Source organism: Pseudophryne corroboree, chromosome 1, assembly GCF_028390025.1.
Source record: "Pseudophryne corroboree isolate aPseCor3 chromosome 1, aPseCor3.hap2, whole genome shotgun sequence".
NCBI classification, from domain to species: Eukaryota; Metazoa; Chordata; class Amphibia; order Anura; family Myobatrachidae; genus Pseudophryne; species Pseudophryne corroboree.
Window position 1 is genome coordinate 89783828 of NC_086444.1, and position 144179 is coordinate 89928006.

The window sequence follows — 144179 nt, forward strand, 5'->3', positions numbered from 1 at the left end:
TATATTAGCAGCAGACACAGTACGGTAGTCCACGGCTGTAGCTACCTCTGTGTCGGCAGTCGCTGGTCCATCCATAATTGTATACCACCTACCCGGGTGTTTGTTTTTTCTTCTTGATACATACTACTATAGTAGCTTACTGTAGCAGTCTGCGGTGCTGCTGAGCTGACAGTGTCCAGCAGGTCCGTCATCAGTCATTACATAATAAATATATATACCTGTCCGGCTGCAGTACTAGTGATATTATATATATATATATTAATTTCATCTCATTATCATCCAGTCTATATTAGCAGCAGACACAGTACGGTAGTCCACGGCTGTAGCTACCTCTGTGTCGGCAGTCGCTGGTCCATCCATAATTGTATACCACCTACCCGTGTTTTTTTTTTCTTTCTTCTTGATACATACTACTATAGTAGCTTACTGTAGCAGTCTGCGGTGCTGCTGAGCTGACAGTGTCCAGCAGGTCCGTCATCAGTCATTACATAATAAATATATATACCTGTCCGGCTGCAGTACTAGTGATATTATATATATATATATTAATTTCATCTCATTATCATCCAGTCTATATTAGCAGCAGACACAGTACGGTAGTCCACGGCTGTAGCTACCTCTGTGTCGGCAGTCGCTGGTCCATCCATAATTGTATACCACCTACCCGTGTTTTTTTTTTTTCTTTCTTCTTGATACATACTACTATAGTAGCTTACTGTAGCAGTCTGCGGTGCTGCTGAGCTGACAGTGTCCAGCAGGTCCGTCATCAGTCATTACATAATAAATATATATACCTGTCCGGCTGCAGTACTAGTGATATTATATATATATATATATATTAATTTCATCTCATTATCATCCAGTCTATATTAGCAGCAGACACAGTACGGTAGTCCACGGCTGTAGCTACCTCTGTGTCGGCAGTCGCTGGTCCATCCATAATTGTATACCACCTACCCGTGTTTTTTTTTTCTTTCTTCTTGATACATACTACTATAGTAGCTTACTGTAGCAGTCTGCGGTGCTGCTGAGCTGACAGTGTCCAGCAGGTCCGTCATCAGTCATTACATAATAAATATATATACCTGTCCGGCTGCAGTACTAGTGATATTATATATATATATATATATATATATATATATTAATTTCATCTCATTATCATCCAGTCTATATTAGCAGCAGACACAGTACGGTAGTCCACGGCTGTAGCTACCTCTGTGTCGGCAGTCGCTGGTCCATCCATAATTGTATACCACCTACCCGTGTTTTTTTTTTTTTCTTTCTTCTTGATACATACTACTATAGTAGCTTACTGTAGCAGTCTGCGGTGCTGCTGAGCTGACAGTGTCCAGCAGGTCCGTCATCAGTCATTACATAATAAATATATATACCTGTCCGGCTGCAGTACTAGTGATATTATATATATATATATATATATATTAATTTCATCTCATTATCATCCAGTCTATATTAGCAGCAGACACAGTACGGTAGTCCACGGCTGTAGCTACCTCTGTGTCGGCAGTCGCTGGTCCATCCATAATTGTATACCACCTACCCGTGTTTTTTTTTTTTTTTTCTTTCTTCTTGATACATATTACTATAGTAGCTTACTGTAGCAGTCTGCGGTGCTGCTGAGCTGACAGTGTCCAGCAGGTCCGTCATCAGTCATTACATAATAAATATATATACCTGTCCGGCTGCAGTACTAGTGATATTATATATATATATATATATATTAATTTCATCTCATTATCATCCAGTCTATATTAGCAGCAGACACAGTACGGTAGTCCACGGCTGTAGCTACCTCTGTGTCGGCAGTCGCTGGTCCATCCATAATTGTATACCACCTACCCGTGTTTTTTTTATTTCTTTCTTCTTGATACATACTACTATAGTAGCTTACTGTAGCAGTCTGCGGTGCTGAGCTGACAGTGTCCAGCAGGTCCGTCATCAGTCATTACATAATAAATATATATACCTGTCCGGCTGCAGTACTAGTGATATTATATATATATATATTTAATTTCATCTCATTATCATCCAGTCTATATTAGCAGCAGACACAGTACGGTAGTCCACGGCTGTAGCTACCTCTGTGTCGGCAGTCGCTCGTCCATCCATAAGTATACTAGTATCCATCCATCTCCATTGTTTACCTGAGGTGCCTTTTAGTTGTGCCTATTAAAATATGGAGAACAAAAATGTTGAGGTTCCAAAATTAGGGAAAGATCAAGATCCACTTCCACCTCGTGCTGAAGCTGCTGCCACTAGTCATGGCCGAGACGATGAAATGCCAGCAACGTCGTCTGCCAAGGCCGATGCCCAATGTCATAGTACAGAGCATGTAAAATCCAAAACACCAAATATCAGTAAAAAAAGGACTCCAAAATCTAAAATAAAATTGTCGGAGGAGAAGCGTAAACTTGCCAATATGCCATTTACCACACGGAGTGGCAAGGAACGGCTGAGGCCCTGGCCTATGTTCATGGCTAGTGGTTCAGCTTCACATGAGGATGGAAGCACTCAGCCTCTCGCTAGAAAAATGAAAAGACTCAAGCTGGCAAAAGCACCGCAAAGAACTGTGCGTTCTTCGAAATCCCAAATCCACAAGGAGAGTCCAATTGTGTCGGTTGCGATGCCTGACCTTCCCAACACTGGACGTGAAGAGCATGCGCCTTCCACCATTTGCACGCCCCCTGCAAGTGCTGGAAGGAGCACCCGCAGTCCAGTTCCTGATAGTCAGATTGAAGATGTCAGTGTTGAAGTACACCAGGATGAGGAGGATATGGGTGTTGCTGGCGCTGGGGAGGAAATTGACAAGGAGGATTCTGATGGTGAGGTGGTTTGTTTAAGTCAGGCACCCGGGGAGACACCTGTTGTCCATGGGAGGAATAGGGCCGTTGACATGCCTGGTGAAAATACCAAAAAAATCAGCTCTTCGGTGTGGAAGTATTTCAACAGAAATGCGGACAACATTTGTCAAGCCGTGTGTTGCCTTTGTCAAGCTGTAATAAGTAGGGGTAAGGACGTTAACCACCTCGGAACATCCTCCCTTATACGTCACCTGCAGCGCATTCATAATAAGTCAGTGACAAGTTCAAAAACTTTGGGCGACAGCGGAAGCAGTCCACTGACCAGTAAATCCCTTCCTCTTGTAACCAAGCTCACGCAAACCACCCCACCAACTCCCTCAGTGTCAATTTCCTCCTTCCCCAGGAATGCCAATAGTCCTGCAGGCCATGTCACTGGCAATTCTGACGAGTCCTCTCCTGCCTGGGATTCCTCCGATGCATCCTTGCGTGTAACGCCTACTGCTGCTGGCGCTGCTGTTGTTGCTGCTGGGAGTCGATGGTCATCCCAGAGGGGAAGTCGTAAGCCCACTTTTACTACTTCCACCAAGCAATTGACTGTCCAACAGTCCTTTGCGAGGAAGATGAAATATCACAGCAGTCATCCTGTTGCAAAGCGGATAACTGAGGCCTTGACAACTATGTTGGTGTTAGACGTGCGTCCGGTATCCGCCGTTAGTTCACAGGGAACTAGACAATTTCTTGAGGTAGTGTGCCCCCGTTACCAAACACCATCTAGGTTCCACTTCTCTAGGCAGGCGATACCGAGAATGTACACGGACGTCAGAAAAAGACTCACCAGTGTCCTAAAAAATGCAGTTGTAACCAATGTCCACTTAACCACGGACATGTGGACAAGTGGAGCAGGGCAGGGTCAGGACTATATGACTGTGACAGCCCACTGGGTAGATGTATGGACTCCCGCCGCAAGAACAGCAGCGGCGGCACCAGTAGCAGCATCTCGCAAACGCCAACTCTTTCCTAGGCAGGCTACGCTTTGTATCACCGGTTTCCAGAATACGCACACAGCTGAAAACCTCTTACGGCAACTGAGGAAGATCATCGCGGAATGGCTTACCCCAATTGGACTCTCCTGTGGATTTGTGGCATCGGACAACGCCAGCAATATTGTGTGTGCATTAAATATGGGCAAATTCCAGCACGTCCCATGTTTTGCACATACCTTGAATTTGGTGGTGCAGAATTTTTAAAAAAACGACAGGGGCGTGCAAGAGATGCTGTCGGTGGCCAGAAGGATTGCGGGACACTTTCGGCGTACAGGCACCACGTACAGAAGACTGGAGCACCACCAAAAACGCCTGAACCTGCCCTGCCATCATCTGAAGCAAGAAGTGGTAACGAGGTGGAATTCAACCCTATATATGCTTCAGAGGTTGGAGGAGCAGCAAAAGGCCATTCAAGCCTATACAATTGAGCACGATATAGGAGGTGGAATGTACCTGTCTCAAGCGCAGTGGAGAATGATTTCAACGTTGTGCAAGGTTCTGCAACCTTTTGAACTTGCCACACGTGAAGTCAGTTCAGACACTGCCAGCCTGAGTCAGGTCATTCCCCTCATCAGGCTTTTGCAGAAGAAGCTGGAGGCATTGAAGGAGGAGCTAAAAGGGAGCGATTCCGCTAGGCATGTGGGACTTGTGGATGGAGCGCTTAATTCGCTTAACAAGGATTCACGGGTGGTCAATCTGTTGAAATCAGAGCACTACATTTTGGCCACCGTGCTCGATCCTAGATTTAAAACCTACCTTGGATCTCTCTTTCCGGCAGACACAAGTCTGCTGGGGTTCAAAGACCTGCTGGTGACAAAATTGTCAAGTCAAGCGGAACGCGACCTGTCAACATCTCCTCCTTCACATTCTCCCGCAACTGGGGGTGCGAGGAAAAGGCTCAGAATTCCGAGCCCACCCGCTGGCGGTGATGCAGGGCAGTCTGGAGCGACTGCTGATGCTGACATCTGGTCCGGACTGAAGGACCTGACAACGATTACGGACATGTCGTCTACTGTCACTGCATATGATTCTGTCACCATTGAAAGAATGGTGGAGGATTATATGAGTGACCGCATCCAAGTAGGCACATCAGACAGTCCGTACTTATACTGGCAGGAAAAAGAGGCAATTTGGAGGCCCTTGCACAAACTGGCTTTATTCTACCTAAGTTGCCCTCCCACAAGTGTGTACTCCGAAAGAGTGTTTAGTGCCGCCGCTCACCTTGTCAGCAATCAGCGTACGAGGTTACTTCCAGAAAATGTGGAGAAGATGATGTTCATTAAAATGAATTATAATCAATTCCTCCGTGGAGACATTGACCAGCAGCAATTGCCTCCACAAAGTACACAGGGAGCTGAGATGGTGGATTCCAGTGGGGACGAATTGATAATCTGTGAGGAGCGGGATGTACACGGTGATATATCGGAGGATGATGATGAGGTGGACATCTTGCCTCTGTAGAGCCAGTTTGTGCAAGGAGAGATTAATTGCTTCTTTTTCGGTGGGGGTCCAAACCAACCCGTCATTTCAGTCACGGCCATCCTGCGTGACACTGCAGTACCACTCCTAGATGGGCCAGGTGTTTGTGTCGGCCACTAGGGTCGCTTAGCTTACTCACACAGCTACCTCATTGCGCCTCTTTTTTTCTTTGCGTCATGTGCTGTTTGGGGAGTGTTTTTTGGAAGGGCCATCCTGCGTGACACTGCAGTGCCACTCCTAGATGGGCCAGGTGTTTGTGTCGGCCACTTGGGTCGTTGAGCTTAGTCACACAGCTACCTCATTGCGCCTCTTTTTTTCTTTGCATCATGTGCTGTTTGGGGAGTGTTTTTTGGAAGGGCCATCCTGCGTGACACTGCAGTGCCACTCCTAGATGGGCCAGGTGTTTGTGTCGGCCACTAGGGTCGCTTAGCTTACTCACACAGCTACCTCATTGCGCCTCTTTTTTTCTTTGCGTCATGTGCTGTTTGGGGAGTGTTTTTTGGAAGGGCCATCCTGCGTGACACTGCAGTGCCACTCCTAGATGGGCCAGGTGTTTGTGTCGGCCACTAGGGTCGCTTAGCTTACTCACACAGCTACCTCATTGCGCCTCTTTTTTTCTTTGCGTCATGTGCTGTTTGGGGAGTGTTTTTTGGAAGGGCCATCCTGCGTGACACTGCAGTGCCACTCCTAGATGGGCCAGGTGTTTGTGTCGGCCACTTGGGTCGTTGAGCTTAGTCACACAGCTACCTCATTGCGCCTCTTTTTTTCTTTGCGTCATGTGCTGTTTGGGGAGTGTTTTTTGGAAGGGCCATCCTGCGTGACACTGCAGTGCCACTCCTAGATGGGCCAGGTGTTTATGTCGGCCACTAGGGTCGCTTAGCTTAGTCATCCAGCGACCTCGGTGCAAATTTTAGGACTAAAAATAATATTGTGAGGTGTGAGGTATTCAGAATAGACTGAAAATGAGTGGAAATTATGGTTTTTGAGGTTAATAATACTTTGGGATCAAAATGACCCCCAAATTCTATGATTTAAGCTGTTTTTTAGTGTTTTTTGAAAAAAACACCTGAATCCAAAACACACCCGAATCCGACAAAAAAAATTCGGTGAGGTTTTGCCAAAACGCGGTCGAACCCAAAACACGGCCGCGGAACCGAACCCAAAACCAAAACACAAAACCCGAAAAATTTCAAGTGCACATCTCTAATAATAATAATAATTATTATTATTATTATTAATTAATGTTCACCTAGGGGTGATCTATCTGGCCATCCAGGGGCTCCGCCCCAGTGTAAAATGAAAATAATAAAAGCTAAAAAGCCTAAAATATAATTATACAAAGACAATATATTTTTTGTTTGTGCTTTACCCCAGGGTACTATAACATTTTTATTTTATTTTTATAAGTACTGTGACACTGCTGGTCAGACCGCAGTATATTACTATTTCTGACTCATACACGTATTGTTCGACACTGTTGGTGAAATTAAACCGCAGTGTTTGATTACTATTTCTGACTCATACACGTATTGTTCGGCACTGCTGGTGAAATTAAACCGCAGTGTTTGATTACTATTTATGACTCATACACGTATTGTGACACTGTAGGTGGTACATTTTTTTGTACAAATTGCAGTGTGTGCTGTACTTCACTTGGTTTGTGTTTGTTGATAGATATGGAGGACAAACAATTGAGAGGAGATGCAGGTGCTACCACCAGTCATGATTATACAAGTCCGTCAATACCATCTACTAAGGCCGATGCCCAAGGGCATAGATGGCTTGAGGCAGGGCATGTAAAATCAAAAAAAAGTAAAAGTCGGATTAGTAAAAGTCAGATTAGTGCAATAACCAATAAAAATTGGTTATTGCACTAAAAAATTGGTCTATGCAATAGAGTCACCAGTGCCCCCAATTAATAATTTAAATGTTTAAAATCAAACAAATTAAATCAAATTACTAATCAATCCTTCCTTCCACTACATACATAATCTACCTCCATTGGGCCCCTGATCTAGTTAATTAATTAACACAAAAATAAGTTGTGTATACTGGTCAAAAACATACATATTGACAACACGGTACATACTGTGTGTAAAACTGGCTGAGGCAACCTGAGGCGTTCCACCCGCTGTTGACAAACAACTTCCAGCAGGGACAGCAAACAACATGGATCCTGGGAGTTATAGTTCAGCTGGAAAGCCACAGGCTGCTTCTACTCTGATGTAGAACAGCAAGTCTTGGTCCCATTATCCCCAACAACCACCCAGAGCACAAAATAAACATCTGTTTACAGTGTGTACTATTAGCATCTCCACAAACAAGGCCACCACCTCTCTATTAGACGTACAGAAAATATATAGCATAGCTGTCACTCATTCACACTGGGAGCATTTATGATTTGCTCCCTATGGTTATCAATCATTATCAATATTCATGAGGATGTCGCACAAAATGGCTGCACATACTGTGTGTTAGCAAAAGGTGCTCTGTAGATGTCACTCAGATTATGTTTTAGATGGTTGGTTGAACTTGGTTCAGATAGGATTGGACACAAATTGGCTTCAGTGAGCCTGCTCTGATATACGCCCAAAACACTTCTGTGCAGTGGTACAAAGAAGTCAAACACTGCATGATATCTTCTGACAAACTCCCCACGCTTGAATATCAAACCTCCATGTCGAAGATATCTTTTAGGAACAGAAGAACTTGATACTAATTTGAAAATGTGATTTTAGCTGTGTTTATGATTTTTTTTTTTTAAATACTGATCCAAAACAAATACAGATCTAAAACACTAAAGAGAAACAGATCCAAAACAAGAACCCAAAACCTGAGATTTGGGCCAGCGCACATCTCTAATAATAAATAAATACACAAATGTAATAGAACCAGTAGGAGACAGAACTGCATTTTCTAAGCACACATTTTCCCACCTCATGGTAAGGCTCCTGTCTCTACTTTCTGGCAGCTACTTTCTGATCCAGTGCACTGAATGAGGACACACACACACACACACACACACACACACACACACACACACAGCAAGCTTAGTAAATATGATAGGGAAATACAACAGCTGTAGCAACATACAGTATATAAAGGACCGTAAATCAGGTAAGCAAAGACTGAAGCTTACGCGGTGCAGATCCAACCCAAGATCCGCTTTCAGTTCATAAACAGCAAGAAACATAAAACTTATAAAACTCGACCACTAAAAGAATAAAAAGAATAGTAGAAGCTAGAGAGAAAGCTGATGTTATAAATGGTTTTCTGCCTCCTGTCACGAAGGAAGAAATAAATAGCAAGACATATGTCTTGTTGCTATAACCTGTGCACACTACTGTCTGTGTTCAGTTATTAATGGGCCACTATTTCTAATATTAATTGACTCCCTTATACTTGGTTCTGTGCCATAAGCTTAGCAGAAAAGAAATGTGGTGCCAATCTTTAGAACCCAATAGGAGCCAGGAAATTATAGCTCTGAGAGCCTGACTTTTGTCATCAGCACATTAATTGAAGGATTCTGAAGAAGGTTATTTTACAGTATATTGTAGAAAATAAATTGATATCAGGGTCAGTCTGGTTTCATGTGCTGAAATAAATATGACTAGGTTAAATGAAGATATCAGTTTCAAACCAGGTCTTAGTAGTGTAATTATGGCCCCCTCACATGTTATTGTCACGAACTGCGTAAATGAGGAATTATTGAAAAATAATGATAAATAAGCTAGCTGAATGAAAGCTCCTTTTGTTCTACACAGTTAATTATCGTAGGTCATAAAAGGGGTTCACTACGGGTGGCCGGCGGTCGGGCTCCCGGCGACCAGCATCCCGGCGCCGGGAGCCCGACCGCCGGCTTACCGACAGCTTGGCGAGCGCAAATGAGCCCCTTGCGGGCTCGCTGCGCTCGCCACGCTACGGGCACGGTGGCGCGCTACGCGCGCCACACTATTTTATTCTCCCTCTATGGGGGTCGTGGACCCCCACGAGGGAAAATAAGTGTCGGTAAGCCGGCGGTCGGGCTCCCGGCGCCGGTATACTGAGCGCCGGGAGCCCGACCGCCGGCAAACAGAAGACCACCCCATAAAAGACCTGCAGTGTGGACAGAGCAAGAAGCAGCAAATGACAGCGGTCAGGTGACAGACTGGCAGCAGAGAAGACAGTACTGCCTGAGTGTGTTCTTCCTGGTTTCTGCAGTTGTTCTGTAGGGGTAGCGTCTATTTTACCTTCGTGGAGAGGACCTTTCCCATAACCCCCTGGGTCCATGTCACAATCTATTTGGAATAGTAACCTGTGGCGGTTGTGAAGCGGAGCGTAGCGAGACACCGAGCCCGAAGCGTGGCGAGCGAAGCGAGCCCGCGAGGGTCCTTTGCTGCATAGAGAAAAAAATTACCCCAAACGAACGGAGAACAAAGAAAACATTTAGCTGCTGTAAGGGCGGAAGTTCTCTCCTGCCCTCTCGTTTTGTCACTTCCAGGTCCTGAGCACGAAGCTAACATAGACACAACCTTTCTGTAGGTACCGTGGAGAGCAGTTTGCTAACTGAACAGATTGTTTTCTTTATACTGAGAAATCTGCTAAGATTTGAGGACATTTTATCATTTCACAGATATATCTAGCAGCAAATGCATAGACTGTGAGAGCCTGCTTATAAGGGAATGCCAGGAACTGAGAACAGAGGGGCAGATGTATTAAGCTTGGAGAATTGATAAATCAGTGATAAGTGGAAGGTGATAATACACCAGCCAATCAGCTCCAAACTGTTAATTTACATATAGGAGCTGACTGGATGGTGCGTTATCACCTTGCAATTATCACTGCTTTATCACTACTTTATCACTTCTCCAGGCTTAATACATCTGCCCCAGAGTTCTTGAGTGTGATTGCTGCTTTTCCTTTAATATTATCTAATAAACATTTTCTAAATACTTATCAACCTTTCGGCTGCTGTCTGGGAGGGGCAGTCAGATTGGCAGTATGGGGGGCTGTCAGGTACAGCTTAGAGATGGCCATCAACCATTGATAGTTGCCAAACAAAGATGGCTAACTACCGATGGTCAATGGCTTTGCCATCGATGACAGAGAGCCAATGGTCTCTGCCATCAATGGCTGAGTAGAACCGAATATATACTTGTTTTAACCTGCAAGGATCTTAGCCCAACCCCTGGCTACCCACTAAGCCCCCCCCCCCCCCCCCACCCCATTTTTTTAACGGACCCACGTCCCAGCCGGTACCTGCCAGTGGTGGCAATCAAATGGTGCAAACCATCAATGGTTCACCATAGATGGTTTAAGAGTCATAGATGGATATCACCGATGGCACCATTGATGGGCAGCCCATGGATGGCCATCCCTAGTACAGCTAAGTGGGCAACATGGGGAGTAGGATGTTGCAAACTAATCACCATGTCCCAGAGGAAGAGATTTAACAGGGGGCCTCTGGGTGACATGCCCACTTTTCTGGGCATCTGTTAGAGCATGGGTCTTCAATCTGTGGCCCTCCAACTGCTGCAGAACTACACATCCCAGCATGCCTTGCCTCAGTTTTAAGATGCCTTAATAGCAAAACTGTGGCAGGGCATGCTAGGATGTGTAGTTCCACAACAGCTGGAAGGCCACAGGTTGAAGACCAATGTGTTAGAGCCACCCAAGACCCAAGAGATTCACAGACTCCGGGAGAGTAGGCAAATGTGATGTGTATACATATCTTTAACCTCATAGTAATGTGCTGAACGGGACCAGCTTATTGAAAGAAGAGTTGTTGTTTTCTTTAAAGTTATATCTCAAAGTCTAAAAAAATCAACTAAATGTAAATTGATTTTTAGAGTTTTGGTGTGAATAAAATGAATGTTGAATGTTAATTATTTTGCATATTGACAGAACAAAATGTAAGTTGCTCAAATCAATTAGGAAATACAGTTAACGTGCATGAAAGGGAGGGGGTAGTCTGAGCTAGAAATACATTGGGGATAAACCCCTGGTGTCCCCAAGCACACCGAGCTGTACCTGTACCAAGACATGAAAGACTATATATATATATATATATATATATTAGAGATGTGCACCGGAAATTTTTCGGGTTTTGTGTTTTGGTTTTGGATTCGGTTCCGCGGCCGTGTTTTGGATTCGGACGCGTTTTGCCAAAACCTCCCTTAAAATTGTTTGTCGGATTCGGGTGTGTTTTGGATTCGGGTGTTTTTTTTTCAAAAAAACTTCAAAAACAGCTTAAATCATAGAATTTGGGGGTAATTTTGATCCCATAGTATTATTAACCACAATAACCATAATTTACACTCATTTCCAGTCTATTCTGAAAACCTTACACCTCACAATATTATTTTTAGTCCTACAATTTGCACCGAGGTCGCTGTGTGACTAAGCTAAGTGACCCAGGTGGCCGGCACAAACACCTGGCCCATCTAGGAGTGGCACTGCAGTGTCAGACAGGATGGCACTTAAAAAAAAGTTGGCCCCAAACATCACATGATGCAAAGATAAATAAAAAAAAGAGGTGCAAGATGGAATTATCCTTGGGCCCTCCCACCCACCCTTATGTTGTATAAACAGGACATGCACACTTTAACAAACCCATCATTTCAGCAACAGGGTCTGCCACACGACTGTGGCTGAAATGACTGGTTGGTTTGGGCCCCCACCAAAAAAGAAGCAATCAATCTCTCCTTGCACAAACTGGCTCTACAGAGGCAAGATGTCCACCTCCTCCTCATCATCCGATTCCTCACCCCTTTCACTGTGTACATCCCCCTCCTCACAGAGTATTAATTCGTCCCCACTAGAATCCACCATCACAGGTCCCTGTGTACTTTCTGGAAGCAATTGCTGGTAAATGTCTCCACAGAGGAATTGATCATAATAACATTTTGTGGAAGTAACCTCTTATGCTGATCGCTGATAAGGTGACCGGCTGCACTAAACACTCTTTCAGAGTACACACTGGAGGGATGGGGGGGGGGGGGCAACTTAGGTAAAATAAAGCCAGTTTGTGCAAGGGCCTCCAAATTGCCTCTTTTTCCTGCCAGTATACGTACGGACTCTCTGACATGCCTACTTGGATGCTGTCACTCATATAATCCTCCACCATTCTATCAATGGTGACAGAATCATACACAGTGACAGTAGACGACATGTCAGTAATCATTGGCAGGTCCTTCAGTCCGGACCAGATGTCAGTTTTCGCTCCTGACTGACCTGCATCACCGCCAGCGTTGGGTTTTAGAAATTTGATCCTTTTCCTGGCAGCTCCAGAGTCGGTAGAAAATGAAGGAGGAGCTGTTGGCGGGTCACGTTCCGCTTGACTTGACAAGTGTCTCACCAGCAGGTCTTTGATCATCTGCACACTTGTGTCTGCCGGAAAGAGAGATACAACGTAGGCTTTAAACCTAGGATCGAGCACGGTGGCCAAAATGTAGTGCTCTGATTTCAACAGATTAACCACCCGTGAATCCTGGTTAAGCAAATGAAGGGCTCCATCCACAAGTCCCACATGGCTAGCGGAATCGCTCCGTTTTAGCTTCTCCTTCAATCTCTCCAGCTGCTTCTGCAAAAGCCTGATGAGGGGAATGACTTGACTCAGGCTGGCAGTGTCTGAACTGACTTCACGTGTGGCAAGTTCAAAGGGTTGCAGAACCTTGCACAACATTGAAATCATTCTCTACTGCGCTTCAGTCAGGTGCATTCCTCCTCCTTTGCCTATATCGTAGGCAGATGTATAGGCTTGAATGGCCTTTTGCTGCTCCGCCATCCTCTGAAGCATATAGAGGGTTGAATTCCACCTCGTTACCACCTCTTCTTCGGGCCACCGACAGCATCTCTTGCATGCCCCTGTCGTTTTTAAAAAAAATCTGCACCACCAAATTCATTGTATGTGCAAAACATGGGACGTGCTGGAATTTGCCCACATGTAATGCACGCACAATATTGGTGGCATTGTCCGATGTCACAAATCCCCAGGAGAGTCCAATTGGGGTAAGCCAATCTGCGATGATGTTCCTCAGTTTCCGTAAGAGGTTGTCAGCTGTGTGCCTCTTATGGAAAGCGGTGATACATAGCGTTGCCTGCCTAGGAAAGAGTTGGCATTTGCGAGATGCTGCTACTGGTGCCGCCGCTGCTGTTGTGCTGTGGGAGGCAATACATCTACCCAGTGGGCTGTCACAGTCATGTAGTCCTGAGTCTGCCCTGCTCCACTTGTCCACATGTCCATGGTTAAGTGGACATTGGGTACAACTGCATTTTTTTGGACACTGGTGACTCTTTTTCTGACGTCTGTGTACATTCTCGGTATCGCCTGCCTAGAGAAGTGGAACCTAGATGGTATTTGGTACCGGGGACACACTACCTCAAGAAATTCTCTAAGTCCCTGTGAACTAACGGCGGATACTGGACGCACGTCTAACACCAACACAGCTGTCAAGGCCTGAGTTATCCGCTTTGCAACAGGATGACTGCTGTGATATTTCATCTTCCTCGCAAAGGACTGTTGGACAGTCAATTGCTTACTGGAAGTAGTGCAAGTTGTCTTCCGACTTCCCCTCTGGGATGATGATTGACTCCCAGCAGCAACAACAGCAGCACCAGCAGCAGTAGGCGTTACACTCAAGGATCCATCGGATGAATCCCAGTCAGGAGAGGACTCGTCAGACTTGACAGTGATATGGCCTGCAGGACTATTGGTGTTCCTGTCTAAGGAGGAAATTGACACTGAGGGAGTTGGTGGTGTGGTTTGCAGGAGCTTGGGTACAAGAGGAAGAAGGGATTTAGTTGTCAGTGGACTGCTTCCGCTGTCACCCAAAGTTTTTGAACTTGTCAATGACTTCTGATGAATGCGCTCCAGGTGACGTATAAGGGAGGATGTTCCTAGGTGGTTAACGTCCTTACCCCTACTTATTACAGCTTGACAAAGGCAACACACAGCTTGACACCAGTTGTCCGCATTTCTGTTGAAATAATTCCACACCGAAGAGGTGATTTTTTTTTTTGTATTTTGACCAGGCATGTCAATGGCCTTATTCATCCCACGGACAACAGGTGTCTCTCCGGGTGCCTGACTTAAACAAACCACCTCTCCATCAGAATCCTCGTGGTCAATTTCCCCCTCAGCGCCAGCAACACCCATATCCTCATCATGGTGTACTTCAACAGTGACATCTTCAATTTGACTATCAGGAACTGGACTGTGGGTGCTCCTTCTAGCACTTGCAGGGGGCGTGCAAATGGTGGATGGAGCCACCTCTTCCCGTCCAATGTTGGGAAGGTCAGTCATCGCAACCGACACAATTGGACTCACCTTGGGGATTTGTGATTTAGAAGAACGCACAGTTCTTTGCTGTGCTTTTGCCAGCTTAACTCTTTTAATTTTTCTAGCGGGAGGATGAGTGCTTCCATCCTCATGTGAAGCTGACCCACTAGTCATGAGGAACATAGGATAGGGCCTTAGCCGTTCCTTGCCACTCCGTGTCGTAAATGGCATATTGGCAAGTTTACGCTTCTCCTCAGATGCTTTTAATTTAGATTTTTGGGTCATTTTACTGAACTTTTGTTTTTTGGATTTTACATGCTCTCTACTATGACATTGGGCATCGGCCTTGGCAGACGACGTTGATGGCATTTCATCATCTCTGCCATCACTAGTGGCAGCAGCTTCAGCACTAGGTGGAAGTGGATCTTGATCTTTCCCTATTTTACACTCCACATTTTTGTTCTCCATTTTTTAATGTGTGGAATTATATGCCAGTAATATATCTGGAATTAGACGGCAGTAATGTCTGGAATTAGATACCACTAGAGAGATACCAGATACCACTGTGACTGGAATGATGATGACCTATGCACAGTGACAGGACACTACCACAGCACCCTACAGCAGCAAGATGCAGCACAAGACACTGGACTTTTAGTCACCACAATGCAGCACTGACACTGAGCACAGATACTAAGCACTGTTCAGGATACAAGCTGCAATATACAGCAATGGACTACTGTACTGTACTACTATATAGTGGTGGTCACCACAATGCAGCTCTGTACTACTATATACTGGTCACAACAATGCAGCAGATATTGAGCACTGATCAGGAGAATAGAACTGAGTCTGACACGGAGCAGAAAGATACAGCAATGGCCTACTGTATTGTACTAGTATATACTGGTGGTCACCACAATGCAGCACTGTACTACTATATACTGGTCACAACAATGCAGCAGATATTGAGCACTGATCAGGAGAATAGAACTGAGTCTGACACAGAGCTGCAAGATACAGCAATGAACTACTGTACTGTACTACCATATACTGGTGGTCAGCACAATGCAGCACTGTACTACTATATACTGGTGGTCACCACAATGCAGCACAGATATTGAGCACTGATCAGAATAGAAGTGACAGAGAGCAGCAAGATACAGCAATGGCCTTCGGTACTGTACTACTATATACTGGTGGTCACCACAATGCAGCACTGTACTACTATATACTGGTCACAACAATGCAGCACAGATTGAGCCCTGATCAGGATACTAGAACTGAGTCTGACACGGAACTGCAAGATACAGCAATGGCCTACTGTACTGTACTACTATATACTGGTGGTCACCACAATGTAGCACACTGAGCACAGATATTGAGCTTTTCAGGCAGAGAATGTAGCCACATCCTCTCCGCTCAATCGACAATGCAAAAGTGAAAATGGCAGCGACGCGTGGCTCTTTATATGGAATCCGAATCTCGCGAGAATCCGATAGCGGGATGATGACGTTTTTCCCCGTTCGGGTTATGCATCATAGGCGGGAAGAACTGAGGCTGCCTCGGACCCGGGTAACCCACATGAAGTTCGGGGGGGTTCGGATCTCAACGAACCGAACCCGCTCATCTCTAATATATATATATATATATATAATAGAAATCCAGAGGTCTTAGTTACATACAGTTTGCGAACGTATGATACGTAACCAGGCCCGACAACGCTCCTCTGATGCTGGTGGTCCCTAACTCTTGGTCTGGGCCCGGGGTGTAGAACCTCACAAGCCGGCAAAGGCCAGCTACCCCAGGGCAGCACAACGCGAGAAGGTAAAGTGTTAGTATGTGTTAATAAAAGGAAAACAAAATCTATATACAAAAATTAGTATACTATTGAAAGTGTAATTAAAAGACCAGAAGGATTAATAAATGTGTTAAGGGGGTGCTAAATAAGATCTCGCAGGGTGCTACCCGAAAGCAGCCCAGCCCCACCAATCTATTATATGTATATATATATATATATAGTCTTTCATGTCTTGGTACAGGTACAGCTCGGTGTGCTGGGGGAAACCAGGGGTTTATCCCCAATGTATTTCTATCTTATTTTGCATATTGCAAATGTGCGCCACATATTCATATGCATATGTCCATTCAATCAGCTTCATGTATCCTTCATGTGTCTTCTACACCTGCAGGGGCTAATAGATGTACATTGCCATGCCTCACTCTTCAAATTTTACTATGGGCTGTTGTTAAAATGTCGACTGTCGGGATTCTGTGGTCAGTATCCTGACAGCTAGGATCCCAACAGCCAGCATTTTGACTGCATCCCGTTGTTTGCGAGTTCCTCCCTTCTGCGTGAACATATGATCATTGCGTGCTAGTACTTAATGTAGACGATTTCAGTTTCCAATGCATATATAAACTAGATTCCCAGGAAAAAATGTCAATTCAAACTCACCAGAGCATTTCTCTCTTTATAACAGTTCTGTGCTGCTCTGAACGGCATTGTCTACTACACATAATCACTCCCTAGGGACAGAATATTTAATAAAACATGTGCTTTGCGTTATGAAGGAGTCAGTAAATAAGCAATGCCTGCACAGCTCGAACAACCCATAAATTTAAACAATTAAAAAATCCACCGATTCCCAGTAATAAAACCCTATTTCCCAATGCAAGTATGTACTGTGAGAAACAATGGTATAAAATAAGCACTGAATAATTGTTTGTGTAAAATATAAAACAAAACCATACACATAAAGCTTGTTGATTTAAATGGTACTAAAAGTTTCTTATTAATGATTTCCATAAGGGATGCTGACATGGGCTGTGACTGGAAGCTGCACGTACAGACATCCGTTTCCTGTTTTTCCTGCAGTATTTTATTAAATTGGCAATTTTTTTACAATCTTTCAAGCTCTGAAGCGTCACCTTTCCTCTTGCCTAACTTACCCCCTCATATACCACTCCCGTTACCCCTCTGTATTGTCCATCTGCCATGTCTGCCTGTCTCCCATTACTTCTACAACTCCCTGGACCTGTACAACTCAGACTGGTATCTGTACCTTCTCCATCCCTGTGCACTCACACTTGTATCCGTACTTTCCCCGTCCCTGTGCACTCACACTTGTATCCGTACTTTCCCCGTCCCTGTACTTGTGCACTCACACTTGTATCCGTACTTTCCCCGTCCCTGTACTTGTGCACTCACACTTGTACTGTATACGTACTTTCCCTGTTCCTGTACCTGTGCACTCACACTTGTATCCGTGCTTTCCCCGTCCCTGTACTTGTGCACTCACACTTGTACTGTATACGTACTTTCCCTGTTCCTGTACCTGTGCACTCACACTTGTATCCGTACTTTCCCTGTCCCTGTACTTGTGCACTCACACTTGTATCCGTACTTTCCCTGTCCCTGTACTTGTGCACTCACACTTGTATACGTACTTTCCCTGTCCCTGTACTTGTGCACTCACACTTGTATACGTACTTTCCCTGTCCCTGTACTTGTGCACTCAAACTTGTATACGTACTTTCCCTGTCCCTGTACTTGTGCACTCACACTTGTATACGTACTTTCCCTGTCCCTGTACTTGTGCACTCAAACTTGTATACGTACTTTCCCTGTCCCTGTACTTGTGCACTCACACTTGTATACGTACTTTCCCTGTCCCTGTACTTGTGCACTCAAACTTGTATACATACTTTCCCTGTCCCTGTACTTGTGCACTCACACCTGTATACGTACTTTCCCTGTCCCTGTACTTGTGCACTCACACCTGTATACGTACTTTCCCCGTCCCTGTACCTGTGCACTCACACTTGTATCCGTACTTTCCCCGTCCCTGTTCCTGTGCAACTCACCCTTGTATCCGTACTTTCCCCGTCCCCGTACCTCATACTTGCCTACCTGACCCTCTCCATGAGGGAGAAAATTCTCTGTTCCTGGACTTTCTTGGTAATGTATGATTGCCATCACCTGTGGTGAAACACCTTTCTTATCAATTAACTAGCTCAGCACAGGTGATGGCAATCATACATTACCAGGAAAGTCCAGGAACAGAGCATTTTCTCCCTCATGGAGAGGTTCAGGTAGGCAAGTATGCTGTACCTGTGTACTCACACTTGTATCCGTACTTTCCCCGTCCCTGTACTTGTGCACTCACACTTGTATCCGTGCTTTCCCCCGTCCCTGTACCTGTGCACTCACACTTGTATCTGTACTTTCCCCGTCCCTGTACTTGTGCACTCACACTTGTATCCATGCTTTCCCCGTCCCTGTACCTGTGCACTCACACTTGTATACGTACCTTCCCTGTTCCTGTGCAACTCACACTTGTATCCGTGCTTTCCCCGTCCATGTGCACTCGCACTTGTATATGTACTTTCTCTGTTCCTGAACCTGTGCAACTCACACTTGTATCCGTGCTTTCCCTGTCCCTGTGCACTCAGACTTGTATCCATACTTTCCCTGTTCCTGTGCAACTCACACTTGTATCCGTGCTTTCCCTGTTCCCGTACCTGTGTACTCACACTGTATCAGTACTTTCCCCATTCCTGTACCTGTGCAACTTACACTTGTATCCTTGGTTTTCCCGTCCCTGCACCTGTGCAACTCACACTTGTATCCGTGCTTTCCCTGTCCCTGTGCACTCACACTAGTATCCGTACTTTCCCTGTCCCTGTGCACTCACACTAGTATCCGTGCTTTCCTCGTCCCTGTACACCAGGGGTGGGCAATTAATTTCTATAGGGGGCCAAATGAAAAATCTGAACTGTGTTGGAGGGCCGAACCAATGATAACTTGAACATAGTTTATGAATTGTGGTGTAGGTCAAAGAGGAAAATATGCAAATGAGTCTAAAAGTAATAAACAGTTTACTTTAAAACAAAAACAAGCATTACATCACTGTTTCATTTTATTTTTAACTTGTTAATCTTCACAAATACTAAAGAGGTGTTTGTGGTATGTTAAAGATAAGCAACTGATAAACTTCAGACAAAAAGCAATAAATGCTTTTGATGTTATCAGTTCAGTTACTTGTTCAGTGAGAAAAATCCACTCTGTCTTGGGCTTGAACAAGTGCACTGAAATCTGGCTGAATGTCTGAGGTGGCTATGCGAAGGATAGCTGAGAGGGGATCATCAGTGATAGAGGATCTGTGTCTGGATTTGTTGAACTTCATCACTGAAAAATGAGAATGTCTGTTCACATGTGTAGGTAGATCCAAAGAGGACTAGAATCCTCAGAGCATGTCTCCTCATGTGTGGAAAGTTCTCCTCTTTGAGTGAAGAGTAAAACTCAAGCAGTGGGACTGACCTAAAGTGCTCTGCTAGAAGTGTGTCAGACTGCAAGTCAATGAGTTCCAAGGGAGAAGAAACCATGTGCATTTCACTCTCAAGTGTTTTGAAGTCTTGAAATCGCCTTGAAAACTCACCATGCAGTGCTTCTAACATGGATGTGTACCTGTGGAGGTGATCAGCTGATGGTGTGGCTTCCTTTAGTGTTGGCATGTGAGTGAGAATATTGTCCCCCATTTGGCTTGAGAGAAGCTGCAACTTTCTCATGAAAGCCTTCACTGAGCTGTACATTTCATGCACAAAAAGGCCCTTGCATTGCAGTTTGACATTCAGTCCATTCACCTGAGCAGTCACATCTACAGCAAAACCAAGGTCTACCAGCCAGTCTGCATCTGAAAGCTGAGGGATGTCATTTCCCTTCTTCACACAGAACTCCAAGGGGTGGTCTTCAGTATGCCGAATGTCGGGATCCCGGCGCACACGCCGGTATGCTGGTCGCCGGGAGCCCGGCCGCCGGCATACCATACTACACCCACTCCAAGATCTCCTCTCCCAGGTCCCAGAAAACTTTCAGCACTTTTCCCAGGCTGAGCCACCTGGCAGATGTGTGGTAGCTGATGTCACAATGTTCAGTCTCAATTTCATCAACAAACTGTCTGTGATTCAGTGCTCTTGCTCTGATGAAGTTAACTGTTTTAGTTACAACATCAACAACATGGTTCATTTTTAATACTGACTTACACAACACTTCCTGATGTATAATACAATGCAAAAATGTTAATTTCTGCTCAGGGTTCATTTCTGTCACTTTATCCTGCATTCTCTTCAAAAGTCCAACATTTTTCCCCGTCAGATTTGGACAACCATCTGTTGTCCCATTTCAGTTCCAACCTGTCCAAACATGCATTTACCTCTGTTAATAAATCACTCCCTGTTGTTGTCCCTTTCATTGACTGCATGGCTGCCAGCTCCTCCGTTATTTTGAAGTCTGCAGTAATCCCCCATAAGAAGATGAGTAGCTGGGCAGTGTCACGTACATCGCAGCTCGCATCCAGAGCCAGGGTAAAACAGTCAAAGTTAACTGCTCGGTTCTTCAGCTGAAACTCCAGATTTCCCGCAATGTCCTCAACCCTTCTCGTTACAGTGCGCTGGGAGAGGGGGATGTTCTCAAATGTGCCCTTTTTCTCTGGGCATATTAGCGCAGCAGAGTCCACCAAACACTCCTTAATAAACTCTCCGTCAGAAAGCGGTTAACTTTTTCTAGCTATTTTATGAGATATGACATAACTTGTCTTGGCAGCTGTATCTCTGGATGCGCTAAGTTTTGTAAAAAGCATTCATTGAGTTTGCAGCTTGACTCCTTTGCGCGCTCTTGGTCAGATAAGTTCTTATATTTATTCTAGTGTTTGGTCACGTAGTGGCGATTCAGATTGTAATCTTTAAACACAGCGACTTGTGTACCACAAACTAAGCACAGAGCTTTACCCTTGATTTCTGTAAATAAATATTTAGCAGTCCATGCCTTGTTGAAAACGCGGCATTCGGAAACAACGTTTCTATTTTTAATGTGAGCCCACATTTTTTGGGGGACAGTATTTAATAAATAGGCGGTATCACTCACGTTTAGGCAGTGTCTCAAGGTAGGAGCTGAGGACGTGACAGCTGCGGGACGTCCAGGGCGGGGTCCGCTGGGCGGCTGGAACTGGGTGGTAGCGTCGGCGATATCTATGCTTCCTGTCTGGGGTGTCCTCAGATCTTGTGGTGGAGCACAATACCCCAGTGGCGCTCATGTCCTGGGCACAATACCCCTGATCCTCAGGCTGGCTTGATCTGCTCACGGGAGCTGAGGACGTGACAGCTGTGGGACGTCCAGGGCGGGGTCCACTGCGCGGCTGCGACCTGGGCGGATCACAATACCCCAGTGGCCTCAGATCTTGATCCTCAGGCTGGCTTGATCTGCTCACTTCCTGGGCGGAGCACAATAGCTCACGTCCTGGGCGTCGCACAATACGTCCTGGGCAGCGCACAATACCCCACACATGCATTAATGATAAATCTATGGTGCAGGGAGGTGCGGGCCGGACAGGGATTGACAAACGGCCGTATGTGGCCCACGGGCCGTACTTTGCCCATGTCTGCTGTACACTCACACTTGTATACATAGTACTTTTCCTGTTCCTGTACCTGTGCAACTCAGACTTGTATCCGTGCTCTCGCCATTCCTGTACATGTGCACTCACACTTGTATCCATACTTTCCCCGTCCCTGTACCTGTGCGACTCCCACTTGTATTCATACATTCCCCATTCCTGTACCTGTATTTCTCACACTTGTATTTGTACCTTCCCCATTCTTGTACCTGTACAACTTACAATTGTATCTGTACTTTCCCCATTCCTGTGTAACTCACACTTGTATACAGGGGTGTAGGGAGGGTGGTTCCAGTGGAGCTCGAGCTCCAGGTGCAGAAAACTTCAGAGGGCGCTGTGCAGCCACTGCCACGACTTTTATCTATGACACAGCTTCCTTGTAGCCTGACCTGGCCACTGCTGGGCTTTTCCAAGGCGCAGCCCAGGCTGGACGTGCACCTACAGTCGGCGATGCAGCGGCATGACGTCATAGGTCACATTGCCACATACTGTCCCCGTCTGCTCTGAGGCAGGCTGCAGGGCAAAGTAATGGGGCAGGGCCCTGGAGCTGAAGATGGTGATGGGGATTGTGGATGATTAAGATGACGGGACTGGGGCATCAGGAAGGTGATGGGACTGGGAGCTCAGGAAGGTCATGGGGCTGGGGGCTGAGGATGGTGATGGGACTGGGGGCTCGGGAAGGTGATGGGGCTTGGGGCTGAGGGTGGTGATGGGACTGGGGGCTCAGGATGGTGATGGGACTGGGGACTCGGGAAGGTAATGGGGCTTGGGGCTGAGGATGGTGATTGGACTGGGGGCTCAGGATGATGACGGACTGGGGGCTCGGGAAAGTCATGGGGCTTGGGGCTGAGAATGGTGATGGGACTGGGGCCTCAGGATGGTGATGGGACTGGGGTCTGAGGAAGGTGATGGGGGCTGTAACGTAGGAAGGTGAGGGACTGGGCTGAGGAAGGTGATAGGGCTGTGGCTTAAGAAGGTGATGGGGCTATGGCTGAGGTTGGTGATGGGGCTGGGACTGAGGATGGTGATGGGACTGGGGGCTCAGGATGGTGATGGGACTGGGGGCTCAGGAAGGTGATGGGGCTTGGGGCTGAGGATGGTGATGGGACTGGGGGCTCAGGATGGTGATGGGACTGGGGTCTGAGGAAGGTGATGGGGCTGTAACATAGGAAGGTGAGGGACTGGGGAAGGTGATAGGGCTGGGGCTTAGAAAGGTGATGGGGGCTGTGGCTGAGGTTGGTGATGGGGGCTGTGGCTGAGGATGGTGATGGGGGCTGAGGATGGTGATGGGGCTGTGGCTTAGGAAGGCGAGGGACTGGGGGCTGAGGATGGTGATAGGGCTGTGGCTGAAGCACAGAAAAATGCAGTTTTTCAACAGCAATAACACATTAACTATTTATTAAATATTACCCTTGGAATGGACTTTGGAAAAGAGTTTCATAGGATAGGTGCATAAACCAAGGGGATGGGGAAGGGGGTATAACTTTGCACTAGTTAGTGTTATGCACACCAGTGCCTGCAGGAATGTACTGGTGTTTGAACTGTTATGCAAAACAAATGGACTCACAGACAGACTGGGGAATATGACATAACGTACACAGAAGGTGATAGGGTAACAAAATACACACAAAGTGAACAGAGAAGCCCAGAGGCTAAGGAACTGGGTGTCTCCCTTGTATTAGTAATGCTCAGATGAGAAAAGCAAGATGTTGTGTTTTAATAGGTAGAGAACCCGAAATGCTGTTGCTAAGGGCAACAGCAAAACCCTAAAGGGTTACCAACGGGTGTGGCAGTAAACTCCTTGGTCAGAGATGGAATGATAGACACAAGGAGAGTCTCCACAATCCTAATTCTCACTTGCAGTGCACAGGTTCAGCTTACTGCCACTAAACTGACCCCTGACACCTAGCACAGTGAGACAGGATTAGACAGGCAAGTCTTAGAATACAGCCGCAAACTTGCTAAGTTCACAGAGTAGTAACAGAACCCCAGCAAGCTAAACGACTGACTCCAGTCTTACTGCTAGGTCTGGATTGGCAGAGTGTAATACCAAATCCCCAGGCCTATTTGCAGTAAGCAACAAACAAATACAAAGCTACACAGTACTGGCTAACTTTCAGGAACTGACTAACCAACAAAGATTCAGCAGCATCTGCTTACCCTAAGAAGAGGCCTTATAAAGCAGGTGCTGTCCACGCCCCACTCAGACCTCACAGACTGTGAGCACAAAAACCAGCACCGGATCCCCTACCGTGCACAGAGCCTGTAACCACTGCACAGCAAAAGACCCGAACCGGAGTATCAGCTGCGCTCAGGTTACTCTGCTAGCACTTGTCTCCCGGTTGCCATGACGACGTGGCAGCACAGGGCAGGAGACCCTAACAGTACCCCCCCTCTGACGAGGGGTCAAAGAACCCCTACCACCGGGTTTATCGAGGAACTGCGAGAAGAAAGAGCGTATCAGTCTGGGGGCATGAAGATCACAACTGCGCACCCACGACCGCTCCTCCGGGCCATACCCCTTCCAGTGCACCAAAAATGACAGCCGACCCCGAACCACTTTGGAGTCAAGAATCCTTTCAACAACAAACTCCCTCTGGCCACGTATCAGAAGAGGGGAAGGTCTTCCACTGGAAGAAGGATTACTAATCGCCCGTTTTAAAAGGGAACAATGAAATGTTTTATTGATACCCAAAGAACGGGGCAGATCTAACTGAAATGCCACCGGATTGATAACCCTGGTGATCTTATAAGGGCCGATGAACCGGGGGCCTAACTTATGAGATGGCTGTCTCAACTTCAAATTCTTGGTAGACAACCAGACGAAGTCTCCTAATTTGAAGCTGCAGGGTCTTTTCCGCTTATCAAAAACCCTTTTGGTCACTAATGACACAGACACAAGGGCTTTCTTCACTTTCCGCCAAATACCTCTAAGGACCGAAACCACAGAGGAACCATCAGGCGTGGAGTCCAGGGGGTCAAAAGAATTGGCCTTAGGATGATGCCCATACACACAAAGGAAGGGAGAGATCCCTGTAGCAGAGTGAGCCGCGTTGTTATAGGCAAACTCCGCCATGGACAGATGAGCAACCCAGTCAGTCTGACACTTGGAGACATAACACCTGAGGAACTGCTCCAAGGACTGGTTCACCCTTTCAGTCTGCCCATTAGACTGCGGATGGTAGCCTGACGACAAGCTGACAGAAATCTGCAGATCGGAACAAAATGCCCTCCAGAATTTGGCCACAAACTGGGATCCGCGGTCAGAGACCACATCAAGTGGCAACCCGTGGAGACGCACAACATGCAGCATAAATAATTCAGACAGGCGTCTGGCCGATGGCAGCCCAACCAGTGGAACGAAGTGCGCCATCTTCGAAAACCTGTCAACGACAACCCAGATGGCTGTCATCCCCGAGGATTTGGGCAAGTCCACCACAAAATCCATTGAAATGTGGGTCCATGGCTTAGATGGGATAGAGAGTGGATGTAATGGGCCAACAGGAACCCCTCTAGGAGTCTTATTTCGGGCACAGATGTCACATGCCCGAACCCACTGATCCACGTCCTTAGCCACCGAGGGCCACCACACCGCCCTAGATAGCAACTCCCGAGTTCTGGCAATACCCGGGTGACCTGCCGACTTCTTGGCATGGAATTCCAGGAACACTCGCTGTCTTAACCTAGGAGGCACAAACAAAAAACCTACCGGAAGGTCTGGAGGAGCCTGCTCCTGTGCTCTAAGGACTAATGATAAGAGGTCCTGGGTAATGCCCACTTTAATACATGATGGGGAAACAATGGGCAACGGCTCCTCGGTGGTCTCCTGGATTGGAGCAAAACTCCGCGAGAGCGCATCAGCCTTGATGTTTTTTGACCCAGGGCGATATGTTATCAAAAAATTAAAGCGAGCAAAAAACAAAGCCCATCGTGCCTGCCTGGCATTGAGACGCTTCGCTGACTCTAAATATGCCAGATTCTTATGGTCAGTGAGAATTGAGACCACAAACTTAGCCCCCTCAAGCCAGTGTCTCCACTCCTCGAGTGCATCCTTAATAGCCAACAATTCCCGGTTACCCACGTCATAATTCATCTCGGCAGGCGAAAATTTACGGGAAAAGTAAGCACAGGGATGAAGGCGATTATCAGACACTCCCATCTGAGAAAGCACTGCCCCAATACCCATCTCAGAGGCATCCACCTCCACCACAAAAGGACACTCTGGATCTGGGTGTCGCAGCACCTTGGCCGAAACAAATGCCCTTTTGAGACGGGCAAAAGCCGCTTTAGCCTCACAAGACCAGTGAGCAACATCCGCCCCTTTCTTAGTGAGTGCCACCAAGGGCGCCACTATAGACGAAAATCCAGCGATAAATCGTCTATAAAAATTTGCAAAGCCCAGGAAACGCTGAAGCGCCTTCAAACTAGTGGGCTGCACCCAATCCAGGACTGCCTGTACCTTGGAACCCTCCATTTGGAAACCTTCTGGGGAGATAATATATCCTAGAAATGCGATTTGCTGAACTTCAAATTCGCACTTCTCCAGCTTCGCCCCAAGCCGGTGGTCTCTGAGTTTCTGGAGGACTAAGCGTACATGCTTCCGATGTTCCTCCAGGGAATGGGAGAAGATTAGGATGTCATCTAAGTATACAACTAAGAATCTATCCAAATATTCCCTGAGCACATCATTCATGAAATCCTGGAAGACTGCCGGGGCATTACAGAGCCCAAAAGGCATCACCAAATATTCATAATGCCCTGAGTGGGTATTAAAGGCAGTCTTCCATTCATCCCCCTCTCTTATTCGGATTAGATTGTACGCACCGCGTAGGTCAATCTTAGAAAAAATGGTGGCAGTACGAAGCTGGTCAAACAAGACCGAAATGAGAGGCAGTGGGTATGAGTTTTTAATCGTGATACGGTTCAATTCCCTGAAGTCGATGCAGGGTCGCAACGAACCGTCCTTTTTACCCACGAAGAAGAACCCCGACCCAACTGGAGACTGTGAAGGTCTGATAAATCCCTTAGCCAAGTTCTCCTGAATGTACTCTGCCATAGCCTGAGTCTCAGGACGTGACAGGGAGTACAACCTGTTCTTGGGAAGCTTAGCATTTGGCAACAAATCAATGGCACAGTCATAGGGGCGATGGGGAGGTAGTACCTCTGCAACTTTTTTGGAGAACACGTCCGCAAAATCTGCATAACACCCTGGCAATCCTGGCAAACTTAGCTGCGAGAGCCTGACTGGAAGGCTCAAGCAACTCCTGAAACAATCAGTACCCCAACTAAGAATCTCCCCAGAGACCCAGTCAAATTGAGGATTGTGGGCCCTTAACCAGGGTAACCCCAACACCAATGGGGCAAAAGTACAGACAGTCACATAAAAGGACAATTTTTCAGAGTGTGTGGCTCCAATAAACAAAGAAATCTGGCTAGTGCAAGAGGTAATTTTACCTTGGGATAATGGTTCCCCGTTTAACCCACAAATCTCAATTTCCGATGCCAAGGGTACTAAGGGAACAGAGTGTTTCAGGGCGAATTGGCGGTCCATAAAAACCCCGTCGGCCCCACTGTCCACAAAGGCCTCAGTCTTGACAGTTTGACCGAGGATCTTCAAGGTCACCGGAATGATAAAAGTCTTCTTGGGAAATTCTGACTTCTGGCCTGACAGGATATTTCCCATCACCCTCAGGCCCTGAAGTTTTCCGGCTTTTCTGGGCATGATACTACCACATGACCTTTATTCCCACAGTACAAACACAACCCCTGCTGTCTCCTCCGCGTCTTCTCACGCGAGGAGAGGCGGGTAGCCCCAATCTGCATAGGCTCCTCGGAAAATTCCTCAGAGTCTGAGGTTCCCTTGGGAAGGAAGGAAATCTCAGTCTCCCTTTCAAGCCTACGCTCTCTCAGCCGTCTATCCACCCGGATGGATAACTGCATGAGCTGATCCAAGCTATCAGGCAAGGGATATTGTACCAGTTGGTCCTTTATCTGGTTAGAAAGACCTCTTCGGTACTGGTGTCTCAGGGCTGGGTCATTCCACTGGGTATCATGGGCCAACCTCCGAAACTCCGTACAGTAAACCTCAACTGGCCTTCGCCCTTGCTTAAAGATCGAAATCTGAGCCTCGGCTGAGGCCGTCTTGTCAGGGTCATCATACAACATGCCCAGTGCCGTAAAAAAAGCATCAACACTTTTAAGCGACGGACAGTCAGGCTGCAACCCATATGCCCAGACCTGTGGGTCTCCTTGTAGCAAGGAAATCACTATGCCCACCCGCTGAATCTCCGACCCAGAAGACTGAGGCCTAAGCCGGAAGTATAGCTTGCAGCTCTCCTTGAAACAAAAGAACTGCGAGCGATCTCCAGAAAAACGATCCGGGAGATTTACTTTCGGCTCCTTAACCCCTGCAGGTGCTGCTGCTGCGGGAGCTCCGCCAGCAGCCTGGGAGGTGTGCATTTTAATGGACAAATCATTAAATTGTCGAGTCAGGACCTGCACCTGATCGACCACCTGTTGCAACGTATTTTGAGGGGTATGCTCCATATTCCCACAAAATTTCAACAGGAGTATTAGGCTGCTGAATATGTTATGCACACCAGTGCCTGCAGGAATGTACTGGTGTTTGAACTGTTATGCAAAACAAATGGACTCACAGACAGACTGGGGAATATGACATAACGTACACAGAAGGTGATAGGGTAACAAAATACACACAAAGTGAACAGAGAAGCCCAGAGGCTAAGGAACTGGGTGTCTCCCTTGTATTAGTAATGCTCAGATGAGAAAAGCAAGATGTTGTGTTTTAATACGTAGAGAACCCGAAATGCTGTTGCTAAGGGCAACAGCAAAACCCTAAAGGGTTACCAACGGGTGTGGCAGTAAACTCCTTGGTCAGAGATGGAATGATAGACACAAGGAGAGTCTCCACAATCCTAATTCTCACTTGCAGTGCACAGGTTCAGCTTACTGCCACTAAACTGACCCCTGACACCTAGCACAGTGAGACAGGATTAGACAGGCAAGTCTTAGAATACAGCCGCAAACTTGCTAAGTTCACAGAGTAGTAACAGAACCCCAGCAAGCTAAACGACTGACTCCAGTCTTACTGCTAGGTCTGGATTGGCAGAGTGTAATACCAAATCCCCAGGCCTATTTGCAGTAAGCAACAAACAAATACAAAGCTACACAGTACTGGCTAACTTTCAGGAACTGACTAACCAACAAAGATTCAGCAGCATCTGCTTACCCTAAGAAGAGGCCTTATAAAGCAGGTGCTGTCCACGCCCCACTCAGACCTCACAGACTGTGAGCACAAAAACCAGCACCGGATCCCCTACCGTGCACAGAGCCTGTAACCACTGCACAGCAAAAGACCCGAACCGGAGTATCAGCTGCGCTCAGGTTACTCTGCTAGCACTTGTCTCCCGGTTGCCATGACGATGTGGCAGCACAGGGCAGGAGACCCTAACAGTTAGATAAAGATATGTATTTATCACTGAGAATAACCCCAGTTAATAACCATTCAGAGATTGAGTATAAATCAATAGGTTGTCGGGAGTGCTGCCAGAGACAAGATTACTGACCACAAGAGAAAAAGAAGTAAGAATGTCTCTTTGTTGGCGCAAATAAATATAGTTAAGCTATAACCTTTATTAGGATTGATAAAAATGTCCGACCATGAAATAAAGAAAATAAAATTAGACATACATACATACATATAACACACATAGTGGGTGGTATTCAATTCTTTTCACCCCCTTCCACACCCGTTCTGTTTCTGCTGACGGGCGCCCAACCCTTTACACAGCTAAACCTGATTACTATGGGTGCATTACTGTATAAACGATAACGGGGATCACTTTGGAAAGGAGATTGGGCATGATATATCATTTGAATACCGCCCAGTGAGTCAAGTGCTTAAAATAACAATAAAAACAAGGCCTGCTACCTATCTGCTATATTAATTTACAATTAGATTCATATATCTCTCTGTATAAATGGAATAGGGTGATGTTTTGATACTGAGGAATAGGTTTACAACGGTAAGTCAATCCATTTATTCAAGATACCCTTGGTATCTATGAAGCAGCAACAGCCATATGTTTGTTCTAATACTCCTCATACATAAAATTGATATTATAAATTGTGTATTTGTAGAAGATTATAAATACCATTTTCCTTAATATACCACTTTATTATACTCAGTTAATTCGAATTATACTGGTAAGTATTATTCATGTGCACATTATGCCAGATATAGTCTATATAGTCCCTCGCTAAACAATCATACTTCAAAATCCTCATATCTACCCAGTCTTCCAACCCCCGGTGCCTCTTTGCCACTGTTAACTCCCTCCTCTGTACACCACCACCTCCTCTCCCTTCCTCATTGTCTGTGCTTGACTTTGCCACTTATTTCACATCCAAGATTGACTCCATACGTCAGGACATCACATCCCACCAGACCAGCAACCAGCCACCACCTTTCCCTTGCCACCCCTCTCCTTTCCTCTCACCAACTCTGACATCTTTCTCCCATGTATCTAGCAAGGAAGTCATGGCTCTCATCTGTTCCTCCACCCCCACAACCTCCACATTTCACCCTATCCCCTACCACCTCCTCCGCTACCTCTCTACTTCTGCCTGTTCCCATCTTGCTCACCTTCTCAATCTCTGCCTCTCATCAGGCACTGTCCCCTCTGCCTTCAAGCATGCTCTTGTCTCCCCTATTCTTAAAAAAATCTACCCTTGATCCAAACGCTCTCTCCAACTATCGACCCATCTCTCTCCTCCCTTTTGCCTCCAAACTTCTTGAGCATATTGTCTATAATCGCCTCACTGCCTTTCTTTCCTCTCACTCACTGCTTGACCCATTCCAGTCTGGTTTCCGTTCTCTCCACTCCACTGAAACTGCCCTCGCAAAAGTCTGCAATCACCTCCATGCAGCCAAATCTAAGGGCCACTACTCTCTGCTTATTCTACTTGACCTCTCTGCTGCTTTTGACACTGTGGACCACCCTCTCCTTCTGCAAATCCTTCACTCTCTTGGCCTGCGTGATACTGCCCTCACCTGGCTGTCCTCCTACCTCTCTAATAGTTCCTGCTCTGTCTCCTCTCATGATGCTACCTTCCCCCAAATTTCACTAACTGTTGGTGTCCCCAAGGCTCTGTTCTTGGTCCTCTCCTTTTCTCTCTCTATACGTCCTCTCTAGGTGAACTCATTAGTTCTTTTAACTTCCAATACCACCTCTATGCTGATGACACTCCAATCTACCTCTCCTCCCCTGATCTCTCCCCCGCTCTCCTCATTCGTACCTCCAACTGTCTTTCTGCTATCTCTTCCTGGATGTCCCAGCGCTTTCTTAATCTCAACATGTCTAAGACTGAGCTGATTATCTTCCCACCCTCCCGCACAACCTCACCTCCCACAATCTCATTATCCATTGATGGCATGACTATCTCCTCTAGCCCCCAAGTACGCTGTCTTGGTGTAATCCTTGACTCCTCCCTCTCCTTCAAACCACACATTCAGCACCTCTCACAAACCTGTCATTTTCATCTCAAAAACATTTCCAGGATCAGACCTTTTCTCACCCAGGATGCCACTAAGATCATTATTCACTCACTGATTATTTCCAGACTGGACTACTGTAATCTCATCCTAACTGGTCTCCCTGACAATTACCTCTCTCCACTCCAATCTATCCTCAATGCTGCTGCCCGGCTCATCTTCCTCACCAAACACACTACGTCCACCTCCCCTCTACTACAAGCCCTTCACTGGCTTCCCTTCCCTTTCAGAATCCAATTCAAACTTCTCACACTCACTTACAAAGCACTCACCCACTCCTCTCCCATCTACATCTCTGACCTTATCTCCCTTTACCCTCCCACCAGTCCTCTTTGCTCTGCTAATGCACACCGACTCTCCTGTCTTCTGATTACTTCCTCCCACTCCTATCTCCAAGATTTTTCATGTGCTGCTCCCTTTCTCTGGAATTCTTAACCTCTCCCCCTCAGACTCCACCTCTCTACAAAACTTCAAACGGGCTCTTAAAACCCATTTCTTTACCAAACCCAGCCAAATCTCACCCTAACCCTCTGTCCCACGCTCGGTCTACCCCATCTGTGTCACCCCTGTCTGTCTAGCCCTCCTCTTAGAATGTAAGCTCTTACGAGTAGGGCCCTCTTCCCTCATGTGCTTATCCTTTTCTTACTTTAATAATCCTCAACTGCCCAAATCCTGCAGTTTTTTGGCCACTTTGGAACTAATCTCTATGTCGTTTACTGGTGTAGTTATGCTTAGTTACCCTGTACTTGTCCTTTATTATCTTCAACTGTAAGTCACTGTTTTCCTGTTTTGATTATGTGCACATGTACGCTGTAATTGGGCGCTGCAGAACTCTTTTGGTGCCATATAAATAAAGGCTAATAATAATAATATAACTATTAGGCTGAATGAACTACACCCAATGTTGCTTTATTATCATGGAGCATATTCGTATGGATGAAGATATCACAATCACGTATCGGTAAGTATAAATCAGTAACTATTTATCAATAATCATGGTTAATATGGGTCACATGTACATAAAAAGAGATGAACATATGAAATGTCACTTGATATTAACACAGTGATTTGCTGCATGAGTGAAGTCCTGGGGGAAAATTTGCTATATGTCACATTTCAAAACCAGACGAAGTAGCAGAAGCACTTGAGTAAACAAGTTGCCTGCTGCAAGGTATGAGGTATGCCTTCCTCAAAATTTGAAATACAAAAGAAAAAAACCCCAATGGCGCAAAGGCAACTTAAGAGTCTGACAACACGAATGTATAATACAAAACAATTTATTGAAATGACACAATAAAAACTGTTTTATCTCCGGAGACATATTTTAGACTGTATAAAAAAATGTAATGCTTCTCTTATACCCATTTGAATGTTACTCAATAAAAATGTAACAGATAAAATATGTGTCAATACAAAACACACAATGTTGCCACCATTATCCTCATATATCTTTGTAAGAAATATTAGATATATAATGTCCACACAATGATGGTGTTATGCTTGCAAATAAATAATCTCCAAGGATCAGTTCACATGCGGGGGTTAAGCAAAAGACAGGGCCGGATTAAGCCTTAGGGTTGCCTGGGGCACTTAAAACAAGGGTGTCCTGGTGGAAGGGGGAGGGGTGTATATTAGATTGTGCATACCTCCCAACATGACCCATTCCAAGATGGAAAAAATGCTCTCTACCTGGACTTCCCTCTTAATATATGATTAGTGTCACCTGTGTTGAACTATTTCATTTATAAGAAAGGTGTTTCAACACAGGTGATTGAAATCATAAATTAAGAGGGAAGTCCAGGTAGAGAGCATTTTGTCCCTTCTGTAATGGTTCCTGTTGTGAGGTATGGATTGTTTATATGAAATTTCAATCAATGGTATATATTAGATTTAAACTAATAGTTTAATAATGGCTGGGTACTGTTTATAGGTTCACCTATTTGAGAGACAACTACTTTATACAGTTTTCTTGTAGTGGAACAAAAACAACTTAAACAATCTTAAAATAAACATAGAAAAATAAAATCTATCATCTATGGTGTCACATGTAGAATAGCAGCAGCCTTTGTACTACATACACACTGGGACAGGAATCAGGAGGACGCTCTGTGTGTCTCTCTGTAGACCCAAATGCTCTCATTACATAACAGGTTACAAAGGATCCAGGTGGGGAGAAGGAGAAGCTGGGATCCCTTGGTCACTTACAGCTCTCTCCCCCTTTTAGCTCTCCTCTGGTAGGGAAGTTCCATCGGTAGCTCATGAAACCTGATGCTCCTGTGTCTCTGCCTGCACTGCATACTGTCCTGCTCACATTCTTGCTGCCTGGTTCTGCTACTGCACAAGAAGGAGAGTTAGTGATGTCACGGTGCTCCGGCCAGGGGGCCTCCTGACAAACGGGGGCCCAGGGGACAATATGCCCTACATCCCCACCCTACCCCCTTAATCTGGCTATGGCGAAAGGACCGGGTAGGCTGCAAGGCACTGTTGGATCCCCCGGCTGGCTCAGTCCCACAGGCCCCTTTATTCACAGTTTATAAAGATGACAGGGGCAAATTTGTAAGGGAGAGATCGGGCCTGTCCACTGTAGATATGTGGCGGCCCAGCTGGCTCAGAATCTCCACACTGACAGCAAGATGGTAAATGTTGATACATTGAAAAGGATGGTAACCAAATGGTGGCAAACAAACAAGGAATCCTGTCTCTTCAACCAGTTTCTCCACACTGAAGGGTGGCTTTCTCGACGCAAGCCTTGCTTCTTCAGAAAGCCACCCTTCAGTGTGGAGCAACCGGTTGAAGAGACAGGATTCCTTTCTTGTTTGCCACCATTTGGTTACTATCATTTTGCCACACGCACTGTGCCAGCTGTTTATTATTTCCAGCCATTTATAACCAGCACCAAGTCCGGGATCACATATTGTCCTCGCTCACTGGCATCTGACATGGAAAACCACAAGGAGTGCATCAGCAGCTGCGAGCAGATCACTGTACCAACATTAACCATCTTGCTGCCAGTGAGGAATTTCTGAGCCAGCCGGGCCGCCACATATCTATAGTGGATGGGCCCGATCTCTCACATACTCATTTGCTGCTGTCTCCATTATAAACTGTGAGTAAAGGGGCCTGTGGGACTGAGCAAGCCGGGGGATCCAACAGTGCCTTGCAGCCTACCCGGTCCTTTCGCTTGACCCCTGCATGTGTATTGATTGTTGGGGACTATTTACTATGCAAGTATAATACCATCATTGTGTGGACAGTATATATCTAATATTTCTTACAAATATATATGAGGATAATGGTGGCAACATTGTGTGTTTTGTATTGACACATATTTTATCTGTTGCATTTTTATTAAGTAACATTCAAATGGATATAGAGGAGCATTACATTTTTTATACAGTCTATAATATGTCTAAGTATCTCCGGAGATAAAACAGTTTCTATTATGACATTTCAAACCCATCATGTCTTTGGCTACTATGGTCACAGGATTTAAAAGAGAACTTTTATTAAAGACAAAAGTCAGTTGTGTTTTGTATTTCTAATTATCGGCCCTTTAAATCCAGCAACCTCAGAATAAGGGGGCAGCTTTGAAAAGTATATATACCCCATGGGAGAGTGAGGAAAAAGAGGTAATCATGGAGGAAATGAATGAAGGTCAACAGTGAGAGCAAAATGTAGGCATGCCCTCACTTCCTCACCCCGTGACTATCACTGCAGGTCTTCACAGTCAGGATGCCCCCACTACCTACAGACCTGTCATGGCCTTTTTTCAGCAGATCCGATATTGGTAGGAATGCACAATGCGCCCATTGTGGTGACGTGCATCTACGGTACATGTTGCCACGCCCTGATGTGCACCCACTTGTGCACGATCATCATTATGGCAAACATCACAGCATCCCATTGGTTGCACTGTTCAAAAAATACTATTGGTGATCTTTGGCAATGGACAGTGCAGTTGGTGATCTGTGGCCACGGACAGTGCAGTTGGTGATCTGTGGCCACGGACAGTGCAGTTGGTGATCTGTGGCAACGGACAGTGCAGTTGGTGATCTGTGGCAACGGACAGTGCAGTTGGTGATCTGTGGCAATGGACAGTGCAGTTGGTGATCTGTGGCAACGGACAGTGCAGTTGGTGATCTGTGGCAATGGACAGTGCAGTTGGTGATCTGTGGCAACGGACAATGCAGTTTGTGATCTGTGGCAATGGACAGTGCAGTTGGTGATCTGTGGCAATGGACAGTGCAGTTGGTGATCTGTGGCAATGGACAGTGCAGTTGGTGATCTGTGGCAACGGACAGTGCAGTTGGTGATCTGTGGCAATGGACAGTGCAGTTGGTGATCTGTGGCAACGGACAGTGCAGTTGGTGATCTGTGGCCACGGACAGTGCAGTTGGTGATCTGTGGCAACGGACAGTGCAGTTGGTGATCTGTGGCAATGGACAGTGCAGTTGGTGATCTGTGGCCACGGACAGTGCAGTTGGTGATCTGTGGCCACGGACAGTGCAGTTGGTGATCTGTGGCAACGGACAGTGCAGTTGGTGATCTGTGGCAATGGACAGTGCAGTTGGTGATCTGTGGCAACGGACAGTGCAGTTGGTGATCTGTGGCCACGGACAGTGCAGTTGGTGATCTGTGGCAATGGACAGTGCAGTTGGTGATCTGTGGCAATGGACAGATATGGACTGAGTAGGCAGAGACGCTGCTGTTCATATTGACAGCTGTCAAATTTCAATATACCTTGCTGGAGGTATAATAACAAAAGAAAAGGATGACGGTGTTGTGCAGGAAGCTAGTTTAAGAAAGTTACTGTGAGGTGCTGCAGAGAAGAAGGGAGTGAGATGGATGAAGAAGACAGTGAGAGTGATTTATCACATTTTGGAGAGAGATAAAGTGAAGAGAAAAACACAACCCAGCTTCTAAAGGTGCATACAGTACACACTGGGCGTTTTTGCCCAGCGTGCATGCACAGCGATGATCGTAGACATTGCTGGCAGGAAAATAGCTCCGTCCTTATACACGGAGCTATTTTCCCTGTGCAAGCGATGTCCATGGGTGAAGGGGGGGTTTAAACACTTTCCACAGTAGGAGATTGTGGAAAGTGCTTCACTCGGCTGTACAAACAGTCCGACGGACGGCGGCGGCTGTCCGTTAACACAGATCACCAACTGCACTGTCCGTTGCCACAGATCACCAACTGCACTGTCCATTGCCATCAGCACTCACCGCTCATCGCTAGCCCATACACACAGGACGAGTTTGAGCTCAAAGTAGCTCAAAATGCCAAAAGTGAGCTACTCTGAGCTCAAAATCACCCCCTGTGTGTATGGACCTTAACAGTCATTTTATAGACTGTGCTAGAAAAATGACAGAATCTGATTGGTTTACGTGTAATCATAATAAACAGGAATAATGGACTCTTAAGAAACAGAAAACAAAACACTCCGAAGAAGCTATAAGTAAGGGGTACTTAGAAAGAAGGCATAGTTTAATTAAAAGTCTAACTTTAACAATCAATTACTTCTTCAAGATCACTTTTTCACAGAAATATTAGATCATGCACTGAAAATTTCACTTTAAAATAGTTATAAACAAAATATGATAAAGCAAAGACTTTATAATTATTTATTCAAAAACAAGTATACATTGCTGTAAAAATAAAAAATGGATTAACTATGCTCTCGACCCGGCAGATGGTGGTTAAAATACTAGTCTACTTATACTCTTGTAATAGACTATCCTGGATTATAGTGCATTAAAACTGTGGCAGATCCCTTGATGTTTTACACGTATATTCTGCCTGTTCCTCAGGCATGGAATTGCATTTACGCCTGCACTATACTGTATGTGTGTGTGGGATATTATTGTAAGGCGGAGCAGACTTGGCTTTTACATATATTTAATAAAGTAGGATATTAGTCACATTTCTCTGAGCGTGAAAGTTGAGGGATAGGAGCCATCTGGATGCAGAAAATGAGCCGGAACAAGCTGTGTGATGCACATGGATTGAGAGAACATGCAACATTGGCTTCATTACATATTAATGTCATCAGGAAATTAATCATGTTGTGTAAATACTGAGACTGTTTTGCTGATCACTGTTTTTATTTCTGAGAAAACGCTAAAATAATAAATGGTCATACATATTATAGTGTCATATGTGACTTGTACATAATTACTCCTGGTACTAGATTAGTATCACAAGGAGACGTTGGGTGTGACTTGGAAGAGATGGGCCGGGCAGAGAGTTATGTAATGGTTACTTTGAATATATTGAGTATGTAATCCCTGGGCAGATAGGACCCAGAAGTGTGACATAGAGACAGTAAATACATTTATACTCCTTTCAGACTGACATAGTCGGGTCGCACCCGAGAATATGTACACGGGTGTTTCCCAGGTGCGACCCGGCTTGAGACCCCTTTCCGACTTGCGGCCTGACCCAGTATATTGCCAGGTTGGTGACGTCACCGCTGACGCTATTGGAGGTGGTGCTTGGAGATTATCATCTCCAAGTGCCACCTCCTTCTATGCAGAGAACGGGTGCTGGGTCTCCTTGACCCCCGGCTTACCCGTTCACACTGCACCGCATCCCGGGACAAGTCCGGATTCAACCCAGGTCGAGACCTACGATGAAATGCCGGGACACTCGACCCAGGATATTCTTGCAGCACCCTTTCACACTGAGCAGATTCCCGGGTTGATGCGCGTTCATATGCAATAACCCGGGAAATATTTGTCAGTGTGAAAGGGGTATAACAGGTAGCACCTACAGTGCATCTACCTTCACCAGTCTTGAGTGACGTTGTCATCACCAATTAGTGGTCGACCCATGAACTGACAATCGTCGTGGTTATCTAGCAACTGGAAGGGCCCACCATTGGCCGCACACACTAAGGTTTTGGGGTTTTTTGTTACCGATTTTCCACCACACCACACTGAATTTGCATTTGACCACCCATTGGATAATCAAAGCCTAGCATTTCTCTCCATTATTTGACCATTTTAATGTCAAAATGCCAAAATGCTGATGGCGAATTGTCCCAATAATTGTATAGTGTGTATATAGTTTTAGGCATAGGTAATTAACAGCAATAGGATAGGACAAAACTTTATACAAGGGCTGTCTACAGATGTGTGGAACGGTAATTAACAGCAGGGCCATAACTAGGGTGATGCAGACAGTGCTCAGCACACAGCACACATATGCCCTGTTGGAGAGCTGGCCGGCAGCTGCACCCGCATCCACCTGCCACCTGTGAACGTATCCACCCGTCAGCTGCAGCGCTGCCTGCTGTAACATATATAACCACAGCGTGCCTTCTCTGTGAGCACACCGCAGCTACATACATTATAGTGGGCAGCACTGCAGCTGTCTGCCCATGCACTCCGCCTCCTACCGGCTCCCCTGTCCCACAGCGTCTCCCGGGAGAGACAACATGCCGATGACCTCGGACCCCTATCCGACATGAGATAGTTTACTGGATGGGAGAAAGGCAATAAGGATTCGTGTGGCAGATAAGCAGTGAGGTTAATTGGTAACCATCTCCATATTTCATAGACAGTCTCTAGAAGCATATTTCTCATAAAAAAATTCTATATACAGACACAACCCTTCTAGTTTTATTATATGTATAGAGGAGGAAGAGGTATTCAGGGTATGATAAATCCATATGTAACGTGTTTACAAACAGTACAGCTTCAAAGCGCAGTATAAATCAAAATCTCTCTTGTGGAAGATGTCCATCACCCTGACGAGTACTCAATGGTTTCAAAATCATAGAAGGAAGTTGTACTGTAGTTTACCTCCAAAAAGGCTTTTTATTAAAATTACATGTGGTTTTCAAAATTCAAACCTATAAGACGGAATAAAAAAAGAAAGCAATGAAACTGTACTGGAACCAATCTGTGGGGGAGCGGTGGTGTTATTAAAGATGGAAGGTTCAGAATCCTCATGCTCTTAATTTATCCCAGTCACAGGTAGAGGTTCAACTGAAGGCATATTTCAGGTGGAGAAGTTCCCACGCAATTCAAGTTATGTCAAATGCTTCCTCAGAGCGGTATGGACCAGTGCTCCCTGGTATTACCTTTCACATGGTACTGATCAAGTTTTCCTCCCGATGACCCCACTGTGAGCCGGAAGTGCCGTTTGGTTTGTGTACCCTTGAAAGTGCCGTTTCTGTTCCCAGTGTGTGTTCTTCATTGTTGTGATGGTGACTGGATGCTAGTCATCAGAAGTGGTAAGTAGTGGTGAAATAATGTAAATTGTGTAAATCAGACTTCTAAAAACATCAGGTTAGTACATAACAATAATCATATCATAGATATTATAATAATAATAGTAATAATAATTTTATTTATATAACGCGTTTCTCCAGCAGGACTCAAAGTCGCTTCACAGACATTAAAAACATATTACATAATACAAAGGATTTAGTATTACAGCAAGTAGGAAAACCACACAGAAATAATTAAGAAACAAACAAACAAATCTAGAGAGCACAATAGGTATAATGCAGGGTTGGTGCAGACATTTTGGGTACAACTTCCACAGGAGCAGCCATCTTTGGTGCACTATTTATATTACCCTTGGTGGAATAAGCAACGCGTAGAAGAAATTACACAAAACAGGTTGGTTGCATAAACCTAATGTTAGGAGTAGGGTCCCAACATAACCATTGGGTCCAAGTATTTTTCATTCCATCCAAGAGCATACCAGGTGAGGCAGCCATGTTTGGCGCAATTGTTCACAAGCTTCTGGTGGAGAAGGGAGTAGAGCTGTGAATGCAGCAGCATGAGGTGTTGTGGAGGTGACCAGAAACTGGGAACAGCGCAGGATCCAGAGGCCTGTGAAGTCCTTTGCAGCAGCAGGTTCATCAGCCCTAAACAGAATGCTGGGGCAGCAACTGTGGACCACAGAGTCAGTGGAGGCAGCCGGGACCCACCGAGACAGGGAGCAAGTGGTGTTGCTCACTCAACAATAGGCAGATACAAGCTAGGTGTTACAAGATAGAGGTCCATCTATTGTAGCGGGCAACAAGGATTATTTGAGCATCTAAAAGACGCACAAAGTGGGTGTCCTAGTCCTTGCTTATTCAGACTGTACACCAGTTAGGGACTTGTGTTAGAATTTGCATAAAGTTGCAGACGTGCAACCAGCAAAAGACACGGACACAGACGCCGCTGCATGTAGACTCAGAGATTGAGGAGCATTGAGCACAGAGCGCCAGGACCCTTGCATTACCCAGTTCCACCAAACTCTACAGCCATCTGCTGCATAGTAATATTAATGCATTTAGTGAGACAGGCAGAAATACATTTTTTGGTTTGAGCAATAGCATGTGAATGAAGTGTCTGCCAATTACGTAGGTGGAGGATTCTGTAGTAGTTCATGTGGAAACTTGATGAGTAGGCTGCTCACAATGTACTGAATGATTTGTAAAATGAATATAGAACACTGGGGAATACAACTTTTGGTGACGGAAATGTTAGATACTTTTCAAGGTATTTTGGGGTCATAGGGGTATATTTACTAAAATTCGTATTTTCCCGAATGAGGTTAAAGTTCAAACACGAATGACATCGAAAGTGTAAATTTGCAACTTTTTGAATTTATTACGACTAATTTACTAAGCTGTCGTATTCTGCATTTTCGTATTTTCCGAATTCGATGTCATTCGTATTTTTTGGCAGTGTTTTACGGGAGTGAATTGTAAAACACTGCCGACTTTAACACAATGAATCTCGGCCGAATCTGTGAGATCCGTGCCGGGCTTCAATGTGCACCTTTCGTAAAAAGTAAAACATTGTAAAAAATTATTATAAAAAATGCGTGGGGTCCCCCCTCCTAAGCAAAACCAGCCTTGGGCTCTTTGAGCCGGTCCTGGTTGAAAAAATATGGGGAAAAAAGTGACAGGGGTTCCCCCATATTTAATCAACCAGCACCGGGCTCTGCGCCTGGTCCTGGTTCCAAAAATACGGGGGACAAAAAGCGTAGGGGTCCCCCGTATTTTTAAAACCAGCACCGGGCTCCACTAGCCAGGTACATAATGCCACAGCCGGGGGACACTTTTATATAGGTCCCTGCGGCCCTGGCATTACATACCCAACTAGTCACCCCTGGCCGGGGTAGCCTGGAGGAGTGGGGACCCCTTCAATCAAGGGGTCCCCCCCCTCCAGCCACCCAAGAGCCAGGGGTGAAGCCCGAGGCTGTCCCCCCCATCCAAGGGCGGCGGATGGTGGGCTGATAGCCTTTTTGACAAGTGTTGAATATTGTTTTTAGTAGCAGTACTACAAGTCACAGCAAGCCTCCCCCGCAAGCTAGTACTTGGAGAACCACAAGTACCAGCATGCGGAGGAAAACCGGGCCCACTGGTACCTGTAGTACTACTACTAAAAAAATACCCCAATAAAAACAGGACACACACACCTTGAAAGTATAAGTTTATTACATACATCCACACCTCCATACATACATACTTACCTATGTTCACACGAGGGTCGGTCCTCTTCTCCATGTAGAATCCATGGGGTACCTGTTGGGTAAATTATACTCACATAATCCAGTGTTGTTTGGTCCTCTTCTGTTCTATTTGTAATCCACGAACTTGGCAAAATAACAAAACGAACACCCGACCACGCACTGAAAGGGGCCCCATGTTTTCACATGGGACCCCTTTCCCCGACTGCCAGGAACCCCCCCCTGACTTCTGTCTAAGAGGGTTCCTTCAGCCAATCAGGAAGCACCACGTCGTGGCACCCTCCTGATTGGCTGTGTGCTCCTGAAGTGTCTGTCAGGCAGCACACGGCAGTGATACAATGTAGCGCCTATGCGCTCCATTGTAACCAATGGTGGGAACTTTGTGGCCAGCGGTTGACCGAAAGTAACCTCACCGCTGACCGCAAAATTCCCACCATTGGTTACAATGGAGCGCATAGGCGCTACATTGTATCACTGCCGTGTGCTGCCTGACAGACACTTCAGGAGCACACAGCCAATCAGGAGGGTGCCACGACGTGGCGCTTCCTGATTGGCTGAAGGAACCCTCTTAGACAGAAGTCAGGGGGGGTTCCTGGCAGTCGGGGAAAGGGGTCCCATGTGAAAACATGGGGCCCCTTTCAGTGCGTGGTCGGGTGTTCGCTTTGTTATTTTGCCAAGTTCGTGGATTACAAATAGAACAGAAGAGGACCAAACAACACTGGATTATGTGAGTATAATTTACCCAACAGGTACCCCATGGATTCTACATGGAGAACAGGACCGACCCTCGTGTGAACATAGGTAAGTATGTATGTATGGAGGTGTGGATGTATGTAATAAACTTTTACTTTCAAGGTGTGTGTGTCCTGTTTTTATTGGGGTACTTTTTTAGTAGTAGTACTACAGGTACCAGCGGGCCCGGTTTTCCCCTGCATGCTGGTACTTGTGGTTCTCCAAGTACCAGCTTGCGGGGGAGGCTTGCTGGGACTTGTAGTACTGCTACTAAAAACAATATTAAAATTTTGTCAAAAAGGCTATCAGCCCCCCATCCGCCACCCTTGGATGGGGGGGACAGCCTCGGGCTTCACCCCTGGCCCTTGGGTGGCTGGAGGGGGGGGGGGCCTTGATTGAAGGGGTCCCACTCCTCCAGGGTACCCCGGCCAGGGGTGACTAGTTGGGTATGTAATGCCAGGGCCGCAGGGACCAATATAAAAGTGTCCCCTGGCTGTGGCATTATGTATCTGGCTAGTGGAGCCCGGTGCTGGTTTCTGAAATACGGGGGACCCCTACGCTTTTTGTCCCCCATATTTTTGGAACCAGGACCAGGCGCAGAGCCCGGTGCTGGTTGATTAAATATGGGGGAACCCCTGTCACTTTTCCCCCCCATATTTTTTCAACCAGGACCGGCTCAAAGAGCCGAGGCTGGTTTTGCTTGGGACCCCACGCATTTTTTTTTTTTTAAATTAACACTTTCCCACCCCTTCCCACTGATAAACATGCACGGATCTCATGGATCCGTGCATGCATATCAGAACACGGTAAAAAAAAGCAGGTCTGTTTTATTTTAGCACTTTCTTACGATTTGTATTTTTTCACGGCAGTGTTTGGCTATTGCCGGCAGTGTTTGTGAATTACACTTTTTAGTAAATTACCGAGTTCTACCAATTTGCAGGTGTATTTGACCGATGGTGTATTCATTCGTATTTTTTTTCATGGACTTCCAAAAAAATACGAATTTCCTCATCACTGCCGTGATTTGAGTTTAGTAAATTCCCGAGATGACACTTTGAAGAAAAAACACCATCTCGGTCAAATTCGGGACCTTACTAAATATACCCCATAGAGTCTGAAAATGACATTATTTTTTGTCCATTGGGTCTGCTTATCAAGATATGACAAACAGTATATCCGTACAAATGTATACATTTATACATATTGTATTATACATGTAATGAATGTCAATCAAATGAAGGTACGAAGCTCAATCCCAAGAAGTCTAAAACAAAAGTTTCTGCATTGAGATATGTTGCCTAAACCGCGTTTCTGTGATTTCCTGCAATGAGATGTTCTTGAACATTCACAGTGGATGCTCCAACAGTAGTCCAACCTCACAGGCGTATCCCATCGTCCACGGCACCTTTTTTCCATGGTCCTTATTTCCTGGTGAAATTTCTCACACTGTTCGTCGCTCACATCATGAAGACAATGTGGAAATCGATCCAAAAGACTGTGGAGATAATGCACTTTGATGCTCATGTTACCACGAAGTGTATGGAAAGAAGTGATCATGTTCTCCATGAGTTCAGTATAGTTAGCGGCCTTATAGTTCCCAAGAAAAGTCTGACCATGTAAAGTACACACGCAAACATCAACAGAACATCAAAAAATCATAAGTATATATAAAGTAATCATAAGAACAATAGGTAATGACGTCAACAATATCTCAAAAACTAGAGCTCATAGAACCAAATGGATTTTCGGAATCAGCAGCACACAAATACCCAGAATCAGGCCCAAAATTCCAGGCACCACATAAAAACATTTTTTTGTTCATCAGTGAAGTAATACACTCCTCCATTGTTTCTCAAATACAAAATGATTGAAAGCATGACAGAGAATCATGTTATTCCTTCAGCAGAGGACTGAACGCACATTTTACAATAAGTAGACTAGAGATGAACAAAGCGTTCACCTCACCATACACACCGAATGGCACGCACACGCTATTGGATTTTGCAAACTCTGCAAAACTTCTAGTCTGTAAATAGAACTGGGGCGATGGTGTGGTGTAGTTGGGGTATAAAGCAATAATAGTAAAATAAGATGATTTAACCATGAACAATGAATTATTAAAGTCTAAGAGCATAAAATACAATAATGATTATATGCAATGCGTACAGAGCATACTTGTCTACAGCACTTATCTGATACGGCCAGGAGGCTCCTAAATCTCAGAAGTGTCTGGCACCATCCACTTCCTGAGTAAAGTGGGCAGTCCGGGACTGAATCACATCATTGTAGCTACAGTCCCTACTTTACAATGTTTTTTAATCTCAGCATTTTATGGCAGGGACAGGTCCACAATGATATGAGCACTCCATCACGCACCTGTACAGCCCACCTATGCAAGACCCCCCCACCAACGCACACCACCTGCTGTGCCGGCCTGTCTGTTCCCTCCCGGAGGGGGCAGCCAGTTAGTCGGCATGTATGGTACAGAGCTCCTGAGTCACACTGCGCATGTGTCCCAATTTTGAGTCGCAGCACAAATCTAGACGCATGGTAGAAGAAATGTAAGAGGACATCATGAACATTGACTGGGAGATAACAGGGAGGTGGCACGGAGATGTTGCGTCTTGTGTTGCAGGTATGTCGCTGAAGGTAGCTCAACTGCTCACATAGAAGGTCATGCTTAGACAGAGGAACTACATATATCATAGCGCTGGTGCAAGTTTCAATGGTGCAATCTATCTATAGATGCACTAGCCGGTAATGCAGAGTCCAAAGACACTGTGAGCGGGTATCTCAGAATCACCTAGTGGGGTATATAGTATGCACTAAGACCTGCATGAGATAGAGGGCAGAGAGATGAAGTACCAGCCAGTCAGCTCCTAACTGCCAAGTTACAGTCTGTGTTTGAAAAATAACAGCCGAGAGCTGATTGGCTGGTGATCAGAGGCAGGACTCCCAGATGCAATAGAGACGTCTGCCTCCGGGCTCCAAGCCCTGAAGGGGCATCTGCATGTACAGAAGCACCTGGAACTGCTGCTCTTCCAATGGAGCTCTGCAACGCACTCACTGCTACTGCAGAGTTAGTGTGCTCTGTCCTGGGAGCCCAGCTAACATCTGCATAACACGACAGGACAGCTCCCACCTGGTACCACTCAGCTGCAGCAATCGATGGTGCACCTGCCACTGCTTATGGAGTATGAGATGGGATCCACTGGTAAATGCTGATTCTGTATGCTGAATCTTGTGAGTCTGACCCTGATCCACCAGCCGTAGTCACACAGCTTAGCTGGAGGCCAGCCACTTCACTGCAGGCTCCAGTCCCTGTAGACCGGCTGAGAACACTATCTATATAAATTGTTTTCCCTTTTTCCCTTTTTCTTTAAAAGAAGAGGGGCGCACAAAACTCCAACTTGCCTCCAGGCGACTGGGATGAACTTACGCCCCTGCTGGTACTTTCTCTCTCTCCACTTTCTCTCTCCATTGGAGTGTATTCATGAAGCAGTGAAAAGTGTGGAGAAGTGAGCCAGTGGAGAAGTTGCCATGGCAACCAATCAGCATTGAAGTAACATTTATAATTTGCATACTATAAGATTATACAGAGCAGCTGATTGGTTACCATGGGCAACTTCTCCACTGGTTAACTTTTCCACTTTTTTCACTGCTTCATGAATAGACCCCATAGTCTTAGTACATCTGCCCCCCATTGTGTAATTGTGTAGGAATAATACCGCTTTTAGACCTAAAGTGCGGGTCGCAGCCGGGAGCCTGACACGGGCGCTACCCGGCTGCGACCCGCGTCAGTCCCCTTTTAAACTGAAGTCACCAACCCGGCATATTGCCGGGTTGGTGATGTTGCCGGTGGCGCAACGGGGGCGGCGCTTGGAGGTCACATGATCTCCAAGCACCGCCCGCTTGTACACTGTAAACGGGAAGCCGGGTCGCGCGATTCGGCTCCCGTTTACACTGAACAGTTTGCCGGGTTGAACACGTGTTCAACCCCACAAACTACCCGAGTTGGAATACCGGGTCACTCAACCCGGATTATTCCAACTCTGCCCTTTTACACCGCGCAGCAACACAGGTTATGCACGTTAATTTGATAACCCGTGTTATATGCTGCCGGCGTAAAAGGGGTTTAAATGATGCATTACTTACCTATAATACTCCCTTGCCTGTAGCAGCTAGTTTGTGACCTGACCCTATATTATGTAAGGCTGCTGCCAGGCCTGGCGCTACCCGCTCAGCAAGGTCTGCAAAGCAGGGAGGCGCTGGGCAAGAGAGGCGCTCCCCGCTCTGCAGACTTGCTGATGCGCAGTGCTGTCACACACTGACAGGCAGCAGCAGCGCCGGCAAAAGCTCTTCACTGTGAGGATTTTTTGTGTGAGCCGAGGGCCCTTCCCTCTCCTCCTTGCTCCTCCTGCTGCAAGTCAAGCTAGAGACATACAGCAGCGTCCCTGTCCAGTGTCCATCCCTGTTCCCTCCCCCTGACTGTGAAGACCCACTCCCTCTCTCCCCTCCCCTCCCCTCCGTTGATTCACTAAAACCCAGGAAGTCACGTGGTGCACTTGCCTGTGTGCACTGTGCAGTGATGGAGGAGCCTGCAGACGTGAGTAGAGGAGCAGCCACACCACAGGCAGTGGTGTACTATTAATGTGTGTGCTGGGAAGGGGGGGGGGGGGGGGGGGAGTGTAGGTGTAATATTAATGTGTGTGCTGGGGGGGGGGGGGATGGAGAGTGTAGGTGTAATAATGTGTGTGCTGGGGAGGGGGGGAGTGTAAGTGTAATATTTATGTGTGTGCTGTTGAGGGGGGGGGGTGTAAGTGTAATATTAATGTGTGTCCTGGGGAGGGGGGGAGTGTAGGTGTAATAATATGTATGCTGGGGAGGGGGGGGAGTGTAAGTGTAATATTAATGTGTGTGCTGTTGAGGGGGGGGGGTAAGTGTAATATTAATGTGTGTGCTGGGGAGGGGAGGAGTGTAGGTGTAATAATGTGTGTGCTGGGGAGGGGGGGGAGTGTAAGTGTAATATTAATGTGTGTCCTGGGGAGGGGGGGAGTGTAGGTGTAATAATTAGAGATGAGCGGGTTCGGTTCCTCGGAATCCGAACCCGCCCGAACTTCAGCTTTTTTTACACGGATCCGAGCGACTCGGATCTTCCCGCCTTGCTCGGTTAACCCGAGCGCGCCCGAACGTCATCATGACGCTGTCGGATTCTCGCGAGGCTCGGATTCTATCGCGAGACTCGGATTCTATATAAGGAGCCGCGCGTCGCCGCCATTTTCACACGTGCATTGAGATTGATAGGGAGAGGACGTGGCTGGCGTCCTCTCCATTTAGATTAGAAGAGAGAGAGTGAGATTGAGACAGAGACACTTGATTTACTGGAGCTTAGGAGTACTAGAGAGTGCAAAGTTTACTAGTGACTGACCACTGACCAGTGACCACCAGTGCAGTTTTATTTAATATAATCCGTTCTCTGCCTGAAAAAAACGATACACAGTGACTCAGTCACATACCATATCTGTGCTCAGCCCAGTGTGCTGCATCATCTATGTATAATATCTGACTGTGCTCACACAGCTTAATTGTGGGGGAGACTGGGGAGCAGTTATAGGTTATAGCAGGAGCCAGGAGTACATATTATTAAAATTAAACAGTGCACACTTTTGCTGCAGGAGTGCCACCGCCAGTGTGACTGACCAGTGACCTGACCACACTGACCACCAGTATAGTATACTATATTGTGATTGCCTGAAAAAGTTAAACACTCGTCGTGTGACTTGTGTGGTGTTTTTTTATTCTATAAAAAACTCATTCTGCTGACAGACAGTGTCCAGCAGGTCCGTCATTATATAATATATACCTGTCCGGCTGCAGTAGTGATATATATATATTTTTTATATCATTATTTATCATCCAGTCGCAGCAGACACAGTACGGTAGTTCACGGCTGTAGCTACCTCTGTGTCGGCACTCGGCAGTCCATCCATAATTGTATACCACCTACCCGTGGTTTTTTTTTTCTTTCTTCTTTATACATACTACATCTCATTATCATCGAGTCTATATTAGCAGCAGACACAGTACAGTACGGTAGTCCACGGCTGTAGCTACCTCTGTGTCGGCACTCGGCAGTCCATCCATAATTGTATACCACCTACCCGTGGTTTTTTTCTTCTTCTTTATACATACTACATCTCATTATCATCCAGTCTATATTAGCAGCAGACACAGTACAGTATGGTAGTCCATGGCTGTAGCTACCTCTGTGTCGGCACTCGGCAGTCCATCCATAATTGTATACCACCTACCCGTGGTTTTTTTTTCTTTCTTCTTTATACATACTACATCTCATTATCATCCAGTCTATATTAGCAGCAGACACAGTACAGTACGGTAGTCCACGGCTGTAGCTACCTCTGTGTCGGCACTCGGCAGTCCGTCCATAATTGTATACCACCTACCCGTGGTTTTTTTTTCTTTCTTCTTTATACATACTACATCTCATTATCATCCAGTCTATATTAGCAGCAGACACAGTACAGTACGGTAGTCCACGGCTGTAGCTACCTCTGTGTCGGCACTCGGCAGTCCGTCCATAATTGTATACCACCTACCCATGGTTTTTTTTTCTTTCTTCTTTATACATACATACTACATCTCATTATCAACCAGTCTATATTAGCAGCAGACACAGTACAGTACGGTAGTCCACGGCTGTAGCTACCTCTGTGTCGGCACTCGGCAGTCCATCCATAATTGTATACCACCTACCCGTGGTTTTTTTTTTCTTCTTTATACATACTACATCTCATTATCATCCAGTCTATATTAGCAGCAGACACAGTACAGTACGGTAGTCCACGGCTGTAGCTACCTCTGTGTCGGCACTCGGCAGTCCGTCCATAATTGTATACCACCTACCCGTGTTTTTTTTTTCTTTCTTCTTTGTACATACTACATCTCATTATCATCCAGTCTATATTAGCAGCAGACACAGTACAGTACGGTAGTCCACGGCTGTAGCTACCTCTGTGTCGGCACTCGGCAGTCCATCCATAATTGTATACCACCTACCCGTGGTTTTTTTTTCTTCTTTATACATACTACATCTCATTATCATCCAGTCTATATTAGCAGCAGACACAGTACAGTACGGTTGTCCACGGCTGTAGCTACCTCTGTGTCGGCACTCAGCAGTCCATCCATAATTGTATACCACCTACCCGTGGTTTTTTTTCTTTCTTCTTTATACATACTACATCTCATTATCATCCAGTCTATATTAGCAGCAGACACAGTACAGTACGGTAGTCCACGGCTGTAGCTACCTCTGTGTCGGCACTCGGCAGTCCGTCCATAATTGTATACCACCTACCCGTGGTTTTTTTTTCTTTCTTCTTTATACATACTACATCTCATTATCATCCAGTCTATATTAGCAGCAGACACAGTACAGTACGGTAGTCCACGGCTGTAGCTACCTCTGTGTCGGCACTCGGCAGTCCGTCCATAATTGTATACCACCTACCCGTGGTTTTTTTTCTTTCTTCTTTATACATACATACGACATCTCATTATCAACCAGTCTATATTAGCAGCAGACACAGTACAGTACGGTAGTCCACGGCTGTAGCTACCTCTGTGTCGGCACTCGGCAGTCCGTCCATAATTGTATACCACCTACCCGTGGTTTTTTTTTCTTTCTTCTTTATACATACTACATCTCATTATCATCCAGTCTATATTAGCAGCAGACACAGTACAGTACGGTAGTCCACGGCTGTAGCTACCTCTGTGTCGGCACTCGGCAGTCCGTCCATAATTGTATACCACCTACCCGTGGTTTTTTTTTCTTTCTTCTTTATACATACATACTACATCTCATTATCAACCAGTCTATATTAGCAGCAGACACAGTACAGTACGGTAGTCCACGGCTGTAGCTACCTCTGTGTCGGCACTCGGCAGTCCATCCATAATTGTATACCACCTACCCGTGGTTTTTTTTTTCTTCTTTATACATACTACATCTCATTATCATCCAGTCTATATTAGCAGCAGACACAGTACAGTACGGTAGTCCACGGCTGTAGCTACCTCTGTGTCGGCACTCGGCAGTCCGTCCATAATTGTATACCACCTACCCGTGGTTTTTTTTTCTTTCTTCTTTATACATACATACTACATCTCATTATCAACCAGTCTATATTAGCAGCAGACACAGTACAGTACGGTAGTCCACGGCTGTAGCTACCTCTGTGTCGGCACTCGGCAGTCCATCCATAATTGTATACTAGTATCCATCCATCTCCATTGTTTACCTGAGGTGCCTTTTAGTTGTGCCTATTAAAATATGGAGAACAAAAATGTTGAGGTTCCAAAATTAGGGAAAGATCAAGATCCACTTCCACCTCGTGCTGAAGCTGCTGCCACTAGTCATGGCCGAGACGATGAAATGCCAGCAACGTCGTCTGCCAAGGCCGATGCCCAATGTCATAGTACAGAGCATGTCAAATCCAAAACACCAAATATCAGTAAAAAAAGGACTCCAAAACCTAAAATAAAATTGTCGGAGGAGAAGCGTAAACTTGCCAATATGCCATTTACCACACGGAGTGGCAAGGAACGGCTGAGGCCCTGGCCTATGTTCATGGCTAGTGGTTCAGCTTCACATGAGGATGGAAGCACTCAGCCTCTCGCTAGAAAAATGAAAAGACTCAAGCTGGAAAAAGCACAGCAAAGAACTGTGCGTTCTTCGAAATCCCAAATCCACAAGGAGAGTCCAATTGTGTCGGTTGCGATGCCTGACCTTCCCAACACTGGACGTGAAGAGCATGCGCCTTCCACCATTTGCACGCCCCCTGCAAGTGCTGGAAGGAGCACCCGCAGTCCAGTTCCTGATAGTCAGATTGAAGATGTCAGTGTTGAAGTACACCAGGATGAGGAGGATATGGGTGTTGCTGGCGCTGGGGAGGAAATTGACCAGGAGGATTCTGATGGTGAGGTGGTTTGTTTAAGTCAGGCACCCGGGGAGACACCTGTTGTCCGTGGGAGGAATATGGCCGTTGACATGCCTGGTGAAAATACCAAAAAAATCAGCTCTTCGGTGTGGAAGTATTTCACCAGAAATGCGGACAACATTTGTCAAGCCGTGTGTTCCCTTTGTCAAGCTGTAATAAGTAGGGGTAAGGACGTTAACCACCTCGGAACATCCTCCCTTATACGTCACCTGCAGCGCATTCATAATAAGTCAGTGACAAGTTCAAAAACTTTGGCCGACAGCGGAAGCAGTCCACTGACCAGTAAATCCCTTCCTCTTGTAACCAAGCTCACGCAAACCACCCCACCAACTCCCTCAGTGTCAATTTCCTCCTTCCCCAGGAATGCCAATAGTCCTGCAGGCCATGTCACTGGCAATTCTGATGATTCCTCTCCTGCCTGGGATTCCTCCGATGCATCCTTGCGTGTAACGCCTACTGCTGCTGGCGCTGCTGTTGTTGCTGCTGGGAGTCGATGGTCATCCCAGAGGGGAAGTCGTAAGCCCACTTGTACTACTTCCAGTAAGCAATTGACTGTTCAACAGTCCTTTGCGAGGAAGATGAAATATCACAGCAGTCATCCTGCTGCAAAGCGGATAACTGAGGCCTTGACAACTATGTTGGTGTTAGACGTGCGTCCGGTATCCGCCGTTAGTTCACAGGGAACTAGACAATTTATTGAGGCAGTGTGCCCCCGTTACCAAATACCATCTAGGTTCCACTTCTCTAGGCAGGCGATACCGAGAATGTACACGGACGTCAGAAAAAGACTCACCAGTGTCCTAAAAAATGCAGTTGTACCCAATGTCCACTTAACCACGGACATGTGGACAAGTGGAGAAGGGCAGGGTCAGGACTATATGACTGTGACAGCCCACTGGGTAGATGTATGGACTCCCGCCGCAAGAACAGCAGCGGCGGCACCAGTAGCAGTATCTCGCAAACGCCAACTCTTTCCTAGGCAGGCTACGCTTTGTATCACCGGTTTCCAGAATACGCACACAGCTGAAAACCTCTTACGGCAACTGAGGAAGATCATCGCGGAATGGCTTACCCCAATTGGACTCTCCTGTGGATTTGTGGCATCGGACAACGCCAGCAATATTGTGTGTGCATTAAATATGGGCAAATTCCAGCACGTCCCATGTTTTGCACATACCTTGAATTTGGTGGTGCAGAATTTTTTAAAAAACGACAGGGGCGTGCAAGAGATGCTGTCGGTGGCCAGAAGAATTGCGGGACACTTTCGGCGTACAGGCACCACGTACAGAAGACTGGAGCACCACCAAAAACTACTGAACCTGCCCTGCCATCATCTGAAGCAAGAAGTGGTAACGAGGTGGAATTCAACCCTCTATATGCTTCAGAGGTTGGAGGAGCAGCAAAAGGCCATTCAAGCCTATACAATTGAGCACGATATAGGAGGTGGAATGCACCTGTCTCAAGCGCAGTGGAGAATGATTTCAACGTTGTGCAAGGTTCTGATGCCCTTTGAACTTGCCACACGTGAAGTCAGTTCAGACACTGCCAGCCTGAGTCAGGTCATTCCCCTCATCAGGCTTTTGCAGAAGAAGCTGGAGACATTGAAGGAGGAGCTAACACGGAGCGATTCCGCTAGGCATGTGGGACTTGTGGATGGAGCCCTTAATTCGCTTAACAAGGATTCACGGGTGGTCAATCTGTTGAAATCAGAGCACTACATTTTGGCCACCGTGCTCGATCCTAGATTTAAAGCCTACCTTGGATCTCTCTTTCCGGCAGACACAAGTCTGCTGGGGTTGAAAGACCTGCTGGTGAGAAAATTGTCAAGTCAAGCGGAACGCGACCTGTCAACATCTCCTCCTTCACATTCTCCCGCAACTGGGGGTGCGAGGAAAAGGCTCAGAATTCCGAGCCCACCCGCTGGCGGTGATGCAGGGCAGTCTGGAGCGACTGCTGATGCTGACATCTGGTCCGGACTGAAGGACCTGACAACGATTACGGATACGGACATGTCGTCTACTGGCACTGCATATGATTCTCTCCCCATTGAAAGAATGGTGGAGGATTATATGAGTGACCGCATCCAAGTAGGCACGTCACACAGTCCGTACTTATACTGGCAGGAAAAAGAGGCAATTTGGAGGCCCTTGCACAAACTGGCTTTATTCTACCTAAGTTGCCCTCCCACAAGTGTGTACTCCGAAAGAGTGTTTAGTGCCGCCGCTCACCTTGTCAGCAATCGGCGTACGAGGTTACATCCAGAAAATGTGGAGAAGATGATGTTCATTAAAATGAATTATAATCAATTCCTCCGCGGAGACATTGACCAGCAGCAATTGCCTCCACAAAGTACACAGGGAGCTGAGATGGTGGATTCCAGTGGGGACGAATTGATAATCTGTGAGGAGGGGGATGTACACGGTGATATATCGGAGGATGATGATGAGGTGGACATCTTGCCTCTGTAGAGCCAGTTTGTGCAAGGAGAGATTAATTGCTTCTTTTTTGCGGGGGGTCCAAACCAACCCGTCATATCAGTCACAGTCGTGTGGCAGACCCTGTCACTGAAATGATGGGTTGGTTAAAGTGTGCATGTCCTGTTTTGTTTATACAACATAAGGGTGGGTGGGAGGGCCCAAGGACAATTCCATCTTGCACCTCTTTTTTCTTTTCTTTTTCTTTGCGTCATGTGCTGTTTGGGGAGGGTTTTTTGGAAGGGCCATCCTGCGTGACACTGCAGTGCCACTCCTAGATGGGCCCGGTGTTTGTGTCGGCCACTAGGGTCGCTTATCTTACTCACACAGTCAGCTACCTCATTGCGCCTCTTTTTTTCTTTGCGTCATGTGCTGTTTGGGGAGGGTTTTTTGGAAGGGACATCCTGCGTGACACTGCAGTTCCACTCCTAGATGGGCCCGGTGTTTGTGTCGGCCACTAGGGTCGCTTATCTTACTCACACAGTCAGCTACCTCATTGCGCCTCTTTTTTTCTTTGCGTCATGTGCTGTTTGGGGAGGGTTTTTTGGAAGGGACATCCTGCGTGACACTGCAGTGCCACTCCTAGATGGGCCCGGTGTTTGTGTCGGCCACTAGGGTCGCTTATCTTACTCACACAGTCAGCTACCTCATTGCGCCTCTTTTTTTCTTTGCGTCATGTGCTGTTTGGGGAGGGTTTTTTGGAAGGGACATCCTGCGTGACACTGCAGTGCCACTCCTAGATGGGCCCGGTGTTTGTGTCGGCCACTAGGGTCGCTTATCTTACTCACACAGCTACCTCATTGCGCCTCTTTTTTTCTTTGCGTCATGTGCTGTTTGGGGAGGGTTTTTTGGAAGGGACATCCTGCGTGACACTGCAGTGCCACTCCTAGATGGGCCCGGTGTTTGTGTCGGCCACTAGGGTCGCTTATCTTACTCACACAGTCAGCTACCTCATTGCGCCTCTTTTTTTCTTTGCGTCATGTGCTGTTTGGGGAGGGTTTTTTGGAAGGGACATCCTGCGTGACACTGCAGTGCCACTCCTAGATGGGCCCGGTGTTTGTGTCGGCCACTAGGGTCGCTTATCTTACTCACACAGCTACCTCATTGCGCCTCTTTTTTTCTTTGCGTCATGTGCTGTTTGGGAAAGGTTTTTTGGAAGGGACATCCTGCGTGACACTGCAGTGCCACTCCTAGATGGGCCCGGTGTTTGTGTCGGCCACTAGGGTCGCTTATCTTACTCACACAGCGACCTCGGTGCAAATTTTAGGACTAAAAATAATATTGTGAGGTGTGAGGTATTCAGAATAGACTGAAAATGAGTGGAAATTATGGTTTTTGAGGTTAATAATACTTTGGGATCAAAATGACCCCCAAATTCTATGATTTAAGCTGTTTTTTAGGGTTTTTTTAAAAAAACACCCGAATCCAAAACACACCCGAATCCGACAAAAAAAATTCGGTGAGGTTTTGCCAAAACGCGGTCGAACCCAAAACACGGCCGCGGAACCGAACCCAAAACCAAAACACAAAACCCGAAAAATTTCCGGCGCTCATCTCTAGTAATAATGTGTATGCTGGGGAGGGGGGGGGGGGGTGTAGGTGTAATAATGTGTATGCTGGGGAGGGGGGGGGGAGTGTAGGTGTAATAATGTGTGTGCTGGGGAGGGGGGGAGTGTAGGTGTAATAATGTGTGTGCTGGGGAGGGGAGGAGTGTAGGTGTAATAATGTGTGTGCTGGGGAGGGGGGGGAGTGTAGGTGTAATAATGTGTATGCTGGGGAGGGGATGAGTGTAGGTGTAATAATGTGTGTGCTGGGGAGGGGGGGAGTGTAGGTGTAATAATGTGTATGCTGGGGAGGGGAGGAGTGTAGGTGTAATAATGTGTGTGCTGGGGAGGGGGGGGGGAGTGTAAGTGTAATATTAATGTGTGTGCTGGGGAGGGGGGGAGTGTAGGTGTAATAATGTGTATGCTGGGGAGGGGGGGGAGTGTAGGTGTAATAATGTGTGTGCTGGGGAGGGGGGGAGTGTAGGTGTAATGTGTATGCTGGGGAGGGGAGGAGTGTAGGTGTAATAATGTGTGTGCTGGGGAGGGGGGGGGAGTGTAAGTGTAATATTAATGTGTGTGCTGGGGAGGGGGGGAGTGTAGGTGTAATAATGTGTATGCTGGGGAGGGGAGGAGTGTAGGTGTAATAATGTGTGTGCTGGGGAGGGGGGGGAGTGTAAGTGTAATATTAATGTGTGTGCTGGGGAGGGGGGAGTGTAGGTGTAATAATGTGTATGCTGGGGAGGGGGGGGGGGTGTAGGTATAATAATGTGTGTGCTGGGGAGGGGGGGGGAGTGTAAGTGTAATATTAATGTGTGTGCTGGGGAGGGGGGGAGTGTAGGTGTAATATTAATGTGTGCTGGGGTTGGGGGGCATGTCATTGTGTTATGTGGAGGAAACCCAGTGGTGCAACAAAAAAAAAAAAGGGAATACTCACCTGCTCCAGCGGTCCGCTGTTTTCTGTTTCGGGCTGCTCATCCTCTGACCGTTGAACCAACTCCTGCATGAAGAAAGAAGCCAGCCAGAGACGGTAAGTGTAGTGTAGTTTATGCAGGGAGAAAGGCGCAGGGTAGCGGCGATGTAGTGTGTGGGGTGCAGTGTAGTGTAGTGTGTGGGAGGGAGCTTCAAGGCAGTGGCTGCAGTGTAGTGTGCATGGAGGCGTTACGGGGTAGAATGTAGCTTTCCTGTGCCCAGCCGGTCCCTGAAAGATCTTTTGCTGGAGTAGAAAAATAGAATCGGAGGAGAGGCAGCTCTGCATAAGGTAATTAAAGACTATGCTAAATGGAAAATTGCTTAATTAGTCATTGGGGGTTGCCTATCACCCGCTGCATCACCTCTCTCGCTCTCGCTGGTCACCCACTCACTCTCACCCTCTCTCTTGTCACTCTCTCCCTCCCGGCGCATATGCGGGTTACGCAGCCGCATAGAGCGCCAGACAGTAGAGGGCGCTGCTGCAGACAGTGAGTCATCGTGACTCACTCTCTACAGCACCGCGACCGCCCGCCCTTCCGGGACACAGTTCCCCCTGCATCGCAGCCCTCCCCTGATGCCCAGAAACATGGAGAGGGAACAGTGCAGCGTGTGGTGACGGCAAGAAGCTGTAGCAGCCCCATAACAGAGGTGAAATGGTTTGTCCCTCTGCATAGCTGCCAGCTCTCCCTGCACAATGTCTATGTATGTGTGTGTCAGTGTGCACCTGCTCCCTGTGTAATGTCCCTTGTCACTATCTCCCTCTCCCCCCGGTCTCAGTCACCCATTATCACCCTGTCGCCCCTGCTTCAGTCACACACTATCTCCCTGTCGCCCCTGCTTCAGTCATCCCCCATCTCCCAGGCCCTGTACCCATGGGGGTACAATTGTATAGCCACACCCCTTTCTTGTAAGACCACACCCCTTTTGTGGCACGCGCCGCCTTCAGGGGGTGCCAAAATTGATTTTTGCTTACTAAAATAAAATAAACTCATGCGGCCCGGCCTGTTACCCACCCCTCACCCCATCACCTCTCTCTCCTACCACCATCTCCCTGTCACCCACTCCTCTACCCATCACCTCTTTCTCCTGTTAATCGCTCCCTGTCTCCCTATGATTCTCACCCTTTGCCAATCACCTCCTTCTGATTCTCACCCTCTCCCTGTCATCCTCTCTTTTCACTCTCTGCTTTCTCAGCAAACAGGATTTGTTTGCCATGATAAGCTTGCCCGTGGGTATGCGTGAGTGTGCATTCACCTGTGATCCATACAATTGCATGGTGTGTACACTCCTGCGAATTGGCCACAGCTAGTCTTATGCGCAATGTAGTTGTTTGCGGGTTGGATGAGTTTGGCCACATCTGTGCTTGTAGAAAGGCGCAACATGTATAGTTTGCAGGAGGGCGCCGAACACCCTAGCACCGGCCCTGGCTGCTGCATCATAATCCTAGCAGCCAGATTACCAGAAACTATCATTGCCAGTCACGTCCTTTCTCTGGCTACTGATGCCCGCTGGTCTCTAATTACTGTATATCAGCAGCTACATTTTCAGCCATTTGCAGCTACAGTAACAGAAACATGGCTGAGCCATCGCGTTTTGACTGTGAGTTACTGACTATAGATAACTGCCTTGATAAGCATCTGTGTATTGGCTGATAGGTGGCATGGCTCAGCCTGCACTAGGTGCCAGGATAAATAAGGTGTTGCTGTACCCTGCAATACTTTCAGCAGATATAATCAGGAGTGGGAGGTTTGGCTGGAACGCCCGATGGATGCACATCTGACATCAGTAGGTGACTAAGAAGAATGTAAATTCCTAAACTGTGACTACTGCAGAGGTTATCAACATTCATTACAAAATAAACATCAATGAATCAATAAAACAAAGTTTATGAAATATAATAATCACTAGGTAATTAGAGCTTTTTTTTTTTTTTTTTAAAAAGAAAAGCTTTATTTAATAAAAAAAATTTAATTACTGGGTTGCCGTCTCGCATAGGGTTCTTCGTGCTTTTTGCATTAGTCCTTTAGAAGACAGAGGCCCTAAATCAAGTGAAAACACTCATTTTCTCCAGATGTAGGTTAAATATAGAGATGTGCACCGGAAATTTTTCGGGTTTTGTGTTTTGGTTTTGGATTCGGTTCCGCGGCCGTGTTTTGGATTCGGACGCGTTTTGCCAAAACCTCCCTGAAAAGTTTTTGTTGGATTCGGGTGTGTTTTGGATTCGGGTGTTTTTGTACAAAAAACCCTCAAAAACAGCTTAAATCATAGAATTTGGGGGTCATTTTGATCCCATAGTATTATTAACCTCAATAACCTTAATTTACACTCATTTTCAGTCTATTCTGAACACCTCACACCTCACAATATTATGTTTAGTCCTAAAATTTGCACCGAGGTCGCTGGATGGCTAAGCTAAGCGACACAAGTGGCCGCCACAAACACCTGGCCCATCTAGGAGTTGCACTGCAGTGTCAGGCAGGATGGCAGATTTAAAAAATTGTCCCCAAACAGCACATGATGCAAAGAAAAAAAGAGGCGCACCAAGGTCGCTGTGTGACTAAGCTAAGCGACACATGTGGCCGACACAAACACCTGGCCCATCTAGGAGTGGCACTGCAGTGTCAGACAGGATGGCACTTCAAAAAAATAGTCCCCAAACAGCACATGATGCAAATAAAAAAAGAGGCGCACCAAGGTCACTGTGTGACTAAGCTAAGCGACACAAGTGGCCGACACAAACACCTGGCCCATCTAGGAGTGGCACTGCAGTGTCAGACAGGATGGCACTTCAAAAAAATAGTCCCTAAACAGCACATGATGCAAAGAAAAAAAGAGACGCACCAAGGTCGCTGTTTGACTAAGCTAAGCGACCCAAGTGGCCGACACAAGCACCTGGCCCATCTAGGAGTGGCACTGCAGTGTCAGACAGGATGGCACTTCAAAAAAATAGTCCCCAAACAGCACATGATGCAAAGAAAAAAAGATACGCACCAAGGTCGCTGTGTGACTAAGCTAAGCGACACAAGTTGCCGACACAAACACCTGGCCCATCTAGGAATGGCACTGCAGTGTCAGACAGGATGGCACTTCTAAAAAATTGTCCCCAAACAGCACATGATGCAAAGAAAAAAAGAGGTGCAATGAGGTAGCTGTGTGACTAAGCTAAGCGACCCAAGTGGCTGACACAAACACCTGGCCCATCTAGGAGTGGCACTGCAGTGTCAGACAGGATGGCAGATTTAAAAAATAGTCCCCAAATAGCACATGATGCAAAGAAAAAAAGAGGTGCAATGAGGTAGCTGTGTGACTAAGCTAAGCGACCCAAGTGGCCGACACAAACACCTGGCCCATCTAGGAGTGGCACTGCAGTTTTCTAGCGAGAGGATGAGTGCTTCCATCCTCATGTGAATCTGAACCACTAGCCATGAACATAGGCCAAGGCCTCAGCCGTTCCTTGCCACTCCGTGCCGTAAATGGCATATTGGCAAGTTTACGCTTCTCATCAGATGCTTTTAATTTTGATTTTTGGGTCATTTAACTGAACTTTTGTTTTTGGGATTTTACATGCTCTCTACTATGACATTGGGCATCGGCCTTGGCAGACGACGTTGATGGCATTTCATCATCTCGGCCATGACTAGTGGCAGCAGTTTCAGCACGAGGTGGAAGTGGATCTTGATCTTTCCCTATTTTAACCTCCACATTTTTGTTCTCCATTTTTTAATGTGTGGAATTATATGCCAGTATCAATAGCAATGGCCTACTACTATATATACTGCGCACAACTGAAATGCACCACAGGTATGGATGGATAGTATACTTGACGACACAGAGGTAGGTAGAGCAGTGGCCTTCCGTACCGTACTGCTATATATACTGGTGGTCACTGTCAGCAAACTGCAAAACTAAAATGCACCACAGGTATAGAATCTAGATGGGTAGTATACTTGACGACACAGAGGTAGGTAGAGCAGTGCCCTTCCGTACCGTACTGCTATATATACTGGTGGTCACTGTCAGCAAACTGCAAAACTAAAATGCACCACAGGTATAGAATCTAGATGGATAGTATACTTGATGACACAGAGGTAGGTAGAGCAGTGGCCTTCCGTACCGCACTGCTACATATACTGGTGGTCACTGTCAGCAAACTGCAAAACTAAAATGCACCACAGGTATAGAATCTAGATGAATAGTATACTTGACGATACAGAGGTAGGTAGAGCAGTGGCCTTCCGTACCGTACTGCTATATATACTGGTGGTCACTGTCAGCAAACTGCAAAACTAAAATGCACCACAGGTATAGAATCTAGATGGATAGTATACTTGACGACACAGAGGTAGGTAGAGCAGTGGCCTTCCGTACCGTACTGCTATATATACTGGTGGTCACTGTCAGCAAACTGCAAAACTAAAATGCACCACAGGTATAGAATCTAGATGGATAGTATACTTGACGACACAGAGGTAGGTAGAGCAGTGGCCTTCCATACCGTACTGCTATATATACTGGTGGTCACTGTCAGCAAACTGCAAAACTAAAATGCACCACAGGTATAGAATCGAGATGGATAGTATACTTGATGACACAGAGGTAGGTAGAGCAGTGGCCTTCCGTACCGTACTGCTACATATACTGGTGGTCACTGTCAGCAAACTGCAAAACTAAAATGCACCACAGGTATAGAATCTAGATGAATAGTATACTTGACGACACAGAGGTAGGTAGAGCAGTGGCCTTCCGTACCGTACTGCTATATATACTGGTGGTCACTGTCAGCAAACTGCAAAACTAAAATGCACCACAGGTATAGAATCTAGATGGATAGTATACTTGACGAGACAGAGGTAGGTAGAGCAGTGGCCTTCCGTACCGTACTGCTATATATACTGGTGGTCACTGTCAGCAAACTGCAAAACTAAAATGCACCACAGGTATAGAATCTAGATGGATAGTATACTTGACGACACAGAGGTTGGTAGAGCAGTGGCCTTCCGTACCGTACTGCTATATATACTGGTGGTCACTGTCAGCAAACTGCAAAACTAAAATGCACCACAGGTATTGAATCTAGATGGATAGTATACTTGACGACACAGAGGTAGGTAGAGCAGTGGCCTTCCGTACCGTACTGCTATATATACTGGTGGTCACTGTCAGCAAACTGCAAAACTAAAATGCACCACAGGTATAGAATCTAGATGGATAGTATACTTGACGACACAGAGGTAGGTAGAGCAGTGGCCTTCCGTACCGTACTGCTATATATACTGGTGGTCCCTGTCAGCAAACTGCAAAACTAAAATGCACCACAGGTATAGAATCTAGATGGATAGTATACTTGATGACACAGAGGTAGGTAGAGCAGTGGCCTTCCGTACCGTACTGCTATATATACTGGTGGTCACTGTCAGCAAACTGCAAAACTAAAATGCACCACAGGTATAGAATCTAGATGGATAGTATACTTGACGACACAGAGGTAGGTAGAGCAGTGGCCTTCCGTACCGTACTGCTATATATACTGGTGGTCACTGTCAGCAAACTGCAAAACTAAAATGCACCACAGGTATAGAATCTAGATGGATAGTATACTTGACGACACAGAGGTAGGTAGAGCAGTGGCCTTCTGTACCGTACTGCTATATATACTGGTGGTCACTGTCAGCAAACTGCAAAACTAAAATGCACCACAGGTATAGAATCTAGATGGATAGTATACTTGACGACACAGAGGTAGGTAGAGCAGTGGCCTTCCGTACCGTACTGCTATATATACTGGTGGTCACTGTCAGCAAAACTCTGCACTGTACTCCTCCTATGTAACACTGATGGTCCCCAGTCCCCACAATAAAGCAGTGTGAGCACAGATATATGCAGCACACTGAGCACAGATATGGAGCGTTTTAAAGGCAGAGAACGGATAAAACTGGTGGTTACTGATCAGCAAAACTCTGCACTGTACTCCTCCTATATAATACAGCTGCTCCCCAGTCCCCACAATTAAGCAATAAGCACAAATATTTGCAGCAACATTAATAAACGGAGAGGACGCCAGCCACGTCCTTTCCCTAACATCTCCAATGCACGAGTGAAAATGGCGGCGACGCGCGGCTCCTTATATGCCGTGAACATCTCAGCTTTGCTTTCACCCTGCCATCAGGCTACCTCCCACTTGCCTGCACCTCTCGTCATCTGTCTATCGCCCCTCCCCATTAGATTGTTAGCTCTTCAGAGCAGGGCTCCCTTTCCTCTTGTTATCTAAGCCCTCGTCTCAACACATTTCACTCACAGCTCTCCCTTACTCAACGACCATCTTTATCCTGCTAGTAAAGGCTCATCTCCATCTATGGCCACCAGCCTCTAGTAGTACGATGATCACTCCCTCAATACTTACATCTTAGCTGTATTATGTCTTGAGAATGTGTGGTGCTCTGTTACCTGTACTCTATTTCTGTTATTTATTTACTGTAATGCAATGTTTTGTCCCCTGTACTGTCCTTTGTACGGCGCTGCGAAACACATGTGGCGCCTTATAAATAAAATGTAATAATAATAATAATAATAGAATCCGAATCTCGCGAGAATCCGACAGCGGGATGATGACGTTCGGGTGCGCTCGGGTTAACCGAGCCATACGGGAGAATCCGAGTATGCCTCGGACCCGTGTAAAATGGGTGAAGTTCGGGGGGTTCGGTTTCCGAGGAACCGAACCCGCTCATCACTAGTTTAATAGGGTTTTTTTACTAGCCTTGGATGGACATAAAGTGACGGAGATAAAGGGGTCTATTCATGAAGCAGTGAAAACAGTGGAGAAGTGAGCCAGTGTCCATGGCAACCAGTCAGTGTTGAAGTAACATTTCTAAAGTGCATTCTATAAAATTATACGTAGAATGGGTAACTTTTCCACTGGCTCACTTCTCCACCCTTTTCACTGCTTCGTGAATTGACCCCAAAGTACCAGCCAACCAGCTCCTAACTGGCATTTTTCAAACACAGCCTGTAACACGGCAGTTAGGAGCTGATTGGCTGGTTTTATCTCCAACTCCTATATTACTGTCCAAGGGTAAGGGGTCTATTCATGAAGCAGTGAAAAGTGTGGAGAAGTGAGCCAGTGGAGAAGATGCCCTCCCAGAGAAGAATGACCCCCGCAGCATTATTATTTTTCAACAATAAATACCCCAATGTCCTGCTCCTACCACCGCCACCAGGTACTCCCCCCCTCTGCGACTACCCCCAAGCCGTGCTGAGACAACCCCCATGGTAATTATACTTACCTTTCCAGGAGCTGGTGACCACTGCTTCCAGGAGGCTGCCATGCACCAGTTCCTGCTGCTGTTCTGTGACCCCCGATGTTCTAAAGTGAGCTGACGCTTCGCAGCATCACTTTACTGCACAGGGGTCACAGCACAACAGCAGGAAGTCCCGATGCCCGGCAGCACTCACTGATCATCGGTTCCAGGACGGGCAAGTATGATTTTTTTTTTAAATAAACTTTTTTAGGTGATCAGCTCGTTTGTCCATCAGACCAGAGCCGGCCCTAACCAATATGATGCCCTAGGCAAGATTTTGGCTGGTGCCCCCTAGCACCACAGCTGGTTCCGCCTCTGACCTTGCACCTCTTTCCCAGCATCATCACCCCTCACCCATAGCAGTCCTTATTTTGGTGTTTGTACCCCCTATATTTTAAAAAGGAACATTTCGCACATTTGGAGCACAGCCCAAATAGGGGTGTGTTTTTGCTGGCAAGGGGCATGGCCACATAATAGTATCCCCAATTCCAATTACACCACACAGTACTGCAACTTTATTCACATTTGATCATGCGATAGTGTCCATAATTCATATTACATCCCACAGTAGTATCACTTTACCTTATAAACATTACTCCTCACAGTAGAGCCCCTTATTCACATTACATCACACTGAATTGCTCCTTATTCACATTACACCACACCTTATTGCTCTTTATTCACATTAGACGACACAGTAGTGCCCTTTCTATATGCAATGCTACATAGTAGAGCACCTTATATACATAATGCCACACATTAGTAATTCATTTATACACATAATTCCACACAGTAATGCCCCTTACACATATGAGACACATTATTAATGTCCTTATAAACATAATGTGCCTTACACATTATGACAACCTTTATTAATGCCCTTTTACACATAATGTCCCTTACACATTTGCTGCACATTATTAGTGCCCCTATACACATAATGACACACATACAGTAGTACCCTATTACACATATGCTGCACATTATTTATGCCCTTATACACATAATGACACACATAGTGCCCCTTACACATATGTTGCACATTATTAGTACATTTTTGCATGACACACATAATGCTCCTTACACATATTCTGAACACTACTGCACAACCAACCCACTCACATGCACACAGCACTCACACAGCCACTAACATTGTGACCTCTGCCTCTGCTTGGATACAGATGTGTCCTCATAAATCTTGCCTCAATGCTAACGCTGGGCACTTTTTTTTATGAAAATGCATCTTATTTGCATTGCTATGTGGCTAGGATGCACAAGCAGCTTCTGTCGATTAAAATGATATGCGGCATGCCTATATACTGTGTGAAACTGTGGCTGTATCTGCATATGAAATGCTACACACAGAATATAGGCATGCCGCATATCATTTTAATCAGCAGAAGCTGCTGATGCCCCTAGGTATATCAAATGCCCTAGGCAATTGCCTAGTTTGCCTATGGCCGGCTCTGCATCAGATACACATAGCTGATCACATTGCTGGCTCCCAACACAGCTTTCTCTGCTGAGGGGCAGAGAAAGCTGTGCAGAGGTTCTCAAATCACAGTGCTGCCCTGTTTTTCACGAGAACTGCTCCAAAATCCTTTTATTTAAGTTTCACTCTACTGTATTAATGTGAAAAGGGTGTTAAACACCCTTTTTCACATTATTTTAGTAAAATAAAGCCTGCTAAATCGACCCCTTAATGTGACAACACTTTTTGATGCTTTTAATTTTATTGCTCATTTGTGTCAATCTCACTTACCTCAAAATTAAAAATAAATTCATTCAACTATACTATAGGTACAATTATCTACCCTCTCTTGCTTACAGTGACTCTGAACCTGTCTGTAATACCAATCAGCTTGGTCAGTTCATACTGTACTTACCTATTCTCTCCCAAGTGCCGGGAGACTCACGATTTTCCAGGCAGTCCCCCGGACCCACGGAAGAGTGGCCAGTTCTCCCGCATCCCGCCAGCTTCCTAGCGAAGTGGGCAGGATGAGGAGATTCCACAGAGAAGTTCAGTGCATGTACGGAGGGGGCGGGGCCTAATGATGCAAATTTGCATGGCTTAGTGACTGACAGTCTAGCCCCACCCCCCGAAGGTGCCAGCTTCGTCTCCTCTCCGGTCTTCTCCCGGAGAGGTGACTTTAAAAGTCGGTAAGCATGGGTCAGTTACAGTTCAGCGCATACTTGCCTACTCTCCTGGATTCTTCGGAAGACACACGGTTTCTTGGGTAGTCCACCGCAGCTCCGGAAGAGTAGACACCCCTCCCGCATTCTGCCCACGTCCTAGTGAAGTGGGCTGAATGTAAGGATAAATACGAAAAACGCAAACCCACTGGATGGGCCGTGGCCTAATGAGGAAATTATATGCTAATTGCATAATTGAAGCCCCTCCCATATGCAAACTGGACCATTCGATCAATTTCCCAGCAAGAGGGTCGGACCTAATGACGATATTTGACCTGCCTCACCTCCAACGCTGCCCGCCTGCTTCTCCTCTCAGGATCTGCTCTCAGGAGGATGAGCTGCTCTCCCGGGATGCAGAGGGCTCTCCAGTAGCAAGTAAGATTGGGAGTGAGGTATACAAGTTAAACAGTTAAAACATTAGGTCAACACCATATGGTCAACAGTCAAAAGGTCAACAGGGTCAAAAGGTCGACAGGGTCGACATAAGAAAACATTGTCCGGTTTGCGTACAATAGCCGCTCTGCAACGGCATCTGGATTAGGCGCCGTATTTGTGTAAATGTTAATTAATTGTCTAACATGCTCATCATGATGGTTTGTATTGCTTTATTCCGCTGTGTTTGTATTGCAGTGTTATATATTATATTATATACCTATTATGTTTGCACTATGGGGGTCATTCCGAGTTGATCGTAGCTGTGCTAAATTTAGCACAGCTACAATCATCTACCCTGACATGCGGGGGGACGCCCAGCATAGGGCTAGACCGCCCCGCATCTCAGTGCCGCCCCCCCCCCCTCCCGCACAAATAAAAAAGCATCGCACAGCGACGATGCTCTTGTATTTGTGGAGTAACTCCCGGCCAGCGCAGCTCCTGCGGCTGGCCGGGAGTTGTGTGTCGCTGCCGCTGAGACGTCACACAGCCGCCGCAGCACGCCCCCCCAACGGTCCGGCCACGCCTGCGTTGTCCGGACCGCGCCTACTAAATGGCGGCTTAATGCCACTGTTTCAGCCCCCTCCCGCCCAGCGACCGCCTCTGTCTCAGAGGCAATCGCTAGGCAGCGACAACTGCCATGCGCCGGTGCACTGTGGTGCTGGTGCATGCGCAGTTCTGATCCGATCGCTGCACTGCGACAAATGAAGCGAGCGATCTGGTCGGAATGACCCCTTATATCTGTACAATATATGCATTCTGTAAGGCAAGGTTAATAATAATAATAATAATAATAATAATAATAATAATCATCAGTGGCGTAAGTTCGTCACAGTTGCCCGGAGGCAAGTTCATACCAGTTGCCCCCCCCCATCCTTTGTGTGTGTGTGTGTGTGCGTGTGCGTGCGTGTGTGTGTGTGTGTGTGTGTGTGTGTGTGTGTGTGTGTGTGTGTGTATGGAGTGTTCTGAATTTTTTTTTATATACTGTATATATACATTTCATTGTCTTTTATTTTAAATCACACATTTCTTAGCAGTCATACCCAGGATTAGAACCCACTGACAGCAAACACTTTACTGATGGAGCTATTTGCTCCAGTACAGGAAGCATGAGAATTGTAACTATATGAAGTTATGTGTAATTGTCAGAGAAGTAACTTCATATAGTGAAAAGATAGCGGCAGCCATCAATTAACTTACTTCAATGGTGTCACAGAATGGGAGGAGAGGTGCTCCCCTTCAGAGCAGGAGCCCGGCGGCAGATGACTCTGTTGCCTCCCAGAGTTCTGCCTCTGAAATAATAATAATAATAATAATAATAATAATACACCACTCACTTAAATATATCACCTTTTCTGTTTTGATCTGGCGTTATCTCTGTACGATCATAACTACTGCTCTGACCTAGATACAGTTGGCATGAGTGTATTACACAAATTGCATTTCTGTCTGTCCCTTGCAGAAACTCCATGTTGTCTGGGATTCTGATTGCAAAGTTTAGTAAACAAACAATTTAGATTGATGAAGAAAGCAATCTCACTATTTGGCCCTGATATATATCAACAAGAGATTCTGGCGAAAGCCAGGGTGTACATTTGTTTTTATTAAATTAAAGTTTATTTTAAACTTGTGCATGTTTTGGGTTTATGGTTTTGATTTGTCTTTTACAATCGGCAGATGCCTTATGAATTACTATCGATTTATACTAGTGAAAAGCTGTCTCGTTAGCCACTGCAACTGTCCAACCTAGGGCCCGGTGGACACTGACACGTGCATTCCTACTGTCCTGCTATTCCACCCACGGCCCGCAGTATCCAACGCATGATATAACCTTCAGAATTTTGATCATTAGAATTTATTCAACAAACCAGTTTGAGAAACACTTTGATCACTGAAAAAAGGGAGAGACTTAACAATGATTTTGTGAGAAGTCACAATTTGCAAGCTGCAGTATGTGTGATACTGTAGGTCAGCGGTTCTCAAACTGTGGGTCTCGACGATCTCAGTATGGGGTCGCTACTCCATGTTGCTGACTGTCAAGATGATGACTCCTCTGATCTCTCAGCCAGTGATCCAAGGAATCTAAAAAATCAGTTGAATTGTCTGTTATTTCAGACTACTCAGAACACTGGCTGAGAGATTCGAGGAGTCATCAGGCAGCTCCGCCCCCATCCCAGTGTTCTGCCCAGTGCCAAATTAAGGTCCACATGGGCCTGGAGCTGAAATTTATGAAGGGCCTATTATATGCCACCGCAGAGGAAGTGAAAACGCTGTGGGGGTATGACTAGTAATGGGGGTGTGTGGTTGATGTTATGAGGTCTGTCTGCACAGGGGATGTGGCCTGTGCCATAGGGTGTGACTAGCGCCTACCTTGAAAAACTTCAGTCTCCCTCCCTTCTTCTCTTATATCAATAGTGTAATGTGACAATCTACAAATGGACAAAGGAAAACATCTTGTTAACATGACCGTAATATGAAAAATATAGTGATGACGTAAATATGAAACCTCTTAACGAAAGAGGCTGCGGGTTGCTTAGTGATGTCATACTGTAAATGTGAAATCTTTCTATATGTAAAAATAGACCTTACCTTTTTAATAATAGCTATGCTAAGAAGAGATACGTATCAGGAATGGTGGATAGATGGTGTGGGGTTGGAGAGAGGGTGTCGCCTAGACAGGGCCAAACAGAGGGAAGACTGACTGGCTACATCTGTACATGCATGCGTCCGAATGTGCGAGGATTGAGACACCTATTGTCACACACATTCTCTCCCCACAAGAAAATAATAAAACAGCACCTACTGTACATGGAAAAAGAAACGGGATTAGATAGAAACCGGAACAGTTCAGACCCTGGAAAGCCGGACCGGACCCGCTTCCTGGAGCTTGTAGTGCTCGTCTCTGTCCAGGGGGTGTCCTACCTGTCACAAGCACCCTCCTGAACATAACACCACCCGGATGAGGACAAGTACTACAAGCTCCAGAATGACAGTTTGCTGCAGGGAGCAGGTCCTGTCCGGCGTTCTAGGGTCCGGACCATTCCGGTTATTACCCAATCCCCCAAAAAAACTTACAGGAAATAACACTGTCCCCACTACAGGAAAAAAACAAATATATTGGCCTCAATAGGAATAAATAAAAAACATTGGCCACTACAGGTAAAATAAGACACACTGAACCCCAAAGGGGGGGAAACAAAACTTAATAGCTGCAATAGGAAAAAAATATTGGCCCTACACTCCCTCCCCGGCACCCTATCACACTCACACATTCCGTCCACCTGCACCCTATCACACTCACATTCCCTCCCCCGGCACCCTATAACACTCACACATTCCCCCCCCCCGCACCCTATCACACTCGCACATTCCCTCCCCCTGCACCCTATCGCACTCACATATTCCGTCCCCCTGCACCCTATCACACTCACACATTCCGTCCCCTGCAACCTATCACACTCCCACATTCCCAAAACCCTATCACTCACACACATTCCCTCCCCCCACGGTCTGCTTACTATCACACTCCGTCCCCCTGCGGCTTGCACTCTATCACACTGACACACTCCCTCCCCCTGTGGCCTGCGCTCTATCACACTTACACAGTCCCTCCAACATGCGGCCTGCACGCCATCACACTGATGCACTCCCTCCGCCTGTGCCCTGCGCTCTATCACACCTACGCACTCCCTCCCCCGCGGCCTGTGCTCTATCACACTGACGCTCTCCTTCCCCCCACGGCCTGCACTCTATTACACTGACGCTCTCCCATCCCCCGTGGCCTGCACTCTATCACACTGATGCACTCCCTCTGCCTGTGGCCTGCGCTCTATCACACCTATGCACTTCCTCACCCTGCAGCCTGTGCTCTATCACACTGACACACTTCCTCACCCTGCAGCCTACGCTCTATCTTACTGACACTCTCCCTCACCCTGCACTCTACCTCACTGACGCTCTCCCTCACCCTGCGCTCTATCACACTGACGCTCTCCCTCCCCCTGCAGCCTGCGCTCTATCACACTGACACACTTCCTCACCCTGCAGCCTACGCTCTATCTTACTGACACTCTCCCTCACCCTGCACTCTACCTCACTGACGCTCTCCCTCACCCTGCGCTCTATCACACTGACGCTCTCCCTCCCCCTGCAGCCTGCGCTCAATCTCACTGACACACTTCCTCACCCTGTAGCCTGCGCTCTATCTTACTGACGCTCTCCCTCCCCCTGCAGCCATGCGCTCAATCTCACTGACACACTTCCTCACCCTGTAGCCTGCACTCTATCTTACTGACGCTCTCCCTCACCCTGCAGCCTGCGCTCTATCACACTGACGCTCTCCCTCACACTGCAGCCTGCGCTCAATCTCACTGACACACTTCCTCACCCTGCAGCCTGCGCTCTATCTTACTGACGCTCTCCCTCCCCCTGCAGCCTGCGCTCTATCTTACTGACACACTTCCTCACCCTGCGCTCTATCACACTGACGCTCTCCCTCCCCCTGCAGCCTGCGCTCAATCTCACTGACACACTTCCTCACCCTGTAGCCTGCGCTCAGGGCCGGCTCCGGGGCTTGTGGCGACCCGGGCGGCTTTAGGGGGCGTGGCTTTGTACAGGGGGCGTGGTCATTTACGCCCCCTGTACAGCTGAATTGCTGTGCGGTGCGCGATGACGTCATCGCGCACCGCACAGCAAAGGTCCTCTCCACGAAGGGAACTAGACGCTACGCGTCTAGTTTCCCTTCGTGGAGAGGACCTTTGCTGTGCGGTGCGCGATGACGTCATCGCGCACCGCACAGTAAAGGACCTCTCCAGGAAGGGAAACTAGACGCGTACGCGTCTAGTTTCCCTTCCCAGCAGTAGCGGCTGGGGGCAGCGGGCAGCGGGCAGCAGGGGGCACACACCAGTAGCGGATCTTGCCCTGGTGCGGCGCCCTCCGGAAGGCGGCGCCCCGGGCAAAAGTACTGCTTGCCCGTGGCAAGATCCGCTACTGCCTGCGCTCTATCTGACTGACGCTCTCCCTGCAGCCTGCGCTCTATCACACTGATGCTCTCTTTCACCCTGCAGCCTGCGCTCTACCTCACTGATGCTCTCCCTCACCCTGCGCTCTATCACACTGACGCTCTCCCTCCCCTGCAGCCTGCGCTCAATCTCACTGACACACTTCCTCACCCTGTAGCCTGCGCTCTATCTTACTGATGCTCTCCCTCCCCCTGCAGCCTGCGCTTTATCACACTGACGCTCTCCCTCACCCTGCAGCCTGCGCTCTATCACACTGACGCTCTCCCTCACCCTGCGCTCTATATCACTGACGCTCTCCCTCACCCTGCAGCCTGTGCTCTATCTCACTGATGCTCTCCCTCACCCTGCGCTCTTTCACACTGACACTCTCCCTCACCCTGCAGCATGCGCTCTATCACACTGACGCTCTCACTCACCCTGCGCTCTATCTCACTGACGCTCTCCCTCACCCTGCAGCCTGCGCTCTATCTCACTGTCGCTCTCCCTTACCCTGCGCTCTATCACACTGACGCTCTCCCTCACCCTGCAGCCTGCGCTCTATCTCACTGACGCTCTCCCTCACCCTGCACTCTATCTCACTGATGCTCTCCCTCACCCTGCGCTCTATCACACTGACGCTCTCCCTCACCCTGCAGCCTGCGCTCTATCACACTGACGCTCTCCCTCACCCTGCAGGCTGCGCTTTATCTCACTGACGCTCTCCCTCACCCTGCAGCCTGCGATCTATCTCACTGACGCTCTCCCTCACCCTGCGCTCTATCACACTGACGCTCTCCCTCACCCTGCAGCCTGCGCTCTATCACACTGACGCTCTCCCTCACCCTGCGCTCTATCTCACTGACGCTCTCCCTCACCCTGTAGCCTGTGCTCTATCTCATTGATGCTCTCCCCCACCCTGCGCTCTATCACACTGACGCTCTCCCTCACCCTGTAGCCTGTGCTCTATCTCATTGATGCTCTCCCTCACCCTGCGCTCTATCACACTGACGCTCTCCCTCACCCTGTAGCCTGTGCTCTATCTCATTGATGCTCTCCCTCACCCTGCGCTCTATCACACTGACGCTCTCCCTCACCCTGTAGCCTGTGCTCTATCTCATTGATGCTCTCCCTCACCCTGCGCTCTATCACACTGACGCTCTCCCTCACCCTGCAGCCTGCGCTCTATCTCACTGACGCTCTCCCTCACCCTGCGCTCTATCACACTGACGCTCTCCCTCACCCTGCAGCCTGCGCTCTATCACACTGACGCTCTCCCTCACCCTGCGCTCTATCTCACTGACGTTCTCCCTCACCCTGTAGCCTGTGCTCTATCTCATTGATGCTCTCCCTCACCCTGCGCTCTATCACACTGACGCTCTCCCTCACCCTGCAGCCTGCGCTCTATCTCACTGACGCTCTCCCTCCCCCTGCGCTCTATCTCACTGACACATTTCCTCACCCTCGTGCTATATTTTACCCTACTCCCTGTAGAATTTCACAATCAAAACACACACACTGTGTCCAGTAGCGGATCTTGCCACGGGCCAGCAGGACTTTTGCCCGGGGCGCCGCCTTCTGTGCGGTGCGCTACGCGTCTAGTTCCCTTCGTGGAGAGGACCTTTGCTGTGCGGTGCGCGATGACGTCATCGTGCACCGCACATCATTTCAGTCTGTACAGGGGGCGTTAATGACCACGCCCCTTGTACATAGCCACGCCCCCTATTGTCACCCGGGGCGCACAGCTCCCAAGAACCGACCCTGACTCTGTACTCCTCCATTCACTCTTACCTTACACACTACAGCAGTCTCACACGCTGGGCCGTCCCTGGATGCCGTGCAGCAGCTTCTCCTCTCCCCTCTCACAGCATGTGAGCAGCAGCCTGCCCTGAGTTCCGTGCAGCTCCGCCCCTGAGTCCGTGTAGCTCCGCCCCCGAGTCATGTGTCCGGCTGTGACTGCTCCTGACCTGTATCCCCTGCGCGGCCAGCGGCCCTACGGCTGCCAGAGCGGCTCCCAGAAGCGTGGGTATGGCTGGCTGCTGGCATCTACGCTGCTGGCAGGAGGGGGCGGCTCTTGCTGTAGCAGGGAATAAAATTCCCTGGCTGCAGCAGCAGCAAAGCAGATCCTGTGGGCCTATTTTGATGGGGGACCTGGAGCTGCAGCTCCACCCGCCCCATTGTTAATCCGGTCCGCCTCGCACACTGCACTACTGTCTCCCTCATCTACATGCAGATTTCCACAGGGGGCACTGACTGGCAGCGAGGGCGCTCCTGGGTCCTGGGGATTCTGAGCCATAGGAAGCCTCTAGATGAAACAGGCAGCCAGCAGCATTCCGCAGTCAGGCTCAGAGGAGCCACCGCCCAGCGAGCAGGACTCAGAGGGGTCTATTTACTAAGCCTTGGGTGGAGATAAAGTGGACGGAGTTGAAGTACCAGCCAATCAGATCATAACTGTCATTTTTCAAACACAGCCTGTAATATAGCAGATAGGAGCTGATTGGCTGGTACTTTATCTCCGTCCACGGCTTAGTAAATAGACCCCTAAGTCTGTGAAGAACCTCTTATAAATAAATGCATCAGGAGGGGTCATCAGCGGGTGCCAGCAGGGAAGCATGAAGGGGAAGAAGGGGAACACTGAGCACAGACTTTATGGGATGTGTCTGTGGATGGGGGGAACGGGGGAGCACACAGAGAAGGATGTGGTGGGGTACAGGGGAAAACTCAATTAAATACCCACTGCCTCTCCCTAGTCACCCTCTGCCTCCCTCTTCCATCCCCCCGTCACCCTCTGCCATAACCCTGCCATCCCTGTCACCCACTGCTGCCCCCTGCCAACCTAAGCCTCTCCCTATCACCCTCTTCCATCCGCCTGTCATCCTCAGCCATTCCCCTGGCCTTTACTGCCATCCTCATCACCCGCTACCTCCCCATGCCACCTTCTGATTCCCCGTCACCCTTTGCCACCAACTGCCTCCTTCCTGTTATCCACTGCCTCCATTCTGCCACCTGCTACCTCCCCCTGTTACCCACTGCCTCCCACTGTCTCCCTGCCACCCTAAAAGCCTTCACAGCAGATATAAACTTAACATTTGCATGAATATATTAAAAACACAAGCAGAGTAGTGACTCCGAAAGGAGCTTGTCCCTGCGATTGTGTAAGAAATGAAGTGATCGTATTAGCAGTCAATTCACTTCTGTTTTGTGCTTTGTCAATGTAAAGGGCCCCATACACTACCGCGACATGTCCGTCTGACATGTCGCGGGCGATCACCCCCGGCAGCCTCCTGGGGGGGCAGGATCACCCAAGATACATCGCATGCTGTCCTTTGGCATACAATGTATCTTGGGCGATCCTGGGTGATCCCAGCCGTGCCTGCAGGGTCGGACCAGATTGAATGTGCAGCACATTCAATCTGGAGGATCCGATCCAATGCTCACGGGAACGCGCATCGGATCGGAAACGCATCCAAAATGCCCGATTTCATCTGATATATCGGGCCGAACACCTGAAATCGGATGAAATCGGGCATTATCGTCCTAGTGTATAGGGCCCTTTACTGTGCACGTGCGGTCTGCTGACCACACATGTGTGGCGGCCATTCTGCGATGAGAGCCATGAGGAGTTACAGAATAGTTATGCTGTAGGTGAGACAATGAGCTATGGAGAAGCTGGACAATGTATATAGAACTGTTGGTGTAGATTAGCTGCAGAGATCTCGGTTTGGAATACACCTTATTACTGTCTGTTATTGTCACTGCTGTAACTGGAGTTTGTCAATAAACCACAAGCCATGGTTCAGCCTACAGTGGTTAGTTCATTTGATAACGCTTGATACAGTGCCGTAACTAGGCATTTTAGCGCTGTGTGCAAGAAACGGCAGCGGCTCCCCCCCCCCCACGTAAGACAGGGGCAGTGCGCGCCGTAGGCGTGCCTAAAAATTTATAGGGGCGTGGCTTCACGGGGAAGGGGCGTGGCCACAAAATAATAGCAATTCATACTACGGTGCACAGTAGTCTACATTATTCAAATTACGCTGCACAGTAGCGCCACTACACCAGGTAGAGCCCCTTTTATACATTACAGCAGACAGCGTCCCCCTTTTTACACATTACAGCAGACAGTCCCCATTTTTACACATTGCGGCAGCCAGGCCCCCTCTTTACACATTGCGGCAGCCAGTCCCCCTTTTTACACATTGTGGCAGCCAGTCCCCCTTTTTACATATTGCGGCAGCCAGGCCCCCTTTTTACACATTACGGCAGCCAGGACCCCTTTTTACACATTGCAGCAGCCAGGCCCCCTTTTTACACATTGCGGCAGCCAGGACCCCTTTTTACACATTGCGGCAGCCAGGCCCCCTTTTTATACATTGCGGCAGCCAGGACCCCTTTTTACACATTGCGGCAGCCAGGCCCCCTTTTTACACATTGCGGCAGACGGTGTCCCCCTGAGAGAGAGAGAGAGAGAGAGAGAGAGAGAGAGAGGGATATACTTACCTTCTCCCCGCTGACAGGCTCCTCGTGCTGGCATCTCCCTCTCGGTGCAGGCAGTGAGGTGAGAAGGAGGAGGAGGGAGGGGGATTGGAGCCGCAGCAGCGCTATTTGATTGGTAGTAAGCGCCGCTGCAGCATCCCCCTCTCCTTCCGTATTGGTTGCCTGGCGCTGCTGTGGATGCTGGGATGAAGGAACCGCATCCCAGCATCCATAGCAGCGCCGGGCAGCCAATACAGAAGGAGAGGGGGATGCTGCAGCGGCGCTTACTACCAATCAAATAGCACTGCTGCGGCTCCCTGCTCCCCCTCCCTCCTCCTCCTTGAACGCTGCCCGGCGCTGGTCTCTTCTCCCTCCAGCGCGGCGCGCGGCGCACACAGCAGCCAGAGGCAGCATGTAATGAGTCAATTTGACTCATTACATGCCGCTGGCCGTTGCGCCCTCAGGGCAACTGCGCTGTGTGCCAAGCCCACTTGGCACACACGTAGTTACGGCCCTGGCTTGATAACACTTTATGTTTAACAGTGAAAGCTTTCACAGCCGTTCTATTAAAGAAACAGTAGTATGAATTAACCATTTAATTGCAGGTTTTTAATAATACATATTGGTGGTCATTCCGAGTTGTTCGCTCGCTAGCAGTTTTTAGAAGCCGTGCAAACGCATTGTCGCCACCCACTGGGGAGTGTATTTTCACTTTGCAGAACGCCTGTGCAGCAGAGCGCCTGCAAAAACATTTTGTGCAAAACAAGACCAGCCCTGTAGTTACTCTTTGTGTGCGTTGATTCTAATGTTGTAGGGTTGGCTTTTGACGTCACACACCTGCCCAGCGTTCGCCCAGCCACACCTGCATTTTCCCAGGCACGCCTGCGTTTTTCTGAGCACTCCCTGAAAACGGTCAGTTGACACCCAGAAACGCCCCCTTCCTGTCAATTTTCTTGCGGCCGCCAGTGCGAATGAAAACGTTGCTAGAACCTGTGCAAAAGCACTAAGGACTTTGTACCCATACGCCGCGCGTGCGCATTGCGGTGTCTACGCATGCGCAGAAATGCTGAATTTTAGCCTGATCACTGCGCTGCGAACAACGGCAGCTAGCGATCAACTCGGAATGACCCCCATTGAGGTTAACATATAGGAACAAAAACAGGTCCATATTGCGTGAATTAAGCAGTTGTTAGCTTTCTTTGAAAACAATACAGATTCAAAACCAAAACATGTGAGGACGGTTTTGTCAAATTAGAAAACACTTTTAAGGTATTTAGCATTTACGGTACTGATTTGACTACACTAGACTATGGGCCTAATTCAGACCTGATTGCTGGGCTGCTAAATTTGTTGTCCTGCGATCAGATAGTCGCCGCCCAAGGGCAGTGTAAATTCGCCCGTGCAAGTATGAGATCGCATGTGTACTCCGTGCTACAAATGTCCCTCAGTCAGCGGACAGCTTCAAATCCACTGGCAACTCACTCACCAGTGAATGTTTTTTTGCAATGTGTGCAGGGTGTGCGCAGCCCAGGTCTTACTCCTACAGCGCGAAGAGAACGGGCTGATCAGGTCCGGCCCGACGCATACGCCGACTACGCGGCTGTGTAGAGCGCGGGACTGATGAGGGCGCTGCTGCAGTCCGTGACAGTGGGTCACTATCACTCATTGCAGCTCGCTGCCCTTCCTGGTAACAGGCTCCTCTGACAAGCGTGCAGCTGTGCTGTTGTACAGAGGAGACCTGTAAATGAGTGCTCCGCCTCTCGGGAGACTGCTCTTTCTCTAGCAGCCCGAAGCACACAGCACACAGCCCTGCCCGAAGCCTGGGACAGCTGAACAGACAGAGGCGGAACTACCGGCAGTGCAGGCAGTGCACTGCACTGGGGCCCGCCTCTGTCCAGGGGCCCAAGCATGTAATGAGTCAAACTGACTCATTACATGCCGCTGTGCGCTGCGGGCAACCGCTGCCCGCAGCGCACAGCCGCCCGGCGAAGAGAGGAGAGGAGAGGAGCAGCGGTACTACAGACGGGGGAAGGAGGAGGAGGAGGGAGGCTGAGAAGGGAGCCGCAGCAGCGCTTTGTTACTGGTGGAGGCGCTGCTGCTGCTGCCCCTCTGCTTCCCTATAGGCTGTCTTCCGAGAACAGCCTATAGGGAAGCAGAGGGGCAGCAGCAGCAGCGCCTCCACCAGTAACACAGCGCTGCTGCGGCTCCCTCCACCACCTCCCTCCTCCTTCTTCTCTACAGCCCGGGAATCGTCTCTGACGCTGCACCGAGGAGCCTGAGCCAGCGGAGAGGGTAAGTATAATTCTTCTTTCTTTCTTTCTTTCTTTCTTTCTTTCCTTCTTTCCTTCTTTCTTGTGCCTGCCTGCCGCAATGTGTAAAAATGGGGGACTACCTGCCGCACTGTGTAAAAATGGGGGACTACCTGCTGCACTGTGTAAAAAGGGGGGACTGCCTGCCGCAATGTGTAAAAAGGGGGGCATACCTGCCGCAATGTGTAAAAAGGGGGGACTGCCTGCAGCAATGTGTAAAAAGGGGGGACTGCCTGCAGCAATGTGTAAAAAGGGGGGATTGCCTGCCGCAATGTGTAAAAAGGGGGGACTGCCTGCCGCAATGTGTAAAAAGGGGGGACTGCCTGCCGCAATGTGTAAAAAGGGGGAATCAGCCTGCCGCAATGTGTAAAAATGGGGGACTGCCTGCCGCTATGTGTAAAAAGGGGTAATCTGCCCGACGCAATGTGTAAAAAGGGGAATCTGCCTGCCGTAATGTGTAAAAAAGGGGGACTGCCTGACGCTATGTGTAAAACAGGGGGACTGCCTGACGCTATGTGTAAAAATGGGGAATCTGCCTGCTGCTGTGTGTAAAAATGGGGAATCTGCCTGCCGTAATGTGTAAAAAAGGGGGACTGCCTGACGCTATGTGTAAAACAGGGGGACTGCCTGACGCTATGTGTAAAAATGGGGAATCTGCCTGCTGCTATGTGTAAAAATGGGGAATCTGCCTGCCGTAATGTGTAAAAATGGGGACGCTGTCTGCCGTAATGTGTAACAAGGGCATGCTGTCTGCCGTAATGTGTAACAAGGGCACGCGGTCTGCCGTAATGTGTAACAAGGGCACGCTGTCTGCCGTAATGTGTAAAAAGGGCACGCTGTCTGCCGCTATGTGTAACAAGGGCACGCTGTCTGCTGTAATGTGTAAAAAGGGCACGCTGTCTGCCGTAATGTGTAACAAGGGCACGCGGTCTGCCGTTATGTGTAAAAAGGGCACGCTGTCTGCTGTAATGTGTAAAAAGAGGAATCTGTTCGCTGTAAGGTGTAAAAGGTTCTCTACCTGGTGTAGTGGTGCTACTGTGCGGCGTAATTTGAATAATGGAGACTACTGTGTTGGTATTATTTTGTGGCACACCCCTTCCCCACGAAGCCACGCCACTATGTATTTTTGCGCGCGCCTACGGCGCGCACTGCCCCTGGGGTGGACTTGGATGGGGGGGGGGCCCAAAGCATTTTGTCGCACCTGGGCCCACCGCTTGCTTGTTCCGCCACTGTGAACAGACTGTGGCCAGCCAGCTCAGATCTCGCTGCGATCACAGCTCCTAGCTTTGAAAGAGGGTGAGGATGCACCCCGTAGTGTCAAGAGTAAGAACTGTACAGGGGCTGGCTGGCAACTTTCAGCCTGGGGGGCAGACTCAAGCAAGTGGCCCAGCTTTTCACAGGGAATCTGCAGTCAGGTGGCCCGGGAACACTTAAATTGCACTGGCCCATGGGGCAGATTGCAGATTGCCCCTGGAACTGTACGTGCAAATAATGTATATTTTGACTTCAGTAAAGTCCCGTCTCTGTAAGATGTTTAGGTTTTTTGTTGCTAAAGTCCTAGGAGTGCTGCCTTTATTCATTATCTATCTACAGGACATATCTACTAGCCAATTATCTATCTGCTGCCCAATATTGTTGATAACATGGGTGCGCTGGTCTGTGCATAGTTTGCATACATAGTTTAGGCACCACCGGGGAGGGTTGTGGTTAGGCTAAGGGGAAAAGGAGGGGTTGGGGTTAGACTGAGAGCAGGGCCGGTGCTAGGGTGTTCGGCGCCCCCCTGCAAACTATAAATTTGCGCCCTCCCATATTCCTTTGGCGCGCGCCGGGAAAAAGGGGTGTGGTCTCACAAGTAAGGGGCATGGCCACACAGTAGTACCCCCATTTAAAATTACGCCACAATGTAGCACAATCTTATTAATCTTATACGTAATGCCCCACCCGTAGTAGTAGCGTCCTTATACGTAATGCCCCACCCGTAGTAGTAGCGTCCTTATATGTAATGCACCCCAGTAGTAGTAGCATCCTTATACATAATGCTCCCCCAGTAGTAGTAGCATCCTTATACATAATGCCCCCCTGTAGTAGTAGTAGTGTCCTTATACATAATGCACCCCCGTAGTAGTAGTGTCCTTATACATAATGCCCCCCCAGTAGTAGTAGCATCCTTATACATAATGCACCCACAGTAGTAGTAGCGTCCTTATATGTAGTGCACCCCCAGTAGTAGACGCGTCCTTATACGTAATACCCCCCAGTAGTAGTAGCGTCCTTATACGTAGTGCACCCCCAGTAGTATTAGCGTCCTTATACGTAGTGCACCCCCAGTAGTATTAGCGTCCTTATACGTAATGCCATCCCAGTAGTAGTAGCGTTCTTATACGTAATGCGCCCCCAGTAGTAGCACCGTCCTTATACATAATGCCCCCCGCAGTAGTAGCATCCTTATACGTAATGCCCTCCCCCCAGTAGTAGTAGCATTGTTATGCGTAATGCCCTCCCGGTAATAGTAGCGTCCTTATACATAATGCCCCCAAGTAGTAGTATCGTCCTTATACGTAATGCCCCCCCAGTAGTAGTAGCGTCCTTATACGTAGTGCACCCCCAGTAGTAGTATCGTCCTTATACGTAATGCCCTCCCGGTAATAGTAGCGTCCTTATACATAATGCCCCCAAGTAGTAGTATCGTCCTTATACGTAATGCCCCCCCAGTAGTAGTAGCGTTCTTATACGTAGTGCACCCCAGTAGTAGTATCGTCCTTATACGTAATGCCCCCATCCCCAGTAGTAGTAGCGTCCTTACACGTAATGGCCCCCCCAGTAGTAGCGTTGTTACACGTAATGCCCCCCTGTAGTAATAGCGTCTTTATACGTAATGCCCCCCCAGTAGTGGCGTCCATAGAGCGCGCGCACTGACATACCACACACACACACACAATTCACACATATATACACACACATACACACACACACACACACACACACACACACACACACACACACATTTCTCTCTCACCCTCCACTTACCTAATCCAGGGGTAAATGTATGAAGCAGTGATAAGAGAGGAGAAGTGAACTAGTGGATAAGTTGCCCATGGCAACCAATCAGCTGCTCTGTATAATATTATAGTATGCAGATAATAAATGTTACTTCAATGCTGATTGGTTGCCATGGGCAACTTCTCCACTGGCTCACTTCTCCGCTCTTATCACTGCTTCATACATTTACCCACCAGTCTCTCTCTGTACAGCAGCCAGGTCTGTGTAGCTCCGCCCCCTTATGGGCCGTTTAGCCACGCCCCCTACCGTCCCATGTAGCTCCGCCCCCTTCTGTCCCGTACTCGGCGCTCTCACACAGATGAAATGAGGTGAGGGGAGGGAGGAGGCGTTTCATGCTGCAGGTGCCCGCTGCCAGTGCCTGTCATACAGTGACAGACACAGCAGTGGCAGCAGCAGCAGGGGGGACAGGACGGCGCAGCAGGGAAGGGATGCAGAGCAGTGATGGCGCCTATCCGTCCCAGCGCCTCCCTGCACTGCATCCCTTCGCTGAGCGGGTAACGCCGGGCCTGACTGAGAGGGGGGAAGGGGGAAGGGGTAGGTTTAGGTACTGCCAGGGAGGGTTAGGTTACGGGAGAGGGAGGAGGGTTAGGTTTAGGCTGCAGGAGACGTGGGTTGGGGTTACGCCCGCTGTACGAAAAATGCAGCCTAGCGATCAGGTCTGAATTACCCCCATGGTTCGGATCGGCTCACCTTGGGAGATCCAGAACAAGTTTTGGTTCAGTTTGTACGAAAAAAATTCAGGTGGATTCAGATTTCTGGAGTACCGCAAATGTCTATTATCTGTAAAAGTAGGTGAAAATTAACCGACGATGGAACTCCCACATTAGTCGAAATGCAGACTTCGGAAACCCGACTACTGGCATCCCGAATGTAAGACTGCCAGGGACTCTTAGGTTTAGACAATGGTGCAAGTAGAAAAAATGTCTTATAGGTACTGTGTGCGTGCGCCCTAGGCGAGCACCAAACAAATGGGCGTGGCCAAATGCCACATTGGGGGTGGCCAATGAAAATGGGGGCATGATACACACATGGGGGGCCAGATACACATATGACCCCAATACACGTTGCCCCACAGTGCCAGATATACATTGCCCCAGAGTGCCAGATACACATTGCCCCAGAGTGCCAGATACACAAATACCCTCACAGTGCCACATACACAAATGCCCCCACAGTTCCAGATACACATTGCCCCACAGTGCCAGATACACATTGCCCCACAGTTCCAGATACACAAATGCTCCAGTGTCAGATACACATTGCTCCACAGTGCCAGATACACAAATGCCCCCTCAGTGCCAGATATACATTGCCCCACAGTACCAGATACACAAATGCCCCCACAGTGCCAGATACACAAATGCCCCCACAGTGCCAGATATACATTGCCCCACAGTACCAGATACAAAATGCTCCCACAGTGTCAGATATACATTGCCCCACAGTGCCAGATACACAAATGCCCCCACAGTGGCAGATATACTTTGCCCCACAGTGCCAGATATACGTATGCCCCCACAGTGCCAGATATACATTGCCCCACAGTGCCAGATACACAAATGCCCCAACAGTGCCAGATATACATTGCCCCACAGTGCCAGATATACGGTGACAACCCCACTGCTCACCACTGCCTGTTTGTGCTGTGTGAGAGGAGGAGAGCACAGAGCCTCTCCTGCCCCTTAATGCTCGCGAAGTCCGGTCTCTGCAGCTCCGGTGGCGGGTATCTCAAATGAGGCGCCGGTTCGTTAGCCAATCAGAGCTCGCGAACCGCCAGCCAATCAGGAGCCGCGGCTGCCGGTCCGCGAGCTCTGATTAGCTAGCAAACCGGTGCCTTATTGAGATTCACCCAGCCGCCGCAGCTCGGACATCCCAAAGAATTGAGGAGCAAGAGAGGCGGTGCACTGCGCTCTCCTCCCCTCACATAGCAGCCAGCGGGATGCAGGTATGGTGGACGGCCCAGCGGTATGGCGTACCGGCTGGGAATTTCTTACCAGTACGCCGTACCACCATACTTGCAGCCCTGGGCTTAGGACATGGTGGGGTGAAGAGGGGGGAGGTCTGGTTTAGGCACCACAGGGGAGGGTTGTGGTTAGGCTGATGGGAAAAGGAGGGGTTGGGGTTAGACTGTAAGGGGGGGGTTTAGGCACCACCAGGGAGGGTTAGGCTGCGGGAGAGGGAAGAGGGCTAGGTTTAGGCTGCAGGAGAGGTGGGTTGGGGTTACGCACCCCTGGGGAGGGTTAGGGTTATGCTGCAGCGGGGGGGGGGGGGATTGGGGGGGAGGTAGTGGGAAAGGTAAGTATGCTTACCTCACCCCTGTTGGGATCTTCTCCATCGGGATGCCGCTGTCGGTTATGTGACCACCGGCATCCCGACCGCCGGTAAATGGTATCATATCCATCTGGCTCACATTTCCCATACAATAATGAGGAACTAAATTCATCAAACTCCTCAGATGGCTGATTCCCAGACCCTGCTCCTTTCCTAATGGAAGGAGTCCCACATTGCAAAGAAGGATCCCTCCACCCCTATTCAGCTCCCTCTGCTAGCAGTCGTGCATGCGTGAACCGAAGTTCCGAAGTGCCGAGTCACCATTGCTAAAGCAGAGGTGATAGGGATCACTAGGACAGATGATCTGTTGAATTGCTCTGGTGATTTTACATCCACCGCTGCTACTCGCAGCAAGGGCACTCATAGTATCGAGGGCAACTCGGCCCCTGATAATGATAATGAATAGGACTGGTTGTGCTGTAAATGTATTCATTTGACACAATATAGTAATTTACTTATAAAGGTTCCTACATTTAAGCAGTTATTCTGCACTGCCACTGTTTATGTTGGAATCGGTGCTTGATCCAATAAAACAACTACAAGGAATCAGTTCTTTATCAAGTTCTTTCATGCCTGGAATTCATTATCCAAATAGCTTCAACTGGGCGCAATCTGAAAATAATTGTGTATGAATCAGTGTAATTATTGTAGTCGTCTGTTGGTGAGTCATGTGTATGTGTTGCAGGAATATGCCACCTAAACGTACACTGAACTTCTTTCATTTGCGGTGACAATTAAACTTTTTAATTAGATACAGCGGTACCTGCAGGTGATGTAACATTATACAAATTTATTGCATCACCAGCAGGAAAATGGCACATAAGGGGGCCGCACAGGGCCGGATTAACAATGGGGCTAATGGAGCTGCAGCTCCAGGCCCACTGTCAAAATAGGCCCACAGCAACTACATACTGCTGTGCAGCTGTAAACAGGAAAATAAACTTCCTGCTACAACAGCTTGCAAGTGACGTTGCGGTCTGTCTGGTGCGCACAGGTGCAGTGCAGAGCCACCGGCATCTCCGCAGTGTAGATGAGGGGATGAGTGGGAGGGGACAGGGCAGGTCTTACCATTACACCGCAGACGCATATCATAAAGGCACAACGGTGCGAAGTGCGCCGAGCAGCTTGGACTACCACCCCAGCCTACCAGGAAGCCCATGGTGCATTCCAGGCTCTGGCGGCTCACGCGGTGCTCTGTTCTTTTTTCAGCCGCGGCTCCCTCTAGATGCCGGGTGGGCGGGCGCGGCTGTGCAGTAATTGGCGGCCGCAGAGGCCGGGTGTCCGCTGTTGCTCTCAACGGTGCAAGTTTAATCCCCGGAGCTCCCTATTATACAGGAGCCGCCATCTGCAAGTGACAACAGGTACTATAATATACAGTGCTGCAATATGTAGCTGCGGCAGCACAAGTGAAAGCACCAGGCTCATGCAATTCCCTCCCCCACCTAACCAGACTAATCCCTTTTCCTACCCCCGTCATCAGGATAAACCCCCACCTCCCCACACCAGGCTAATAATCCCCCTTCACCCCCTGTCACCAGATTTACCCACCCCCTCACCAGCAATATCCCCCCCCCTCCCCACACCAGGCTAATCCCCCCTACCCCTGTCACCAGGATAAACCCCACAACTCCCCACACAAGGCTAATCACCCTCCTCCCCTTGTCACCAGGCTAATTCATCCCCCCTTCCCCCTGTCACCAGGCTAATGCACCCCCTCCATCCCAACACCAGGCTAATCCCCCCTACCCCTGTCACCAGGATAAACCCCTGCCTTCCCATACCAGGCTAATCACCCCCTCCCTCCCTCCCTCCCTCCCTCCCCAGGCTAATCTATCTTCCTTCCCTTCCCCAGGCTAATAATCCCCCTCCTCCCCTGACTCATTATACTACTATCGACTGTGGGCCCCTTCACAGCGGCGCGCTGTTCTTCCCCATTTTTTCCTCCCCTCTTAATAAAATAATTATTGTAATATAATAATCTAAGCACTGAGATTTTTCTATTTCAAACTCACACACACACACACACACACACACACACACACACACACACACACACGTATGTGTGTATATATATACAGAGAGAGAGAGTTGGATGGCTGCAGGGCCACAACTACGTGTGTGTGCCGAGTGTGCATGGGCACTACAGGTGCAACCGGTCCGGTACACTCTCTCTCCTCCTCTCCCCTCCGCTGCCGCTGCCTACTCCCGCGTCCTCCTACATCCAGTACACGGTGGCCTGTGGCCCTTTCTAGCAGCTAAGCTGTTACCTGGATGATATGCAGAGCTCCGGAGCTCTGCCTTCAACTTGGCGGCGGCACACACGTAACTGCAGGAGCCGGAAGAAGCGCAGGAGCGGACCAAGGCAGTGCGGGGTGAGTCGTGGGGGTGGGTTTGAGGTTACAAATGGCAGCATTAACGCACACTTGGCTCAGCAGCTCCACACTGACTGATGTCACTCACTGTACACTACACCCCAGTCTCTCTGCTCCCCTCACTCAGTCACCCACACTCACTCTCTCTGCTCCCTACACCCACTCTCTCTGCTCCCTATACCCACCTGCTCTGCTCCCCTCACTGCTCCCTAGTCCCTACACCCACTCTCTCTGCTCCCTACTCCCACTCTCTCTGCTCCCCTCACTCACTGCTCCCTACACTAACCCTCACTGCTCCCTACACCCACTCTCTCTGCTCCCTTCTCCCACTCTCTCTGCTCCCCTCACTCACTGCTCCCTACACTAACCCTCACTGCTCCCTACACCCACTCTCTCTGCTCCCTTCTCCCACTCTCTCTGCTCCCCTCACTCACTGCTCCCTACACTAACCCTCACTGCTCCCTACACTCACTCTCTGCTCCCTACACCCACTTACTCTGCTCCCCTCACTCACCCTCACTGCTCCCTACACCCACTTGATCTGCTCCCCTCACTCACTGCTCCCTACACTAACCCTCACTGGTCCCTACACCCACCCTCACTGATCCCTACACCCACTCTCTCTGCTCCCCTCACTCACCCTCACTGCTCCCTACACTCACCCTCACTGCTCCCTACCCCCACTTGATCTGCTCCCCTCACTCACTGCTCCCTAGACTAACCCTCACTGGTTCCTACACCCACCCTCACTGATCCCTACACCCACTCTCTCTGCTCCCCTCACTCACCCTCACTGCTCCCTACACTCACCCTCACTGCTCCCTACACCCACTCTCTCTGCTCCCCTCACTCACCCTCACTGCTCCCTACACCCACCCTCACTGATCCCTACACCCACTCTCTCTGCTCCCTACACTCACCCTCACTGCTCCCCACACCCACTCTCTCTGCTTCACTCACTCACCCTCACTGCTCCCTACACCCACTCTCTCTGCTCCCCTCACTCATCCTCAATGCTCCCTACACCCACTCTCTCTGCTTCACTCACCCACCCTCACTGCTCCCTACACCCACTCTCTCTGCTTCGATCACCCACCCTCACTGCTCCCTACACCCACTCTCTCTGCTCCCTACACTCACCCTCACTGCTCCCCACACCCACTCTCTCTGCTTCACTCACTCATCCTCAATGCTCCCTACACCCACTCTCTCTGCTCCCCTCACCCACCCTCACTGATCCCTACACCCACTCTCTCTGCTCCCCTCACTCATCCTCACTGCTCCCTACACCCACTCTCTCTGCTCCTCTCACCCACCCTCACTGATCCCTACACCCACTCTCTCTGCTCCCCTCACTCATCCTCACTGCTCCCTACACCCACTCTCTCTGCTCCCCTCACTCATCCTCACTGCTCCCTACACCCACTCTCTCTGCTTCGCTCACTCACCCTCACTGTTCCCTACACCCTCTCTCTCTCTGATTCTCTCACTCACCATCACTGCTCCCTACATCCACTCTCTGCTTAGCCCATTCACCCTCACTGCTCCCTACACCCACTCTCTCTGCTCCCATCACTCACTGCTCCTTACACCCACCCTGACTGCTCCCTACACCCTTCCTCACTTTTCCCTACACTCAACCTTACTCACTGCTCTCTACAACGACCAGGGCCGTAACTAGGGGTGTGCAGATGGTGCTTTGCCCAGAGAGCATTTGCCCTGTGGCGGCACCATCTATAGACACCCCAACTTGCCACCTATTCCCTCATATGCTCCGCTGACGGATGCTGCTTTCACTCCCGCTTCCCTGAGTGCTCTGTGTGCATTAGAGCATCCGATGTCTAGCGCCTCAGCCCCAAGCTCTCTCTCTCAGGGAGGAAGCAGCACCAGCCTCTGCCCAATCAGATTGTAGCATCGGCAAGAGTAACGGCTGGCTGCAGAAGTTCCTCTTTCTCCCTTTGCATGACGGACGTCGGAGGAGGGACAGCTGCTACTGCTACAGAGCGCGATACCTCAGGATCCCTCTCCCTAGTATGCTCCACCCCCTCCGTCTCCAGTAGTTTCTGAGGAGGGACTGGAGTACAGGAGCCGTTCCTCAGAAGAAGAAATGTAAGTTGCATTTTAGCTGCCAACCACATTATACAGCATGATGCAAATGCCCACTGTACAGCCTCAGATAGTAGTTATGAATTTCTTTTGAGCATTTGTTGAACAACTTAAGGGTCCTACACACCCTGCGATGTGCCGCCGAGCGATTAACGAGCGCGGGCCCGCGCATCGTTCATCGTTGTTGCCTACACACTGCACAATATGAACGAGTTCTCGTTCATTATTGTGGCGGCACACAATAGGCCCTTCATGAATTTCAGCTCCAGGCCCATGAGGACCTTAATCTGGCACTGGGGCCGCACAGACACTACAGTATTCCAGGACCTCCTCGGATAAACTCCTCTGGTGGGGAGACTTCCTAACCTCTCTCTTCAGTGTCGACTAACCAATCAAGTTTAGCCTTCAGCACCTTGGATTTATCCGCTCTTCTGTGCAGAGAGGTACAAACTGTGCAGAGGTGACCCTTGTATAAGATGAAGCGTCACTCCAAAATACAGCTTCCCACGCTTTAAAAAACTCTTCTTTCACTACAGTAAATTCAACTTTTTTTTATTCTGTACTAAAACATTCTGCATTCCAGTGTCGAACTGGGGCATGTAGGGCCCACCGGGTAATGCAGTGGTAGGGGCCTGTGTTAGGGGTGTGTCCAGTCTGCAGAGGGGGTGTGGCCTGCCACATCATTAGTTTGACTAACCATTAGAGAGTGCAACGTCTGGGCGCCTTCATAAATATATATACAGTAAATTCAGCTGCTGCATGCATGATAATGTACCAGATTAATAATAGATTAATAACAGCAATGCACTGTAGAAAATACACCATAGTCCAGAATAAGGTAACATATATATAATGTATAATTCAAGTGCACAGTCTGGAACCTGATCCTTAGAGCAGGAGGTGGGCCCCCAGGTAATAGGGCCCACCGGTGGTTTCCCCTGTACCCCTGTGGGCCAGTCCAAGCCTGCTGCATTCCCATAAACTTCACACGTCAGATGCATTCGCACGCCACTCAAGCACACTTATCTTAGTAAATAAAGTCACAACAACCGTAATTGGTGTGAAAGGATCAGCTTTTTATTTTGACTGAGAGGAAGGCCTATTAATACTAAAACTAAAAATGCAGACTTCCCTCTCTAACTAAGGTGGCGGGGAGAAGAACGGTTAAGCATGATAAACAACTTAATAAGGGTGATCCAAAATTATATGACAAAATAGAGCAATAAACATATGTGTGTGAGGGGGCCTTCTGCCCCAGATGTTCCGGTATCAGCCTCCTGCCTCCATCCCGAGCAATAAAAACATATATGTGAGGGGGCCTTCTGCCCCAGATGTTCCAGGATCGGCCTCCTGCCTCCATCCCAGACATCGGAAATCAAAAATCCAAGGCCAGCGGTCGACCTTCTGCCACTACTCCTGCCCACCAACAGTTGTAGGGACGGAGGTACGCTCCACCCCTACGGGGTAAAAAAATTGGGCCTCCGGCCCCGATATCCACATATGTTTATGGTCTATCATATGGGCTCACCAGGTACGGTGGTGCCCATCAATTAATAATAAGACTATAAAAATACCTAAAAGTTCACCCGAACTTACTAACAATAAACTCCTTAAGTTACACTAAAATAACCGTTCAGAAACCGGCCAACTGCCAGGTTATCAACCTGCCACCGCCACCTGAACCGAAAACTCAACTCAACTAAACAAAGCCTAACACGAAGAAAACTAAACTCAACTCAAACTAAAGAAAACAGAACACGAAGCTAAAAAGACCTTAAGACCCGGCGTACCAGATCATTGCCACCCACGGCCGACAAGCCATATAAAGCGCGGATCTAGCCACCTTCCTGCAAAAGAAGGATGTGACTGAGGTTAATAAACGAAATATAGTATGGAGAAAATGGGTAACCTAACCTGCATCCCTAACAGGGGGGGTCACCCAATTTGACTTGAGGCAAAAACGCAAAACTTCATCAGCCAGCAAAAGCCGTAATTAAAACTAACGATAAAACAAAAATTCCTCAAGGCCCCCGCAGTCGCAAAGGGCAACTGCGACGAGCAGCTAATCCTCAAATGGGCGCACTGGGAGGAAAAGGTCTGATATAGCGCCAGACTGCACCAGACCTCCACCTACCCAGTGCCCGGACTTCAATTTCGGACCAACCCGCCGCAGCAGCAGCTGAAGTAGCGCCGATGCAGAAAGAGTGAGTCCCATAGTCGGCCGGAGATAGACCCAGGTATAAAATACAACGTCCCAAAACCGACCGAAATTGATATCCGGTCAACGGGGAACCGTCACTATGGACAAGCCACCCGGAAGGCGTTGGAGGCCGTACGGACGAATAAGACCTGGCCGCGATAACTGGACAAATGCCCCGCACACGAGCCCGACCCATTCAACCCACTGCCCCCTGCCGACTACGTTAGTCTTGGAGCGCTGAATCCTACATCACAAACCGTCGGGGCGTATGACGACGTGGGCCGCCAGCATGGGCAAGGCAGAAGTCAGAGAAATGGACACCGGCTCACCCACTTTGAACGCACCGTGAAACGCCATTGTAGAGGCCGTCATGAAGAGGCGAACCTCGTACCCCAAAGAGCAAAGACTCCGTAGGGATCCCAAAATTCGCCTCAGCAAAGACCCAGTGATCGGCTGGCGATTGTCCGGCCAGGGCGGGATCGCCCGAGCCCATCCTTTAAACACCCTCCGAAGGAAAAAGGACTTAGGAAAGTCCTCCTCCCCCGAAGCTGCAGAAAGTAAGATATACCCGCAAGAACCCTACCAACATACGCCCGCGAAATCCCGTCGGTGTACAAAACCCAGATGTGACCTAAAAGTAAGTCATGAGAGGTCGTGCCACCATGGCCTCTCTCCAGAAGGTAGCGAATCCACCGCTCCCAGGCGGCCAGATAAGCCGTGAAAGTTGCAGGGGCCAACGACCTGTGGGCTAAATCCTCCAATTCGGGCGGATAACCTGCCACACATAAGCAGGACATGATTCCCCAGGAATTAGAGCTGCAGGAGCCTAGCGCCTAAACCGCTGCCAGTCGCCGCGAGAAAGGGCATCAGCATTACGTTACGCACTCCCGGGACATGCTTGGCTCGCAACGTAATGTTGTTCACTAAGCATAGCAAGACTATCTGCGCAAGGACCGGCGGGCCGGACAAAAGAAAATCGTCCAAGTAGTTTGAAATTCCCCGCTCGCACGTCGCCTGCTCCAGACACCAGTTGAGGAAAGAACTGAATCTTTCGAAGTATGCGCAAGAGATAGAACAACCCAGAGGGAGGCATCGATCGATGTAGTAGCCATCATCCAGTTTAAAACCCATAAATCGAAAGGCGGAAGGGTGCAGCGGGAGGAGACGAAATGCAGTCTCAATTTACACATCACTGCCCCCGGACCTAACGACCGAATGGTGTCTATGGCCGAATCAAAAGATAGGTAAACGACCCTACACTGATCATAAGGGATAGCATCATTAACCGATGACCCGAGAGGACAGGAAAGATGTTGGATGAGCCGCAAATTTGCCCGCTGTCTTCTTGGGCACTATGCCTACGGGGGACAAGACCAAATCTGGTAAGGGGAGTTCCCGGAAAGGGCCTATCATCCTGCCCAATGACACTTCAGCCTCAACCTGCTGCCGGAGCATGTCCGGAAACTCCCTAGCCGAACGCAGGTTCGGACCAGCCCCGGGACCGACCAGTCCATGTATCGGCAAGGGGAAGCCAGATGCAAAATCCGAGTGTAAGAATTGAGCGTCCACCGGCCGCGGGTACCATCGCAGCCAGGGTATGAGCGCCCGAAGTCTAATTGGAGTGGGGGCCGTGGCCAGCGCCTGGGGCCACGGGAGCACAGCTCAGCCGGGTCTGCGGGCCTGAATTACCCCCGGGACTGGGGCAGTCCTTGATCCTGTGGCCTCCGCCACAGCTGATGCAGGAGTGACGAAAATGACACCACCGACCCAAGTCGCTTTAGGCAGTATTGAAAGCGAAGCATTTTCCATGCCCCGCGTGCACTGAACCCCCTCGAAAGCCGGCAGAACAAGATGCAGGTCGTTGTGCCCATCGTCTCGCAGTACCGCCTTACTCAGCGCCAGCTGAACCCTGCGTCAGCTCCGAGCACAATTCCACATCCTTTTTACCGAAGTTATAGATCTGCCGCCCGTGCTGTTTTCACCGGTAGTCCTCATAGTAACGTCGCCAAGCCAACCCTTTGTATTAATGGTACAGCACGTGTATAAGGATCTGATAGCGCACGATGTTCGTCCGGGCGCATCTCTAAGTAACACGCCGCGAAGATCAACATGCATCTAACCCAATTCGGGTAGGAGCGCAAAGTGTCCTCGCTACCCTGGCCCTTTTACTTAGCTGAAAGCAAGGCTTTACGCTCATAGCTAGTAAGAGCAAAAATATTGACGTATTGGCCATTACGGATCGGGTCCCGTACACGGGGCCTAAGACCACGTTGCACTGCCATGTTGGCGCAGTGAACGGTGTCCGACTCCACCGATACTTGTGAGGCGGAAGAGGTGGTATACCGTCGCCAGCGCCGTTTGCGAAGCTTGACCGTGTGCAAACCGCCGTCAGAGGAGGACACACCCACCGAGGACGTGGAGGCAAGGGAAGAGTCCGTGCCCCGACGCCTGCGCCTGTGTCTACTGGAAACCCTATGCGTACTGTTGCCCCCACTAGAGGAGCGGGACTGAGTACTTGATCCCAAGCCGCTACGGGGGGTAACCGCGCTCCCCTTGGACCAATCAGGGTCTGATGAAGACTCACCTGCACGAGAGGGAACTCCATCCATTCCAGCACGACTTGTGGATGCACCGACCGACGCCATTCCCGACCCGACGTCCACGGCTGGGGAGACAAAAGAGACATTGTTCCCCTGCTCCCCCACCGGTCCTGAAGCCGCCGGGAGTTGTACTGGTGGGGCGACCGTCGCACCAGAGGACAGGAGCGAGGTAAGAGATTGCGCAGTGCTATATGCCAAAGAAGCAGTGGGCCGCCCCAATCCCCCGGGTACGGAGGATAACAAAGGAGCCACCGCTGACACGACAGCGGCACAAATGGCGAACAAGACGGTGGCGTCCACCAAGGGTGCGGCCGCCGCGGCAGGTGCTCTAAGATTAGACCTGACACGCGAGTCGTGCACCCCACGGGAGGTTCACAAACCTCCCATCGGGAGCAAGGACCCGGATGAGCCCTCACTGTCAGGTATCACGGCACATCCGTCCTGCTGCGATAAACCCCGGCCGAACCGCCTGCGCAGAGACCTCCTCCTATCCCGAGCATTGGCCTCAGGATGGGAAACCGGAGAGTCGTCACTGCTAGAAAGAGGAAGTGCAACGTCAGACTGAGGACTATCCGCTGCAGCGTCAGAAGGAGACGTCTGAATGCGGGGAGGGCCAGATCGCTCGCCACCTGCCTGCGTACGCCGCCTCCGTAAGGGGCGAGTGACCGGTAGCTGATACCCCAGCCTGTGACTGGCAGGAGCCGCATGGCCACGGCGGGCGGGAGTACTAAGCGACACGCAAGCCAAACCGGAAGGGGCTGGTGCCACGGGTCCAGCCACGGCAGGAGAGGCCAGGTGGCCCGTCCCACCGCAGGCAGACGCGGCCCGCCCCCGCCCGAGGGGCCCTGCAATGTCGACCGGTGGCAACAGCCCATCCGCAGCGCGGGAGCGTCGCCCTGTCGCGGGAGGGTGCTTCCCGGACCGGACAGTGGACATAGTGATCAGCACCAGAGGGAGTAGGCCTCATATGGGCCCCCCTGGTGACAGCATGAGAGCCGGCACGCGCACGCCGCCCAAACCCCTCGCATCCGGCGGCCGCGCGACCCCCCGCCCGCACACTGGAGCGTGCGTGACAAGGCAGTCCTTGGCTTTTTTACATTTAAACCAGTTACAGTGGGATTTGATCATTAGTCTGCACTGTTGATAACATTGGGCATTAGTCCACTAAACCACAAGGGCTATATGAAGAATGGGGGCTGCCCCCCCTGGCGGGAGAGAGCCGCAGGGCAGGAGCGCTGTCCCGTCCCCACGTGACTCGCGCGGCTGCCAGCCGCCACGAGCGGCGGGTTCAGGGACGGGAGAACACCTCCTCAGACGCCCCCGGAGATGGAGAGTGCGTACGCAGGGGAGAAAAGCGCTGACAAACTAAACAGTACTAAAACACAATAAATTTTTATTAAAATATAGGTATAAAATACATAAAAAGACTTTCCCTAAACCACTTATACTGGCTAGAATAACAAACAGTAATTCCTATTGATTCCCTGTCATAGTTTTGTTATAAGCAAGCAATACATTTCACCTCTCAAAACACTTATTCAGTGCAATTTAAAAAAAAAGATGTTTACAAATATATGCAACAATGCCAATAGACTCAATACAACAAGATGTTTAAATGTGACGATTAGCAACAAGGTAGATGAATATTCCTTAAATGAATAACTGTTGCAATATTAGTTACTGTAACACAAGTGGTCACAAATTTAGGAGATCGTCTCCAGATGATGTAGTAAATGTTCCAATGGCTAGTTGTTAGTATGCCAAGCAAGTGAAATTAATATGCATGCATAATTGATTGTATTGCGGGGTTATAATTAGTAATCACTGTTTAGGCATGGCCATGCTGTTATATAGCAAATGATTTACCGCATCCTCCCTCTGGTAAACGGGCTTCTATCCACTCTTGGCTCTGGTGCTCCACAACCTTAAAACAAGCCTTATCCGGAGTTGCAGATGGTCCCAAAAGCAGAAGAGGGTTCACACGGTGCAGAGAGACAATACCGGTACGGGTCTCAGGTAGCAGTCGATATGAGACGCGTTTCCCCCGCCATAAAGCAATTCAGCACATCGGCGGCTTCATCAGTCAACTGTTTGTTATTCTAGCCAGTATAAGTGGTTTAGGGACAGTCTTTTTATGTATTTTAAACCTATATTTTAACAAAAATTTATTGTGTTTTAGTACTGTTTAGTCTGTCAGCGCTTTTCCAATCACAATCCTGGCAGTTTTCCTTACGTTCCTCCCACAAAAACTGTAACCCCTTCCGTGCCAGAGTGATGCATTAAGAGGCATGCCGCAAGCCCAGCCGGTGAGTTTATGCTGTTTTGGCCACATTACATGACCTACGCAGTCTTTTCTTTCAAACATTGATCAAGTTGTGTGTTAGCTTACATGTCATTTGGTCACTTCTACTTTGAGTAGATTTTAAAAAAAAAGTATTTTTCATAAAGTCCCTAAACATTGTGCACTACGGTACATAGAGGGGCTTATTGCATAAATGACATACAATGACATGACTGAGAAGGTAAAAGTGGCCCTGCCCAAACTTGCGTCCACGCTAGAAGGATCATGTAAATTAAACATGCAGCCAGCTTTCGAGCACAACATTCCATTAAGTGTCACTGTACATGTGTAGTAAAACATTGTAGAATGTAGTGTTTCCCATACGTGCAACTGAAATACAGTAAGTAACATTGCTATTTCCGATCCTTCTTTGGTGGTCTCTGTTATTTCCTCGGTGATAGCAGCTGCCATTAAACATGGTAATTAGCTGTCCAAACTTTATTTCCAGCAGCGGGAAGTGTATGGTTGGAACCGCAGCATTATGTGGTTAACCGCAAGCTTAATAGCAGTCAACCACAAGATTAACCTCTATTAACCTTGTGGGAAACCACATAGCCGCTGTTCCCACCATATGCTTCTATGGGACCTTTCTCACCATAGAAGCATATAGGGTAGCTATGTTTGACAGTGCAGAAGCACATAGCTAACATGGTGCTCCCTGATTGGCTGGCGGATTTCCTAGTGACAGAAGTGACGTGGAGACCGGCATTCAGGAAATGCGGTCGTACATAGATCTCTTAACTGGCATTCAGGAAATGTGGTCGTACATAGATCTCTTAAGTCCATTGCTCGGTGTCGGTACTTTAAAAACAGGGGGACCTTAGTCATTTTTTTCCATGTATTTTTAGAATAAGGACAGGCTCAAAGACCCCTGGGTTGGTAATACTTATGGGAGGGACGACATGCAGTTTTTTTTTACTATTTATAACCTTTTTTTAACACATATTAACACAGGAGTACTGCATAGATCTCACTGATCTGTACAGGCTTCATGCACAGCAGCCAAACACAAGCACATACACCATTGGAAAACACGATTAACTAACATACAGGAACATAGTAAATTCCTGTATTTTAGTTTTTTTTTTTTAAAGTGTCTATTATTATTATTATCCTTTATTTATATGGCGCCACAAGGGTTCGGCAGCGCCCAATTACAGAGGACATAAACAAATAATCAAACAAGAAAACAGCAACTTACAGTTGATGACAATATAGGACAAGTACAGGGTAAATAAACATAGTTACATCAGCAGATGACACTGGAATAAGTATCAGGTGGCAGAAGACTGCTGGATTTGGTGCAGCTGAAGATTATTAAAGTAAGAAAAAGGATAAGCACATGAGGGAAGAGGGCCCTGCTCGTGAGAGCTTACATTCTAAAGGGGAGGGGTAGACAGACAGGGGTGACACAGATGGGGTACATAGAGAGCGTGGAACAGAGGGTTAGGATGAGATTTGGCTGGGTTTGGTGAAGAAATGGGTCTTGAGAGCCCGTTTGAAGTTTTGTAGAGAGGTGGAGAGTCTGAGGGGGAGAGGTAGGGAATTCCAGAGAAGTGGTGCAGCACGTGAAAAATCTAATCGATATCATCCGTGTTAGATCTCAGTCAAGCACGGGTGAAATACAAATCTTAGTAAATTTACCCTTAAGACTTCTCATCCATATGAAGGAGTAAGGCATTCAAACATTAAAGACATGACCCCAGGTTTATGCTAAGAGGATGGCAAACATCTACCTTGTGTAGGCAGATGCACCTGTAGAGTAGATGGCTTATTGGTGTGTGTTGGGGAGAAGTTTTCAAATAACTTCTTGGCAGTTTTGGGGAGTGAAGGGTTTTTTCCCAAGTGTGAGTGCATTTGCCCAGCTGGACATAACATTGTGTGGGAGTGGGCCTGGGAATGGCATACATGATTCAATAGACTATGCACCTTAGTCCTCAAAGACAGTAGCAATTTCTCACCATGTTCTACGTTGTGTTTTTATTGGTGTTGGGTCTCATGGTTATTTGTTTCAAGGGGATGGGTTGCTTACACAGTCTGCAACCAAGGCTTAGTGATACCATAAATGAGAGGTGATTCATTTTTTTGACAATTCAATATCTTCATGACCTGCTCTTTATCTAAGTGGGACTTCCATTGTTGTCTGATTCCAGGATCTTGACCCTGCCATTTGTAAGAGGCAAACAACATGAACAGATGGTCACTTTGCCCTATAACTTCAGCACCTGCCTTGTTAGCACTAGTGTGGTCCAGCTCCGGCTAAATGTACAGGTAAATTATAGCAGCCCTCGCCTAATTACTACACAAGGGGGGCAGAATGTAAATATGTGGGGGTCCAATACTGGGCTATCCTTATAGGATTAGTTTTTCAAGTTAAATTCAAACAACATTAGAAAACTTAAGTGAGTCAACATTTCCTGAATCACTTTCCACATCTGTCAAATAGATTAATGTATTTGGTTCAGTTTAATTTATATAATTTAATTTATTTTTAATAATAAGCATAGTGTAAAAAAACGACCTTAAGAATAGTTGCTTAGAATGTTAGTGGGAGTATATTTAAAATAACTGTCGTCTTTGCATTTGTAGACAGCTATATTCACTCTCAAAACATGCAACGTTCTCAATCTTCCCTACCATTTTCTTGGAAAATATAATTATTCAATAATTAGTTCCCCTACATGCAACTCGCAACAGCATAGAACATGCATTCATGAGCGAACGTTTTAATTCTTTAATGGCTTGACTTGTTTATAATGTCATTTTGTTTCATGACCTTAAAAAAGTAATTAAAACACCACAAAGTGCATTGACTCTTTAGTGGGTAGTGGGTACAGTAAATCATAGCTGGTGAAATGTCAAATATTATGCAGCAATGCGTTCTACCAACTTCATACAATTCTGCAGATAGTTGTCATGAGAAAGAGAATTTTTGAGCAAAAAGTTTCTTATCAATTTTTTGTTCACATCATAGATAGCTTGAAAATTGTATTTATCTCTTCAACTGAAAATATTGTCTGTTTCTGATTAAATTCACTGTGTACGGAATATACCCTTACACTGCAAATTCCTCCAGCTACTGGATTTACAATATCTGAACTCGTAATCCTGGAGAGCAACAACAACAAAAAATCAATATTTGCAATATTTCTAGAATATAAAAAAATAAATCTTACACCAGACTTTTGGAAAATTCAATTTAGGTGGCAGCCTTTACAAACACTTTACACATTTTTATATATTGCTGGAGACTGAGAATGGATGCACTATAGTATTCTGCTGTTTCATAATCGTGCTTCATGATTAAGATCCTGTTGGATCAAAAACTTTTGAAACCCTTACGTGATATGCTGTGAGATTTTGGATTAAAATCCCTTTTTAAGTGCATGGTTTATATATATATATATATATATATATATATATATTAGTGATGAGCGGGTTCGGTTTCTCGGAATCCGAACCCCCCTGAACTTCGCCCATTTTACACGGTTCCGAGGCAGACTCGGATCCTCCCGCCTTGCTCGGTTAACCCGAGCCCGCCCGAACGTCATCATCCCGCTGTCGGATTCTCGCGAGATTCGTATTCTATATAAGGAGCCGCGCGTCGCCGCCATTTTCACTCGTGCATTGGAGATGATAGGGAGAGGACGTGCAGCGTTCTCTCAGTTTCTGTGTTCAGTGTGCTGCAAATATCTGTGCTCAGTGTGCTGCAAATATCTGTGCTCAGTGTGCTTGCAAATATCTGTGCTCAGTGTGCTGAAAATATCTACGTTCTCTGCCTGAAAAACGCTCCATATCTGTGCTGGATTGTAGTATAGGAGGACAGTGCAGAATTTTGCTGACCAGTGACCACCAGTATTATATAGCAGTACGGTACAGTAGTCCACTGCACTACCTACCTCTGTGTCGTCAAGTATACTATCCATCCATACCTGTGGTGCATTTTAGTTGTGCACAGTATATATAGTAGGAGGACAGTGCAGAATTTTGCTGACCACCAGTATATAATATATAGCAGTACGGTACAGTAGTCCACTGCTCTACCTACCTCTGTGTCATCAAGTATACTATCCATCCATACCTGTGGTGCATTTTAGTTGTGCGCAGTATATATAGTAGGAGGACAGTGCAGAATTTTGCTGACCACCAGTATATAATATATAGCAGTATGGTACATTAGGCCACTGCTCTACCTACCTCTGTGCTGTCAAGTATACTATCCATCCATACCTGTGGTGCATTTTAGTTGTGAGCAGTATGTATAGTAGGAGGACAGTGCAGAATTTTGCTAACCACCAGTGTATAATATATAGCAGTATGGTACAGTAGGCCACTGCTCTACCTACCTCTGTGTCGTCAAGTATACTATCCATCCATACCTGTGGTGCATTTTAGTTGTGCACAGTATATATAGTAGGAGGACAGTGCAGAATTTAGCTGACCACCAGTATATAATATATAGCAGTACGGTACAGTAGGCCACTGCTCTACCTACCTCTGTGTCGTCAAGTATACTATCGATCCATACCTGTGGTGCATTTTAGTTGTGCGCAGTATATATAGTAGGAGGACAGTGCAGAATTTTGCTGACCACCAGTATATAATAGTTAGCAGTACGGTACAGTAGTCCACTGCTCTACCTACCTCTGTGTCGTCAAGTATAATATCCATCCATACCTGTGGTGCATGTTAGTTGTGCGCAGTATATATAGTAGGAGGACAGTGCAGAATTTTGCTGACCACCAGTATATAATATTTCTCTGATGTCCTAAGTGGATGCTGGGACTCCGTAAGGACCATGGGGAATAGTGGCTCCGCAGGAGACTGGGCACAACTAAAGAAAGCTTTAGGACTACCTGGTGTGCACTGGCTCCTCCCACTATGACCCTCCTACAGACCTCAGTTAGAATCTTGTGCCCGGCTGAGCTGGATGCACACTAGGGGCTCTCCTGAGCTCCTAGAAAGAAAGTATATTTTAGGTTTTTTATTTTACAGTGAGATCTGCTGGCAACAGACTCACTGCAGCGAGGGACTAAGGGGAGAAGAAGCGAACCTACCTAACTGGTGGTAGCTTGGGCTTCTTAGGCTACTGGACACCATTAGCTCCAGAGGGATCGACCACAGGACCCGACCTCGATGTTCAGTCCCGGAGCCGCGCCGCCGGCCCCCTTACAGAGCCAGAAGCAAGAAGTGTTCCGGAAAATCGGCGGCAGAAGACTTCTGTCTTCAACAAGGTAGCGCACAGCACTGCAGCTGTGCGCCATTGCTCCTCATACACACCTCACACTCCGATCACTGATAGGTGCAGGGCGCTGGGGGGGGGGGGGGGGGGCCCTGAGGGCAATATAATACACCTTGGCTGGCAAATCATCACAATATATAGTCCCAGGGCTATATATGTGATAAATTACCCCTGCCAGAATCCATGAAAAAAGCGGGAGAAAAGTCCGCCGAAAAAGGGGCGGGGCTATCTCCCTCAGCACACTGGCGCCATTTTATCTTCACAGTGCAGCTGGAAGACAGCTCCCCATGCTCTCCCCTGTAGTTTTCAGGCTCAAAGGGTTAAAAAGAGAGGGGGGGCACTAAATTTAGGCGCAATATGTGTATACAAGCAGCTATTGGGGGAAAAATCACTCAGTTATAGTGTTAATCCCTGCATTATATAGCGCTTTGGTGTGTGCTGGCATACTCTCTCTCTGTCTCCCCAAAGGACTTTGTGGGGTCCTGTCCTCAGTCAGAGCATTCCCTGTGTGTGTGCGGTGTGTCGGTACGGCTGTGTCGACATGTTGGATGAGGAAGGTTACGTGGAGGCGGAGCAGAGGCCGATAAATAGGATGTCGCCCCCTGTGGGGCCGACACCAGAGTGGATGGATAGGTGGAAGGTATTAACCGACAATGTCAACTCCTTACATAAAAGGCTGGATGACGTAACAGCTGTGGGACAGCCGGCTTCTCAGCCCACGCTTGCCCTGGCGTCTCAAAGGCCATCAGGGGCTCAAAAAAACGCCTGTTACCTCAGATGGCAGACACAGATGTCGGCACGGAGTCTGACTCCAGTGTCGACGAGGTTGAGACATATACACAATCCACTAGGAACATCCGTTGCATGATCTCGTTTGTCAAAAATGGTGGCACTGCCGTCTTGGGATACGGCCACTTTGAAGGAGCCTGCTGATAAAAAGCTGGAGACTATCCTGAAGTCTGTATATACACACTCAGGTACTATACTGAGACCTGCATTTGCCTCAGCATAAATAGTGCTGCTGCAGCGTGGTCTGATACCCTGTCAGATAATATTAATACCCTAGACAGGGATAATATTTTGCTAACATAGAGCATATTAAAGACGTCGTCTTATATATGAAGGATGCACAGAGGGATATTTGCCGGCTGGCATCCAGAATTAATGCAATGTCCATTCTGCCAGGAGGGTATTAGAGACCCGGCAGAGGACAGGTGATGCTGCCTTTAAAAGGCACATGGAGATTCTGCCTTATAAGGGTGAGGAATTGTTTGGGGATGGTCTCTGGGACCTCGTATCCACAGCAACAGCTGGGAAGAAAAATTTTTACCTCAGGTTTCCTCACAGCCTAAGAAAGGTACAGTCCTTTCGGCTTCAGAAAAGCAAGCGGGTCAAAGGCGCTTCCTTTCTGCACAGAGACAAGGGAAGAAGGAAAAAGCTGCACCAGACAGCCAGTTCCCAGGATCAAAAATCTTCCCCCGCTTCCTCTGAGTCCACCACATGATGCTGGGGCTCCACAGGTGGAGACAGGTGCGGTGGGGACGCGTCTCGGGAACTTCAGGGACCAGTGGGCTTGCCCACAGGTGGATCCCTAGGTTCTGCAAGTAGTATCACAGGGATACAGGCTGGAGTTCGAGGCGACTCCCCCTCGCCGTCACCTCACATCAGCCTTGCCTGCTGCCCTCGGAGAAAGGGAGGTAGTACTGGCGGCAATTCACAAGCTGTACTTCCAGCAGGTGAAATCAAGGTACCCTTCCTTCAACAAGGCCGGGGTTACTATTCCAAAATGTTGTGGTACCAAAACCAGACGGTTCGGTGAGACCCATTCTAAAATTGAAATCCTTGAACACTTATATACGAAGGTTCAAGTTCAAAATGGAATCGCTCAGGGCGATTATTGCAAGCCTGGAGAATTTCATGGTATCACTGGACATCAAGGATGCTTACCTGCATGTCCCTATTTACCCTCTTCACCAGGAGTACCTCAAAATCGTGGTACAGGATGGTCATTACCAATTCCAGACGTTGCCGTTGGTCTGTCCCCGGCACCGAGGGTATTTACCAAGGTAATGGCCGAAATACTTATCCCGTGCTTGGACGATCTCCTTATAAAGGCGAGGTCCAGGGAGCAGTTGTTTGTCGGAGTAGCACTATCTCGGGAAGTGCTACAACAGCACGGCTGGATTCTGAATATTCCAAAGTCGCAGCTGGTTCCTACGACGCGTCTACTGTTCCTGGGTATGGTTCTGGACACAGAACAGGATAAAAAGGGTTTCTCCCGGAGGAGAAGTCCTAGGAGTTGTCGTCTCTAGACAGAGACCTCCTAATACAAATACAGGTGTCGGTGCATCAATGCACGCGAGCCCTGGGAAAGATGGTAGCTTCTTACGAAGAAATTCCATTCGCCAGGTCCCATGCAAGGATCTTCCAGTGGGATCTGTTGGACAAGTGGTCCGAGTCGCATCTTCAGATGCATCGGCGGATAACCCTGTCTCCAAGGGCCAGGGTGTCGCTGTTGTGGTGGCTGCAGAGTGCTCATCTTCTAGGGAGCCGCAGATTCGGCATACAGGACTGGGTCCTGGTGACCACGGATGCCAGCCTGCGAGGCTGGGGGGCAGTCACACAGGGAAGAAACTTCCAAGGACTATGGAAAAGTCAGGAGACTTCCCTACACATAAATATTCTGGAACTAAGGGCCATTTACAATGTCCTAAGTCAGGCGAGACCCCTGCTTCAACACCGGCCGGTGCTGATCTAGTCAGACAACATCACGGCGGTCGCTCATGTAAACCGACAGGGCGGCACAAGAAGCAGGATGGCGATGGCAGAAGCCACAAGGATTCTCCGATGGGCGGAAAATCATGTGTTAGCACTGTCAGCAGTGTTCATTCCCGGAGTGGACAACTGGGAAGCAGACTTTCTCAGCAGACACGACCTCCACCCGGGAGAGTGGGGACTTCATCCAGAAGTCTTCCAAATGATTGTACACCGTTGGGAAAGGCCACAGTGGACATGATGGCGTCCCGCCTCAACAAAAAGCTACAAAGATATTGCGCCAGGTCAAGGGACCCTCAGGCGATAGCTGTGGACGCTCTGGTAACACCGTGGGTGTACCAGTCGGTGTATGTGTTCCCTTCTCTGCCTCTCTTACCCAGGGTAATGAGAATAATAAGAAGGAGAGGAGTAAGAACTATACTCATTGTTCCGGATTGGCCAAGAAGAGCTTGGTACCCAGAACTCCAAGAGATGATCTCAGAGGACCCATGGCCTCTGCCGCTCAGACAGGACCTGCTGCAGCAGGGGGCCTGTCTGTTCCAAGACGTACCGCGGCTGCGTTTAACGGCATGGCGGTTGAACACCGGATCCTGATGGAAAAGGGCATTCCGGAGGAAGTTATCCCTACGCTAATTAAAGCTAGGAAAGAAGTGAACGCAAACCATTATCACCGCATATGGCGGAAATATGTTGCATGCTGTGAGGCCAGGAAGGCCCCAAAGGAGGAATTTCAGCTAGGTCGATTTCTGCACTTCCTACAGTCAGGGTGACTATGGGCCTAAAATTGGGTTCCATTAAGGTCCAGATTTCGGCTCTATCGATTTTCTTCCAAAATAAAACTGGCTTCACTGCCTGAAGTTCAGACTTTTGTTAAGGGAGTGCTGCATAGTCAGCCCCCGTTTGTGCCTCCAGTGGCACTGTGGGATCTCAACGTGGTGTTGGATTTCCTGAAGTCGCATTGGGTTGAGCCACTTAAATCCGTGAAGCTACAATACCTCACGTGGAAAGTGGTCATGCTGTTGGCCTTGGCGTCGGCCAGGCGTGTATCAGAATTGGCGGCTTTGTCATGCAAAAGCCCTTATCTGATTTTTTATATGGATAAGGCGTAATTGAGGACTCGTTCCCAATTCTTTCCTAAGGTGGTATCAGTTTTTCATGTGAACCAACCTATTGTGGTGCCTGCGGCTATTTGGGACTTGGAGGATTCCAAGTTACTGGACGTAGTCAGGGCCCTGAAAAGTATATGTTTCCAGGACGGCTGGAGTCAGGAAAACTGACTCGCTATTTATCCTGTATGCACCCAACAAGCTGGGTGCTCCTGCTTCTAAGCAGACTATTACTCGCTGGATCTGTAGCACGATTCAGCTTGCACATTCTGCGGCTGGACTGCCGCATCCTAAATCAGTGAAAGCCCATTCCACGAGGAAAGTGGGCTCTTCTTGGGCGGCTGCCCGAGGGGTCTCGGCTCTACAACTTTGCCGAGCAGCTACTTGGTCGGGGTCAAACACATTTGCTAAATTCTACAAGTTTGACACCCTGGCTGAGGAGGACCTAGAGTTTGCCCATTCGGTGCTGCAGAGTCATCCGCACTCTCCCGCCCGTTTGGGAGCTTTGGTATAATCCCCATGGTCCTTACGGAGTCCCAGCATCCACTTAGGACGTCAGAGAAAATAAGATTTTACTCACCGGTAAATCTATTTCTCGTAGTCCGTAGTGGATGCTGGGCGCCCATCCCAAGTGCGGATTGTCTGCAATACTTGTTTATAGTTATTGCCTAACTAAAGGGTTATTGTTGAGCCATCTGTTGAGAGGCTCAGTTATATTTCATACTGTTAACTGTGTATAGTATCACGAGTTATACGGTGTGATTGGTGTGGCTGGTATGAGTCTTACCCGGGATTCAAAATCCTTCCTTATTGTGTCAGCTCTTCCGGGCACAGTATCCTAACTGAGGTCTGGAGGAGGTTCATAGTGGGAGGAGCCAGTGCACACCAGGTAGTCCTAAAGCATTCTTTAGTTGTGCCCAGTTTCCTGCAGAGCCGCTATTTCCCATGGTCCTTACGGAGTCCCAGCATCCATTACGGACTACGAGAAATAGATTTACCGGTGAGTAAAATCTTATTATAGCAGTACGGTACAGTAGGCCACTGCTCTACCTACCTCTGTGTCGTCAAGTATACTATCCATACATACCTGTGGTGCATTTTAGTTGTGCGCAGTATTATATAGTAGGAGGACAGTGCAGAATTTTGCTGACCACCAGTATATAATATATAGCAGTACGGTACAATAGTCCACTGCTCTACCTACCTCTGTGTCGTCAAGTATACTATCCATCCATACCTGTGGTGCATTTTAGTTGTGCGCAGTATATATAGTAGGAGGACAGTGCAGAATTTTGCTGACCACCAGTATATAATATATAGCAGTACGGTACAGTAGGCCATTGCTATTGATATATTACTGGCATATAATTCCACACATTAAAAAATGGAGAACAAAAATGTGGAGGGTAAAATAGGGAAAGTTCAAGATCCACTTCCACCTCGTGCTGAAGCTGCTGCCACTAGTCATGGCCGAGACGATGAAATGCCATCAATGTCATCTGCCAAGGCCGATGCCCAATGTCATAGTAGAGAGCATGTAAAATCCAAAAAACAAAAGTTCAGTAAAATGACCCAAAAATCATAATTAAAAGCATCTGATGAGAACTGTAAACTTGCCAATATGCCATTTACGACACGGAGTGGCAAGGAACGGATGAGGCCCTGGCCTATGTTCATGGCTAGTGGTTCAGATTCACATGAGGATGGAAGCACTAATCCTCTCGCTAGAAAAATGAAAAGACTTAAGCTGGCAAAAGCACAGCAAAGAACTATGTGTTCTTCTAAATCACAAATCCCCAAGGAGAGTCCAATTGTGTCGGTTGCGATGCCTGACCTTCCCAACACTGGACGGGAAGAGGTAGCGCCTTCCACCATTTGCACGCCCCCTGCAAGTGCTGGAAGAAGCACCCGCAGTCCAGTTCCTGATAGTCAAATTGAAGATGTCACTGTTGAAGTACACCAGGATGAGGATATGGGTGTTGCTAGCGCTGAGGAGGAAATTGACAAGGAGGATTCTGATGGTGAGGTGGTTTGTTTAAGTCAGGCACCCGGGGAGACACCTGTTGTCCGTGGGACGAATATGGCCATTGACATGCCTGGTCAAATTACAAAAAAATTCTCCTCGCCGGTGTGGAAATATTTTAACAGAAATGCGGACAACATTTGCCAAGCCGTGTGTTGCCTTTGTCAAGCTGTAATGGGTAGGGTTAAGGACGTTAACCACCTAGGAACATCCTCCCTTATACGTCACCTGGAGCGCATTCATCAGAAGTCATTGACAAGTTCAAATACTTTGGGTGACAGCGGAAGCAGTCCACTGACAACTAAATCCCTTCCTCTTGTCACCAAGCTCCTGCAAACCACACCACCAACTCCCTCAGTGTCAATTTCCTCCTTAGACAGGAACGCCAATAGTCCTACAGGCCATGTCACTGTCAAGTCTGACGAGTCCTCTCCTGCCTGGGATTACTCCGATGCATCCTTGAGTGTAACGCCTACTGCTGCTGGCGCTGCTGTTGTTGCTGCTGGGAGTCGATCGTCATCCCAGAGGGGAAGTCGGAAGACCACTTGTACTACTTCCAGTAAGCAATTGACTGTCCAAAAGTCCTTTGCGAGGAATATGAAATATCACAGCAGTCATCCTGCTGCAAAGCAGATAACTCAGGCCTTGGCTGCGTGGGTGGTGTTAAACGTGTGTCCGGTATCCACCGTTAATTCACAGGGAATTAGAGAATTTATTGAGGTAGTGTGTCCACGGTACCAAATACCATCTAGGTTCTACTTCTCTAGGCAGGCGATACCGAGAATGTACACAGACCTCAGAAAAAGAGTCACCAGTGTCCTAAAAAATGCAGTTGTACCCAATGTCCACTTAACCACGGACATGTGGACAAGTGGAGCAGGGCAGGGTCAGGACTATATGACTGTGACAACCCACTGGGTAGATGTATTGCCTCCCGCAGCAAGAACAGCAGCGGCAGCACCAGTAGCAGCATCTCACAAACGCCAACTCGTTCCTAGGCAGGCTATGCTTTGTATCACAGCTTTCCATAAGAGGCACACAGCTGACAACCCCTTACGGAAACTGAGGAACATCATCGCAGAATGGCTTACCCCAATTGGACTCTCCTGGGGATTTGTGACATCGGACAACGCCACCAATATTGTGCGTGCATTACATGTGGGCAAATTCCAGCACGTCCCATGTTTTGCACATACATTGAATTTGGTGGTGCAGAATTATTTAAAAAATGACAGGGGCGTGCAAGAGATGCTGTCGGTGGCCCGAAGAATTGCGGGCCACTTTCGGCATTCAGCCCCCGCTTGCCGAAGACTGGAGCACCAGCAAACACTCCTGAACCTGCCCCGCCATCATCTGAAGCAAGAGGTGGTAACGAGGTGGAATTCAACCCTCTATATCCTTCAGAGGATGGAGGAGCAGCAAAAGGCCATTCAAGCCTATACAGCTACCTACGATATAGGCAAAGGAGGGGGAATGCACCTGACTCAAGCGCAGTGGAGAATGATTTCAACGTTGTGCAAGGTTCTGCAACCCTTTGAACTTGCCACACGCGAAGTCAGTTCAGACACTGCCAGCCTGAGTCAGGTCATTCCCCTCATCAGGCTTTTGCAGAAGAAGCTGGAGAGATTGAAGGAGGAGCTAAAACAGAGCGATTCCGCTAGGCATGTGGGACTTGTGGATGGAGCCCTTAATTCGCTTAACCAGGATTCACGGTGTTAGGTGCCACGGTCCGCGGCGCCGCTCGGTCTGCTTCCGGGCGACGCTCACGGCCGCCGCACCTCCCTCGCTGCCCGCCCGGCACCTAGCAATGCCAGGACGCCGTGCGTACTGTAGCCGCCGGGTCCTTGGCAACGCTAGGACGCCGGGCGTCCTCAGCCGCCGGGTCCATGGCAACGGGGACGCCATTGGCGGACCGCGTTCCCCGTTGCCAGTTAAGACTGATTAGTTGTTCGTGCAGCAGGGCAGATGCACGACAACTATTAATTAGGGTCTGGGGGCTGGTCTTGCTGGCCCTCCTGTCATTGGCCAGCAGGGCCTTTTTATGGGAGCCAGCGCCCTACAGCCTCGCCGGTGGTAGCTTCCTGTACGCTGTTCCTGCCTTGCGAAGTTTGTTCCTGGTCTGCTGTATCTGGTCGATCCTGCTCCCCGTGCTCCTGAGTCCTGGAGTTCTGAAGCCGGTCCTGGGAATCCTTCCAGTCCAAGAGAACCTGTTGCAGTCATCTGGGGGTTCTTGCTGATTTGGGTTCTCTCCCGGTTCCGTGAGTAGCGGCTTCTGCCGCGTGTTGCGGCCTAGGCCGCTAAATCCTAGCGTTTGTTTTGTACTGGTGTTTTTGCGGAGGTTTCCGCTTTTCACTGTCCTCCCTGGTACACGACGGTGCCGTGTGGGGTGTGGACAGTGGTATCTTTTGTTGTTCTTTTCCTTTGGCGGCGTGCCACACATATATTTAGTTTTAGGGTAGTTAGTAGCCCCTAGCCTTCTGTTTGCTTTAGTTAGAGGTCCCCTTGTTATTATCCTGTCTTGGTTCACGCCTTGTCTAACTCTAAGACCTGGGGGCATCGGAGTTGGGCAGACCTAATCCGCCCTTCAAACGCGGCTGCCGTGGGCCCAAGAAACCATATTCACGCAGGCGTGAACTGACCACACTAGCGAAACAATGGAGGTAGGGTGCTAGGGGCTATTTCCATACCACACCTTATTTCAGCGTCACGTCCTGGTGCTCTGGACTCACTATGCAACATCTCTCCTGTTCTGAGCACCAGGAACGTAACATTATCACCGGCCCAAAAAGAATAAAGAGTTATTTGTATTTGGTGGGCCTTGAGATTCGGCCTCATGAATCCGGCAGTATTAGGACCGAATCCCAGCCAGCTTTTGGCCAACCAGATTCAGGAACTAACTCAGATGGTTCAGGATCTTACTCTTCGGGTGAGATCGCAGGAAGATCTTTTGCGAGCCTCCCCGAGTATGATTCCAGAACCAAAGATGCATCTTCCTGACCGTTTTTCGGGTAACCAAAAGGATTTTTTTAATTTTAAGGAAGCTTGTAAACTTTATTTTTCGGTTAAGGCCCCGATCCTCTGGTACTGAGTCTCAACAGGTCGGGATTGTGATGTCTTTGCTTCAAGGCGACCCGCAAACCTGGGCTTTTGGGTTAAAAGCCGATGACGCAGCCTTGCTATCGGTAGATACCTTTTTTAAGTCCTTAGGCCTTTTGTATGATGACCCTGATAGAGAAGCATCGGCTGAGAGCCACCTGCGTGCACTAAAGCAAGGGAAAAATCCAGCAGAAGCGTATTGTACCGAGTTTCGCCGTTGGTCGAACGACTGTGGCTGGAATGACCCGGCCCTGCGCAGTCAGTTTCGCCTCGGTTTGTCTGAAGTTATTAAAGACAGTCTCCTTCAGTACCCCGCTCCAGAGACTTTAGACAAACTCATGGAGCTTGCTATTAAAATTGATCGTCGTCTACGGGAGCGGAGGGCTGAAAGAGGAGCTAGTTTCAGGCCTAGTCCATGTGTGTATACTTTCCCTGAGGACGTCGAGGAGCCCATGCAAATGGGTCTCTCCCGGCTGTCCCCAGAGGAAAGAACCAGAAGGCTAAATTCTGGTCTCTGCTTGTATTGTGGTGGCAAGGGACATGTCGCGCGCAATTGCCCGAATAAGCAGGGAAACGTTCTGACCAAGTGAATTTTGAGGGGGTTCACTTGGGTCTGCAATTGATCTCCTCTAATGATTCCTTATTAGTTCCTGTAAAAATTTCCTTTGGTAGTCTCAGTTCTTGGTGTCGGCCTTCGTCGACAGTGGAGCTGCGGGAAATTTCATGGATCTTGGTTGGGCTCAGGCATTGGGCGTTCCACAGATACCTTTGGATAAACGTATCACCATGCACGGCTTGGATGGTGGTCCGCTTTCTAATGGGGTAATCACTCACCGCACACCTCCAGTACAACTGACAATGGGGGCCCTACATTCGGAGAAATCGAGTTTTACCTTATCAATTGTCCGGCAGTCCCCGTAGTTTTGGGTCACCCCTGGCTTGCCTTTCATAATCCCACCATAGATTGTCGGTCTGGGGAGATTTCCCGATGGGGTCCCTTTTGTGTTAAGGAATGTATTTCCCGTCCAGTCCGGGTTGCGGCAGTCACCCCAGATCTTATTCCTTTGGAATATCAGGACTTTGCCGATGTTTTCTCCAAGGGTAATGCGGATATTCTGCCCCCTCATCGCTCCTATGACTGCGCCATTGACTTAGTTCCCAGAGCCTCTTTGCCTAAAGGGAGACTATATGCCCTGTCTGGGCCGGAAACTATGGCAATGGATGAGTATGTACAGGAGAGCCTGAAGAAGGGCTTCATTAGGCCCTCAAGATCTCCATTGAGTGCAGGGTTCTTTTTTGTTGAGAAGAAAGATGGGTCGCTCAGACCATGTATTGATTATCGGGCTCTGAATAAGATCTCTGTTAAAAACACCTACCCCTTGCCACTGATTTCGGTACTATTTGATCAGCTCCGTACTGCCGTTATCTTCTCCAAAATTGATTTTAGAGGGGCTTACAATCTCATCCGGATAAAATCTGGGGATGAGTGGAAGACGGCTTTCAGCACACAGTCGGGACATTATGAATACCTGGTGATGCCGTTTGGGCTGTCTAATGCTCCTGCTGTATTTCAAGATCTTATTAACGACGTCCTTCGCGACTTTCTAGGAAAGTTCGAAGTCGTTTATTTAGACGACATTTTGATTTACTCTGAGTCCTTTGAACAACATATTACCCATGTGCGACTGGTCCTTCAGAGGTTACGGGAAAATCATTTGTACGCCAAACTGGAGAAATGTGATTTCCACATCACAGAAGTGTCTTTCCTGGGGTATATTATTTCTCCAAAGGGGTTTTTCATGGAACCAAAAAAACTCCAGGCAATCCTAAATTGGGCACAACCCACGAACTTAAAAGCAATCCAGCGCTTTTTAGGGTTTGCAAATTATTATAGGCGTTTTATTCATACCTTCTCAGATTTGGTTCTCCTATTATGGCATTGACTAAAAAAGGAGCGGACCCTTCCAATTGGTCGCCTAAAGCCAAGTCTGCCTTTCTGGCCTTGAAACAGGCCTTTGTCTCAGCTCCAGTACTCAGACACCCTAACCCGGATCTCCCCTTTATTGTCGAGGTAGATGCCTCAGAGGTTGGAGTGGGGGCTATCCTTTCTCAGGAAGACCCGGAGTCTCGGGAATTACACCCATGTGCCTTCATGTCCAAAAAATTCTCCGCCGCAGAATTCAACTATGATGTTGGTAATCGAGAATTGTTGGCAGTTAAATGGGCTTTCGAGGAGTGGAGGCACTGGTTGGAAGGAGCAAGGCATACCATTACTGTGTTCACTGACCACAAGAACCTGCAGTATTTTGAGTCAGCTAAACGGCTTAATGCTCGACAGGCACGTTGGGCGCTGTTTTTTACTCGTTTCAGGTTTATCATCACCTTCAGGCCCGGTTCCAAGAATACGAAAGCTGATGCCCTGTCACGTTGTTTTCTTCCGGTTCACAATAACCACTCGGCTACTACCCCCATAGTCCCATCGTCTGTCATCCGGGCTGGCCTCACTCAGGATTTATTTACACAGCTAGTCCAGCTTCAGCAGCAGGCTCCCAGTGTCACTCCTGCAGATCTTCTCTTTCGTCCCTGAATTTCTGAGAGGCACTGTTCTAGCTGAGTTTCATGATAATAAGGTTTCTGGTCATCTGGGTATCACTAAGACCTTGGAATTAATCTCTCGCTCAGTGTGGTGGCCTAATCTTTCTAAAGATGTGAGGGAATTTGTCCGTTCCTGTCAGGTTTGTGTTCAGTACAAGGTATCTCGATCGTTGCCGGTCGGGCAACTCATGCCTCTAGCCATTCCTCTCAGGCCATGGTCACATATATCCATGGATTTCGTGGTGGACCTTCCGCTTTCAGCTGGGTTGCGAGTCATTTGGGTGGTAGTAGACCGTTTTAGTAATATGGCCCACTTCATTGCTCTTCCCCGATTAACCTCCGCTCAAGGGTTGGCAGTTATGTTTCTCCGCCATGTCTTCAGTATCCATGGTTTACCCATGGATATTGTCTCTGATCGGGGACCACAATTCATTGCCCATTTCTGGAAACGTTTTTGTGCCTCTTTAAATATGAAACTCTCTTTAACATCTGGGTACCATCCACAGTCTAACGGACAAACTGAACATGTTAATCAGTCATCAAAACAGTATTTACGACTATACTCGGCCAAACTTCAGAATGATTGGTCTGAATTTCTTCCTTTGGCCGAGTTTGCCTATAATAACTCTTGTCATTCTTCCACCAAGGAGTCTCCATTCTTTTCGGTCCTGGGCTTTCATCCTAGAGCCAATTCTTTTTACCCTCATTTTCCAGTCTCTTCGTTGACCTTAACTTCCCGTCTCAGAATGATTTGGAAAAAGGTGCACCTTGCCCTTAAGAAGGCTGCCTTCCGAGGAAAGATTTTTTCAGATAGGTTCCGAAGCCCATGCACTTTTAAGGTGGGAGATAAGGTGTGGTTGTCAACCCGCAACATCAAGCTACGACAACCCTCGGCTAGATTGGGACCCAAATTTATTGGACCGTTCCTTATCGTAAAGAAGGTCAATCCAGTTGCTTTTCGGCTACGCTTGCCTAAATCACTCAAAATTGGCAATACTTTTCATTGTTCCCTTCTGAAGCAATATATTTCTTCCAGGAGATTCCCTCGGAAAACTTCTCAGGGTAGACCTCCGGTGGATGTACTGGGGCAACAAGAGTTTTTGGTGGAGAAGGTTTTAGATTCCAAAGTTTCTCGAGGCCGGCTGTATTTTTTAGTTCACTGGAAAGACTATGGCCCGGAAGAAAGGTCTTGGGTCCTGGATAAGGATCTACATGCCCCTAAACTTAAGAAATTATTCTTTCAGGAATTTCCTCAGAAACCCGGCTTTAGGGGTTCTTTAACCCCTCCTCAAGGGGGGGTACTGTTAGGTGCCACGGTCCGCGGCGCCGCTCGGTCTGCTTCCAGGCGACGCTCACGGCCGCCGCACCTCCCTCGCTGCCCGTCCGGCGCCTAGCAACGCCAGGACGCCGTGTGTACTGTAGCCGCCGGGTCCCTGGCAATGCTAGGACGCCAGGTGTCCTCAGCCGCCGGGTCCATGGCAACGGGGACGCCATTGGCGGACCGCGTTCCCCGTTGCCAGATAAGACTGATTAGTTGTTCGTGCAGCAGGGTAGCTGCACGACAACTATTAATTAGGGTCTGGGGGCTGGTCTTGCTGGCCCTCCTGTCATTGGCCAGCAGGGCCTTTTTATGGGAGCCAGCACACTGCAGCCTCGCCGGTGATAGCTTCCTGTACGCTGTTCCTGCCTTGTGAAGTTTGTTCCTGGTCTGCTGTATCTGGTTGATCCTGCTCCCCGTGCTCCTGAGTCCTGGAGTTCTGAAGCCGGTCCTGGGAATCCTTCCAGTCCAAGTGAACCTGTTGCAGTCATCTGGGGGTTCATGCTGATTGGGGTTCTCTCCCGGTTCCGTGAGTAGCGGCTTCTGCCGCGTGTTGCGGCCTAGGCCGCTAAATCCTAGCGTTTGTTTTGTACTGGTGTTTTTGCGGAGGTTTCGCTTTTCACTGTCCTCCCTGGTACACGACGGTGCCGTGTGGGGTGTGGACAGTGGTATCTTTTGTTGTTCTTTTCCTTTGGCGGTGTACCGCACATATATTTAGTTTTAGGGTAGTTAGTAGCCCCTAGCCTTCTGTTTGCTTTAGTTAGAGGTCCCCTTGTTATTATCCTGTCTTGGTACACGCCATGTCTCACTCTAAGACCTGGGGGCTTCGGAGTTGGGCAGACCTAATCCGCCCTTCAAACGCGGCTGCCGTGGGCCCAAGAAACCATAGTCAAGCAGGCGTGAACTGAACACACGGGTGAAACAATGGAGGTAGGGTGCTAGGGGCTATTTCCATACCACACCTAATTTCAGCATCACGTCCTGGTGCTCTGGACTCACTACGCAACATCTCTCCTGTTCTGAGCACCAGGAACGTAACACACGGGTGGTCAATCTGTTGAAATCAGAGCACTACATTTTAGCCACTGTGTTCGATCCTAATTTAAAACCTACGTTGTATCTCTTTTTCCGGCAGACACAAGTCTGCAGAGGTTCAAAGACCTGCTGGTGAGACACTTGTCAATTCAAGCGGAACGTGACCCGTCAACAGCTCCTCCTTCACATACTCCAACAACTGGGGCTGCGAGGAAAAGGCTAAGAATTCCGAGCCCACCCGCTGGCGGTGATGCAGGGCAGTCTGGAGCGAGTGCTGACATCTGGTCCGGACTGAAGGAACTGCCAACGATTACTGACATGTCGTCTACTGTCACTGCATATGATTCTGTCACCATTGAAAAAAGGTGGAGGATTATATGAGTGACCACATCCAAGTAGGTACATCAGACAGTCCGTACGTATACTGGCAGGAAAAAGAGGCAATTTGGAGGCCCTTGCACAAACTGGCTTTATTTTACCTAGGTTGCCCCCCCTCCAGTGTGTACTCCGAAAGAGTGTTTAGTGCAGCCGCTCACCTGTCAGCAATCGGCGTACGAGGTTACTTCCAGAAAATGTGGAGAAGATGATGTTCATCAAAATGAATTATAATCAATTCCTCCGTGGAGACATTCACCAGCAATTGCCTCCAGAAAGTACACAGGGACCTGAGATGGTGGATTCCAGTGGGGACAAATTAATAATCTGTGAGGAGGGGGATGTACACAGTGAAAGGGGTGAGGAATCAGAGGATGAGGAGGAGGTGGACATCTTGCCTCTGTAGAGCCAGTTTGTGCAAGGAGAGATTGATTGCTTCTTTTTTGGTGGGGGCCCAAACCAACCAGTCATTTCAGTCACAGTCATGTGGCAGACCCTGTCGCTGAAATGATGGGTTTGTTAAAGTGTGCATGTCCTGTTTATACAACATAAGGGTGGGTGGGAGGGCCCAAGGACAATTCCATCTTGCACCTCTTTTTTCTTTAATTTATCTTTGCATCATGTGCTGTTTGGGGACTATTTTTTGAAGTGCCATCCTGTCTGACACTGCAGTGCCACTCCTAGATGGGCCAGGTGTTTTTGTCGGCCACTTGGATCGCTTAGCTTAGCCATCCAGCGACCTTGGTGCACCTCTTTTTTTCTTTGCATCATGTGCTGTTTGGGGACTATTTTTTTAAGTGCCATCCTGTCTGACACTGCAGTGCCACTCCTAGATGGGCCAGGTGTTTGTGTCAGCCACTTGGGTCGCTTAGCTTAGCCATCCAGCGACCTTGGTGCACCTCTTTTTTTCTTTGCATCATGTGCTGTTTGGGGACTATTTTTTAAATCTGCCATCCTGTCTGACACTGCAGTGCCACTCCTAGATGGGCCAGGTGTTTGTGTCGGCTACTTGAGTCGCTTAGCTTAGTCATCCAGAGACCTTGGTGCAAATTTTAGGACTAAAAATAATAGTGTGAGGTGTGAGGTGTTCAGAATAGACTGGAAATGAGTGGAAATTATGGTTATTGAGGTTAGTAATACTATGGGATCAAAATGACCCCCAAATTCTATGATTTAAGCTGTTTTTGAGGGATTTTTGTAAAAAAACACCCGAATCCAAAACACACCCGAATCCGCCAAAAAATTTCCGGGGAGGTTTTGTCAAAACACGTCCGAATCCAAAACACGGCCGCGGAACCGAATCCAAAACCAAAACACAAAATCCGAAAAATTTCCGGTGCACATCACTAGTAGGGACCATATGGTAGCACTGATCCCAAGTTTTGAATGACCAGCTAAACTACAGGAATAATTTATTAAACTCAATAAAACAGGAGTTAAAGGGAACGTCTCATATCAGCACATCCCTAGGCATACAATGCTAGCAAACTCAATGTGATATTAGAATATTACTAGAGATGTGCACAGGACCATTTTTGCTGGATTTGGAATTGGCCCTGATTCGTCATCCGGCTTTGTATTTGGTTTTTGCCAAACTGCCGTGACTGGTTTTGTTTTTCGTTTTTCAAAAATTGACAAACAAAACTAAAATCACATAATTTGGGCCTTTTTTTTGTTCCATGGGGGTGATTCAGACCTGATCCTAGATGTGCTAAATTTAGCACATTTATGATCAGATTCTCTGACATGCTGGGGGACGCCCAGCACAGGGCTAGTATGCCCCACATGTTAGGTGCCCGCATGAGACCCGCAGCCATTTTTGTGATAGCATCGGCTGCGTGTGATGTCATGCAGCTGCCCCGACTACGCCCCCTGTTTCTCCGTTGCCGCCCCTGTTTTGAAGTCTCGTCCCCGCAATACTCCATCTCCATCTTTGAAATGCAGCATTGTCTCCCCCCCCCCAACCCCCCCACCCCCCACCCCCGCGACCATCTCTGCCTCATAGACAGGCAGAAGCAATCGCATTTTCTGTGGGGCACCATAGAAAATGCAGGCGCATGCGCAGGATGGGCCCTGCGCAGGATCCCGCATCCTCTTATCAATTTTTACCATTGGATCGCTTATTGCGATTGCGATCCAACCTGAATCAGGCTCTATTTGTAAAATATTAAATATACATCACAATATTAGATGCCACTAAGTGAGCAAATGGCAGTAATAAAATTTTTCTCATGTAATAATTTTAAATAATAAGTGAAATCACATTTCCCTTAGGTCAGTCATGTAAAAGACAAGGGCCTCAAACCAGAAATAACCAGTCTTAGCCGGTCTGGTGGGGTGTGTGAGGTCATGCTGTGATGTCATAATGGAAACTGCCTATGTCAGGGCTATGCTGTTGCTGTCTCTTGCATATGCTTTCAGAGGCCTGGCACGGCATAGCACACTGGTAGAAGGTTAGTGACTGGACAAAGATAAGAGCAGCTTATTTTGAATCGTCGGCAGACGTTTAGCATGACTATTATAATATATGACTTACGACCTTGGGCAGAGCCGGCCCTAACCAATATGATGCCCTAGGCAAGATTTTGGCTGGTGCCCCCTAGCACCACCGCTGGTTCCGCCTCTGACCTTGCACCTCTTTCCCAGCACCATCACTCCTCACCCATAGCAGTCCTTATTTTGGTGTTTGTACCCCCTATACTTTAAATAGGAACAGCTTGCACATTTGGCACACATCACAGCAACTTTATTCACATTTGATCATGCGATAGTGTCCATAATTCACATTACACCACACCCTATTGCTCTTTATTCACATTAGACGACACAGTAGTGCCCTTTCTATATGCAACGCCATATAGTAGAGCACCTTATACACAAAATGCCACACATTAGTAATGCATTTATACACACAATTCCACACAGTAATGCCCCTTACACATATGAGACACCTTATTCATTTCCTTATAACCATAATGCGCCTTACACATTATGACAACCTTTATTAATGCCCTTTTCCACATAATGTCCCTTACACATATGCCGCACATTATTAATGCCCTTATACACATAATGACACAAACAGTGCCACCTACACATTTGCTGCACATTATTAGTGCCCCTTTACACATAATGACACACATACAGTAGTACCCTGTTACACATATGCCACACATTATTAATGCCCTTATACACATAATTACACACAGTGCCCCTTACACATATGTTGCACATTATTGATGCATTTTTACATGACATACATAATGCTCCTTACACATATTCTGAACACTACTGCACAACCAACCCACTCACATGCACACAGCACTCACACTTCCACTAACACTGTGACCTCTGCCTCTGCTTGGATACAGATGTGTCCTCATAAATCTTGCCTCAATGATAACGTCGGGCACGTTTTTTTTAATGAAAATGCATCTTATTTGCATTGCTATGTGGCTAGGATGCACAAGCAGCTTCTGCTGATTAAAATGATATGCAGCATGCCTATATACTGTGTGAGACTGTGGCTGTATCTGCATATGAAATGCTACACTCAGAATATAGGCATGCCGCATATCATTTTAATCAGCAGATGCTGCTGATGCCCCTAGGCATATCAAATGCCCTAGGCAATTGCCTAGTTTGCCTATACCTATGGCCGGCTCTGACCTTGGGGATAGCATAGTATTGGATAAAAACAAAATCTCACACCTACTGGGACAGTGCCATTACTAACATCCACAAGCGGCTGCAAATGGGCCATTGGAGATATATGAAGGGTGCTTTACTCTCTCTCTGCCTGCCTAAATCCCAGTGTGCCAGTGTTGCACGCTGATCCATTTTTTTTAATATGTAGAGATGTAAGAGAATTCAATTGTGCTTTAATCATTACTTTTGTTTTAATCCAATACTATATACAGATGTAGCCATGCTGATCATGGCTACATCTGAGGGAAACGTGCACCCTGACCGCAGCTATGCGCACCTGTGCCTAGCCATGTCGAGTTGCGGCATTTGCCGCCCCCATCCATGTGAATGGGGCACACACATGTCTTAGACGTCCAGATGTACGCGGTGCGGTCGCGACTAACAAAGCGCAATCACCTTAAGATGTAGCCACAACGAGAATGGCTACATTTGTACAGTTGTAATTCCTGTTAGCGTCAGAAATTAATGCTATGGTGGTTATGACTGTCCCCCTCACCCCCTCACTCCCACTTAGGGTTGGACTGGCCCATAGGGGTACAGGGGAAACCACCGGTGGGCCCTACTGCCTGGGGGCCCACCTCCTTGTCTATGGATCAGGTCCCGTCTGTGCACTTGAATTGTACATTATACATATTATCTACAGTGCATTGCAGTTATTAATCTGGTACATTATCATGCATGCACTAGCATTATTTATTATATATATTTATCATGGGCCCTATACCATGTTAGCCAAGCCTCTGTGGCAGCAGGCCACACCCCTAAGCATGGGCTTTTACCTCTGCATTCCCCCGGTGGGCTCTCCATGCCCCACTCATTTCTTGCTCTCTTTTTTCACTCTCTCACCATTGACGTATAGGTGCGTTTTTCTCCTGCCGGGTAAATAGGTCAAAATATCAGATTTGAGGTGACAGATGGGAAGACTGGGTTAGGCAAGGTTAGTTGGTGGGCGGGTGGTCTGGGCAAACCAGGGACGTGCAGTCAGGGAAGGCAGGGGAGGCAGTGCCTCCCCTGTCATTAATGATTAAAATAATATAAAGAAGATACTTGTGACACATACTGTATTCTGTGTCATAAGTGTCTCCTTTATATTAATCTAATCATTATCCCTGTTTAAATGTGTTTGGGAGGTACCGATCATTGTGAATGGGGAAGGGTGTGGGAGCGGGGGGCGGGGGTGGGCGGGGCCTAGCCATGGGCATTAAAAGTCCATTGGAAATGCATGGGAAAGCGGCACCATTAGAGGTGCTGCTTTCATACAGGGACGTGCTTTCAACCCATGAAAGCATGCCCCTGTCAGTGAGGCCACAGTGATTGGCCAGTGGATCCGTCACTGGATCCACTGCCATCACTGTATGGGTGCGCGGAGGTGCAGGCATCGGTGGCAGTGAGAGTATTAGTGGCACTGCGATTCTGCAGAGTTTGGCAGCGGAGCAGTACCAATTTCAAAAATGGCACCTCAGCGTAATTTTTTAAATTCAAGATGGCAACCACGAGTCAATCACGGCTCGCTGCGTCATCACCCCGGCCCCTCCGGCTGACTTATATAAGTCAGCGCGAGGCATCGACGTCAGTCCGACGGCGGAAGAGCTCCTGAAGAAAGAAGACGCTGGAAGTCCTGGATGGGCGGCAGCCATGCAAACGAGCTTAAAGGCCGCCGCCCCCAGGTGAAGACCCTGAATAATAAACTTTTTTTTAAAGACGGTGTGGTGTTTTTATTTTAATATTTTCTTTACAGGCGGACTACAGGTGCCAGCGGGCCCTTTATGTCCGGACATGCTGGCACTTGTGGTTCTCCAAATGCTATGCAAAAGGGCTTAACGGCCTCCGCCCACCAGGTGAAGACGCTGGAAGCCCTGGGAAGGCGGCAGCCATGCAAAAGAGCTTAAAGGCCGCTGCCTCCCCGGTGAAGACGCCGGAAGCCCTGTGGAGGCAGCGGCCCCCCAGGTGAAGACGCCGGAAGCCCTGGGGAGGCGGCAGCCATGCAAAAGAGCTTAAAGGCTGCTGCCTCTCAGGTGAAGACGCCGGAAGCCCTGTGGAGGCAGCGGCCCACCAGGTGAAGGCGTCGGAAGCACTGGAGAGGCAGCGGCCATGCAAAATAGCTTAAAGGCCGCCGCCCCCCAGTGAAGACCCTGACTAATAAACTTTTTTTTAAAGACGGAGTGGTGTTTTTATTTTAATATTTTCTTTACAGGTGGACTACAGGTGCCAGTGGGCCCTTAATGTCCGTACATGCTGGCACTTGTGGTTCTCCAAGTGCTATGCAAAAAAGCTTAACAGCCACCGTCCACCAGGTGAAGACGCTAGAAGCCCTGGGAAGGCGGCAGCCATGCAAAAAGCTTAAAGGCCGCTGCCTCTCAGGTGAAGACGCCGGAGAAAGACGACGGAAGCCCTGGGGAGGCGGTGGCCCCCCAGGTGAAGACGGCGTAAGCCGTGGAGAGGCGGTGGCCATGCAAAAGTGCTTAAATGCCGCCGTTCCCAGGTGAGGACCCTGACTAATAAACTTTTTTTTAAAGACAGTGTGGTGTATTTATTTTAATATTTTCTTTACAGCTGCAAGCGGGCCCTTTATGTCCGGACATGCTGTCAATTGTGGTTCTCCAAGTGCTATGCAAAAGAGCTTAACAGCCGCCGCCCACCAGGTGAAGAAGCTGGAAGCCCTGGGAAGGCGGCAGCCATGCAAAAGAGCTTAAAGGCCGCCGCCCCCAGGTGAAGACTAATAAACTTTTTTCTTAAAGACGGTGTGGTGTTTTTAAAGAAGAAGACAAAGAAGAAGAAGAAGAAGAAGTAGAAGAACAAAAATAGGCTACATTTTGCTTAAAATAAAAAGACATTTATTTTTTAAATATATTTTGCTTGAAGTTGTCTTAATAAATAAATTCTCTCTCAAAAGGTGAAGAAATGACACATATTTAGGGAGACAAATATATTAGGAGAGTTTAGAACCATGCATTGTTTATTTTACACAAGAGAGTACCATGTGAGGCAGCCATTTTGGGTCCACTACATAGATTACACTGTGCAGTAAGTAAAACATGGCAGTAAGGCATACAAAGGTAAAATGAAAAGCAGCTAACAGGACACCTAGGGGCAGATGTATTAACCTGGAGAAGGCATAAGGAAGTGATAAACCAGTGATATGTGCAAGGTGATAAAGCCACCAGCCAATCAGCTCCAATATGTAAATTAACAGTTAGGAGCTGATTGGCTGATGAGTTTATCACCTTGCACATATCACTGGTTTATCACTTCCTTATGCCTTCTCCAGGTTAATACATCTGCCCCTTAGTTTGCAACTTACACAGTAAGGAAAATGGTCTTACTCTATAATTGCTTTTAGATATCTTTCTCCTTTATAACTATTTTAAAGTGAGCTGAGGGGAAAATAACAATACAGGGTCCAGTTACATTATAAATTAATAAAAAAAAATTCTCTGACCAAAAAATAAAAATGTATAATAATTCTCCAACACTCCGAAGATGGTAAGCTCATACTGTGAATTGCATAAAATATTTCTATGAACCCCACTTAGTGGGGTATTCAATTATCCGCAAATTCGCGGCAATTTTTCGCCCGAAAATTTTTCGCGCCAATCGGCCGAAAATTGCCGCGAAAACGCTCCGTTTTTTGACCTATTCAATTCCGACCGGGTTTCAGGTGAAAATTCTTGCAGTGAAAAGTGCAGGTGAAAATGGGGAAATCAGCCTGTACCCCAAAAAATGCTAAACTAACATAGGAAAACAGAAGAGAAGTGTGTTAGAGATCACATTAGAGAGTTTTTGGGGACTTAAATTGTGTGAAATGGCTGTTATATGCATTTTTTTTTAAATGCAAAAAAAAATTATAGAAAGCAAGTTTTTTTGCGCAAAATAAATGCTCTCATTAAATTTGGGTACATGAAAATGGGTATAAGTATATATTTGGGTCATTTTAGGGTACTTTCAAAAAAGTGGAAACAGACCAATTACTCCCATCTGCAAGCCTAAAAAACACCTGTCCCACTCATAAAGCACCCCAATATACCTGTCCCATACCTTGAACCCCAATTTCCATCACTTTTTACTTTTTCATCCCAAAAATGACATGTCATTATTGGCCAATTAAAAATAATTAAAAACTTCAACGTGCCTAATTAGTCATTACGGGGGGTGTCCCAGGAGTTCTGTATCATATCCAAACATTTTTACCTTAAAATAGTGACTTTTCCCAACTTTTCACCTGCTTCAGAGAAGGTGAAGTGAAATTAGTGAAAAAATGATCACCAATAAATTTTCCAGGATAATTGAATAGGCTGTAATTGCGTTTCACGTGAAAAGTCAGTTTTTTCACCCGAAAACCGTACTTTTCACTAGAGATGTGCACTTGAAATTTTTCGGGTTTTGTGTTTAGGGTTTGGGTTCGGTTCCGCGGCCGTGTTTTGGGTTCGACCGCGTTTTGGCAAAACCTCACCGAATTTTTTTTGTCGGATTCGGGTGTGTTTTGGATTCGGGTGTTTTTTTCAAAAAACACTAAAAAACAGCTTAAATCATAGAATTTGGGGGTCATTTTGATCCCATAGTATTATTAACCTCAATAACCATAATTTCCACTCATTTTCAGTCTATTCTGAATACCTCACACCTCACAATATTATTTTTAGTCCTAAAATTTGCACCGAGGTCGCTGGATGACTAAGCTAAGCGACCCTAGTGGCCGACACAAACACCTGGCCCATCTAGGAGTGGCACTGCAGTGTCACGCAGGATGGCCCTTCCAAAAAACCCTCCCCAAACAGCACAGGACGCAAAGAAAAAAAGAGGCGCAATGAGGTAGCTGTGTGAGTAAGATAAGCGACCCTAGTGGCCGACACAAACACCTGGCCCATCTAGGAGTGGCACTGCAGTGCCACGCAGGATGGCCCTTCCAAAAAACCCTCCCCAAACAGCACATGACGCAAAGAAAAAAAGAGGCGCAATGAGTTAGCTGTGTGAGTAAGATAAGCGACCCTAGTGGCCGACACAAACACCTGGCCCATCTAGGAGTGGCACTGCAGTGTCACGCAGGATGGCCCTTCCAAAAAACACTCCCCAAACAGCACATGACGCAAAGAAAAAAAGAGGCGCAATGAGGTAGCTGTGTGAGTAAGATAAGCGACCCTAGTGGCCGACACAAACACCGGGCCCATCTAGGAGTGGCACTGCAGTGTCATGCAGGATGGCCCTTCCAAAAAACACTCCCCAAACAGCACATGACGCAAAGAAAAAAAGAGGCGCAATGAGGTAGCTGTGTGAGTAAGATAAGCGACCCTAGTGGCCGACACAAACACCTGGCCCATCTAGGAGTGGCACTGCAGTGTCACGCAGGATGGCCCTTCCAAAAAACACTCCCCAAACAGCACATGACGCAAAGAAAAAAAGAGGCGCAATGAGGTAGCTGTGTGAGTAAGATAAGCGACCCTAGTGGCCGACACAAACACCGGGCCCATCTAGGAGTGGCACTGCAGTGTCACGCAGGATGGCCCTTCCAAAAAACACTCCCCAAACTGCACATGACGCAAAGAAAAATTAAAGAAAAAAGAGGTGCAAGATGGAATTGTCCTTGGGCCCTCCCACCCACCCTTATGTTGTATAAACAGGACATGCACACTTTAACCAACCCATCATTTCAGTGACAGGGTCTGCCACACGACTGTGACTGAAATGACGGGTTGGTTTGGACCCCCACCAAAAAAGAAGCAATTAATCTCTCCTTGCACAAACTGGCTCTACAGAGGCAAGATGTCCACCTCATCATCATCCTCCGATATATCACCGTGTACATCCCCCTCCTCACAGATTATCAATTCGTCCCCACTGGAATCCACCATCTCAGCTCCCTGTGTACTTTGTGGAGGCAATTGCTGCTGGTCAATGTCTCCACGGAGGAATTGATTATAATCCATTTTAATGAACATCATCTTCTCCACATTTTCTGGAAGTAACCTCGTACGCCGATTGCTGACAAGGTGAGCGGCGGCACTAAACACTCTTTCGGAGTACACACTTGTGGGAGGGCAACTTAGGTAGAATAAAGCCAGTTTGTGCAAGGGCCTCCAAATTGCCTCTTTTTCCTGCCAGTATAAGTACGGACTGTGTGACGTGCCTACTTGGATGCGGTCACTCATATAATCCTCCACCATTCTTTCAATGGGGAGAGAATCATATGCAGTGACAGTAGACGACATGTCCGTAATCGTTGACAGGTCCTTCAGTCCGGACCAGATGTCAGCATCAGCAGTCTCTCCAGACTGCCCTGCATCACCGCCAGCGGGTGGGCTCGGAATTCTGAGCCTTTTCCTCGCACCCCCAGTTGCGGGAGAATGTGAAGGAGGAGATGTTGACAGGTCGCGTTCCGCTTGACTTGACAATTTTCTCACCAGCAGGTCTTTGAACCCCAGCAGACTTGTGTCTGCCGGAAAGAGAGATCCAAGGTAGGTTTTAAATCTAGGATCGAGCACGGTGGCCAAAATGTAGTGCTCTGATTTCAACAGATTGACCACCCGTGAATCCTTGTTAAGCGAATTAAGGGCTCCATCCACAAGTCCCACATGCCTAGCGGAATCGCTCCGTGTTAGCTCCTCCTTCAATGTCTCCAGCTTCTTCTGCAAAAGCCTGATGAGGGGAATGACCTGACTCAGGCTGGCAGTGTCTGAACTGACTTCACGTGTGGCAAGTTCAAAGGGCAGCAGAACCTTGCACAACGTTGAAATCATTCTCCACTGCGCTTGAGTCAGGTGCATTCCACCTCCTATATCGTGCTGAATTGTATAGGCTTGAATGGCCTTTTGCTGCTCCTCCAACCTCTGAAGCATATATAGGGTTGAATTCCACCTCGTTACCACTTCTTGCTTCAGATGATGGCAGGGCAGGTTCAGGCGTTTTTGGTGTTGCTCCAGTCTTCTGTACGTGGTGCCTGTACGCCGAAAGTGTCCCGCAATTTTTCTGGCCACCGACAGCATCTCTTGCACGCCCCTGTCGTTTTTAAAAAAATTCTGCACCACCAAATTCAAGGTATGTGCAAAACATGGGACGTGCTGGAATTTGCCCATATTTAATGCACACACAATATTGCTGGCGTTGTCCGATGCCACAAATCCACAGGAGAGTCCAATTGGGGTAAGCCATTCCGCGATGATCTTCCTCAGTTGCCGTAAGAGGTTTTCAGCTGTGTGCGTATTCTGGAAACCGGTGATACAAAGCGTAGCCTGCCTAGGAAAGAGTTGGCGTTTGCGAGATGCTGCTACTGGTGCCGCCGCTGCTGTTCTTGCGGCGGGAGTCCATACATCTACCCAGTGGGCTGTCACAGTCATATAGTCCTGACCCTGCCCTGCTCCACTTGTCCACATGTCCGTGGTTAAGTGGACATTGGGTACAGCTGCATTTTTTAGGACACTGGTGACTCTTTTTCTGAGGTCTGTGTACATTTTCGGTATCGCCTGCCTAGAGAAATGGAACCTAGATGGTATTTGGTACCGGGGACACAGTACCTCCAACAAGTCTCTAGTTGGCTCTGCAGTAATGATGGATACCGGAACCACGTTTCTCACCACCCAGGATGCCAAGGCCTCAGTTATCCGCTTTGCAGCAGGATGACTGCTGTGATATTTCATCTTCCTCGCAAAGGACTGTTGGACAGTCAATTGCTTGGTGGAAGTAGTGAAAGTGGTCTTACGATTTCCCCTCTGGGATGACCATCGACTCCCAGCAGCAACAACAGCAGCGCCAGCAGCAGTAGGCGTTACACGCAAGGATGCATCGGAGGAATCCCAGGCAGGAGAGGAATCGTCAGAATTGCCAGTGACATGGCCTGCAGGACTATTGGCATTCCTGGGGAAGGAGGAAATTGACACTGAGGGAGTTGGTGGGGTGGTTTGCGTGAGCTTGGTTACAAGAGGAAGGGATTTACTGGTCAGTGGACTGCTTCCGCTGTCGCCCAAAGTTTTTGAACTTGTCACTGACTTATTATGAATGCGCTGCAGGTGACGTATAAGGGAGGATGTTCCGAGGTGGTTAACGTCCTTACCCCTACTTATTACAGCTTGACAAAGGCAACACACGGCTTGACAAATGTTGTCCGCATTTCTGTTGAAATACTTCCACACCGAAGAGCTGATTTTTTTGGTATTTTCACCAGGCATGTCAACGGCCATATTCCTCCCACGGACAACAGGTGTCTCCCCGGGTGCCTGACTTAAACAAACCACCTCACCATCAGAATCCTCCTTGTCAATTTCCTCCCCAGCGCCAGCAACACCCATATCCTCCTCATCCTGGTGTACTTCAACACTGACATCTTCAATCTGACTATCAGGAACTGGACTGCGGGTGCTCCTTCCAGCACTTGCAGGGGGCGTGCAAATGGTGGAAGGCGCATGCTCTTCACGTCCAGTGTTGGGAAGGTCAGGCATCGCAACCGACACAATTGGACTCTCCTTGTGGATTTGGGATTTCGAAGAACGCACAGTTCTTTGCGGTGCTTTTGCCAGCTTGAGTCTTTTCATTTTTCTAGCGAGAGGCTGAGTGCTTCCATCCTCATGTGAAGCTGAACCACTAGCCATGAACATAGGCCAGGGCCTCAGCCGTTCCTTGCCACTCCGTGTGGTAAATGGCATATTGGCAAGTTTACGCTTCTCCTCCGACAATTTTATTTTAGATTTTGGAGTCCTTTTTTTACTGATATTTGGTGTTTTGGATTTTACATGCTCTGTACTATGACATTGGGCATCGGCCTTGGCAGACGACGTTGCTGGCATTTCATCGTCTCGGCCATGACTAGTGGCAGCAGCTTCAGCACGAGGTGGAAGTGGATCTTGATCTTTCCCTAATTTTGGAACCTCAACATTTTTGTTCTCCATATTTTAATAGGCACAACTAAAAGGCACCTCAGGTAAACAATGGAGATGGATGGATACTAGTATACTTATGGATGGACGAGCGACTGCCGACACAGAGGTAGCTACAGCCGTGGACTACCGTACTGTGTCTGCTGCTAATATAGACTGGATGATAATGATATGAAATCAATATATATATGTATGTATATATAATATCACTAGTACTGCAGCCGGACAGGTAGATAATATATTTATTAGGTAATGATGACTGATGACGGACCTGCTGGACACTGTCAGCTCAGCAGCACCGCAGACTGCTACAGTAAGCTACTATACTATAGTAGTATGTACAAAGAAGAAAGAAAAAAAAACCACGGGTAGGTGGTATACAATTATGGATGGACTGCCGAGTGCCGACACAGAGGTAGCTACAGCCGTGGACTACCGTACTGTGTCTGCTGCTAATATAGACTGGATGATAATGATATGAAATCAATATATATATGTATGTATATATAATATCACTAGTACTGCAGCCGGACAGGTAGATAATATATTTATTAGGTAATGATGACTGATGACGGACCTGCTGGACACTGTCAGCTCAGCAGCACCGCAGACTGCTACAGTAAGCTACTATACTATAGTAGTATGTACAAAGAAGAAAGAAAAAAAAACCACGGGTAGGTGGTATACAATTATGGATGGACTGCCGAGTGCCGACACAGAGGTAGCTACAGCCGTGGACTACCGTACTGTGTCTGCTGCTAATATAGACTGGATGATAATGAGATGAAATCAATATATATATATATATATATATATATTATCACACTAGTACTGCAGCCGGACAGGTAGATATATTTATTATGTAATGACTGATGACAGACCTGCTGGACACTGTCAGCTCAGCAGCACCGCAGACTGCTACAGTAAGCTACTATAGTAGTATGTATAAAGAAGAAAGAAAAAAAAAAAACACGGGTAGGTGGTATACAATTATGGATGGACTGCCGAGTGCCGACACAGAGGTAGCTACAGCCGTGGACTAACGTACTGTGTCTGCTGATAATATAGACTGGATGATAATGAGATGAAATCAATATATATATATATAATATCACTAGTACTGCAGCCGGACAGGTATATATATTTATTATGTAATGACTGATGACGGACCTGCTGGACACTGTCAGCTCAGCAGCACCGCAGACTGCTACAGTAAGCTACTATAGTAGTATGTATAAAGAAGAAAGAAAAAAAAAAAACACGGGTAGGTGGTATACAATTATGGATGGACTGCCGAGTGCCGACACAGAGGTAGCTACAGCCGTGGACTACCGTACTGTGTCTGCTGATAATATAGACTGGATGATAATGAGATGAAATCAATATATATGTATATATAATATCACTAGTACTGCAGCCGGACAGGTATATATATTTATTATGTAATGACTGATGACGGACCTGCTGGACACTGTCAGCTCAGCAGCACCGTAGACTGCTACAGTAAGCTACTATAGTAGTATGTATAAAGAAGAAAAAAAAAACCACGGGTAGGTGGTATACAATTATGGATGGACTGCCGAGTGCCGACACAGAGGTAGCTACAGCCGTGGACTAACGTACTGTGTCTGCTGATAATATAGACTGGATGATAATGAGATGAAATCAATATATATGTATATATAATATCACTAGTACTGCAGCCGGACAGGTATATATATTTATTATGTAATGACTGATGACGGACCTGCTGGACACTGTCAGCTCAGCAGCATCGCAGACTGCTACAGTAAGCTACTATAGTAGTATGTATAAAGAAGAAAGAAAAAAAAAAACCACGGGTAGGTGGTATACAATTATGGATGGACTGCCGAGTGCCGACACAGAGGTAGCTACAGCCGTGGACTAACGTACTGTGTCTGCTGATAATATAGACTGGATGATAATGAGATGAAATCAATATATATGTATATATAACATCACTAGTACTGCAGCCGGACAGGTATATATATTTATTATGTAATGACTGATGACGGACCTGCTGGACACTGTCAGCTCAGCAGCACCGCAGACTGCTACAGTAAGCTACTATAGTAGTATGTATAAAGAAGAAAGAAAAAAAAAAAACCACGGGTAGGTGGTATACAATTATGGATGGACTGCCGACACAGAGGTAGCTACAGCCGTGGACTAACGTACTGTGTCTGCTGATAATATAGACTGGATGATAATGAGATGAAATCAATATATATGTATATATAATATCACTAGTACTGCAGCCGGACAGGTATATATATTTATTATGTAATGACTGATGACGGACCTGCTGGACACTGTCAGCTCAGCAGCACCGCAGACTGCTACAGTAAGCTACTATAGTAGTATGTATAAAGAAGAAAGAAAAAAAAAAAACACGGGTAGGTGGTATACAATTATGGATGGACTGCCGAGTGCCGACACAGAGGTAGCTACAGCCGTGGACTAACGTACTGTGTCTGCTGATAATATAGACTGGATGATAATGAGATGAAATCAATATATATGTATATATAATATCACTAGTACTGCAGCCGGACAGGTATATATATTTATTATGTAATGACTGATGACGGACCTGCTGGACACTGTCAGCTCAGCAGCACCGCAGACTGCTACAGTAAGCTACTATATTAGTATGTATAAAGAAGAAAGAAAAAGAAAAAACCACGGGTAGGTGGTATACAATTATGGATGGACTGCTGAGTGCCGACACAGAGGTAGCTACAGCCGTGGACTAACGCACTGTGTCTGCTGATAATATAGACTGGATGATAATGAGATGAAATCAATATATATATATATATATATATAATTATATAATATCACTAGTACTGCAGCCGGACAGGTATATATATTTATTATGTAATGACTGATGACGGACCTGCTGGACACTGTCAGCTCAGCAGCACCGCAGACTGCTACAGTAAGCTACTATAGTAGTATGTATAAAGAAGAAAGAAAAAAAAAAAACACGGGTAGGTGCTAGGTGGTATACAATATTATATATATATTATATACAATTATATATATATATATATATTAAACTCATAAACTGGTGGTGATTATTAAACTGGTGGTCAGGTCACTGGTCACACTATCAGCAACTTGCAAGTAGTACTCCTGAGTCCTAAGCAGACAATCACAATATATATTATACTGGTGGTCAGTGTGGTCACAAACAATGGCAGTGTGGCACTCTGGCAGCAAAAGTGTGCACTGTACGTTATATGTACTCCTGAGTCCTGAGTCCTGCTCTCAGACTCTAACTGCTCCCCACTGTCAGTGTCTCCCCCACAAGTCAGATAATACAGTCACACTATCTCTCTCTATCACTTCAGCAAGTACTAGTAGTAGTAGTACTCCTCCTAATGCTCCCCAAAATTACTACTGTGTCTCTCTCTGTCTCACTCTCTTCTCGAATCTCTATAAACGGAGAGGACGCCAGCCACGTCCTCTCCCTATGAATCTCAATGCACGTGTGAAAATGGCGGCGACGCGCGGCTCCTTATATAGAATCCGAGTCTCACGATAGAATCCGATCCTCGCGAGAATCCGACAGCGTGATGATGACGTTCGGGCGCGCTCGGGTTAACCGAGCAAGGCGGGAAGATCCGAGTCGCTCGGACCCGTGTAAAAAAAACTGAAGTTCGGGCGGGTTCGGATTCCGAGGAACCGAACCCGCTCATCTCTACTTTTCACGTGAAAAGTCCGTTATCACTGCTAATTGAATATACCCCTTAATCACTGTTACACACTGGGTCTCACTGAGCGGAGGTTGAGATGAGAAGGGTGTTATTCGGCAGGTGTGGATCTCTGATAATCTCAGGTCTCTGAGGAGTTAAGTGAAAAACTACTGTCTCCCACTGTGATGCTCTAAGACATTGGCAAGATGCCGCCGCATTTATGTGCAGGATTTAGGTCAGCAGCCATCTTGGTACAGGGAGTGAAGCCTTCCTGAAGGAACAGTATGGAATCTGCGCAGTAGCGCTCTCCCCTTTCAACACTTTTTACATACAAATAGGATAATAATGATAAAACTCCCACATAGTCATCTAAATGGGATGTAGTCACCATCCCGGCGGTCAGCATACCACCACCGGGATCCCGGCCACCGAATGCAGTCAGTGGGGCCGAGGACTATTCCCACTAGTTGGTGTCCATGACACCCATAGAGTGGGAATAGAACCTGTGGCGAGCGCAGCAAGCCACCAAGCCCGCAGCGCGAAGCCCGCGGCAAGGGGCTTCATTTCGCTTGACCCTCTCCCGCCATGCTGGCAGTTTGGATCCCGTCATCGGTATGCTGACCGCCAGGATCCCGGCCACCAACGCATCTGAATTATTACTTGTGCCTGGTGTAGGATTTTCAAATATGTGTAGTTTACTGTATACAAGGATATAAAACCTTAAAGGAACTGAGATCTAAGGTGTATTACATGTAGTTATAAAAATAAGTTTATTTTATGGCAGTAGTTTCCAAACAGGGGGCCGTGAGACCCTGGGGTTCCTCGGGAAAGGTGGGAAGGGAGGGATAGGGGAGGCCTTGCAGTGGTGCCGTAGTTTGGTGGTCCATGAACAATTCAAATTGCTTAGACTGAATTTAATTGGCAAAACCAGTCCTTCACCACATAACTGAACCTAAGGATGACATATTAGAAACACCATTTACTTCATTTTATATTTTTTTCTACATTTCTCACTAAGAAACTTTGGTCTTGCGGTGCCGGGACAAAAATTCTGAAACTCTAGGGCAGGAGTGTCAAACTCGCAGCTCCTACCGCATCCTTTTGTGGCCCGCGGGCAGGGGTCCTTTGCGGCCCAACCACCTTGCTTGCAGCGAGGGTAGGAGAGCACAGCGCACACCTCTCTTGCTCCCCAGTCCGGTCTCCGGCGATGGCACGGGTATCTTAAATCAGGTGCCGGTCCGTGTTCACGGACCAGAAGCCAATCAGTAGCAGTGCCAGAGTCTTTGCTTTCTATGTGCAGTGCCATCTTCCCGAAGAGATCACCATGAAGACGGCGCCACTGCCACTGGCTACAGCACAGGCATACTGGGGAGGGGTAGCAAACTGGGGCTTCTGCCAGGCCCCTCCAGTAGCCCCTCTACCAATGCTCGTCTTTTGTCGTTTTTATAACAACATGGTGACGACACTGTAGCTAAAGATTTTCAACCCTTTACAACTCGCGGCACACTGAACAAGATTTAAGTATTGCCAAGGCACATTCAAATATAATGGTGATGCATGGTGCAGTTGCATGTCCTATGATGTCATGTTGCAGCTTCTCCATAGGTAACGCCTGAGCCACATCTGAGAAAGCCAGAAGAGCCCAACACTGCCCGGGTCCAAAATAAGAACTGGCTCTGCAACCACTAAACCCACCAGTATTGATCGTTCCAGGGCCTCAGTAACGGCAAAACACTGACAGGCCTGGCTGTGCTTCTATGGCGGCACACCTGGAGACTGCTCAGGGCACACTAGTGTGCCACGGCACAGTGGTTGAAAAACACTGCTGTAACATATGCAGAATCAGACCAATCAGATAATGTTTGTGCTTTTCACACATTTATTCCGATTTTTTCATCGTTTTGTCCTAAAAATAAGAATTTACTTACCGATAATTCTATTTCTCATAGTCCGTAGTGGATGCTGGGGACTCCGAAAGGACCATGGGGAATAGCGGCTCCGCAGGAGACTGGGCACAAAAGTAAAAGCTTTAAGACTACCTGGTGTGCACTGGCTCCTCCCCCTATGACCCTCCTCCAAGCCTCAGTTAGGATACTGTGCCCGGACGAGCGTACACAATAAGGAAGGATTTTGAATCCCGGGTAAGACTCATACCAGCCACACCAATCACACCGTACAACTTGTGATCTGAACCCAGTTAACAGCATGATAACAGAGGAGCCTCTGAAAAGATGGCTCACAACAATAATAACCCGATTTTTTGTAACAATAACTATGTACAAGTATTGCAGACAATCCGCACTTGGGATGGGCGCCCAGCATCCACTACGGACTATGAGAAATAGAATTATCGGTAAGTAAATTCTTATTTTCTCTGACGTCCTAGTGGATGCTGGGGACTCCGAAAGGACCATGGGGATTATACCAAAGCTCCCAAATGGGCGGGAGAGTGCGGATGACTCTGCAGCACCGAATGAGAGAACTCCAGGTCCTCCTCAGCCAGGGTATCAAATTTGTAGAATTTAGCAAACGTGTTTGCCCCTGACCAAGTAGCTGCTCGGCAAAGTTGTAAAGCCGAGACCCCTCGGGCAGCTGCCCAAGATGAGCCCACTTTCCGTGTGGAATGGGCTTTTACAGATTTTGGCTGTGGCAGGCCTGCCACAGAATGTGCAAGCTGAATTGTACTACAAATCCAACGAGCAATAGTCTGCTTAGAAGCAGGAGCACCCAGCTTGTTGGGTGCATACAGGATAAACAGCGAGTCAGATTTTCTGACTCCAGCCGTCCTGGAAACATATATTTTCAGGGCCCTGACTACGTCCAGCAACTTGGAATCCTCCAAGTCCCTAGTAGCCGCAGGCACCACAATAGGCTGGTTTAAGTGAAATGCTGAAACCACCTTAGGGAGAAATTGAGGACGAGTCCTCAATTCTGCCCTGTCCGTATGAAAAATTAGGTAAGGGCTTTTATAGGATAAAGCCGCCAATTCTGAGACACGCCTGGCTGAGGCCAGGGCTAACAGCATTACCACTTACCATGTGAGATATTTTAAGTCCACAGTGGTGAGTGGTTCAAACCAATGTGATTTTAGGAACCCCAAAACTACATTGAGATCCCAAGGTGCCACTGGAGGCACAAAAGGAGGCTGTATATGCAGTACCCCCTTGACAAACGTCTGAACTTCAGGAACTGAAGCTAGTTCTTTTTGGAAGAATATTGACAGGGCCGAAATTTGAACCTTAATGGACCCTAATTTTAGGCCCATAGACAGTCCTGTTTGCAGGAAATGCAGGAAACGACCCAGTTGAAATTCCTCTGTAGGGGCCTTCCTGGCCTCACACCACGCAACATATTTACGCCAAATACGGTGATAATGTTGCACAGTTACATCCTTCCTGGCTTTGATCAGGGTAGGGATGACTTCATTCGGAATGCCTTTTTCCTTCAGGATCCGGCGTTCAACCGCCATGCCGTCAAACGCAGCCGCGGTAAGTCTTGGAACAGACATGGTCCCTGCTGGAGCAGGTCCTTTCTTAGAGGTAGAGGCCACGGGTCTTCCGTGAGCATCTCTTGAAGTTCCGGGTACCAAGTCCTTCTTGGCCAATCCGGAGCCACGAGTATAGTCCTTACTCCTCTCCTTCTTATGATTCTCGGTACCTTGGGTATGAGAGGCAGAGGAGGGAACACATACACTGACTGGTACACCCACGGTGTTACCAGAGCGTCCACAGCTATTGCCTGAGGGTACCTTGACCTGGCGCAATATCTGTCCAGTTTTTTGTTGAGGCGGGACGCCATCATGTCCACCTTTGGTTTTTCCCAACGGTTCACAATCATGTGGAAGACTTCTGGGTGAAGTCCCCACTCCCCCGGGTGGAGATCGTGTCTGCTGAGGAAGTCTGCTTCCCAGTTGTCCACTCCCGGAATGAACACTGCTGACAGTGCTATCACATGATTTTCCGCCCAGCGAAGAATCCTTGCAACTTCCGTCATTGCCCTCCTGCTTCTTGTGCCGCCCTGTCTGTTTACGTGGGCGACTGCCGTGATGTTGTCCGACTGGATCAGCACCGGCTGACCCTGAAGCAGAGGCCTTGCCTGACTTAGGGCATTGTAAATGGCCCTTAGTTCCAGGATATTTATGTGAAGTGACGTTTCCATGCTTGACCACAAGCCCTGGAAATTTCTTCCCTGTGTGACTGCTCCCCAGCCTCTCAGGCTGGCATCCGTGGTCACCAGGACCCAGTCCTGAATGCCGAGTCTGCGGCCCTCTAGAAGATGAGCACTCTGCAACCACCACAGGAGAGACACCCTTGTCCTTGGAGACAGGGTTATCCGCTGATGCATTTGAAGATGCGATCCGGACCATTTGTCCAGCAGATCCCACTGAAAAGTTATTGCGTGGAATCTGCCGAATGGAATCGCTTCGTAAGAAGCCACCATTTTTCCAAGGACCCTTGTGCATTGATGCACTGACACTTGGCCTGGTTTTAGGAGGTTCCTGACTAGGTCGGATAACTCCCTGGCTTTCTCCTCCGGGAGAAACACCTTTTTCTGTACTGTGTCCAGAATCATCCCTAGGAACAGCAGACGTGTCATCGGAATCAGCTGCGATTTTGGAATATTTAGAATCCATCCGTGCTGTCGTAGTACTACTTGAGATAGTGCTACTCCGACCTCTAACTGTTCTCTGGACCTTGCCCTTATCAGGAGATCGTCCAAGTAAGGGATAATTAAGACGCCTTTTCTTCGAAGAAGAATCATCATTTCGGCCATTACCTTGGTAAAAACCCAGGGTGCCGTGGACAATCCAAACGGCAGCGTCTGAAACTGATAGTGACAGTTCTGTACCACAAACCTGAGGTACCCTTGGTGAGAAGGGCAAATTGGGACATGGAGGTAAGCATCCTTGATGTCCAGAGACACCATATAGTCCCCTTCTTCCAGGTTCGCTATCACTGCTCTGAGTGATTCCATCTTGAATTTGAACCTTTGTATGTAAGTGTTCAAGGATTTCAGATTTAAAATAGGTCTCACCGAGCCGTCCGGCTTCGGTACCACAAACAGCGTGGAATAATACCCCTTTCCCTGTTGTAGGAGGGGTACCTTGATTATCACCTGCTGGGAATACAGCTTGTGAATGGCTTCCAATACCGCCTCCCTGTCGGGGGGAGACGTTGGTAAAGCAGACTTCAGGAACCGGCGAGGGGGAGACGTCTCGAATTCCAATTTGTACCCCTGAGATACTACCTGCAGGATCCAGGGGTCCACTTGCGAGTGAGCCCACTGCGCGCTGAAATTCTTGAGACGGGCCCCCACCGTGCCTGAGTCCGCTTGTAAGGCCCCAGCGTCATGCTGAGGACTTGGCAGAAGCGGGGGAGGGCTTCTGTTCCTGGGAAGAGGCTGTCTGCTGCAGTCTTTTTCCCCTTCCTCTGCCCCGGGGCAGATACGAGTGGCCTTTTGCCTGCTTGCCCTTATGGGGACGAAAGGACTGAGCCTGAAAAGACGGTGTCTTTTTCTGCTGAGAGGTGACCTGGGGTAAAAAGGTGGATTTCCCAGCCGTTGCCGTGGCCACCAGGTCCGATAGACCGACCCCAAATAACTCCTCCCCTTTATACGGCAATACTTCCATATGCCGTTTGGAATCCGCATCACCTGACCACTGTCGCGTCCATAACCCTCTTCTGGCAGAAATGGACAGCGCACTTACTCTTGATGCCAGAGTGCAAATATCCCTCTGTGCATCTCTCATATATAGAAATGCATCCTTTAAATGCTCTATAGTCAATAATATATTGTCCCTGTCCAGGGTATCAATATTTTCAGTCAGGGAATCCGACCAAGCCACCCCAGCACTGCACATCCAGGCTGAGGCGATTGCTGGTCGCAGTATAATACCAGTATGTGTGTATATACTTTTTAGGATATTTTCCAGCTTCCTATCAGCTGGTTCCTTGAGGGCGGCCGTATCAGGAGACGGTAACGCCACTTGTTTTGATAAGCGTGTGAGCGCCTTATCTACCCTAGGGGGTGTTTCCCAACGCGCCCTAACCTCTGGCGGGAAAGGGTATAATGCCAATAATTTTTTAGAAATTAGCAGTTTTTTATTGGGGAAAACCCACGCTTCATCACACACCTCATTTAATTCATCTGATTCAGGAAAAACTACGGGTAGTTTTTTCACACCCCACATAATACCCTTTTTTGTGGTACTTGTAGTATCAGAAAAGTTCAAAACCTCCTTCATTGCCGTGATCATGTAACGTGTGGCCCTACTGGAAAATACGTTTGTTTCCTCACCGTCGACACTGGAGTCAGTGTCCGTGTCTGGGTCTGTGTCGACCACCTGAGGTAACGGGCGCTTTAGAGCCCCTGACGGTGTTTGAGACGCCTGTACAGGTATTAACTGATTTGCCGGCTGTCTCATGTCGTCAACAGTCCTTTGTAAAGTGCTGACACTATCACGTAATTCCTTCCATAAGACCATCCAGTCAGGTGTCGACTCCCTAGGGGGTGACATCACTAATACAGGCAATTGCTCCGCCTCCATACCATTTTCCTCCTCATACATGTCGACACAACGTACCGACACACAGCACACACACAGGGAATGCTCTGATAGAGGACAGGACCCCACTAGCCCTTTGGGGAGACAGAGGGAGAGTTTGCCAGCACACACCAGAGCGCTACATATATACAGGGATAACCTTATATAAGTGTTTTTTCCTTATATAGCTGCTGTATAGATTTATCTGCCAAATTAGTGCCCCCCCTCTCTTGTTTTACCCTGTTTCTGTAGTGCAGGACTGCAGGGGAGAGTCAGGTAGCTTCCCTCCAACGGAGCTGTGAGGAAAAATGGCGCCAGTGTGCTGAGGAGATAGGCTCCGCCCCCTTCTCGGCGGCCGTTCTCCCGCTTTTTTATGGAAAAACAGGCATGAGTTAAATGCATCCATATAGCCCAGGAGCTATATGTGATGCATTTTTTGCCCCCTAAGGTGTTTATATTGCGTCTCAGGGCGCCCCCACCCAGCGCCCTGCACCCTCAGTGACCGGAGTGTGAAGTGTGCTGAGAGCAATGGCGCACAGCTGCGGTGCTGTGTGCTACCTTATTGAAGACAGGACGTCTTCTGCCGCCGATTTTTCCGGACCTCTTCTGCTCTTCTGGCTCTGTAAGGGGGACGGCGGCGCGGCTCTGGGACCCATCCATGGCTGGGCCTGTGATCGTCCCTCTGGAGCTAATGTCCAGTAGCCTAAGAAGCCCAATCCACTCTGCACGCAGGTGAGTTCGCTTCTTCTCCCCTTAGTCCCTCGATGCAGTGAGCCTGTTGCCAGCAGGTCTCACTGAAAATAAAAAACCTAAAACTAAACTTTTTTCTAAGCAGCTCAGGAGAGCCACCTAGACTGCACCCTTCCCGTTCGGGCACAAAAATCTAACTGAGGCTTGGAGGAGGGTCATAGGGGGAGGAGCCAGTGCACACCGGGTAGTCTTAAAGCTTTTACTTTTGTGCCCAGTCTCCTGCGGAGCCGCTATTCCCCATGGTCCTTTCGGAGTCCCCAGCATCCACTAGGACGTCAGAGAAATGAGGTTATCATTGAAACACTTGAACAGTAATAAACAACATAACAACAGTGAAAATTGGGTTCACACAAAGCCTTACATAGCCAAAGATAAATAGGGACACCCTACAATAAAAATATATACATATAATAAAACTGTAAGGGTTGTGTATGTACATAGACATTTTTTTATTGAGAATTATACTTCTAGGGACTGTTTATGGACCATGGAGACAAAAAAAAAGTGACATTTAGACTGTGTCTGTACGTTCTGGCATCACACAAAAACTACTGTATGAATTTATATCACATTTTCACTGTTGTATAGCTTAGTGACCTAGAAAAGGACTGAGGTATGTATGGTCTCGATCTAACATCAGGGAGAGGAACAATAAATGAACACCCAGACGCTTGCAGTGTGCAGGCTCCTCAAGTCCAAAAAGGATGCGGTTACAATACCAGCGCTGGCATCATGAACACTGACTAGCCCGCCAGTTGGCATGCCGAGCAACAGGGACTCTTCCCATAGAGTGGGATAGAACCTGTGGCAAGCGCAACGAGCCCGCAAGGGTCTTTGTTGTGCTGGCCGAAACCCCTCCTGCTGGCCATCTGACAGACGGAATCCCAGCGTCGGTATGGTGACCGCCAGTCTCCCAACCACCGGTCACCCAATACCAACCTGTCCAAAATGACTATACAGTATGAGTGGAATTATTACACTCACTTAGTGTATAGCACTGCACTGACAGTTGGTGTTCCGGTCATGCTTCTGCAGACCTTGACTCTGCCCAGGTTATACAACAGAACCCGACTTAAAGCATACTTGCCTACTTTTGAAAAAGCATTTCAGGGAGATGTGAAAGTAACAACCATCATTGCGGACACGTACTGCTCCATCTGAGAGGCGTGTCATAAAAATGACTTACAGTACTTCCAAATGTAAATGAGCCCCAAAGTTAGTAAGATCTACTTGTTGAAGAAAAAACTCTTATATTTTGCAGAATTTGTTTGTGTATTGTGCTTTACAAGAGGTTCCATATACTGTAAGTGGCCACGAGAAACTTTATTTAAAATGCATGTAGCCATAGGGAGCACTGTGTCTTATAACTAGAGATGAGCGGGTTCGGTTCGTCGAGATCCGAACCCTCCCGAACTTCACGTGGTTTACACGGGTCGGAGGCAGCCTCGGTTCTTCCCGCCTAACACGCAAAACCCGAACGGAGGAAAACGTCATCATCCCGCTGTCGGATTCTCGCGAGATTCGGATTCTATATAAGCAGCCACGCGTCGCCGCCAGTTTCACTCGTGCATTGGAAATGTTAGGGAGAGGACGTGGCTGGCGTCCTCTCCGTTATTGTTGAACTTGATTGTGCTGTGCACTATTGTTTAATTGTGGGGAGGGCTGGGGAGCAGCTGTATAATATAGGAGGAGTACAGTGCAGAGTTTTGCTGATCAGTGACCACCAGTTATCCGTTCTCTGCCTGAAAAAAACGCTCCATATCTGTGCTCAGTGTGCTGCATATATCTGTGCTCACACTGCTTAATTGTGGGGACTGGGGAGCAGCTGTATTATATAGCAGGAGTACAGTGCAGAGTTTTGCTGACAGTGACCACCAATATACGTTGTCTGCCTGAAAAACACTCCATATCTGTGCTCAGTGTGCTGCTTTATTGTGGGGACTGGGGACCACCAGTATAATATTATATAGGAGGAGTACAGTGCAGAGCTTTGCTGACCAGTGACCACCAGTTAACAGTATAATATATAGCATTACGGACGGTACAGTAGGCCACTGCTGTACCTATCTCTGTGTCGTCATTAAGTATACTATCCATCTACATTCTATACCTGTGGTGCATTTTAGTTTTGCAGTTTGCTGACACAGTGACCACCAGTATACTATAGTGATGAGCGAGGTTCGGTTTTACTCGGTTTTACTCGGTTTTACTCGGTTCTCAAAACGGCATCTTATTGGCTATCCAAAACACGTGACATCCGTGAGCCAATAAGATGCCGTTTTGAGAACCGAGTAAAACCGAGTAAAACCGAGTAAAACCGAATCCGCTCATCACTAGTATACTATATATAATAGCAGTACGGTACGGAAGGCCACTGCTGTACCTACCTCTGTGTCGTCATTAAGTATACTATCCATCTACATTCTATACCTGTGGTGCATTTTAGTTTTGCAGTTTGCTGACACAGTGACTACCAGTATACTATATATAGCACTACTGAAGGCCACTGCTGTACCTACCTCTGTGTCGTCATTAAGTATACTATCCATCTACATTCTATACCTGTGGTGCATTTTAGTTTTGCAGTTTGCTGACACAGTGACCACCAGTATACTATATATAATAGCAGTACGGTACGGAAAGCCACTGCTGTACCTACCTCTGTGTCATCATTAAGTATACTATCCATCTACATTCTATACCTGTGGTGCATTTTAGTTTTGCAGTTTGCTGACACAGTGACCACCAGTATACTATATATAGCAGTACGGAAGGCCACTGCTGTACCTACCTCTGTGTCGTCATTAAGTATACTATCCATCTACATTCTATACCTGTGGTGCATTTTAGTTTTGCAGTTTGCTGACACAGTGACCACCAGTATACTATATATAATAGCAGTACGGTACGGTAGGCCACTGCTGTACCTACCTCTGTGTCATCATTAAGTATACTATCCATCTACATTCTATACCTGTGGTGCATTTTAGTTTTGCAGTTTGTTGACACAGTGACCACCAGTATACTATATATAGCAGTACGGAAGGCCACTGCTGTGCCTACCTCTGTGTCGTCATTAAGTATACTATCCATCTACATTCTATACCTGTGGTGCATTTTAGTTTTGCAGTTTGCTGACACAGTGACCACCAGTATACTATATATAATAGCAGTACGGTACGGAAGGCCACTGCTGTACCTACCTCTGTGTCGTCATTAAGTATACTATCCATCTACATTCTATACCTGTGGTGCATTTTAGTTTTGCAGTTTGCTGACACAGTGACCACCAGTATACTATATATAGCAGTACGGAAGGCCACTGCTGTACCTACCTCTGTGTCGTCATTAAGTATACTATCCATCTACATTCTATACCTGTGGTGCATTTTAGTTTTGCAGTTTGCTGACACAGTGACCACCAGTATACTATATATAATAGCAGTACGGTACGGAAGGCCACTACTGTACCTACCTCTGTGTCGTCATTAAGTATACTATCCATCTACATTCTATACCTGTGGTGCATTTTAGTTTTGCAGTTTGCTGACACAGTGACCACCAGTATACTATATATAGCAGTACGGAAGGCCACTGCTGTACCTACCTCTGTGTCGTCATTAAGTATACTATCCATCTACATTCTATACCTGTGGTGCATTTTAGTTTTGCAGTTTGCTGACACAGTGACCACTAGTATACTATATATAGCAGTACGGAAGGCCACTGCTGTACCTACCTCTGTGTCGTCATTAAGTATACTATCCATCTACATTCTATACCTGTGGTGCGCCTCTTTTTTTCTTTGCATCATGTGCTGTTTGGGGACTATTTTTTTGAAGTGCCATCCTGCCTGACACTGCAGTGCCACTCCTAGATGGGCCAGGTGTTTGTGTCGGCCACTTGTGTCGCTTAGCTTAGTCACACAGCGACCTTGGTGCGTCTCTTTTTTTCTTTGCATCATGTGCTGTTTGGGGACAATTTTTTTGAAGTTCCATCCTGCCTGACACTGCAGTGCCACTCCTAGATGGGCCAGGTGTTTGTGTCGGCCACTTGTGTCGCTTAGCTTAGTCACACAGCGACCTTGGTGCACCTCTTTTTTTCTTTGCATCATGTGCTGTTTGGGGACAATTTTTTTGAAGTGCCATCCTGCCTGACACTGCAGTGCCACTCCTAGATGGGCCAGGTGTTTGTGTCGGCCACTTGTGTCGCTTAGCTTAGTCACACAGCGACCTTGGTGCGCCTCTTTTTTTCTTTGCATCATGTGCTGTTTGGGGACAATTTTTTTGAAGTGCCATCCTGCCTGACACTGCAGTGCCACTCCTAGATGGGCCAGGTGTTTGTGTCGGCCACTTGTGTCGCTTAGCTTAGCCATCCAGCGACCTCGGTGCAAATTTTAAGACTAAAAATAATATTGTGAGGTGTGAGGTGTTCAGAATAGACTGGAAATGAATGGAAATTATGGTTATTGAGGTTAATAAAACTATGGGATCAAAATGACCCCCAAATTCTATGATTTAAGCTGTTTTTTAGGGTTTTTTGTAAAAAACACCCGAATCCAAAACACACCCGAATCCGACAAAAAATTTTCGGTGAGGTTTTGCCAAAACGCGTCCGAATCCAAAACACGGCCGCGGAACCGAATCCAAAACCAAAACACAAAACCCGAAAAATGTCCGGTGCACATCACTACACTGAGCACAGATATTTGCAAGCACACTGAGCACAGATATTTGCAGCACACTGAGCACAGATATTTGCAGCACACTGAACACAACTGAGAGAATGCTGCACACGTCCTCTCCCTATCATCTCCAATGCACGAGTGAAAATGGCGGCAACGCACGGCTCCTTATATAGAATACGAATCTCGTGAGAATCCGACAGCGGGATGATGACGTTCGGGCGCGCTCGGGTTAACCGAGCAAGGCGGGAGGATCCGAGTCTGCCTAGGACCCGTGTAAAATGGGTGAAGTTCGGGGGGGTTCGGATTCCGAGGAACCGAACCCGCTCATCTCTAATTATTGGTAATAACTTGGTCCAGAACATTATTACCTCTGGTTGGGTCCTCGACTAATTGAGACAAGCATTGATCCTTTAATGTGTTTAGAATCCTGCTGTTCCTAATTTTTACACATGAATCGTTACTCCAGTTTATACCCGGATAGTTAAAAATCCCCTAACACTAGGATGTCCCCCATTCCCGCAGCTTTCTCAATTTGCTGTGAGAGTAGTTCCTCGTCACGTATGCTAATATCTGGTTGCTTGTAGCACGTGTCAATGACTAGTTTCTTTATTTCAGTGCCCCCACTAGTGATCTCAACCCATAGTGATTCCACATTATCACCAGTTCCCTTGTAAATAACATATATTAAGTTTGGTTTTAGAAATGGTTTTACATAGAGACATACCCCTCCTCCCCTTTTGGTAGCACTGTCCCTCCAGAAAAGTGAATATCCCTCCAAATTAG

General features: G+C 47.8%; 1 protein-coding gene across 1 annotated transcript; it reads right to left on the minus strand.

The window, feature by feature from the left end:
- Nucleotides 1-19748: 19748 nt before the first annotated feature.
- Nucleotides 19749-58065, minus strand: LOC135059745 (general transcription factor II-I repeat domain-containing protein 2A-like). Its single transcript, XM_063963932.1, has 5 exons — nt 58003-58065; nt 56816-56878; nt 44286-44448; nt 20437-20771; nt 19749-20336 (listed from the first exon to the last, which is right to left on the minus strand). The coding sequence occupies exons 1-5, from the start codon at nt 58063-58065 to the stop codon at nt 19749-19751; spliced, it is 1212 nt and encodes a 403-aa protein (XP_063820002.1).
- Nucleotides 58066-144179: the final 86114 nt, after the last annotated feature.

What these genes read in the sequence shown, in the direction of transcription:
- LOC135059745 (XM_063963932.1), bottom strand. Translation starts at nt 58,065, where the DNA reads ATGGCAAACAAATCCTGTTTGCTGAGAAAGCAGAGAGTGAAAAGAGAG. An exon ending in ACAGCGGACCGCTGGAGCAG is followed by an intron (nt 44,449 to 56,815) that starts GTGAGTATTCCC and finishes TTACATGGTCAG; the next exon opens with ACTTTTCTTGGGAACTATAA. An exon ending in TGATGTGAGCGACGAACAGT is followed by an intron (nt 20,772 to 44,285) that starts GTGAGAAATTTC and finishes ATGGGACAACAG; the next exon opens with ATGGTTGTCCAAATCTGACG.